The following is a 144179-nucleotide window of genomic DNA, read 5'->3' as shown; positions in this document are numbered from 1 at the left end:
ATGTCCTGTCCTTGTTTGCTTGTGATCCCGAACAACCTCTGTTGTTCTTTTGCTTCTCTCTTTCCCAAATTTTCCTCTGTCGCAATTTTCACCACCACCCACCACATCGTCTCTCCTGTTATCCCTGTTATCCTGATTCCTATCTTTTTCCTTCTCTCCTCCGCGCCTTTTGCGGTTTGACTTTTCCCTTTTTTTCTCAGGTTTTTCTTTCTCCTCATTTTTAGCCTCCTCTGTTTGTTCCTCTTTCGGACAGTTTGCTTTACTCTCCTCCATCATGCTGAGCTTTTCTACTTTATTGGTGATTTTCTCAACTGAAGCATCAGCACGCAATGAATGTTTTCCAGCTGCGCGATTTCTATTTAACTCACTGGAATTTAACTGGCGTTCATTTGGTTTACATTTCAGTTCTTTCTCCTTTCCTTTGTTTGTGTGCACTGGCGTTTTCTTTTTTTCCTCACTTTCCCCTGCACTTGACTCCAGCAAACTTTTCTGCTCATGGTTCTTGGGAGGGGGCTTATCCTGCTCCCTTCCCGTACCACCATCCTTTCCTTGGAAATTCTTTCGATTTCCAGGCTGATAAAACTCACGGTCTGGTTTGCGGGCTTTCCTTGTGGGCTTAGAATCTCCAAGAGCGTCCTGGTTATCAGCAGAACTTTTCACCTGATTTGTTCCAGTTTTATCCTGTGTCAGGCTTTCCTTTCTACAATTTTGAGAGGTACCGCCTTCAACTCCCGCGTTGCCATTTTTTCTCTGCTTAGTGCCTATCGAGTCGTTTGTGCTCTGGTGTCTGTTGACAACTTTTTCAGGGGAATCCCTTTTCTCCTTCTGTAATGGCAGATCATTATATTCATGGGAGTCGCTCAGACCAGATTCTCCTTCATCCTGGTGATGGCGCCCCGGTGCTGACTGGTAACGCTTCATATCGGGCCTCTTCGCTTCACGCTTCTTTGGCTGCCTCTGTATGTGGTATTCCAGTGGCTCCTCTGCTGGCGGGAAGGAAAAGATAGTGACCAAAATGACATAATAAAAAGAACATACACAAACATTTTTTTTAATTTTATATCTCTCAATCCAGATACCAATTTTTTTTATAGCTAAGATGTAAAAATAAGACTGATATCAGCACTCAAAAAACACTTAACATACTGAACGTGCTGTCTGATCCTTTATTTTTCGAGGGCTTTCAGACAAAAACATGCAGGATTAACAACTCAAAACTAAACTTTAAGTTAAACGAAGTTAGTTATGGCACTCAATTTGTTATAAATGACCAAGACAATCAACTGTTGTCAACACAAAATACACGAAGGCTAAACAACACCGAAACATAATCACTTTTTGGCTCGAACGTTAGTAAGTCAACAGCTACGTTTATCGCAGATTACTTCGTTGCTTTCGCCTGACGTGAAATCGTTTAATTAAGGCTTTGATTACAAAATAATATGCAGGAATCTCACAAATCTATAGTTGATCATAATAAAATGTCTAGAAATTACTTTATAGAAACCACTGATAACATTTGGGAGCGCTTTTAAGACGGAACGCGCGGGACCAAAGAAGCGAAAGGTAGCGTTGGAATAGCTCGCTAGCTAACAACATTAGCAAAGCACAAACTTGACAACTCCGTTCGGCTTCTAACGGAGTGCCGCGGGAGACTCCACGAGACCTACTAACTTTTTTCACGTGCACATTCCGATAAATTATCGAGCTGACCAACCTTTACCTCTCTGGCTTTCTTTACTACTGACAGAATTTGACGCTTCAGCTCGGAGTTCGGCAGCTGAGATTCGTACTCTGTCCAGCTCGCTCCCCGTCGCCATCTTTGCTCTCAGTAAAACAAACACAACAAGTACGGTGGCCGAGCAGTACCAAATGTCATCAGTGGGCGACGTTCAGCGCATCTGACAACTGTGTCCTATCAGTATGGCTCTGCTTCTGAGAGTGGCGCCCCCTGATTCAACAAGACTTCATTATTGTAACATTCACTAAAACGGAACGTGTTGTTACTTTATCGCTTATTTATTTACATCAAATTTGGTGGCCAAGTTGTTTGAGAAATTGGCTTTAGAACAATAGGATACTTTAATCTTTGACGATCATTCCATAAATCTATCACATTTGTATTAAGTTAAAATCAGCAGGTCTGGGTAATAACACCTGCACCAAAATTGTGATATCAAGCAAAAACATTTTTCATGTGGTAAATGTTTTATTGACATTTATTAAAAAATTTCCAATCAGTGAAACGCCTTCAGAACTTGGCATAAGGCTGTAAATGTTTTCTTTTTTCTCTCCCATGCCAATATTGATCTCATTACATATTTCTACAACTCCACAGACTGTGTGTGCTTCACTCATAAATTACGAATATAGATTTCTGAAATACGGGCTGAATCCCCAGAAGAAACCTTGAAGGAGTTTTAAAGGTCTGCAGCTGTTGGACCTAAGAATTTATGTATTACAGTTCCTCCAAATATCCACTAGATGTCAGGGCTGATTATACATGTAAAGTTGAACACAAGTTAGCTCTTTCACTGGATTGGCCTAACATCAAACTTTCTTCTGTCAATTTTGTTATTACAATTTGCACATTATTCCAACATAGAACCTAATCCGGATTTTTTTTTTTGCACAAGCCTTGCACATGAACAGGTAAATTTGAGACTTTTTGTGTTTTACAATCATCACTGTGAGTGTAACCTTTAAGTATGATAACATCAGAATACTCAATACAATGTAGTAACTAATGGAATAATGTAAATATTAAAATTACAGTAAATACATTGAATTGTACAGCCAAAGGGAATGACAAACCAAATCATACAAACTATGGAAACCCTTTGTGCTTTTATGTGTATGTCCATATGACAGTGGTGAAGTGGTGATTTTATTCAGGCAGCATCGGTCTGGATGATGCTAGAGTAAACAGCTCCATTTCCCTAGCAACACTAAATTAAAGGGCCAGAGTCTCTTGTCCTAATTAAAACAAATCTCTGGCTACCCATTTAATGAAAACACTTTATCCGTGCATACCTTCACTCAAGATTTTTTTTCTCCACTGATAACAAACCCCTGAGGCATCAGAGAAGCATCAGACGCAGGCAAGATAAACTGGAATTACTCATTGCTTATTTATTTAATTTTTCCATCAGTCATCAATCTGCAAGCAAGGGACGCCGATTCCTTTGATGGCACAAACTGCCAGAGTGTGACTGTGTGTGAAGGCAGAATGCTGATTTGCTGCGGTGTTCACAGTGTCTCTGGACGACGAGCTTGCACACCAGCGGTTGTAGAATGTTTCGTGTCTGCAGTGGAGAGGTGTGAGAGTGTAGAAAAGGGAGGGGGAATGGAGGGGGGCTACCGGAAGTTGTGGGCGTGTGTCTCCCTGTGCGTGTGTGACGTACGTGCGTGCGTGTCTATTTGTGTGTGTGTGTTCGTGCAAGTCTGCGCGCGCATGTGTGTATGTGTGCAGAGTTCTGATTGCCTGTGCCGCACCACGGTGCAGGTGAAGCAATGCAGGATGATGAGAGACACAGAAGGACAGGAGGAGGGGAAGGAGGGGGGACGGGAGTGAGGTAAGGAAGGAGGGACAGGAGGGAGAGGAAGAGGGAGGCAAGGGGGGGGTGAGGAGGCATGATGCAGAAGGAGAGGAGACACTGTGAATACAGATGAGAGAAAAAGCGGGGGAGGCAGGGAGTTTTTACAGGTGAATTTTCTGACACCAGGGGGGAGGCAGCGAGGGAGGAGGGAGGGGGAGTTCCTCCAGCCCGATCACATCTTGATCTCTGCTGCCCCTGTCTCATTTCCCATCGCTGCCTCCCTCATTCTGTCCCTCCGTGTCCCCCCCCCCCCCTCACCAGGAGGCGAAGAATGACTTTTGGAGATGACTGGAGTGGAGGAGGAGGAGGAGGAAGAGGAGGGGGATGAGGAAGAGGAAGAGGAGGACGGATGGGGGTGTATACAGTCAGCAGAGAAAGGTGGAGACGAGAGTGGGACGCCATGCACGAGGATGGAGCAGAATGTCAATGTTGGGGCGCGAGGGGGAGGCAGAAAACCGGGGTAACAAGTAGCGGAGGAAGAAAATGACAGGTGGATGAAAATGAGACTGCTGAAAGCAGAATCAACAACTCAAGCAGTGTGAGAAAAACTAAAAATGAGGGGAGTGGATGGGAGGGGCAGACAGACAGACAACAGACAGAAAGGCATGCAGAAAAAGTGAGTCCAGTCTCTGAGCCAGAGCTGTGTGTGTGTGTGTGTGTGTGTGTGTGTGTGTGTGTGTGTGTGTGACGCATATTTACTGGCATGAGATGTTTGGAGTTCATCCATTTGCACCGCTTTTAATGTTTAATTCACTAAAAGAGACGGAGAGGACAACTGGGGAGTAATGTGTGTGGAAAGACAAAAGGAGGCATGGAAAGATGTGCCACTGCAGAGAGCCTAAGCAGAAAATCAGAGAATTTAAAGTCAGACGCAGAAATGAGTCACAAAGTTGCAGCTTGTTGACCACTTCTCACAGCATTACTTGATAAAAGTGCCGCTATGGGCTCTGATATCAGGGTGAAAAGTTTATTTAAGCGCCCAGTCTCCAAGATTGAGTAAATTTAGCAAACAAATACAAATTGTGATGTCATGTACAGCTCCATGTGCATGACATGTTATGTCATATTAGCTTTTGCTGTCAAAAGGTAAATCTGAGTCTAATTGCCGGGTGAAATGAGTCACCCTGCTGACCGTATCAGTTAGTTCCAATGGCAACTGGGATGTTTTCTGATCATCTCACTTTCTCTTTATTGACATAACATTGTTCCTCGCTACCAAATTAAAGCAAATGCATTTTTGGATGTTGTGTAACTCCCAAAATATACATATGTGTTTTGCACCCTAATATAAACCAGTAAATCATTGAAATTGAAATTGCTGCACAATTCCCAACCTCACTGTCGACTCTGCCTTGAGTGACAGTGTGGCTGTAAGCATTTTATTGGCCATTCCTATGTTCCGCCAGGATAATGTATTATCGGTGGCGGGCCATGCACTGCACGTCTAGGCCTTAAGTGACGTTGTATATTGATATGTCAAAACTGAAAAAGAAATTAAATACATTAGTCAACAAAGTTTCAATAAGTCCAGCACAGCTAAGTAACCTGTGTGGGCTTTAACAAGTTTGTTCAGTAAAATGTGCATTATTGCTGTTTTATATAAGACACCGATGAGACAATAACAAAACAAACTATTATGGGGTTGTGCCCCGTACAAGGCACCACTTCATCAACACAAGAAGACAAACAGGCTTTGACGCACACATTCACACCTTTGTTTATAGTTGAAACTATTTCCAAACCTACATGTTTGAACTGGAGAAGCAAAGAAGCCAGTGGGGAGAACATCTTCCTGTGTAATGCAACAGTGCTATCCACTGGGTGGTGGGCCACCCAGTTGCTCTGGTTTACTTTTCAGACATAAGCTCACATGGAAAGCTCCTATTTACTGGCACTGCAAAGTAATCATAATGAATATGTAAGAGTGTAGAAGATCTGAACTTCGCAGAGAATGACATTTTGGATATTTCCCATAATGAACTTAAGAAACGCACAGCCCTCTTCCTCCCCACTACACACATGCGCAGCTGGCATTGCACAGTAATTACTTTCAGCATATGTCATTGGCATAATGTTGGGAGAAGTTTGGTGTGAGTCACTGGTGGAGTTGCAGAGGGTAGGAGGAGGAACATGACTTTGCAAACGGACGGCCCACGGAGGCCTGCAACGCCACAGATGCGCCGTCAATGCGGCAGACGGCTTCAGGTGAGCCAGGTGAGCCGGACGGATCCGCGTCCCCGGCAGCGGTGGCCCAGGAGCTTACAGAGCGCGCTCCGTGTTCCCTGGTCCCATGTCACAGACTGAGCACGTATTCAAAGTTGGTGAGGACAGATGGGATTCGAACGTCTGCCTCTGCTTGGGGAATGTGCGTGTTTGTGTGTTTTTTTTGTCTTTTTTTTCGCCGGCGTGTGCCGGCGTGGGTGGATGTGATCCAGCCACTGCTGTGTGTGAGTGTAGCTCTGTGATCTCACGAAATCTTGCAGTGGAGGAGAGCGCAAGAAGGCGGCGGAGGGAACGACGTGGGGGCGAGAAGGGGTTTCACTAATATCCACCCACCCCTGCCGAGCCTCCGCCTCACTACTGACACACACCCCTCCCACCACACACACACACACACACACACACACACACACACACACACACACACACACACACACACACACACACACGCCCCTCTTTTGCTTGGCTTTGACAGAATCCTCATTACGAGCACGTTTTGGCAGCACAGAGTCTTCCTCATTCTTCCTCCCCACCCCTCCTCCTCCTCCTCCTCCTCCTCTTTCTCCTCATCCTCCTCCTCTTCCGCCTCCTCCTACACCACCTTCTCCTCTTCCTCCTTCTGCTCTCCATCTCTCGATACTCGATCTTTTTCATTCGCTCCGTCTCCCTCACCCAGCTCATTGCATTCGAGCCATCTTGGCAATCAAAGGGAGAGAAAAACACAAATGAGAGCGGAGGGGTGGGGGTGGGATGGGGGAACGAGGAGGCTCACTGGGATTTCAGTATGACTCAGAATGGGAGAAGGGGAGGTGGGAAGGCAAGGTAGGCGGTTGTGAGGAGAGAGATGAGAGTACAGGGAGGGACGAGATGCTTTTTTCTCCCCCTTTTCTTTACTCTTTGTATTTTATCTGACTGCCTTCTCTGTTTGGAATACAGATGAGGAGATAAAAAAGAGAGAGAGAGCCCACGACCGGGCGTGATAGGTAGATTTCAGATGATCCACATCCCTGTTCACGACCAGGCTTCTAGTTCTGGGTTGAAAACGAGTTGACAAACCTGCAGGCAGACTATCTGCACGGTCTTGAAACAAGATGAAGAAGGTTGACAGTGTAAAAGTGCTAAAAAGGGAGAAAATGTTTGTGTGGATAGTAGCATCTCTTTCTCTCTCTCTCTCTTTCTTTCTTTCTCTCTCTCTTTCTCTCTGTATTAACAGGTAGTCTGGGACAAGAAGGGTGTTGTGAAGAATGCTCAATTTACGCTACTTTAGTCGGTTATCCAGCCCACACACACACTTGCATATTCATGTGGGGAGTAGTATGATGAAATTGAATCGTGGATGCTTGCGTACACACACACACAGGCACACATGCGTCACACATACACACATACGGACTCATGCAGCACACTCACCCTGTGCTGCTGCATGTCAGTGCAACTGGATGTCTGTTTGGTTTCACTCAGAGGAGATTCTCTCGTTTTGAGGCACAGGGCTGAAACACTCACACTCGTCTTCTTTGTCGTTCCTCAGTCAAGTTTTACTCTGAAAAGAGAAAGAAACGCCATGTGTAAAATGTTACATCTTTTTGTACTTGTCTCTCCCAGTCTGACTAAATTATGTCTTAAGGAATACTCATTGTGTGAATCATTTCTGTAAAATCTGTTTCTAACCACTGTATTTCAGTTTCCTGTTAAAATTATACTTTGTTGAACGCAAAATATCAAAACGAGGGCAAAACAAGGGTGATCAATAATGTGAGAGTGGTATTATAGACCTTTCTCACATCACAAAGGACTGATTTCCAAATCTGGGTGCTTTAAAATGGACTGTATGAAGTAGGGCAAAGAGGTATAGGTTGGACTTTCTCTCATTTCTGATGACTTCATTAACAGAAAAAAGTATGAATTATAAATTAAAAAAAGGGTGATTTTACATAATATGAGAGCAACACATGATAAATCGAAGAGGTTGGTATGCAGTGGGTGTACGAAGCCGAAGTTGTATTAGGAATAACCAGCAGTCCACAACATTAATTCCTTATGCATCAAACACTGATTCAAGCCATGGCTCATAGATCAAGAGGTGACATAGATCATTTATGACGAACAAAAACGAAATCGATAAATAAATATTTACATGACCCTGAAAGACAGTAACGTACACAGTATGAAGTTGACCAAAGTAAACGTGATAGTGTGTCATGTGTTGAGAATTTACACATGGATTTAAGGTTATGTTATAGCAGGCCAAAAAAGTTTTAATCCAGTTCTTGAGAGTGCTTCAGTTTCCAGAATGACAACTTCCTCCAAGAGTGCACTCGGTACACTAATGTTTAATTAATGACTTTTTGGGGGGAAGCTGTGTGAGATATTGCTCATATTTTACTGCAGACTGGATTGTCACATTAAATTGGGAAATGTGCCCACTCTGTAGAAAAAAAAAAAGCCATGACAGACACTGATTAAAAACAGTGGGGTGCTCTTGAAACTTAGCCCTTCAGTGGGTGTCACAAAATCGAGGCCAGCTGACTACACCTATGAGGGCGGTTATAAACCCACGATGATCAAATCGGACATATAAATGATTTGTTATTCCAATCATGATCTGAAACCAATAAAATAACTAAAACTAAACGGCTATTCATATTGAATAATGCAGCACTGGTAGGTCAGGTAAAGGTTCTGTATAACAGTTTAGTTAGGAGTTATTGTTGGGGTCTATGATCTGTGTAAGAATTAGTAGCATTATGACAATAATGACAAGAAACCACATTATAAGTAATGGCAGGAAACCCAGCACGGACCCATATATTCTGGGTTACACAACGGCACAGCCATCTACAAAAAAGTGGACTACTCTTTATGTTAACACAACAGCTTCTATGAAAACACAAGCTATGTTTTGGCAATGATTAAATCCAATAAAAATACGTTATCTCAAATTTCGCCAATGGAGCCTTTTAAATGCCACACATTGGACTTTTACAACCAAGTTGTAAAAAAAGAAGAAGTTATAAGTTGACCTAAGTTTGCCTGTGATTAATAGGTAAACCACCCCCACTTTATTCAGTGGTCGTGTCTGGATAGGGGAGGCGTGTGGAGGTGGAGGTGGAGGTGGATGTGGAGGCGATCTGTGTGGGAGCTCTCCACACCTGGCCTCTCCACCCCCTGAACGGTGTGACTCGTGACCCTCCTCCCGCCTTAAAAAAAAAAAAAAAAGAAGAAGAAGAAAAAAAAGAGCAGCTACGCAGCATCGACGCATCTTCGTTTGGTTAAGTCCTGTGCCCAAAGTGCTACGAAGGTACAGCAGTCTTTCACTGCCCGCGCCTACGCACGTCTGACACACTCCGTTACGCACGAGGGTCTCCCCCAAATCTCGCTTGATGGATCAGTCTGGTCTGTCCGCTTTTACGCAGGACTGCGGTCAGAGCGGTGCCGTGCATTCTGTGTCGTGCACCAACTGCGTTACAGAGAGATACATTTCTTTCCACTCGGTCCCGTGAAACGACGCAAAGACAAGCAACGCCGGGAAGGGGGGGGGGGAACCCCGTCCCTGTCACATTTTCTTTATTTCCTTGATTCATGTGCCGACCTATACATCACGGCTTGATCGTGGCTTCATGACTTAAGCGTTTCCAACAAATGCGACCACTGCCGATACTTCCGAGTTTTCAGCCTTACTCTTTTCTAAGAAGGCTGGCTATTCACCCGTTGGGCTGCTGTACAGTTTGACTGACCTGGCATCCTCAAACCCCTCCTTGATGGAGGGTGATATCAAATGTCTCTACACCCACTGTGAACCGAGGCAGCTGATAATTATGTTATGAACACGTTTAGCAAGAGAACCGCGACACTTCAAATGCCTTTAAAAATATATGTATATATATATATATATATATATATATATATATATATATATATATATATATATATTATTAATTATTATTATTTAGGAACACTTCAGCCTCTAATATTTGACTCTCTTTCTCACGCACGCTCAACACAACAGGCATGCTATTTTCATCCTTCCCATTTTGAGACCCGCAACGGAGACTGAAGCTATACTTTTCCTCCACTTTATAAATAGCTGCGCTTCCTTCAATGACGTGGGATACGCACGTACGTGTGTAGGTGAATCTTTGAATGAGCTGTCCCTCTACCCCCGCTCCACCCCTCCTTCCCCACCACCACCTCCTACTCCGCCTCCTCCCTCGCCCGTCCCCTCCACTAGTTACTACTGGGTCTCTATAAAAAGCCTACGGTTGATGGGAGAGCCCGGTCTGTATGGGAAGCGACTTTGGAGAGGAGGGACCGGCGGCAGGCAGCGTGGCACAGATTACCCACCGAACCGCCCTGCAATGAGTTGAGAGACAGAGAACGACGTGTTTCGACTACGATGGCAGCCAGCCCGAGACACCCAGAGGACCTTCGCAGAGGTAAGTTATTTTTTTCTTCCTCTTTTGTTGATTTCTTGATTGAATACACTTTCCTAAATTTTCGGGAGATGTCTCTCCTGAATAAGATCGAGATTTTATTGAGCTGGTCATCTACCAAAAAAAGACCCAGTTGTCCGCACCGACTGACACTGTATTCTCCTTCCACGGCTGGAAGTTGCTGCAGTGTGACTCATTTTCCTTCCCATGTGGGCAGCAGTCAGTCTGCCATCTCGAAAAAATGCGGAGAAAAAAAAAAATCTGTGTTATGTCAGAAAATACGAACGGTGGTCGAAAGTTGCGTTGAAAAGTGCCCATTTTTGTCCCTAGTCAAAAAATGTGCTCATTTTGTTTAAAATGCGCAGTATGCTGTCGTGCAGGTGTGAATTACCGTGTATGTGCCCGTGTTAAACAGGTGACGTGTTAACGTGACATCTTAATGCAGGTAACTCTCTGTACAATTGTTTAATGTACAGTGGCACGTGCGTTAACGCCGCCGCAAGTCTCCTACCTTTGTCCAAATGTGCGTGCCCACAGGTTTCTCAATGAATGTGCGCCCAATGGGGTGGTGGGAGTGGGGGTGGGCGAGGGGATGGGGGGGGGGAGTCCGGGGAGTTCGGGGGTGGAGGAGTGTTCTCACAAAATCCTCATCACTCTCGGCAGCGCGTGGCACCGGGAGGTTTCCGGTGATTGTGATGTCATTACAGCAACCGCTTTCTTCCGGTGTGGCGGTACACTCCTCAGCCCCCTCCCCCCGACACTCCCCCCCATCTCATCTCCTTGCCCATAATGCACTTCCGGCGGACAGCCTTTCCTTTAACTTGTTTGTTTTTTCACCCTCCCCCTCCCCCTCCTCCACAATACTCTGTGACGTCGTCAGTCAATGAAGTCAGCCCTGCGTCACGCTTGCGCATTTTGCAGATGGTACACAGTCACCTACTCTCTCTCTCTCTCTCTCTCTCTCTCTCTCTCTTCTCTTTCTTCTCTCTCTCTCTCTCTCTCTCTCTCTCTCTCTCTCTCTCTCTCTCTCTCTCTCTCATTCTTTTTCCTCTCTCTCTCATCCTTTTATAGGCACTGTACGTGCACAGGCGGGAACACGCGCACACTGCAGCGTGAAACCTTTCGGCGAGCGAAGGGTGTTTTAATGTGCACAACATGAAATGCTTGTGCACGAACAACCATGAAATCATCACCTCGTTTTATACATATCTATCTATCTATCTATCTATCTATCTATCTATCTATCTATCTATCGGTTCCTCTCTGTCCTATGTCCGTGCGCGTATTCACTGGAGGGCTGCGCGTCAAGTCAACCTACACGGCCGACGTGTACCGTTTCCCTCCGGTGCCATAGAAACCGAGCCAGACCAAGGCACTGCCCACGCGCTCTGATAAGCTCGGCGGCAGAGGGAGGCGAGCGCCAATTGGCTCTCGCTGCCTGTGACGTCACAAGCCCGTAGCCTGAGGCATGTGACTTGTGGAGCGCTGACACGCGTCACGGTTCTCGTCACCTGACCGGCATCTGTAGGTTGATGAGATACTGCAGCGGAGTCGTCCACTGGGGAGCAGTTAGAGAATCTAGGTCGCTCAGAAATCAAAGTTGCACGTCACACCTTTGGCATGCATGTCTTGTTCTGTCCTGGGCTAAAATTAAAACTGGTGTTAACAGTTCGCACAGAACGGCGAGATTTGTCAACGCTCACGTGCGATTAATTAAGATTGTGCCCATTTGTCGTCCCTGCTGTCAGCGTTGCTCCTTTCAGCACCGCGGACAGCGCCGTCGTGTCGCTGTCCCAGCCGTGGTGCTGAAACAGGCGGCGGAACCTGTTGCAGACACGCCCTCCGAATCTATTTGAACGCGTTCCCCTCTAATTTGGTGCGTCGATTGTGAAAAAAAATCTAGATTATCTCTAATGATATAACGTAATTCAAATTACATACTTCAACTTGGTTGTCATTTAGCAGGAATCAGTCATCCCAACACAACAGCAAGCCCTATGAATGAAACAATGCTGTGCATATTGTAAACATAGTCTACTTGAGAAAAGGCTTTAATTATCTTAACACAGTCAGACATGACAGTCTAGTAGAGTTTTAATCCGCTTTGCTCCCCTCAGTGTCGCCCCTGTGACTCACCCACCGCTCTCATACATACATACATACATACAAACACTCAAGTAGGTCAAGGCAGAAAGCAAATTGAATTACATAAGTATTAACAAAAAACATATTTGTCTCTACTTTGTAGACAGTCAGTATTGGATTAAAAGATACTTGGTGTATTACATGGCAGTTGATTTTATTTGTAATTATCGTTTTGTAAAACTTTTTGATTCTGAACAGTTCAATTGTTCTGTTTCAAAAACAGCGCTAATTTCTTAAACTATATATTCTATTTAAATTAACAAGTAATTTCGACATTTAATTCTGTCACAATGCCAAGAGTTGTCAGACCCAAGAACAGTTTGACTTGCTGGAGCCGTACTGATTGATACACGTTGACTCCACTCTGCCAGGTCTGATCCCACTAATGCTTTCGTCCTTTCTCTCCTTTTCCAGGGTTCCACAGGGAAAAATGAACCACCCCCCTTCCCTTCTGCATCTTCAACTGTCTTGGCCAGAGCATCAGCACCTTGGCTTTAGACTGCTTACTGCTTATACAGTATCACAGTACAGTAACAGTCTACAGTCATGGCTACTGACGCCTGGTAATGCACCAGACAACGTGCCAAAGATGAGGTGGACGCTCGTGGTCCAGCAGCTGACTCTTGATCAGTGGTGGACTTGCAGCACGGCAGTGCGTCTGCCCTCTCCTGCCCAGGACGGAAACCTGCGTGGGCTTGCATTGGGGGACTCCTGGACCATCCAAGTGCGTAACATCCTCGCTCGAACCAATGAGACGTTGCAGTTTCTCAGTTGCCATGCCAACTCCAGCCCCTCCTCTCCCTCCATCCTGCTGTCTCCATGGCGACCGTGGCTTTAGATTGTTACTCTAGCAAATGTCTCCATGGTAACAGTCTACAGCCATGGTCGTTAGGGGCAGGTGTCATCAGGAAAACAAAGCAGAAGAAAGTTTGCAGCAAAGATGTCAAGGACTTTGTCCAAGAGAAAGTGAGTGATGGGTGGTCAGGGTTTAGAGAGCTGTCATAGTCATATAATGTGCATAACACAACCCAATGATATGCTGAGCAAACATTCAAACACACAATGACACAGATAGACTTTTCACTTCTCTGTTTATTTGTCAAATTTTTAATTTTGCCTTGATCGCTGAGCAGAGTAATGAATGCAAAGAGCACATGCTGTGCGGATGAGTCAGCCTGCTCCGGCACCTGTTTATCCTCCCCACTCGTCACAGAGCAGCCTCACTCCAAAGTGTGACAGCCAGCAATTCCCAGAAGCCACTGCTACAATCTGCAGGCAACCACGCAACAGCTTCTGCACACTTGCGCCCCGCTGTTCCATTAAGGCACCCTGAAGCGCACACATGTGTACCATACCCGTTCACATAACCAGCAAGGAATGGGAAAGGTCTTGGCCCAGTTCTCCTAAATCACTGCAGCGTGAAATCAAGAGCACTCCTGCCCCCTAAAGGTCAGAATGTGTCCGCACCACCAAACAGTTGCATGCAAGATTAAACATTCGCATCTACTTTAATGAAATGAAATAAAATGAAATAAAATGAAATTAAAAAGTTTTGCTGTGATTGTACCTTTATTTCTCAAAAAGTGTCAGTCGGTGATATTCTAGGCTTGTGACAAACCGAGTAATGTTTGCCTGATAAAATTCACTGCACTTAACGCGCATCATAAGTTCATTGCGCATCTTGTCAGCATCAACACAACTTCAAGCAAAACAACCATTTTTCAACATGAAAAATCTTTCTAAGAATAAGAATAATGTGTATACTTTTTATAATCCCAAACTGGGGAAAATTGCCTAATTTCTAAACTACATTATGCTGTGAGCTGCTGATATATTAACTGATTGCAATAAGCGTCATGCACATTTAAGACTCTTTGGCATTAGAAATATGAAAAGCATTATCTTTGTTTACCAATAAGCAACATATGCAAGAACTAACACCGAGCCCTACGCAAGAATCTGTCCTATGGGAGTCGGATGAGGAGTTGTTTTTCCTCCACCTCCCTGCACGGTAAAAGCTCATGTGCTGAACGAAAGAAACAGCACATAAACTCTTACTGTTCAGGGCTGAGAAGTCAAGTAATTACACACACACACACACACACACACACACACACACACACACACACACACACACACACACACACACACACGCACACACACACACACACACAAACAACCTCTGGCACCCCCCACGTCCAACTAAAGGAGCCTTCCAGCGATTTACAACTGGAAAGCTCTACTGTTTATCACTTCTTAATCATCTCATGTGGCGTCCAATTTACCATCATGGATCATCAATGAAAACTGGAGACTACACTTATCCATTTAGCACATGATCTTTGTTTACTGCTCTGAGGAGGGTATTGAGCTCTTCTAATTAGTATCTAAATTGTCGTTCTCACTTTATTGCCACCATTGAAAGCCTTTATAATAAATATTGATCAGCTGTACAAGCATACAGGCTGAATGTGAATACTGTTTTAGTCTGAAACAACAGTGTCCACTTTTTTTCAATACTGCCTTCTCTGCTCCCCTGACTGCCAGTCTTTATGACTAACATTCTCCCCCGCAGTGTCACTTTGACAGCCGTGAGGACAGCCAAACCACAACTCTTCCCATGCGAGCCGGTGCTGACCTCTAAAACAGCAGTTGGCTCGCAAGCCGACAAACAGATTTATACGACACAAGTCGTCAGAGTTGCCTTAGCCGCTGACTGCCTCAGCTTTTCAAGGCCTCCACCGCATCCTCGAGTCAACCCTGAACCCTATCAGTCACCAGCTATTAGATCAGCTCATACTTTGTGTCACACAAAGTTTTACACCACTTCATGGGACATATTGACTCGTAGTCTTTACAGAACGCTGGACAAGCAGCAAGGTCATCAAGTTGTCTGTGTTGTAAGGATTTACACACAACAACTTTGCAAAGAGAAAAGAAGCAAAGAAAGGTTCCCTTTTGTTCAAATTATACTTTGTTATTACAAACAAAACTGCACAGAGGAAGAAAAACGCAATTGTATGTAACTATGCAAACAAGGAATAACAAATGACAAAGGCATATAGAGGAGAAAAAAAGACTACAGGTGCATGTGCACACACATTAACACAAACTGGGCCTGCTGCATTGACATCATTGTCCTGGTGTCATGTCATTGGCTAACATACACTGACATTTCCAAGCCTTTTCAGTTTACGGAGCCTTGCTAGCCCACTCAGTTCCACTTTTCATGCTCATGAAATGCATGCTGAAGTCATGCAAAAAGTTAACGCAGGCAGCCAAAGAGTCTGGCAGACTTCCCTGTGAACAACAACTGTTGAGCAAAAACTGTTTAACTGTATTCCAAGGCACACACACATCATGCACACCCACGTAGTCACGTGCAGACCTGAATGAACTCAAGTGTTCCAAGAAGCATAAAAAACAAGGTTAAAATCCCAAACGTTAAAACTGTGAAAGTCTTCAGTGTTCAGCATCCTCCTGTTGTCGAGAACAATGCGCGTAACGTTGACAATGATCAAAAAGTGGGCGAAAACATTTAGAAAGTTACAAAATAATTGTAAATCCAAAAGCTTAAGGAGGTAAAAAAAAAGTTGTTGCTGTTTTTTTTTTTTTTGGAGCATTCCAGTCCAAGTCACCTCGAGGAAAAGCTGCGAGCAGCATCGTCCATCGTCTGTGATTGTCCGGATCAGTTTGGGCCATGGGATGACCAGGCTCTTTGGAGTTTGAGTGCCAGACTTATAAAGGCACATACACAACGTGGCCACTCCCCTCCTTCTGTCTCCCATGACAACTAATGCTCCATAATCAAAATAGAGCCCATCTGCGTCGTGACAACCCCACCCCCGACCCAATGCTCCACCGGGGGAAGAAAGGAAAAAGTGAGCCTTCAATCTTGGTAAAAAAGAACTTGAACACACCCTCTTTCTCTCATTTTTTTAAAAAACAAAAACCCCAAACCAAACAAAACAGCCAGAATGAGGCTGAGAAGGGAGTGAGGGAGGGATGTGGCTCCGCCCCCATCTGTCTCTGTCTCTCGTTCCGTTATTTCCCGCATGTTGTGCAAGAGGGGAACAGATTCCTGAGAAGAGAGTCACGGCTCTGTTGTAAAACTTACTGGCAAGAGTGACCCACTGTGTTTTGCTTTCACCGTATCCCTCACTCCCCACTCTCTTTGGTTTGTGTTATCAAAACCATGTGTGTGTGTCTGTGTGTGTGTGTGTGTGTGTGTGTGTGTGTGTGTGTGTGTGTGTGTGTGTGTGTACTGTGAGGTCTTGGAGGGACACAGGGGCCACGGGGGAACACAGGAGACACAGTGTACGAGGGGCTTGAAGGTGAGAAAACACCGACCAGCAGCAACAGGTGACACACATTGGTCAAACACATGAGGTTGTGATGTTTTTTTGATTCCCAAGCTTTATGATTTTTTTTCCAATTTCAAGCAAGTTTCAGTTTTTGTACCCCAACCGAGGCCTGCAAACAACCCTCCACATCCCAAGGTGGCGTGGAGTTGTTTGTACAAAAGGCATAAACACAACTATTTCCGTTCGTGTTACAGATGGGAGTGCGACAGGAGGGCGCTCCGCCTTGTGCCAGTAGAGAGCTGACGACACACAGGATGTGGATGAGAGTAAGGCCCAGATGAGAGCTGGGTGCAAAGGTGGAGGCCAGCGGGAGATAAAAGCACATGGGGAGAGGAAGAGACAGAAATGGAAGGGCTGGAGAGGAGAGCGCACACATCTGGAAACAATTGAATGAGCGCAGCCTGACATGCACATGCTCTCAGCTATGTAAGTACAGCCTGTCCTTGAACTTTTGGGCATTTGACCGAGCGGATTAGAACCCTGTCTGTGAAACCCACACAGGAAGAAGCACCTAAAGCCATCACGAGGATACCTCCCAACTCACAGGGGGGAAAATGCATCATTTTGTGTGTGTGTATGAAATATATGTATACACACACACACACACACACACACACACACACACACACACACACACACATATTAAATTACAGTTTCCTCTGTGGCTCTGATGTAAATTCTTGCCATCATCTTTTCCACGAGCCTCAAATATCTCCTCCCTCCCGTTGTAGTTGTTGACTTTTAACGATGGAGACCGCAGCAATGAAAAGGAAAAGACATTACAGGCCGTTCCTTAAAACTATTTTTCTTTCTTATTTGTATTGAGGCAGTGAGACTAAAATTCAGTCTAGACTTACCTGCGGCCAAAAGACACAATAGGCAAAAGGAGTTATTTGAGACAAACAAACAGTCAGTCAGCTACTTTGTTCAAGTGTATGATTGCTAATTAGCTTATTTCCAGCCATCCAGCCATTGTTGAGGGAACAAACACACAGCAATGGCTCAGTTTTTTTTAATGTGTCTGCAGACAGGAGGACAGTTGCCTGCAGCCTCTGATGCATCTAATCCTACGAGATGCATCAGGCACACTACCTGTCCATTCTACGTGTTTGCAGGACGTTTGTGAGCCTTTGTTTGGTGTTGATGTCTCATGAAGTTCTTGATTTAAGAAGCTTAAGCGAGAAATAACTGGATAAGAAGTCTGTATTCAATTTAAAATCTTTGCAGTAATATTGAAGGAAAAAAATGTTTGGTTTTCAACATCCCGTTGAGAGGGCAAGCAGGTGGAGCTGACGTAGTCAGGCTTAGAAGACACTACGTTTCTGCTGCAGTGATAAAAGAAAGTGCGCGATGCAGCACAACAGACTCAATAAAGGTAACATTAATTACAAAACACTGTAGAGCACAAGATTTCAGTGTCATTCATAAATCAAGTCTTGATCTCGAACTACCAAGTAGTAAAAAAAGATAACAGGAACAACAGCAGATGAATAATCATAAATTTATTGTCCATGAACAGAATATTTTTCTGCACATTAAATAACAATAATCAGCATTGCAGAGACATACTGAAGCCCTTTAAAGGAACAGCTTGTTTTCATATCCAGTTCCTTTTCGCCAGTGTATCAATGTATCAACATTTTCTAATCCACTTAACCCTTTGATGGGGGGGCTATTCCACTCAGTGCCAAAACAATGCAAGCCCATGGTGGCAATAAAAACAATAAAATAAAAAGGTACAAGAGAAAAACAATGTGTGCGTCATCAAACTGGAAGTCTAAAGACTCGGCGGTGCCATTTTATTGAAATGGAAATATGTCTTTCTTTCCACTCTGGAGAAACAACAGGTTGGCTCCTGTCAGTATGGCAAATTAGGTTTTATTTTTCAGAACCAGCAGCACGCTTGAGAACCAGCATGAATGTGGCTACCGAGGAAGAAACTATAGTAGATTATAGTCCACCTGGACTGCAACCATGGGCCATTCAACTACATTTCTGGCATTAAATGGCATTTCAACCCCTGTAAAACCCCAGAACGTGTATGTGGATTTGAGAATGTCACCAGAGCCTGAATCACCACGACAATGGGAGAAAAATGGGCAACATTTTAATTTTGGGTGAACTATTTCTTTAAGAACATAGTTATTGAGACTCTGCTCTATGACTGGAACCTCTTGAGAAAGTCCTGGTATGTCTGTCTGTGAGCAGCCTGAGCAGGTATAAAGTGGCCACCGGGATGCGTCAGGACAGCGGGCTCCAGAAACGAGGGGAGGAGCTCCCTGCTCATGTGGTCGGGGATGACTCTGTCCTCCAGCCCAAACACATGCAGCGAGGGGATCTGGAGAGGAGCATCGTAGAAGACCTCGTGCTCCTTACATGCACTGCGGAAGCCGGCGACAAGGACGGCGAAGCGGAAACTGAAGTCTGGCTCTAATTGTTTCTCCTGGAGGGAGCACAGCATGGCCACGAAGGCGGCTCCTTGGCTGAAGCCCAGGATGCCGTCAAAGGGGCCGGCGGCCTTCACGGCTTCCCTCACAACCGTCACGCTCTCGTCCAGCCCCAGGCTTTTCTCGCACCACTGCTGAGCGCTGAAGCTCCTCGCCTCGGTGTCTGAAAACCACCAACCCCTGGGGTCGTCCTCTCCCGCAGGCTCAGAGCCTGCAACGTTTCCTGAGCCTGGCGCTTCTGTCAGGAAGGAAGAACAGGGTTGTTACTGTCATTTTCATGAAGAAAAAAACAAAACAAAACAAAACAAAACAACTTTGAGCAGGCTACAGAAGTCAGAAGTCATTTTCATGATGTGGATTGATGATGGTGTTCTTTACATTGTTTTAAACCCAGTCTACTTCAACAACAACTAACTACAATATTTTTTTCTTTCTACAATAATAAACATGCAAAAAAGATGAGACAAACATTTTCCAAACTGTTGTTGGATTATCAAAGAAGCGCTCATTCATGTATTGCGAAATCTAAAATCCTAAAACTATATGAATTGTCCGGAGTCTGTTTATCTTATTCTTATCCAAACAAAGAGAAAGCAAAAGGGAAATCGTCACGGGCCACCTCTGGGCCCTCTGGTTAAGTTACGGAGAGAGGTAGCAAAAAGTTGACTTAGATATTGATTTAAGAGTTTACGAGGTGTGACTGAATGCACCACGAAGCCGCTCCCACGCTTTACCGTATGAGGTGGTTTAAGACGCACACACGACTGTGAAGCCGAGATAGCGCGACCGAGCTTTTCCGAAGCGCAGCTGGCGTGACCGCAGTGAAAGTTGTCCTACCTTCAGTATTGCTAGCTTGGCGCACACTGAGCGGTGCGCTCAGGTAAACAAGCTCCACATGTTTCTTCAGTAACTTCCGCAGAGCTCCGGTCTTCTCCCGGAACGAGTTACCGTTCTGTCGGTAGCCGTGGACACACAGGATCCGTAGAGGCGCCATGGGACCGGGCTGCCGGGCTTGCTTCACTGTGGGCTAACCACAAATGCTAGCTCTAGCTCTGTCTGTATGGATAAAGTTTAGCCACCTTCGATGACAGCTGCGGCCTCAAGACGCATACACGAGGCCGTCCGGAAGGAAAGAGGAGCGCTTCCGGCTTTCTTTCCAAAGTAAAAGCTCCTTAAGCCTTTAATTATTATTATTATTTTTTTTTTTAAATCGTAACAGTTACCTGTCGCTTGAATTTTGAGAGTTATGAAAAGTATAAACAAAACAAATATTACTAAAATAGACAAGTAAATAAATGTATCATGAAAAAAATAAGCGTTTCAAATGGCTCAAGTACAACAACATGGAAAGTCTTGTCATCATTTGATTCCTCACTCTACTTTTAACCCAGAAAGAAGAAACATGCTAATTGTAAGCCTTGGGAACGCACTCATCAGTCAAAATATCCTCGCTTTCAGCTGAAGTGGCAACACACACAACACACACACACACACACACACACACACACACACACACACACACACACACACACACACACACACACACACACACACACAGGTTTTCTTTTTGACACAGCACAGCCCCATGTAGCAGCTTGCACATCAGCTCAGCTGCTGTAGTCTGGCTAATATTGTACACTTCATCTGGCACCAGTTTTATTGGTAAAATTATTTTTTTTATTATTAAAGTAATGTTCAGAACGCAAACCTTAGTTCATTGTGTTTCTAGATTGTCTTATGTATTCAGTTGTACACGCTGACAAAACTTTGTAGCAAAAAGAACAACAAAAAAAACTTGAACATGAAAGATTAATAACCACAGATTCAATGTGATTTATTTCACTGTCTGGAGAATAGCTACGGGCAAAAACTGCTGTTACCTCAGATTACTAATTTTATGTGGCACAACAACCTTGTACTTCAGTAACTTTCCACTGGAGGGCAGTATGTCCCTATAGGTTTGTAGCATTACAAGAACACACCCTGCAGTCAGATTGACGCACTCAGTCTCTGCAGTTAAATAGACAGAGTTGAGTTTCAGCTCATTCTTCATATGTGCCAAAGTTTTATTTTAGTCTTAAATAATTGATATTTGCGGATGAAAAACTTTGAAAATAAAAGCTGTTTATGGAGAAGAAAACCCAGATCCTTATTTATTACATCTACACTGATCATCTTCACCGTGACTAAAACAATGCATGCCAGTCCTGAAAGAACACAATGAACGTTAAAGAACAAACGATCCTTCGTTTGTCTGAGTCACAAAGCACAGCTATTCAGACCCAAACCTAGACACCAAATTATCACTTGTGGCCTATATTTCAAATTTAAAAGAAATCAAATTCACCCCTTTCACTCTTGGAGAACGAAAATATAGAGATGGAATGAAATATTCTTTCCTCATGCATGACTATCCCCAACCAGAAATCCCTTTAAAGTAGATCAGGATGTAATTCTTTTCATAAAAGACTTCAAATAACTTTGTTGGAAGAATTACTGTCACAAAAAAATCAGTGCTTTGGGTGCAGAGCTGTCATGGAGCCGGAGAGAACTTTGAGTACAAAACCTCTGGCTTCATCACTGCCTTCAGAGAGACTTCATCAGTCTGTTGTCCAGCACGGTGCACAGAAGACGAGATTTCTCACAAAACTCGGTGTTCTAAAATATTCCCATTACCATACACCAAATGAGCAACAACCCACATCCCTTTATGTCTTCATCTCTCTGTTTTCCAGCTCTTCTATTATGCAATATGTGTTTTTGTGGAGTCAAATTACATTTATGCATTACCGTCCACTAAAAAAGAAGCTGCTGGCAAAAGCTGACAGTCTTGGCTAAAAAGTCCATTTTGCCCATCTGTTGAGCAACAACAGACTTCAGACAAGAAACGAAAATCAATTTGTTTGGGTAGGTTTTTTACAAATTTAATACCTCCATCATTCCTGTTATTTATTTTTCTCACTTAATCATTCATTTGAACTACTGGCTCTACAAGACAGATTAGACATTGATCAGTGATAATGATGATGATGATGATGATGATGATGATGATGATGATGATGATGATGATGATGATGATGATGATGTATCAGGTGCAGGAAAATTCATGTTTTGCTAAATTCAGTTTTAATTCAGACACTGCAGAATTTTCCTTTCCTCCTGTCAGTCATTATTAGAGATTTCATTCAGTGCTCATCTTCTCTCATTTACAAGCTGCCTGATGAAATTTCGTGAATGCCAGCCACTAATGTAACTACAATCATCAGCAATGGTAGTTTCCAGTATAGACCCTAAAGCTGGGAGGAGTTGCCTTGTGAAAAAAAGTGGACACACACACACACACACACACACACACACACACACACACAGTCGTTTTCAATATGGTCGAGTACCAATGAGGTAAGCGAGTTCTCACCTGAGTTAAAAAAAAAAAAAAAAAAAAAAAAAAAAAAATCAATCCATAATCTTCACTGCGGTTATTACCGTCAGCGATGATCGATCTCTGAGCATGATCGGACCAGCCTGGATTTTTAGCAATTAGGTTTCAGAAAGCTGCTTGACAATGAGACATTAAAAATGTTGACTAATCGTTTGAGGTCTATGTTTCCAAACATAAAAGTTCTTCTGTTTTCCAGAGCTCTCGGCGAAGGCAATTATTTCTTGTCTCAGTGTGGCTGGGAGCCTGCCAGTTTCAAACATCTCTGAGAATACCTGATACTGTCGTTCCCTCACGCTGTTTCCAAAATATCTGTGAAAGCCTTTGTGGATCCATTTAATGTAAGGGGTCCCGATAAGAGGGAGAACATTAATTACCATGTCGTGTTTTGCTGCTATTGGATTTTCACTTTTGCTTAAAATTATGACCGACTTTGATCATTTATACGCATTCTTTAGGAAAAAGTCAGTTTTATCCTCACCATGTACTTTGTTTTTCCATTTATTCCAAGAGATCCAAATTCAAACCTCTTGACAATGGATGAAAAAGGGTTAAAGGCATGAATTTTTAATACAGCCTCATAAATAAATCACTTAAAAGATGATTTGGCATTTTTCCCGTTTCATAATTAATCATTCAATATTATGCTAACAGAGGGTTGTTGGGGAAAAGATACTTATGCAGGTCAATGAGGTGTTCAAATGTGGGTGGCCATTTGTGAAGCTTCAAAGTTGTTAAAATAAATGTAAAAAAAAAAAATGAAAGATTGATTTTGGTTTTATGATTGGGATGGCGACACAAAACTCATCCTGGCTAAAACCTACACACACACACACACACACACACACACACACACACACACACACACACACACACACACACAAGCTGTGTTAGGCCTTGGGAACTCACTCATCAGCCTCGCTTATAACTGCAGTGGCACTGCAGCACAAAACAGCACGCAAAGGACTCAAAAACACACATGCGCCGCCTTCAAAGGTTTTCTTTTGACAAATGTACAAAGGCGGTGTGCCAGGCAACGCAGGAGCTGGCACTTGTTGCGAGAAGTTGGAGCAGTGAAAGCAACACACACACACACACACACACACACACACACACACACACACACACACACACACACACACATCATAAAATCTGAATGAAATATTTAACCCCAGGGTTGCTGCTTACTGTGTTGCATCTTTTATATAATATCCCAGGCCTTCTTCTTCTACTTTTTGGCATAGTCTGAGCTCAGGTGTTTATTTCTCTTTTCATCTATTTTTAAAGTCCTTTATTTAAACAAACAAAAGGAAGGCTTGTGGCTCCAGGGCTTAGCATATTGCTGAAATATCTTGTGAGTATTTGCTTGTCAGGAAAGTGCTCCAGGTCAAGGGTTGACCAGCGGGGATTCTTATAATTAACCAGAGAGAACACGAGTGTTTCAGAAGTAAGTCCTCAAGGCAAAACCTGAGCAAATCACACACACACACACACGCACACACACACACACACACACACACACACACACACACACACACACACACACACACACACACACACACACACACACACACACTCTCTCTCTCTCTCTCTCTCTCTCTCTCTCTCTCTTTCACTCCTTCACTTTCTCTCTCACACAGTTTTTCCTTGGTCAATAAGTAGGCGTTATTTATGTCATTCGAGTGTGGAACATTTAAAGGGCTCTGTTGGCATAAAGTGAACTAGAAAACATGCATGTTTAGTTAGTTAATCAGTTAGTAATTCTTATTAAGTAACTAAAATGCATATTTTCACAAAGAGCAGGTCCACTTGTTAGATGGCGGTCATATTGTACCATCGTGTATCTACAGCTGGTCCGAACACGGATCAGCTCATGGATTTGTAATGTGACAGATATGAGATCAAGTGCAACGCCGGCAAATATGAAAACTGTTCCCAATCAAATAGAGATGTACTTTCTTGCAGTATAAATCCATGCAGTGCCTTCAACATATTTACAGGGGATGACACTTTTTCAAGGTAAAGGCTCCTCATGTCTCTTCAAGGGCTTGTAGTGTGCATGTCCACGATGCTCCCTAATTAGGCGGCGTGATGAAACACAACGAGACGCCACAGGGAGGCGAGCTGCTGCTGACATGCTTCAGCTCGGGCGAGAGGGGCGGCATGAGAAAACTTGCTTATGCAATGTATTCCTCCCTGGCTGCTGTAAACTGTGGTTATCCAGACAGTCACTCAGATATACCATAAGTACAACAACACTACATTAAGTGTGGCGTTGCATTGTAACAACACATGTAACCAGCAGCCCAGCCCCCAGTAGCTCAGCCCCAGCATCTTCAAACCACCATAGCAAAAATTATCACATCTCGTATATGCAGTAACTAGTCAATAAATACAAGATGATGTTGTGTTGTGAGGATGCAGTGTGGTTGAAGCTCTCGGCTGACATCTTTGTAAAAGACTCTTGGGTTTAATAGAACTGCTTCTGCAGCCTCATTTTCAACATATTTTCTACTTGAATTATTTTGATTGAGTCTTTTTTATTTATTTATTTTAAGAAGCAGCTAAAATACTTTTGCACCATCTGTTTGGCTCTAAACTCATAACTTCTGAAAACTTTGAATACTGTAAACACATTTTTGAGAAAAAAAAGATCAGCTCCCATTTAAAGCGTGATTAAATTCAGTATTTCTAGAATAGTTGTGGGCAAGTAAAGCATTTTAAATCACTATCAGGAGCCTGAAAGAGGGGCCCACGTTGTTACAGTATGGCTGCACACCACAGGGGGGCAGTACGGCATTAAAGGTTTGATAACAGCGGAAAACCTTAAAAGCCCCTGCTGCTCCCTGCCAGCTGCACCAACCTGACTGTGTGGAGGCAATCAAAACACATAATCCATCACAATCTCGAAGCAATGTGTGAAATTGTCTTTAGGAAACAAAGGAAACCTTCACTATGTCACTAATAAATGACATAAAAGGAGCAGATAACCCACGAAACTGAGAATCGAATGCAGGCGGTTGCTTACAGCGCGTTTTTCCCCCTTTGCAACACCAGCTGGTTGATGCTGCTGCGGCTGCTGCAGGAGTGCGAGGACACGCAGGTGAGGCTTCACAGACCGAGCCAAGAACCAAAGTTAGGGGTGCTGGGGTGGGGGAGCGTTGAGGTTGGTTGAGGTTCGCAGAGGTCAGAGAGGCCTGCGGCTCTGTGTCCTCCAGTGGAAGGAGGCTCTGCCGCTGCTGCGCTTCCCTATTAGAGAGGCTGTCACTCTGTGGCGTCCGAGTACCTTGTAAAAGGAGGACGGGGGGAGCGGAAGAGAAGAGTATGACAAATGTCCTGTCTGCTGCCGATCCTCACTGGAGCCGGCAATGTAGGCCATACACCCAAGTGAGCAGCGCATCGGTGGAGAAAGAGCGGCGTCTCCGTTTTTCCCCTGCTCGGAATGTTCATCACCGGCGGGAAGCCACGAACGCCTGCTGAAATAAAAAATAGTGTTTTGTTGCCGCGCCGCTGACGGCCGACATATGTCACGCCGCTGTAACGTTGACAGGTGAGGCCGTCTCTCTGAAGTTAATGTGCTCCTCCATTAAGATGTGACTCGACTTTCATATAGGCACCTATCACATTGGCGTGCTGATGCCTGCACAGCCCCAAGGGGGCCGGGATCCAAAAATACACAAACGGCAACAGCGCCGCATCTACATAAATAAATATGTAAATATGGCGTATTTAAGCGTGAATCCGTCTGTTCTTTTATTCTCTGTTCCCACAACAAGAAAGTGCAGTTCACACAAGTCTGCGCACGCTAACCGCCTCTGTGAATTCTCATCCGTTTTTTTTTTTTTTTTCCCAAATGTGAAAATCTGTGTTTTTGAAGCTGGGGATGTTACATTAAACGGCAAAAAACAAACAAAAAAAAAACCCCATCTGTCTGACAATAATAACTAAACTAAATGACATGACTGTGGATGACAGTCTAAGTCCGAGCAATTCCAAAAAAGTATTGCAGTGGACAAACTCATAGAATCCGACTCCAAAGACTCACGGCTTGCTGGAAAGGAGAGCGCGAGGGAGCCTTGGAACACAAAGTCCCAGGAACTCAAGTGCGCCGTAAAAATCCACTATGTGAGTATTGTTGAAGATATGGCTATGGGAACACACAACCCTTCAGCATGGTCCTTCTAGGCCCTACAGGAACATACAGTGCCCTTTGTTGTGGTTCCTCCAGCTGATAATCTTGTTGGACTGCTAAACGCCTGGAACACAGGACCCTTGGTCCAGCACGTCCTGGGTGCTGGGAACAAAGTCGCGTCTCAATCTGTCACTTGTAGGCTGTTATGAAAGCAGCTCTCCACTCTCCCCTTCCTTCAGATGATGTGCTTGCTTTTTAAAATAAGGACAAACACACACACACACACACACGCACACACACACACACACACCCAGTGTTTTGATGCGCAGATGTGTTTCCCAGCTTTCCCACTGATTATTTCATTTTAGCAGCGCTGTTTCTGAGGTGTGTGGGGCCACATCCTTCTGGATTGTGACTCACACTGGAGGATCGTCCTCGAAGAAGCCTCACACCGACGACTGGCAGGACCGACAATCTGATATGGCTTCGCCGAGCTACATATAAGTACTTCCTTTCTAGAGTGTCAAAAAAAAAAAAAAAAAATACTGCGCACTCAACATTTGACTCATGCCATAACTTGAACGTTAGGGGGATGAGATTTCCACCTGTAAAGCAGGTTTGAGGACAGGCCCTGCATGACAAAAGCTTTTAATACTTCTATTATAAATATATATTATATGTATGTATAGATATGTATATATGTGTGTATATATACATATATATGACTGGACTGAACCTTACATAACAGCAAAATGTTGTCATTTTCTGAACTTACTAACTGTTGTAACTGTTATATTATCTGCATTTAACCACTGGGATACAAAATAGGCTTTACTGATGATTATCAATATGTTCAATGTGCTGTTCTTGAATGCACGACAAGAAACCAAACCATACGAGTGCTGAATGTAGCTCTTGACGGTAGACAGGAATTAGTGTATTCTGTGTGGGCACTGCCCTACTTTAGGTAAAAGCACCAAACGTGTATTTATGTCTCTGTGAAACAGAAAGGAACTGTTTGCAAATTGACTTTCTGTGTAAGAGGTCCAACTTACCTTGATGGCTGTGGCAAACTGCTACATGGTTCTACCTTTATTGTGTCATGGTTGAACATAGCCAAGTCTTCAACCTTCTGAGAGCACTAAAGCTCCTCTCTGCTTCAGAGGAAGGGCTTAGGGATCAGAGGTTGTGGATGGTTTGGATTATTAGGTGGGTTGCAACCCACCCATCCCCCCATAAATTACACCTATGACTCATACTAATAATTTGTTATCAAAAAAAGGTTTGGGTCCCTCTGACATGACAACTCAAACTGCCTGTAGACTCGAGTGGGTTTTATGGGATTTATATAAATTCTGTTTTATTATCTATCTATTTAAAAATAAACTGCACTGTAAAATATATATATGTATATATATATATATTACAGTGCAGTTAAAACCAGACATTCGTCTTTGCAGTTCTGGACACAGAATTATCAGCAAAGGACACGATTTGACCCTTTGCCACATTAAATTGATTTAAACTAATATATAAACGAAGTAACCTCAATAACGGCAAAATGCTGCAGGCTCTATCTGTGCGCTATTTTTCAGGTCGACCATTACAAATAAGAGAAAGATTGACATTACGACCTTCAGGATATCATGGATATTAAGGACCTTATGGATATCGTTGAACAAAAAGCATTTTTTAAAGTTTTAAACTCAAAGTCTGTTTCACCCTATAATTTCTAAATAATGATTTTCATTTGGACATCTCAGTGCTAAACTCAGCAGGACAACAGAGAGAGAACTGTGTCACTGAGATTTTTTTTATTTCTTTTTTACAAATATTGTTTTTTTTTTTTTTCAAAACCGCACAGAAAAACGAAAGCGAGCAGATTTTAAGAATCAAAATAATTCCATTTTAAGTGAGCCAGTGTGGGCCCTGCGATGAACTGGCGACTTGTCCAGGGTGTCCCCTGCCTTCGCCCTAAGACAGCTGGGATAGGCTCCAGCAGACCCCCGTGACCCTGAGCTCGGGACTAAGCGGGTATGGAAAATGAATGAATGAATGAGCCAGTGTGTGAGACAAAGTGTTTATCTTGAGCAGGAATGCAAAGCGCAGTGTGAATTGAGGAAGTCAGCATGTCCAACTCGATTCTCTGGTGAGTGTCTTGGCGAGCAAAACCTCAGTGGATTTGGACCTGATGCTTTAGGCCGCCGGCTTTTATTAAGAAAAAAGATCAAAGAGATCAAATTGATAAGAGGCGAGAGGACGGGGGATAAACCGTGTCGCCGGCACAAATTCAATTTTATGATTAGCTGCATGGGAATCAAATGGCGAAAATGTGAAACCCCACTCCTTCCCCACATGCCATCGCCTGCTTCGTGCTGCTCAATTATTTAATTTTATGTCGAAGATATTTTGAGATCAAGTAATTAAAGTCCGAACACTGCGTACGCCATAAAACATTCAGCCGGTGCCACTTCAGCTGGTGGCAGAATGCTGCTGAGGTTGAGAGAAGCTGTTGTCACCCGGCAGAAGTCTGCTGCTCACAGACACAAATCACCCCAGAACTTGTGCAGTGTTGTGTTTTATGTGTACAGAGTGTTCAATAGTTCGTAGGACAAGGCCAGAGCTATATAAAGTGGACCCTCTGATATACACCATAGAAAAATATCAGCGTCTGCACAAGTCAGCAGAGAGGAGAAGCAAATGTTAGCATTTGGAGTTTTCGGCAGGCTGAGGCAAACAGAAGTTTGCTGCGACTTGAACAAAGAAATGGAAGACGTGCTTTTAAAGACGTGCGAGTGGCACAACAGTCCACCTTTATAAAGGCCTCGCTGGAGGAGAGACAGAGAGAAAGCCGCCACTCTGGCATCAAATCCACTCACATCATCCTTGTGAAAGATAAAAGCCTCTCACAGAGAGAGAGGGTGGTGTTTATTGGAGGGCGCCCACTTCCTGTTTGGGAGATTTTTAAAATATAAATGTGAAATCATGGCAGCAGTCGAGGACAAGCAGTCGTCCGGAAACATGGCGAGTCACGGTCGACAGGATGTGCCGGGAAAACCTCCGAGTCCCACTTTTGAAGGACATCGGCTGTTGCCTTTTTTCTTTTAACACGTCGCGTCCGCAGGCATTCAAAATGTACACTTTTAATTGGCCCAGCAATTATCTCGTACCTGCCACATGTCACACGACTGGACTTAACATTTATCAGGTTCGACCACAGCTGCAATGGTAAAAGCACCCGTGGGCATGCAAGAGTAATTCTGAGCAACATGAACAAAAGAACAAAAACACAAGATATTTCGAGGAAAACATGATTAATTTTAGTAATTTCCTGACAGCAGCTGTGCACAGCAACAAGACGGAATACTGATCGCGAGCGCACCGACGTGCACGTGCACGTGCTCGCCTGCCCGTCTGACCGACCGACAGAACACATGCTCCGACAAACGCACGACCCCTCACAATAATTATGTGTGAGCAACAACGGCTTTCGACGGCTGCTGCGGTGACTCACGTCCATCGCAGAAAGGTCGGCTGAGGCAATTTTCGGAGGCAGCGGCTCCACCGACGGAGAAGACGAGGGTCGGCGGAGAAGGTCAACGGCACACGGGGCATCGCCGTGGGAGACGGCCGTTAGTTTCCCAGAGTCCTGCCTAGAATCAGCGATGTTGTCGCCGTCAACGTTGATGTTTTCCTCACCGTGACCTCACCATGGCCACTGCAGCGGCTTCCCCGCTTTGACAGCTAGTCATCTAGGTGCCCTCACACTGAAGACGTTTTCTCCAAGACCAAGCTGCAATCTGTGCATGTTCACATCCCTCTAAAATCCCTCTGGCCTGTGCTCACATACAGATCCATCAACCAATAGGAGGCCAGGTTTGGTGTGGACCACTGGAATCTTTCTGGTGCGTCAGCTTGACTTCTTGGGACGTCCCTGCAAGGGCTTTTTATCAAAGTTTTACATTCAAAATGACAGTTCATTTTGCAGTGGCCAATAAATTTGAAGCAAATTCAAATGATAAATTATAATGTGAAACGTTTCGATGGTGAAATATTGTAAACACATAATGTAATTATGTGAAATGTAAATTATCTCCTGAAATTGATCAGATTCAAATTTAATTATGATGACAACAATTTACTTCTGAGCCACAGCCGATGCAATGTGGTTGCACTGTGATACACAGCTGCATCAATACTTTATGTGTTTATCCACGAATAGCGGCTCACAATTATCCTGATTAGCCACACAATATTAAAAAAACGATGGTCCTCTTGTCTTGTTACTGAGGTGTATTGATGACACTCTTTGATAACAGGCGCCAAATGCAGAGAAGAAGAACAGTTAATTGACAGGTGTGAGAGAGAGAGTGAGAGACGTCGCTGGAGAGACAGCTGCCTCCTGCTGTAGCCTCATGAGGATGCAGGGTGCACAGCTGGAAGCTGCTGCCATTTAAAGACACACTCCTTCCACAGGTGCGATCGCCAGGTGTGATCCCGTCTCCAAAACAATCACGCCTCTGCGTTTGCTGCCTGCTATGTCTCCGTAAAAGAGACAAAGTCTCCGTAATTTGTCACTGTAAAAGATGCGACACCATTTTATTCAGGATCAGATGCGCAGCACGTGATTTGGCTTCACTAAAGGCCCTTTTAGTCGGCAGGGGCGCAGCGCACACAGTGGCCCGCTGTTGTGTTGCCATGCTCATGCCAATTAGTGGGGAAGTAAAAAAAATAAAAAAGTAAGTAAAAAAAAACAGGCCCGGGGGACAAGGCGACCGTTGACGATCTCCGGCGCTGGTGAGGAGCCAAGAGTGGATCCCTGAGGGAGCGAGAAAAGAGGAGCACAAACAAGGCGAGGAGTGATAAAAGGACGGGAGGAAGGAAGGAAGAGGGGAATCTCTGCACTCAGGTGTGAGGCGGCCCTCCGCTGTCACCGTGATTTATGAAGGGCCAGAAACATTATAATATTCCTGCTGCAAATCAGGGGAACGGGAGCGCGGCGGGAGAAAAGTAAGGTGGGTGTGTGCGTGTGTTTAAGACAAACAAGTCTGGCAAAATGGGCACAACCGGCGCAGACAGAAAGGAAAACACTTCAGTTAAAATCGTGGACGGCGGTTTCAATTTGTGGCTGCCGCCCGAGGCGGCTGCACCCCGGGATGTTGAAAAACGCACATCTTTGTCTACGCTTGCAGCTGAGGTGAGGGTCCTCTTGCACAGCCAATCGCACGGCAGCGACTATGAGCCATCAGGCGTTGGAGACACGTCGAATGACGACTTGCTGGGGTTCAAAACGAGCGTCAGAAAGGTGGAGGACGGGGGACTGAAGAGACTCCGGACGCAGCCAACGCGGTCGTTGTTGCCGGAGTGTTTCACCGACTGCTGCTGAGGCTCCGCAGAGAGTGAAGCCAGAAATAGAAAACATCTAGTGAGCGGCGCTTGTGTGGGGGGAAATGCTGGGGTCAGAGGTCAGAGTGGACGGACCAATCGGAGAGCACTGGTTACAGCCGGGGTCTGCAGGGCTCTGATTTTATTGCCTTTACTTTTGCAAAAAAAAAAAGAAAAAGACTGCAGTAGCCTTGTCTATTTACAAGCAGTAAATTCATCTTCATAATCTTCTTCTCTCATCCTTTGTAAATGCACCTGGAAGCAGTAGGGATGGCTGCTGATTGGCTGATGGACATTAAGACTGAGTAAAAACGATCCAGGTGGGAGCTTCCAAAAAATCCTGCGCTGCTACTGCAAGGCACAACATGACTCACGTGATTGGCTGTCAGGATGGTCCCAGACCCCTCCTCCTCCTCCTCACTCCCCAAAAAAACCCTTTGTAGGATTTACAGTTTGAACATCTTTGGGCTTTATGGCCATCGAAACAACGGCGCGCATCCGTGTATCCCTAGCTCATTACGTGGCTTTCATGAGCCTTATCGCGGAGCAACATGTGCCGGGGGGAAAAGAGGAAGGCGTGCGCGAGCAGAGTGATAACCTTGTGAGGAGGTGCCATCGTCGTGTCACCCACCGCGTTCACCCGCTTTGAAGTGCCGGCCCGGATCGGCCCCTCCCACACCCCTTATCACTTTCCCGCATGCATCGACGCATGTACTCGCCCAACGCACGCACGCACGCAATAATTGGTGGTTGCACTGATTGCTCCGGGGCTGATTGATGCATTTCTTCTATATCCACATGCAGTTTCTGCACAAGGTCAGATGATGTTTTCCAATGCGACGCTCTGGAATATTCAAGATTATTTTTTTTTTGGTAGGGGGTTAATTCATCCCATGATAATATGGATTATACTTCAGGATGAAATATTGGTGCAGGTGAGCGCAGATGGGACTCGACTCTCAGTCAGTGAATATAAAAAAACCCCTGAGATCGATTTTTCACTTGTTTTTTCCTGACTATTTTCAGTGTGCGTGAGTCATTTCGCAGCCGACGCTTCTGGGATCTCTGGTGGAAGAACGGCCGCCACCAAAGCTTTTTTCCCAAAACCTTCCTCTCAAAGAGCTCCACGGCACACAGCCACAGTTGAGTTTGTCACTGTGTGACAATATCAACTGGCTCTGAAGTCCTCCAGCCGACAGGTTCATGGCCACAAACGGCGCAAACAAAGATGACGCGTTTCTTCGCTGGGGAACCATGAACTTCAGGAATATCATCGCTAATCCTGCGCCGCGTCTGGAGACACGTGCCAGCGTGACTCTTACGAAGCAAGAGTCTAATAATTAGTGTACGGAGAGCGAGGAAGCGGCGAGATGATGTGCAAGAGGGACGCGGTGAGATGAGACGGAGGGGCGCGGGGGGGGGGGGGATTAGCTACAGCTATTAGCAGCTTCTAAAGTAATCACACTCATTAGCTGCTATCAGATGGGGTTAGATGGTTATAAAATGAAGGAGAACGAGAGAGAAGGAGGCATTTCTTCATTTCCATACTTTTCACTAAGAAATCAGACTCGGAGCGATGGGAAAATTAACTGGGTGAGGAGCTGAAACCAGGTTTCAGGGATTTTTTCTCTCTCGCAATTAAGTCATTGACACAGCGGCGCTCCTGCAGACCGGAATGATGAATGATGTTATCTGCAAACTTTTCTCCTAAACCGTAATAAGTTGAGTAGGTAGGCAAGGTGAGGAGCAATTTAACTGAATCCTGATTTATGTTTTTAAATAATTTATATTCCATCTTTCATTTCAACTGCCTGTCTGTCCGTCTGGATGACTGACTGACTGACTGACTGACTCCCTCGGATGTGGAAAATGAACCTTGAAGGTTTCCATATTGCCGCTGTGCAAGACCATTAAGTCATTCATTGGAAGACATTGATTGTCACTCACATTATTCAAGGCGCAGATTTCTCCTGTGATTAAAAAAAGAGAAAATTTCTTAAGTTGCTCGGCCTTGAAGATAAATGGGAAACTCTTCACTCTTAGTACGATTCACGCCATTCACGCGTCTTGTACGTGCATCCCACTGGTAAAAACAACCTCTTGGACCGACAGGAATAGAAAAAGAGGAAGTGTCTGTGAAACCCTCACACACTGGCTTGGCGTTCCAGACACACAGGTGAATCGGTTGACCTTGTTGTGTTGTTGAGCTTCAAAGTGGATGCTGATGAGCTGCTGGAAGCCGTGAAAGGTGCGCCAGCTGACAATCGTGCCTCATGATTAGCATTTGAAAGCGCTACAACGTTTTTTTTCTTCTCTAGCAGAAGGTGAAGGAAGCGTTGCAACGCATGTCCTCTCGCTCCAGCTGAGTTTCTGTTAAATACAAAGCAATTTTTTAAAATTAACTTGTGTGTGTTTTTTTTTTAGAGCAGCTCGGAACAGATGCTTGATCTACCTCTCGCCTCTTCAGATGGACGAGAATCTTGTCTTTTACACGCAATATGAAAGAGGAATGTTTGACATCTCGCTTCGTATTTTCCGAGCGAGATGGAGTTCCAGTCACACGTGTGCTGAACGTCACAGGCGGGTGAGAGCTTGTACTCACAGCTCGTCCTGCAGGCCTTCACTGCTGGAGGTCTGTGTTCTCTTCCGTCACCGGAGTCCACGCATCCTCTGGCTGCCCCTCGTGCACGCGGCCCACTGCTGAGAGAGGACACAGGTTTTTTTTTTTGTCAGTTCACACTGTTGATTTGGACACATGTGCAGTTGCAACATCACAGTTTCCGAAATGCGAACAATAACAGGCTTTTTCTGTCCATACCATCAATGTTCTGCCAAGAGAAATGTGCAAAATGAACTGACCACTGAGGTATTCCGATCATCTTGTCACTTTATTAACTCTGTTATGTGAATGTAATGTGTGCGCTGGACATTTATCTCACACATACAGTATATGATAGTGTCGGCTCAGAGAAAAATGACCTGCTACGTTTTAGAATTTACAGTTTAATTTGCGTTGCTTTCGTTTTGAGTTCAGGGAATAAAAGTCAGACAAGAGTTTAGGCACTCCGGCATGAAAGAAAGGGAAGTTTTAGCATTAATTAGCAAAAACTCAAAGCTCCATATCAAACCCGCAGACATGACAGCAGACCAGGGCCTCCCTACCCTTCTCTGAAAGAGCTAATAATTATATTTTCAAACGTGTCAAGCTATTTCCCTGAAGTCTAAAGAGAACAAAAGTGTTTTTTACGACGCATAAATATTCAACCAAAAACAAACCTCAGCCCCCCAAAATAAAACATCAAAGTCAAAACAAAACGCTGCTTAATACACAAGCAGGAGCAGGGAGATAATTCATCTGCTTTAGACTAAAAGCCCAGTCCAAACTCCACCAAGTGATGTCTTAATTTAATTTGCATGTTCAGGACAACAGAATATAATTGTTCAATTATTGGCAAGTAGATTTTAGCCTAATTGTTCTCTTTCAGGCAATCAGAGCCATTTCTGTGCACCGGTGTCTGTCAAAAGATGCTGTTTATGAGTTCATCTTGTTCCTGGGCTAAAACCTTTATTCTTATTTTTTTGTTAGCCAATTAAAAGCAATAAAATAACAAAAGAACGCGCACCGGAAACAGGGGTTATCGGGAAGGTTATAATGTGTTTTGCTTTGCTTTTATTGCGTCGTAATTTCCCCGTGGTATTCAATAAAACACGCGCTGAATTATTCATGAAGCTAATTATTGCTAATGCTTGACTGAAGTCTATCACATCCTAATCAGGGGGAAGTTTGAAAACGACATTTAAAAAGTGTTAAATGTTGAGGATGAGGTACACTTAAGGAAAAAATACATTTATGACCAATGAAAAAAAAAATAAAAAAAAGAAGCACACAGCACCAACAAGAAATGGCAGGACAGCATCCCACCAATATTAAATGCTTGCAGAGAAGGAGACGGTGAGGGAGTCTAATTACTTGAGGGAGAGGGGGAGTTATGCCAATTGTGGTCTCGGCTCTGTGATATTTTACTGTTTACGAGCGGAATAAATGTGCGTAGAGGCGAAAGGCCCGATGGTCGGCCGGCAGAGCAGACGCCGCAATCTGCAGTCGGCAGCCAAACATTTTCCGGCAGTTTTAATATCAGTGGGGTAATTGCTGCGACGGTCCAGTGTTTTTTTCTTCTTTTTTTTCTAAACTGGAGTTCTGTGCTGGTGGCACTGGTTGATTTTCTCTCTCTCTCTCTCTCTCTCTCTCTCTCTCTCTCTCTCTCTCCACTCGCTAAACTGATAAGCATAAATTGTAATTTGAAGGAAAAGGAAACCAGAGTAACATCTGTGTTCATTTGTTTGAATCAGACGCAATGAAATCTGACACACTGGGCCATTAAGTAGTTTAGTGGTTTCGTTTATCAAGTTTATCTGGATCAGAGCTTTCTTCTTCTTTCTTTCTTTTCTAAAAAAAAAGAGAAACATAAAAAAAAGTTTCCTTTCTCCATTTGTTGAGGATATCTGATTCACAATTCACTTTTTTCTTGGCAATATTGCTGCCTTGTGTAGATAAGATATTTTAATAAGGTCTTGGTGGACGCCATCGCCTGTCTGCCGTATCCGAATATTAAACCATAAAATATCAGAGCTGCTTGAGCCGAAAAATCTCCATCAAGACGCTGAGAAAGCTCCGTTCAAGACACGAAACTCTGAAGCGGCATTACGTTATCACGTCACTCTGTTATGACAAGCAACACTTAACGACGGCACACCGCCTGTCCCCAATCCTCCACACTCTGGATCAGCGTCTTTGTCGGCCTGTTTGGCTGCAGTCTCATCTCCGTCCTTGCATCCCGACTGATCAAAGCCTTTTTCGCTTCCCGGTTCTCCTTTTATGCCGGTGAGTCATCCCTGGGGTCACGTTCTGGCTTTCCACGTGCCACCTTCCGCGTTGGCAGAAAAAGGAGTCAGCGACTCACACCTTGTAAAGATGGGTTGTATGGGGTCTAAATCCGTGATGAGTAAGGGGGAACCGGGAACCAAATTTTAGTCCTATTATCTCTGAGCGAGCTGGTGCGTCAGGACCGGGCTGAATGGTGAAAGAGCTGATATTATTCAAACACTCAGGTTTGAATGATTGGATTGTGGAGGTGGCAGCCCTGTGCGAGCGGACAAGTGTTTGTGGACATGCGAGCACCTCAAGGTGAAGGCCATCAGCCAGACTCTCCCTCAGGAACCCAGCGGCTCTTATTGCTGTGAGGCCCTGCTGCCTTTTCTCCCCCTCCTTTTCTCCCCTCCCCTCACAGCCGGTATCTCATTTCCCCAAACCCTGTAAAACACGCTGGACGGTGATAAAACACAACGCAGCGAGAGAGATAAACGATAGGACGGCTGAGAGATATGGATGGGGGAGATAAAACAACTCCCTTCGTTTGGATCCAGTCTCAGTGGACTAGACGCACTGTGTGTGTGTGTGTGTGGGCAGCCGCTGCTCATGGTTTACAATCCTGCCCATAGTCTCCTCTTACCTATCTATTGAACGTTTCCATCCGCAGCTGTGGCATTGTCCCCGCCCCTCCTTCCCCACCCCGCCGCCTGGAAATAAGTCCGTCTCTGCAAAGTCGACTGACCACGGAGGATGTGGCTGCATTGTGAGCAGCGTTTGGGGACTTCTGTTATCTAACTGTTCTTTCTTTCTTTTTTTTTTTATCAGCCTAAACACTCTGAGTCCATTTCAGCCTTTCTGCTTTGCTGCAGGCATTTTGCACCCCGCACCCCTATATCCCAATGGTGGAATGTGAAGCAATAAAAGATGGGAAGGTGAAGCAGGTGCCGTAGTTTGGGACAAAGATGAAAATATGTTTGGAGTTGACAGTGGGTGCCTGGAAAACAACGAACGCAGCGATTACTGCCAACATTCTGTGTCATGTACTGCATCCAGGAGCCTGAAGAGAGATGACAGAAGGCCATTGGGTGAATCTGGTCTATCATATCTAAGTGGACCAAACGGGTCTGTTTATTCTTCTGTACTCGAGTTGCTATATGGTTCACAGCTTCTTTTTGGAAACTCAGTGTTCCAGGTCAGAAGTGGGAGGCACACATAGCGGGTCGTCAAATTACATTACAACTGACATGAGGCTCACTCTATTAGCAGGTTAGCACATTTTGATAATTAACACCTATTGTTGTATAATCAACACCTTGCTAATAGTAGGTACCGTCAGCCTTAACTCCACCCACACCTCCTGGGGGTTAAATACCTGGGACTCTCCAACTGATTTTTAGAACTGAAGAAGCCTTTTGAATGAGAGGCGAAACGTCTCCAAGATCACAAGTCTAGTTGCTCTAACTCAGCCCTTCTACCTTATTGGAAATGGGCTGATTCCTGTTAGCTGTCTTGATACTATAACAAAAACACATAACATAAACATAAACCAACTTCTTCAGCAGCCGCTAGTTATACCACCATTATGTCATTTTGTTCTCCGTATTTTGGAGCATTAAGGAGAACTGGCAGCAGTTGCCACCTGCAAGACAATGTCTGAAAATGCTTTAAATTGGAGCTTGGCCACATGGATGTGCAAGATGCCGCTGCTGCAATCCGAGCGCTCTGGCTGCAAAGCTGGAGGTCAGAGTGAAATTAAGGAGAACGCAACTTGGATTTTGCTGCAGCCGACAATACGGTGATCAATAAACCTCGTCATGTTACCCTTAAGAAGCAAAAACGCGAGATTGGAGAAGAGATGCTGGAGGTTGAGTGTGGGATTTTAGTGTGTGTGTGTGTGTGTGTGTGTGTGTGTGTGTGTGTGTATTTTTGGGTCGGCCAATGCGGCAAATGAGGACTCCACAAAACGAGTGTGAGTGCAGGATGAGGAAGCTGGGAGCGGACCTTTCATCTGAAAAGGTCGTCGAAATAGCTGCAGTTTCCCAGCTAATCAGAGCAGGATGGGTTGGACACTAATCGGCTCGTTCCAAAAGGTTGCCAAAGGTCACTTAAATGTTGCCGGGGTCACGGCAGCCTGGTGCGGATCACCTGTCCATCATGCCCTGCGAGTGACCTATCAGTGCGGAGAGGTGAGTGAGCCGTTGATTTGGGAATAGGCGTTATTAAAATCACATCTGGCTCAGATGGGACAAACGCAGCGATAAAGTAAAGTCCAGAGAGGAACGAGACCATATCAAGAAAAAACAACTTTTTGAATGATGCATTCTAAATTATACTAATACCAAGGACAAGGTGACAGCTCAGATTTTATCAGATCGTGAGCTTTTCAGTCTGCCTGATAGTTTGGAATTTTTCATCCATTTTATGGATTTTGGATTTTCGTGGTTGCAAAACCAGGAAGCGGCTCCTGCTAGCTGCCCTTACAAACCACAAAGGCCGACTGTGAAGGCAACAGGAAGTGAGCGATAGCTTCTGCAACAGGGCTTAGCTAAACTGAGCTAAACTAGACTAAACCGGCAGTTGAATGTGATCAGCAGTCATTTCATCACCTTCCAACTTCTTCTAGCCTTTTCAGATGCTCTCCATGGGCTCTACACCAGATGGTTTAGTGAGATGAATTTCAAATGATTGAGGGAATGTTCCATCTGGCCTGCCAGGTTAAATAAAAGACTGACAATGACACAAAATTGTGCAGTTTCATTTCCTCATTAAAGCTGAGCAGAGACAAAAAAACAACAACAACACAAAATAAATAGTAAAAATTGAAGTGAGAGATGAGCTAACTTGAGCTGACAGGAATCTGAGGCAGTGTCTCTGATGATCTCCTCACACAGAGAATATACAGGCACGGTGTCGTGAGAATTTGCGGCAGCTTCGCCCAAGATTTGTTTTTGATGCGGCAGACAGATTTAATCATGGAAGAAAAACAAACTCCCCATCACCCCTAAACAATGGCTGGTCACCTGCCAGAGTTTGCACTAAGCTGATAAGACTAAAGATTTGGCAGGAATGTGACTTGGTGGACAGATGGTGGCCGACCGGTGTCGACACCAGGGGGAGAGAAAGAGAGAGAGAGAGACAGAGAGAGACAGAGAGAGCGACTCGGCGAGGCAGACTTCACTTCATACGCAGTTCTGATTCAAAGATAATTTATTCACTTCTCCCTGTTGCATAACGCAGGATTTTTTGACAGAAAATAGCTGTCGGAGGTGTGGATGTTATGAATAAATGCTGGGGATGATCTGTTATGTGAGATTCCTCTTTTTTTTTTTTTTTTTTTTTTTTTAGTTCTCTTCCCCAACAGTGACACACCAGACGGGGGATGTTCAAAGATCCCCTGCAGTTGTGTTTCAAGCCATAAAAAAAAACAAAAAAACAAAAAAAACACAGCTGAGGCAAAGTTGCGGTTGTTTTTGGCACTGGAGCTAAAGCAGGGACCTCAGGTTCTTCAATGAATGAGGTTTGAGATAATTCACTTTTAGATTTTGGCAAAGAAATGCCGTGATTTCGGAAAAATCCAGCGTCCTTTCATATTTCCTATCAGCCACTGGAGACACGATGTCTTCTCCTCCATGAAAACTGCACATACTCATCTAGTTTGCCGCTAATTTAGTCAGTGTAAATGGAAACACAACCACAATGGCTCCCCCTTAAGGCTGCGTTAGCAACTGCCACTCCAGCTGATGCTAAAAGGTTTACGGCCTTGACTGCATTTTTACACTGACCCAAACTAAAAACTGTATTTTCTTGTTAAAGTGTCATCTACAAAAACGTGTTTCAGTGAAATGATATTTGTGGGCTTTTATCTCTGGAATTGTGATGTTCAGCTCCAAAAACTACCAGTTACACGTCTGTGGAAGATAAATCTGAATGTCTCCGCGGAACCGTAAAAAGTTTCAAGCATTTCAAGCACACAATTGCGCTCGTCTTTCACCTCGCATTCAATTTAGATGAAGTTATGGCTGCAAAGCAAACTCATCCCCCGCGCCCCCCAAAAAAACAAAAAACAAAACTTGCAAGACGTAGCTTTTCACTAAAACGGCTGTGTAGCTATTCAAACTTTTCAGATGACATACGAGAGCCATTAGCCGCAGAGTATCAACACCGGGCTGCTGGTATAATGAGCTGATACTTAAGATATATAAAGTTGCCTGGAAAAAAGGGAAAAAAAAAATCTTTAAATCTGCTGCCGTTCCGTTAAAAACATGCAATTTTTTTTCTCTGCCCACTATTACGCCTCAAATGCAAATTAATTTCAAGTATAAAATTGATGTATTAAGCCAAGCATCAGGCCCTCAAACAAAGCTCTTTGCATTCTGAGCTGCTGAGTTACTGAGCCGCCGAGCGCGGAGCTGCTGAGCTGGTCCGTTTTAATGTGATCCTACTTGTTAATAGCCTCATAAATCCGGACGTGGTTTCTCAAATTTATTATATTTACAGATGAATACATAACGCTGCAGATTAAGCCACTTACAGCAGTGATTTGAGCATTTTTCTCACTCCAGCATCATCAAAGTAATAGCGCGAGTTCATCTCAGTTTTCCATCTTGGGAGCGAAGGTGAAGCTCTTGTATGCTCCGACCCTTTGTTTACAACAGCTTAATGTCTGCAGAGACGTCCAGAACTTTCAAGTGAGGACGGCACTGAGTTTAATGAGGCTCGGCAGTGAAGTGGAGCTCTGGAGAATCAGGTGCAACAGGTGACAACAATGATCTACAGCCTGTTTTCTCTGCATTAATAAAAAAGAAAAAAAAAGAAAAAAAGAAAAATCCAAGTTCAATTGTCTACAAAGAATATTGAAAGATATTGAGCATAATCAATCACGTCTCCTGTGTCAAGTACAATTTGAAATTATGCAGCTGAGACTCAACATTCTGGTTGGTAATATTGTTATTTTTCTGAGACAATAATTATTTTTCTTTTTTGATCGAGGGTCTGTTTGTCCATTAAAGGATCCTGCCTGCGGAGCAGCTGTTGGAAGCTGTGAGGATTAAATTAACTGCGATGGAATAAACTGATACCAGCTCATCCAAAGTGCTTTTTTTCAACGCTGTAGGGGGAAACGAGGAGTGTGACCACGACGCTTGCAATTCCGCAATGTCTGCCATTTCCGTGTTTTACACTTGAGCGAAAGTCTCCATAAAGAGCTGATTGTGATTCCATGTAGCTCAGCCGTGGCTTGCAGAGACCAGCAAGGAGTGGAAACAAACCAGCCCAGAAAAGAGGAAGTGTCGAGGTGCAATATTTCAGATGATCTGTGAAAACAGCATGGGACTTTTTTTTATTTTTTTGAAATTCAGCTCTGAAAAGCAGACAACTGTGAGGCTGTGAAGCACCTTCACCGTGAGGGACCGAAGCCAAAAGCCAGTACACAACAGTGTGTTGCAAAACTTGTCAGCCAGGATTTCAGTCATATTCTTTACATGTTTTTCTGTTTTTTCACTGCCAAACCCGACGCGAGCTGAGCCAAAGCCAGCCGGCGAGGCCGATCGTCCTACACGGTTTCAATTCTTTCTGCTACTGAAAGCGTTTGATGGTGCCAGAAGCTGCGAGATCTCATGTCTGCCGTATCGTCACCGAGGACTCAAACGGCAGGTGTGTGTGTGTGTGTGTGTGTGTGTCCTGTGTTTCTAAAACTGCATAATTAAGGCTGGATACCAGCAGCTAGTCAGCTGAAACCAGTCGTGTAGGCACAAATTGTATTTTGTTGGGACAAGCACAAAACTGGATGGACCGTCTTTTCCCAGGAAAAAAGTCCTGAAGCAGGATGAAGTTTAGTTTTATCCTGGAAGGAGAAACAAAGACAAAACCGACACATTTCCAACAACAGCAACAACACTGTACCCCTGCACAACATATGGTGGTGGAAAAGTTCTGGGACACCTTGTGCACTTTGTGTTGTGCTAAGTATCAGTCGCCATCATTGACCCACTGCTGGACTCTTAAGTCCAGCTCAGAACTGGATGTTTCAGTAAGATGATGACTCTTTGAACACCACGAGTACAAGAGTGCAAGAACTACAAAAATGCAGTTTTCGTATTTGGTCTCAATAACAGTAAACTACAAAATTTCCATTTGTCTGTGTGCTTCTGGTGCAGCTCGACCTTTTGAAACACACCAAAACAATCTCTGCCAAATATTTAATGGCAGTAATTGGGATTTAATTAAATTCAATGGTGTCTGAAAATTTTCCACTACTGTATGTATTTGCATTGGCAGAACAGCAGTGCATTTCCTCTACAGTGGCCACAACTGGCACAACTCGGATTAACACAATTAGGACTTTTATTTAGCCCTAATAGTGGTTGCTGAGAAAGAAAGAGCCACACACATCACTGCTGCACCGCTGCAGGCCCCAAACAGTCTTTTCTGTATCGGCAAAGGATCAAATTGTGGTGATACGGTGTGTCAGTGTTAACTCCATGCAGAGCCAGTGGTGACAGTTCAACACCAAGTCTTGCTGGAGGTAAAAGCAGGGAAAGAAGGGGAAGAAATAATAAAAAGAAAGAAATCCTAAAATCTAGAACCTTGATGGCCACAATAAAACCCCTCTAACAGCGGCAACATATACAAATGAAAGCAATAAAAGCTGTTAGCCACAGGATGAGCGGACAAACAAAGATTTACTGCTTTAGTTTCGCAAATGAGAAACTCAAAGGAAACACATTTTTTTTCACTTGAGGAAGCAAAATTGAAATAGTCTTCACAGCGAATGTCAAGTCGAAAGAAGCAACAGATCACAGGGGGGGAAAAAATGTCTGCATGTAGACATACATGTTTTAGGCTCCGTGTGGTATTTAAGAGTCAGTGGTTTACGTGATGGAGACTGAACCAAGCAAATAAGAGAGCACCGGTTTCATGTAATCTGAACCAACCGCTGGCTGGTGATAAAAGAATCAGCCTGTGGACGTCAACTGCAAAAACCCAGCTTCAGTGCAATTCAACGCTGCTCAAACAACAGCGACTGGCGGAGCGCCCAGCCGGCGGCCTCCAGCCCGAGAGGCGCGGCGAGGCAATTCAGACGCAGCCACCGCAACCCCCGTCACAGAGATGGACGCAGACAAATTTGAGAACGACGACACTGCATCGGCGAGGAAACGGGGAAATCGGAGACAAGAGGTCCGGCTTTTGCTGCGGCGTGTAAAAAGATATAATTACAACCTCTGAAACAATATGTCACGGTCGGTGGCGGAGACGTCGGGAAGCCTGAGGTTTTCTGAGGCAGGTGGAGTCGGTCCAGAATCCTACTCACGCATGTATGTGCAGTTCGCATCACATTCCAGAAGCAGCCAGCCGCAAAGTTCTTTGCAAGCAGCGAAGAAGGAAATGGACTCAGTAAAAGCCGTAAATTTGAAGAAACACGCCAAGGTCAAGAAACAGAGGATCATCAATTGAAGAGGTTGTGGAAGTAAACGATAACACCGAGCAACGGAAACTGTCCAAAGAAAAAGAATAAAAGATACACAGCATAATAACAGGAAATAAGGAATAACACGACAAGTAAATGAACACAAATTAAAACTCTGATGCATGAAATAAATGACATCAGAAAAGTGTGACAATGAACACAAATAAACATGATAATAAAGCAAGAATATATAACAGCCCAATATGAAATTATGGAAAACTTATTACGTTTTTAGAAAGTTGCTGAAATTCCTTAAACTGACAAATACGGTGACGATATTACAACTTTTGTGCTGTCATGCGGTGGTGCAACATTAATCTCATTTTAATAAAAATGATAAAAAAACTGCTAAACGGTCAGACTCCTTTCATCCATTATCCCACCTTCATTTTCACATTACAAAGTATTTTTTCTCCAGAGATTGCACTCGCTTCAATTTGCTCATTCCTTTTTTTTTTTTTTTTTTTTTTTAAATCTGACACACTTCTACATGTCAGGCTGTGATTTATCTAATTATCTCAATCTGAATTTTTTTCTTTCACTTTGCCATAACGGCATGATTCGACATCACAGCACTCAATTTCATTATGGTCATGCTGATAAAGAAAATGAGAATGCATATTACAAAAGACAGCGGCGAGCTGCGGTGAGGAAGGCCGAGCTGACCCGGCTGGAGAAAATGAGGGAAGTGTAATTGGAACCTTTATGGCATTAATCGTGCTCAAGTCATGCTCACGGAGAGAGAGCTGATGGCTGAGGGAGAGCAGAGCCCAGGCAGACAAAGGACAGAGAGACGGGGAACTGGGGTGGATCCATAGCAAAGGAATTTTTAAGGCAGTGGCACATTAAAAGGTTCTATTAGTATGAAGTGGATTAGAGAGAAACATAAAACTGTGTGTTTGATAGTCACTGAATAAAAAGCATCTGTCATAGTTTCATTTGCTAATTAAAGACATTTATATTCACATTGAGAGCTGTGCCATATTGCCCCTCTGTGCACCCAGAAAAAAACCCTTGTTTGCAATATTCTTTATTACCACTAGGTCTTTCACCCTGAGCAGTTAAAAAGGCTTCAAGGCCTAAAATAGATAAGAAAAAAAAAATACACAAGTGGAAATGAGGAGGCAATTGATTGGCCCTTCTGTTAATTCACTTGGCATTTGGTTAATTATTATTAAAGTTTGCCATTTTCATAAAGAAAATGGATTCCCGAAACTCAACAAATTTGCGATGTGGAACAAAACACTAAAAATGGGAACCCCCCAGCATTAACATCATTTGCAATATGCTTTCTCGCCATTAGATGCTACTAAATCTAACACACTGGGCCTTTAATCTGAGCCAATGAGCCTAAAAACGGTGCGCGAGAGGGAGACTGCGTGTGAGGAAGAGAGAGAGAGAGAGAGAGAGAGCGAGAGAGAGAGAGAGAGAGCGAGAGAGAGCGCGCGCGCGCGCGCAGAGTTGTGGGTCTCTCCGATCTGGCACTGGGAGGGAGTGAAGCTGCCGCTGCTGCTGCTGCCGCTGCTGCTGCTGCCTCGGAGCTCCGCTGCCGGAGAGAAGAAGACGCGGCTCGGACTCCTCAGCTCAGCTCAGCCCGCCGGGGGCCAGCGGAGGAGCCTCCCGACGGTAGTGATGATGATGGTGTTGATGACGATGATGAAGAAGAAGAGGACCGGGAACTTTCTCCCTGCTCCGGGTCTCGTTTTCTCTCCGCTGCGTCTCTGATTCAACTCCAGTCGGACTGCTTGTGATTCATTCAGAGGTGGCAGGTGGCGGAGACATCAACACCGCCATCGAGGACGACCACACCGAACTTGCTCGATTTTTGTTTTAAGACGACCTTCTGCTCCCCGATTTTTCTCTCTCACACCATCACCACCACCACCACCACCACCACCTCCTCCTCCTCCTCCTCCTCATCTCAACATCCTCACTTGGGAAAACAAGCGCCGAGGAGACGAGGCTACACTCTGCCTACCTGCACTCCAAGGGCTGATAAAAGAAGAAGAAAACATTTTGTCTGACGACTGGACCTTGGCAAGGATGCTACTCCCGCACAGGCATTAGACGGATCCCAACAGCCGCCGCAAACATGTTCAGGCGAGGTAAGAGACGAGACTTTCCTTCCCTCCGCTCCTGTTTGTTGCCGATGAGATGAGGGCGCGCGCGTGCGTGTGCGTGTGGCGAGGCTGTTTATCGGGGCTAGTTTGGATGTTTGGAGTTTGACCGAAGAGTCTCGAAGCGTCTTTTTGACTGAACTGGGTCGGAGTACATAAAAAACAAAAAACTAAATCAAACAAAAAACAACAAATCAAAAGAAGGAGAAGAAGAAGAAGGAGGAGGGGAAAGGGAGGCGGGGAGGAGGGGGAGGAGTGAGAGGGAGCTGCTCGGTCGGTTCCGCCTCGGACAACTAGTCCGTGATCCGTCCTGACAGCCCGAAATGGAAAGCCAATTAAATATTCATCCGCATCCACTCTGTGTTCAAATTTATTCTTAAAATAGCAAAGCGGTGCCGCACTGCAGTTTGGTCCGACTTGACTTCACCTGCACGACGCTGCCACGCGCCGGCGTGCGCGACTGAAGGCTTTAGAAAAGCGCGCACGAGAATTTGGCCAGCGACGGGGGGGGAGGGGTTTGGCCATCCGCGCTTAGATGTTCCTGAAGTTTTGTCCCGCGATCATCATCATCATCATCATCATCATCATCATCATCATCATCATTATTATTATTAATACTATTATTGAAATTCGGTGGGACCGGGAGGTGCGGGTGCACCCTGCACCAGGCTGAGACCATGTGGAGCTTCTTGTACCTCCACCCAGTCCTCCATCGCCTTGTGTGTTATCAGCTCATCCACTCTCAGCATCCTTCACTGAGAGCGCTTGAAAACATAGGGCGGCAAATTTCACCCGTTTTCCGCCCAGCACTGTGTGGATGCAGTGTCTTGTTCAGTGCCATCATGTGCTGATAGAACAGCAGCCCGAGGCGGTCATGAAGTGAGCCTTCATGACGGTGATGACGATGATGATAAACAACAGAGGGAGAAAAAAACAAAAAAAACAAAACAAAACAGCGCAACACGTCTCCGTGCTGCTTCTACAGTGACATGCAGATGTCGGAAGGACTCAGTCACTCAAATAAGTCTGGAAAGGTTGATGGTTCGAGTCAAAATATCCACATCGAGTGTGGCTACTTTGTTGACATGAGCAGAGTTTGTATGTTCTCCCTGTGTCTGCATGGGTGCTGGTTATTGGCTCTTTTGTCGGTCTGCCATAATGACACCTCGAGAGATTATTACCCATCCGTGAAACTCCCCAATGATTGTGTGGATGGAAGAACGTCGCTGGGGCCTCCAGCGAATGTGCGCCGTCTTCATTTTTGGGGGCGAACTATCCCTTTAAATAGTCAATACTGAAACTTAAAAGCAATTATAAAAGTAAGCAGACACTCGTGGCGAGTGTGTGTGTGTGTGTGTGTGTGTGTGTGTGTGTGTGTGTGTGTGTGGGAGGGAGGGCGGGGTTGTAATTGTGGAGCAGTGACTCATCCCTCATCCCCCGAAAATGAGCAGAGAAAAGAAACAAACGTACAAAAAAAAAACAAACAAACTTGCTACTGGAAACAAGAAGCAGATTGTCAGGGTGCAATTTTTGGTGATGACGGGCGCTCACGGCTGACTAATCCCCCAGAGCGTGATGGAAAGAAAAAGTATTCTTTGATAGAGACGTGCCGAGCCGGGCGCGTGTCAAAGTCGCGCAAAGCCCAGACGCTGCGACGCCATCGTCATCAGTTAGAACAGGGTCACGCTTGTGTGTGTGTGTGTGTGTGTGTGTGTGTGTGTGTGTGTGCCGTAGGTGTTCTGCACCCATACACCTATACATGCACGCATGACGTACACGAACGTACATGATGGCCGACGCGTCGCCATTGTATTACCGCCCACAAAAGCAATGCATGGCTGTCAGCGGCACTAAAACACGCACACACACACACCACACACACACACACACACACACACACACACACACACACACACAAAGCGAGCGCTCCAGTCAGATACAGTTATCTGCCTCTGTCACCTTCGCCTGCCGTATCTCTCGGCGGTGGGATAAAGACGGGTGGTGGAGGTGGAGGTGGTGGTGGGGGTGATGAAGTGTGGGATTTTTTTTTTTACAATAAGAACTCCTTCTCCCTTTCTCCCTCTTTGTCGCTCACTCTTTCACCGTTTGCCAGATGCGGACGCCAGCGAGGCGAGAGTTCTGGCAGGCCGAGCGCTTGGCCGCGGCGGCCCGTCGTTGGGCCGCTGCCCACGCTTTGTTTCACAGCTTGTCCGAAGCTGGATTTGTTTCCCTTACTTGACTTCCGCCGCCGGCTCCTCGCTCCTCGGCTACGTCCCGCATTTTTTTTCTTTTTTTTGGGACGCGGTGTAACGAAGACAAAACCTCAGCAATTTGTCATTAAAAGGGGAGAGGGGTGTTTTTGGTGACGGATGGCGCCACAGAGAGGTCTAATTATGTGTCGCCACCACCGCTGCCGCGTGTGAAAGCACTCAGAGCTGCGTTGCGACGGCTGTTTCTTCTTTGGTGACAGCTTTCGGGCAAAACGATTTTAATTGTAACGTATCGCCGGTTGTGATGCCATTAAGTGTCAAAAATGTTGGGGCTCGAAAAACGAAAAAGATTGCAAGGTCAGACTCTCCGAATTTATGTTCAGCTTTTGTTCCCGAGGCTCTGCAGTGGGTGTTTTGCTGGTCTGATCTCATATCAGTGTTTATTTTAAAACACAGACGCTGCCACATCTAATTCACGCTTGTGCTAGCTTGTGTTCGCTTGTGCTTGTTTGCTGCGAGGAAGATCAGGAGAGAATCCAAAGAGTAATTGTTGACTGGAAAACTGCGTTCATCTGTGATTTTTAAGGATGTTTCGGAACATCAAAGCTTGGTAATGCTGCACGCAAACATTCACAAAGTGGGTTATGGAAATGCACTGTTCTTTTTGCATAATGCTAATGCAGGGATTAGAGAAACATTAAAATGCAAGTTGGGTTCCAGTGACATTATAATCAATGTCTCAGCCCTCATAACATATGCATAAGTTAGAGAACAAATCTTGTATTAAAAAGAGATGTCAGTCAAAATCAATAGGAAGCTCACTTTCCAAACTGATCTGGGTTTGTTTGCATTTTGTGCCAACGTCACAAACTATTGCCTGTTCTGAGCTGTGATGGCAAAACATAGCTGCAGGGACCAGATTACCGGAGAACACTCGAGATGTTTCCTTTTGAGATTTTGGCCTGTGGCGGGGAGCTACGGTCTCCCTCTGCTGGCAGTCAGAGTAATTACACAAACACCGCCTACCTGGTCATGAACGCAGCGTCCTGAACCCTCGTTCTCGATGAAAGAAAAATCAGACCTGCAGCTTTTACCAGATCTTTTGCTCCCTGGTAAAACTTACAAGAACTGAAACTCAAACCCAAACTCTTGAAACAGCAAAATGATCCGCGGTCCGACTCTGAACCAGGAATTAACTTCTGCTCGGCGCTGAAACTCCCCGATCAATATCAATATATGACGGTTAAATTGCAAGTCGCCGCTCCATCCGGAGCCCGAGGCCGGTGGCTTTCCACAGTGGCCGAGTGCGATGAACGAACCCTGATGGTCTGATTAGGAAACTTTCCGGCAAATTACGGCGCCGCGGCTCGAGTCGCGCTTGAAAACCAATCAGAAGTGTTCCGCCCTCGATACCGTCCCTAAATTGTGCAAACTCATGATGAAAAGCTGACCCGTAAGTCAGTCGCGGCAATCAGGTCTGATAAATGTGTCGGCGTCAAACTTCTTTTTTCTGTCCATTTGCTTTTAAATGGAAGCAGGACGACTGGCGTTTGACGGGCACGGCGACCGCACTGCACCAGAATCCGTTTGATCTGACGGGAGATTAATGGTGTCGAGGCACACGTCTGTTCTGCCTTCAGGCCACTGTCAACCCTGTGGTCAAACAATTAAGACGCAGTTGCTGCTTTGTGTGTGTTGGTATGTGTGTGTGTGTGTGTGTGTGTGTGTGTGCTACTCAGCCTATGCTAGCCCCAGTTGACGGTAATAACATATGGATTTGTGACAAAATGTTTATTCGGGTCGTGAAGCACCAAATGGCAGGATAATTGAGAGCTGAGATCGATCCAGATTTTTTCTTTCTTTTTTTTTTTCTTGTCATGGTATGCAGTACCGGGATCCTGAGCCAGGGGGGCTTACTGCTGCAGATTAGGCAGCGGGGAGAGACGTGAGACAATGGCAGAGCTCCGTGGGGGATTCTGCTGGATATTATTATATTAGGCGCAACATCATCCCGGGATTTGATGACAGGGGTGGAATTTCCTGAGATAATCAATTACATCTCCCTCTGTGATTCACAGTGGGAGGGCGGGATAGGACGCTACACGTGGCAGTGGCGGCCGTGCATATCAACGACCTTCGCCGCCGTCACTCCTGCCTGGTCTCAAGGTCGTCCACAGGCTCTGTGTGGTCTCTGTACGGTCCACCTACAGTTTTTTCCGAGTGCGCCGCCGGGGTTTCCCGACAACGGAGTAAAGTCGCATCGCTAAACCCTGGAAGGCGGCTGGATTGCAAAAACTGTTTGACCCCCGACTGCGGCGCTGTCCGTCTCGCTAAGCTCCAAACTGAAGCGTTTCGCAGTCGTTCACGGTGTTCTGAGCTGCAGCTGCCGTTGTTGTTTTTTCCAAAGACGACGAGTGAAAGACCAGAAGCAACTGCGAGCCCAGCGGAGGCCAAGAACACTGTGATGCAATGGTGCCACCCGTCTGGATGGCATCTTCACACTTCAGAGAAGAAGACAAGAGCAGCGCTGAAGGGTTTCACTCGGCGTGCTTAGCTCTCAGTTAGCTTTGGCGGTCGGCTCAACCTCACAGCGGTGCAGCAATGAACCTCTGATGTCACCCGTCGCACCAATGGCAGAAAAAAAAAAATCTGAAGGCTCAACTTCAAATAGAAACAACTGTTTTTCTCGTGTCGTTCTGTTTCCAAAAGTCTTCTTTGGGCTCTTTCACAGATGGATACGCCAAACAAATCCAGCAGATTTTGGAAACGTGCCATCTGCTAATTTACAAGGACTGACGCTCAAAAAGCTTCACGCTTGTGAACTGACAACAAGTCAAATCTTAAAAAAACACAGGAGAGAAGGGAGAGAGAGAGAGAGAGAGAGAGAGAGAGAGAGAGAGAGCGAGAGAGAGAGAGAGAGGGAGAGAGGGAGAGAAAGAGAGAGAGGGAGAGAAAGAGAGAGAGGGGGAGAGAGAGAGAGAGAGAGAGAGAGAGAGAGAGAGAGAGAGACGCTAAATGAGCAGGAGGAGTTTTTGACAGGACGAGAATCACGGCCGCTCGGACCGGAAAATGATCCTCTTTCTCCTCGCAGCTTCCAGCGGAGCGTTGACTCGTGTTCAGCTTCACGCAACCTCACACTGATTTGACATCTATTTTTGTTTTTTTTAATTCCTCACAGGCTCGCAGCCTCTTTGTCCCTCTCCCTCCTTCACTCTCTCTCGGCTGATCGCCTTGGAAAGTCAGCGGCGGTCACAGCAGGAGGGCGCTGTGTAAATAGGGCAGCCAATCAAATGAGACATTGCTCCCTAACTGGTTCCCTGTGGAGGCCCCTGATTGCCCACACTCTTGGCTGCAGTCAGGGCCGGTTGTGCACGCACTTCACGTTTTGTGCGAGTCACTGACAGTGTCTGGCTCCAGTGCATTCGCACGTGCACGTTTTTTGTTGTGGTCTTCAGTGTAGCGGCTGCACCCATTTTATTTTGTTTTTAGCTAGAAGATTTGGTTTAGGGTGTTGGACGTATGCATGTGTGTGTGTGTGTGTGTGTGCATGTGTGTGTGTGTGGGCTTGCCTGTGAATGGTTCAGTACATGCCGGGGCATGAGGGGTGTTGGAGTTAGACGGTGGAGCAGCTGCTGATGCAGAGTTGTGAAAAGAGAGGGAGGAAAAGGTGAAAGGGGGAGGGGAAAATGAGCGATTATTTGGAAACAGGCATCAACCTGGAGGATAGAAGAGAGAGAGAGAGAGAGAGAGAGAGAGAGAGCGAGAGAGAGAGAGAGAGAGGGAGAGTGAGGGAGAGAGAGTCAGTGGTGAGTGAAAACTGAGTCGACAGTTCGGCTCTGTGTGTGTGTGTGTGTGTGTGTGTGTGTGTGTGTGTGTGTGTGGAGGGCTGATTTTTCTCTCCTAGCCAGGAACTTTGGCCACTCTCTCACTCTTTTGGGGTAAACAGTCGCACAAGCCGACGGCTCTTAGCAGCTCCGTCGTCCCATCGACTCGAGCGAGATGCTTTTTTTTTTTTTTTTTTAGGTTAAAGCCGGTGTGTTGTTATCAGCCACAGTTGACCATTATTGTTATTCTTAAAGGTGCAGGAACAGATGTTTGCTGAGAAGCTGCGATACAGGGCGGATGTCAATCAATGGAGCGGCTCGCAAACCCGCACGTAGAAATCAGTAATCAATATGATATTCAAGCAGCTGAACCGAATAGTAGAGGAGCGAGGAGAAGATTTTTTTTTTTCCAGGATTACAGCCTCGGAGAGAGAGAGAGAGAGAGAGAGAGAGAGAGGGAGAGAGGAAGAGAGGCAGACGTGCACTGTCAGAAACATGCGGCACGTTGTGAGTTTCTGCACACTTTGACAAAGGAAAAAAATAAAAAACAAAACCTGAAACCAAAACCCCAAACTAAACCTGCTCCTTCTTGTCTGACGGCCCTGCAGGATATGTATCTCCTCTCTCCTCCTCCTCGCCCGCCTTCCCTCCCTCAAAGCGGCTCTCCTCCCATGTCTTCTCCCGCCGAGCCGCTCCGCTCGCCACCTGTTGAATAATTGATGGATGTTTTGGTTTCCGCTAAGGCGTTCCGGGGTCTCCAGCTACTGAGCCGCCGCTTTTCCACACAGCGCATCACATCAAGGCCGCCGTCCATCCTTTACTCCCACTCAGCAGTCGGTCCTTGCTTGTCCCCCACCCTCCTTTTTTATTGTGCTGCATTCATTATGTTGCATTTCCTGCCCTTGCTGCATATTCTCATATGCAACACTTTCCTCGCTTGCAAATGTTTGGCAGGTTTTATTCTGTAGAAAACTTTAGACATCCTTCTTCCTCTTCTGATTACAAACAACCTTGAAAACTAAATAAAAAGCAAATGTTTTTTGTCGCCGCCCCTCCCTGGATATCACCATGGAAACGGAACTTGTTGAGACAGCAAAATGTGCAAACAAGGATAAGGTTGTTTTTTTTTTCTTTTCTTTTAATGTGCCCTCCCTCCACCAGACGGACTCTTATCACGTTTGGTGGAGCTCTGAGTCACAATCGAAACGCCGCCTTTGCCCCAAAAGTGTAAACACAGTCAACAGAAACGATTTTCTCACTTCAGAGCAGCTGAATCATCAGAAAAATGTCAATTTTGCGTGTCATCTCCCAGGTATTAGAATAAAGCTGTCCGGACGGAGAAGGCTGGCAGACAGGAAGCGAAGAAAAACCCTCTGAGTTGCTGCATTTGTTTTCTGCTCTTTTTTTTTTTTTTTAATAAAACATTATTTGGCAGCCAGAGCCCTTTTGTCCTGAACCTGCATTAATTTATCCACAGACATCTCTCTCGCAGCGAGCTTACGCTCCACTTTAGCATTCCGCTGCACACGACGACTCACCCAGAGTGGTGCTGGTGGAGCGTTTCAGCATCACAAAATGCACCAATTCATGCACAGAGAAAGAGAGGGAAAAACAGTCTCACAATCTTTTCTCTGTACACCCCCGATCGGCTCCTCAGGCTTTCTCCTTTTGCTCACGTCTTGCGCTGCCCCGGTGCGGCAAAGTGTTTTAAAGCCTTTACTGGCAGCCGGCCAGCCGGCGTGTGTGGGGGATGGAAGGAGAAGGGTTAAAGCGGGAGAGGAGTTCATCAAACCCACGACAACAAGTCAATTCTTCCCTGATTTATCGGCCCCACTCCTGCAACATCTGCTCATCAGCTGTTCAATTTAACACCTTAATGTGTGTGTGTGTGTGTGTGTGTGTGTGTTTGTGTGTGTGTGTGTGTGTGTGTGTGTGGTGTGTGTGTCTACGCATGCATCCGGGGACGCAGACTCCTGGAGACACGCTGATGAGCTCCCTTTCTGAATTTATCCCCCTCTCCCACTCACCCACTCACTCGCCCGCCCTTGCTTCTCCCCTCGCTGCGGCGCAGACGGACAGGAGAGTTAGTGGTTAGCAGGTCTTACGTAACGCCGTCGCCGCATTAACGAGCCCATCTGCCTCTGACTGGTGCTTACACTTGGAGTTAGAGCTCCATTAGAATGATACACGCTGACGACAAGTGCACCGAGCGTGAGAGCACCTGAGCTGCCGTCAGCAGCAGCAGCAGCAGCAGCTTATCGCTCCTCGTAAAACAAACACTGGCTCCTGTGGCCCCTACAACGCTTATCAGTTCAATTTTCTGTTGGGAAAATAACAAACTGGGGAAAAAAAATTGAATTTTCAACACGTCTTTGTTTTTGTATTCTTTTTGAATTGTGTTGGGTGCTTGCTGAAAGTTTTTGTCTCTGTCTGGGCCGTCCTTGAGTTCTTGGCTTTGCTTGCATCTGATTGGCCAGAAGTGTATATCCTTGTTGATGGTACCCCTAAAATTGACAGTTTATCATCCTAATATTTGAAAATTTAAAAAGGGAAAGAGAACGATATATACAACAACTAATCTAAGATACAATGCAGTGCGGATGAAGTTCTCGCCAAAGTTTTATCGTTGTAAAAATTATAAAGATTTGAAAATGTACAAGTTACGAATAGGGACGAAAAGCAAAAAATGTTGGCAATTTCAGAAACAAATATAAAGATGTACTGTATATCATTTTAATTAGTATTAGGTTTTTTTTTGTAGTTTAATATTTAGTTTTGGTAAAATGCTTGAGGGCGTGTTTGATCTTCAGGGAGGCTTAATTATGTCTACAGTCTATTTTTTTTTAAATTATACTGTATTTATTTTTACATAAATCAATTTATCAATAAATTATAATTATTGTTGAATAATAAGTGAGATGAGTGACGGAAAACATTTCAGCAACAACAGGGCAGAAAACTGGAAGTGAAAAATCAAACTGAGGAAAACTGCCAAATATTTCCCTCCCCTAATCGTTTAGCTGAGAGACGGGAGTGGATCAGCCCAGGTCCACTGGGGGGTCTCGAGCCCGTTTACAGCGGCTCACTGCCGGTCCGGGAGAAAGTTCTAAAACTAAAGCAAAAACGGGCATTGATTTCACAGCCAAAAAAACAGAAAAACAAACCCTCCCCCCAAAAACCCACCATTGCACGGCGCACAAAGACACTGATGCACAAAATGTCTGAAAGCAGCAGAGGCATCTATTATGTGGGAGCCGGAGTTTGATGTGCGACAGGAAGTGATAACGGAGTGTCGTGAGAGAACGGGAGATGAAATATGTACGATATTGTGTGTTGTTTGGCTGCTGCTGCTTGTTTGCATCTTGAGGCTCATTAGAAGGTGGAGACGCTTGTGTATTTGTTACCAGGTGTGTGTGTGTGTGTGTGTGTGTACGAGCGTGTCACACATGGGTCTTACATAACAATGGGTTAGCTGAGGGACACTGTACAGATGAATCCCCTGGCGCCCTTTTACTGGAACACAACGACAAACACGTCATCGGGGACACATTGTGAGAGAGGCGGTCGAGTCACTGCGGCTGGTCTGCACCCGCATTCAACACCAAGACTGCTTTTGTCTCAAGTCTTAAACCTGAGTCATTATGAGGCAAAATACATAAACACATCGGGTTCTAGCCTGAGTTTTGAGTTTCTGAGCTACGGGAGAACAATTTTTTTCAATAGCCGCTTCTTCCTGAAGAAGGGGCCACATGCAGACAAACAACCATTTATACTCACACACCTACAGATAATTTAGAGTTTCCAATTCATCTCACGTGCATGTTTTTGGACTGTGGGAGGCGAACCTGGAGAGAACCCATGCAGACACACGGAGAACATGCAAACTCCACACAGGAAGGTCCCAGGCCCGGAATCGAAACCCCGACCAACTTCCTGTGAGGCGGCAACGCTAACCACTGCACCACCGCATCGCCCATTATTAGAATTATTTATATATAATAAGAAGACTAGAAACTTATCAAGACTGTTAAGCCTTCAAATAATTTCCTTGAAGCTTTTCATAATGAAAACAACTACAAACCGTTTTCCATGATCCAAACCAGGCCAACAGGATGAACTTCCAGCAAGCCATGTCCTGGAAAATTAGAAATGATTTGTGCACTATATGGCTCAAGGTATAGCAGCTGTAATAATCAATACTGAATTTCCTTTTTTTTTCAGCGGTGAGCTTTGATTTTATGTCACCAATCATTCAAGTTGCTAGAAGCAAGCCCTGTTTAAGCCGAGCGCTCACTGCAGGCTGCACGTTTGCACAGCACCGCTGCCTCTGACTTATGACCATGACTGCAGTTTGACATCAGAGGAAAAAAAAAAGACCCCGCCGTGTTCCACCATACACGCTGAGTGAGGACTGCGTTAAATATAGCTCGGCCAGACTAACAGCATACAGACGGTACTCGGGCTCTGCTGATAGAGCAGCTTTATGTGAGCGCCGCTAGTGTTTATGGAGCCACACAGGAGGAGGTTAATGTACAGGGCCGGGTCTATCAGGAGGAGGGTGGGCGGAGGCCACCGGGCGCTTGTCCGGCAGCGGCGAGGAGAGGGAAGGGCGAAGACCTCCAGTGTGGAGGGGTGAGGACCTCCACCCACCCAACTTCCTCTCCCCCATTAGTCGACGCTGCACTGATCCTCCTAAAGCTGTCGGCATGACCCCAAACTGATGATGCAAGAGTTAGAGGCAGAAAGAGAAGAAGAAGAAAAAGAAGGAGAAGAAGAAGAAGAAAACCCTCCTGCCACCCTTTGAGACGGCTTGCGACTAATAGTGAGTTCAGTGCAGCTCACCAGGCTCATAACTGAGTTGCTGCAGCGTCACCTTGGCACAATTCAATTACTGCTACAGGGGGAAAAGGTGCTTAGCTCAGACGTTTGCGCTCACTCATAAGTCAGTCCGACACCCCACCTGGCATGTGCATGTGTGTGTGTGCGCGTGCACTTGAGTGTGTGTGACCTCGCTCTAAACCGAAGGTGTGCCCAGGAATGTCAACTTCAGAGACTGTGTATTATTTATTTATTTATTTAGTCTCCCTTCTCCTCCCACCAGATGTGCAGTCTTTTTTTTTTCTTAACAGATGGCGCCGCTGGCTCGTGAGTTAACATCAGCTGACCGACGCAGCACGAGCCGCTTCTCGTAGCCGTGCAGGTGTGAGTTAATGAAGGGCGTGCCTGCGTGCGTGCCTGCGTGCGTGCATGCGAGCGTGCGTGCGGGCGAGCGTGCAGTAGCGGCGCCTGCCGTTTCAGAGCGAGTGTGAAAAATGCAAAGGAAGGCGGAAGCGTTTTTTTCTCCCTTACACCTCTGCGTGCGCGGCGTATTTGCCGGTATCACCTCAGAGATCATCGCAGGACAACAGATGCCTGCACCTAATAATTCCGAAAAGCCTCCATGACCCGTGCTTTCTTTTTTTTCTATGATTACAACAATGCCGCTGCCCCAGTAAGGATCTGGCTCCGGCGCAGCACAGCTGTCAGGAAGATGGGCCGGCTGCCCGGCTGCACCAGCTGTGCCAGCCCAACCATCACTTAATCACCCTGGGAGGTGGGGGGCAGAGGGGCGGTAAAGGGAAGGTAGGTGGCGGAGGTTAAAAAAGGAGACGGAACGCGCGACTTGCTTCCAGGAGAGCCGTGGGAGAAGGAGGACGGGGTGAGGAAAAGGTGAAGGATTTGAGGAGTCTACGGTGGTGGTGGGGGACAAAGAGGCTGGAACGCAATTGTGAGAGTGAGGCAGAAGGGATGAGGAGGGGGTGAGAGACGAGAGAGCCTGCAGCAACCCGTCTTAACGGACTCACGCTGCGCAGTAGGGGCGGGAAACTTTGGATAAGAGGAGTGTGGGAGAGCGATTTGTAAAAGAAGGTGCGGGAGTGAGGTGAAGGAGGACGGCACCAGGCTGTGACAGTGAAAAGAAAGAAAAGAACAACAAAAACAGGGCCGAGGTCCAGCGGTGTGGGTGAGACAGTCGTGCGATGAAGCATGATGTCAAACGCTCTGGAGGTTTGGAGGCCGAAGCCGATCGGATCAATGCTTTAAGAGCGAGTGGTGAGACTGGTGAAAACACTCTCGACAAAGCAGCCTCAGGGGGCAAAAAACACAGAGAAACACACCCAGCGGACGAGTGTCACCGCTGCCTCCCTCCGTCCTCGGCTCTCCTCCTCCCAACGCTCCGACCGTCATGCATCATATCAGGAAACAGGAAGTGGTCCCTCCTCGGGCCAGATTCCAGCCTCATTGCTCAAGATTAAGGGCAACCAAGACAAGTACATTCACAACAGAGCAAATGACGGGATGTTCTTGTGCTTCACACCGGCTGGTGATTAATCTGCGCTCAGAGGACGATCGCAGATTCCCGAACAGATCTTGGCCAATAAAGATAGAAGTGAAAAAAGGGCTGAAGCTGTTTTGTTGCCAAGATAAACACGTCAGGAAAGTTTAAAGGTCCCGTGGCAGGGCTTCGTTTTTCGACTTCAACTCCAGCTGGCCATTGTCGCGTGATTAATCACCAAGAGGACAGCGTGTTTAGCCCTTTGTTTGCAGCCTCCCACACAAGAAAAATTGGGTTTAGCTAAAACAAGGAGGGAGGAACCAGGACCTGGCTGAGATAGTTGTAACTGTGCCCTTTGTGACATCACCAAAGGCAGAATAAACTTTCTGTAAATTCGGATCACACTTCTGCATTTTATCTGCAACTCAGGTTTTTCTGCTGCAGTGGAATATGTCTGGGGACATACGTCACCTCCTACACAGCACAGCGCAGCCATCGAGCATCAGGACTTTGAGCAGGAAACCATCTCAAGTCGGCTTCGTGTCACTGACCCTGACTTGCCAGAGCTGCTCACATCTGTACGCTGACGCTAATGCTAATAGCAACAGTTGTGCGCCACCAAGTCCAGTTTGATTTAATTACATGGAAATTTAGCAGGGGAGACCGAGGGAACGAGGTGTTGGAAACAGAATGAACATATTCAAGATTGTGCCACAAAATTATTCTTTTAGTGTGTTTCTGAGCTCTGAGGCATGTGCAGGTCTATGTGTTCCCACTTTGGTCTGCAGGTTTCCGAGGCTCACCCTGCACGGCCCTGTGCCTCTCCTCAGAGACTTGACGCACTCTGCTCGGTGATAAAACCAGGGACAGCTGCATCTCCTCCAAATGTCTCTTCACACGCAGTTCCCCAGACAAATTTACGAAAAGGTTTTTCATGTAGCCTGCATGCACACGCACACTGCCGGATGTGAGATGCACTGAGATGAGCTCTGCCACCCCGACTTGTGTAACTTCTTTCTGTTAAACTGATCATTTTATTGTGTTTTTTTCTGGCTGAGAAAAGAATCTGAGAAATTAATTGCGACATTACCAAGGTGGGAAAAAAGTTTCCAAACACACTTCAAATTTTGACCTTGACGGAACAGAGCACGTGCAGAAGAGAACGTGTGGGTTGTGGGTTGACTGGACTAACAGAAATTGCACTTGGAGACCTGAGGGGTCATTCAAAATGCAACATATCACAAAATGCATAAAAAGGCACGTCCACTAACTTGAGAGTCACAGATGGATGGATTAATGCCCCCGTCATCACCTTGAGGTGACCTGATGCGACTGTAGACAGTAAGAAAGGCATAATCTTTTGCAGCCTCTTGTTCCTGCTGCCGGTGGTGATTCCAGATGCCCGTTTGTTATTTTAATAATGGTGGAAAAGCTTCACCGTACGTCCATAAACTGGATTAGAAGTGTAGCGGGGAACAGCGCTGCTACCGCAGCAAGCCTCCGCTACATCCCAGATTCCTCCTTTCTTACTCCAATCGCTCCGTGTTAACCCTCGGGGCCCCAGTGGTCCAGAGGCGACGGAGCACGGGCTTACCTTAAAGAGTTAGCGCAGTAATACCTTCCGGAATCGGAGTCAGTCAGCCGGGCCGGAGCAGAGTTAAGCCGCTGGCCTCCGCTCACATCAAAGGGGACGAGGCCGTCCGCTGCAATCCCCTGGCACAGGAGAGCGAGCGGCGGAGGGGGGCAGAGAGAGAGCGAGAGAGGATGGAGGGAGCGGGGCGAGCAGAGCTGCTGGGCTGTCATATATTCCCTTTATCACCTGGAGTTTTATGGTTCCAACTCATGATTCTGAGGGGAATTTTTACGGCCTGGGCCAGAGATGGGCAGCTCCAGTTCACAAGTAGAGCTGTCTCATCACTTCCCAAGGTGTGTGTGTGTTCTCAGAATTTGCCAAACAAAGGTCTGGTTCAGGAGAAGATCAAGTCCCTGTGCAGTTTTCTGTGAAGGTTCTCAGTCGTCAAGGTAATTTTAGTGTAGAAAGGTTAAGTCGAGGCAACTGGACTGGTTTTGCGATCTTGAAGACGTTTCACCTCTCATCTGAAAATTCTAAAAAATAGTTTAGAGTGGGTCCAATGTATTTAACCACCGGCAGGAGATTGGAGGCGGGACTAATGGCTGTGGGACAAATAGGAGGAACTAACAGCCTTTCCAACCTCCTCCCAGTGGTTAAATACGTGGGACTCTCTAACTTTATTTTAGAACTGAAGGAGCCATTTGGATGAAAGACAAAATGTCTTTAAGATAGCAAAACCAGTCTGGTTGCCTCAACTCAACCCTTTTACACTACGCGATCCAAAACAATTCAACAAAAACATAGGAAAGTGTGCCAGATACGAGGGGAAAACAAGTATGCGTGCGTGATTGTATACAGTGAGTTTCGGCTTTAAATTTTCCAAACCCTAAAGACGAGTTTCACCCTCCTGACAGCTTACTGTTTATCAGCACCGCTTCCTGATTCACGAGCTGATTCACGCAGCCGCTGTTCCGCTGCCTTTCAGTCAGTCCAGCGCTTTTAATTGAACGCTTTTCCACTGAGGCGAAGGAATCGATTCATGTTGTGGCCGGGGAATATTTTTCATTGCGGGTTCTGTTTACTGCCAGTAGAAACAATTTCATTTTTTTTAATGCCATTGTCCTTTGGCACAGTGGAACAGTCGTCCTTCTGCGGCGATGACAACTGCTTTTTTTGTTTGTTTGTTTTTTTTGCTGCCGATATAATAACAGTAAAATGACGTAAGCAAAGTTGCGCTGGGCAGGAATAGAAGCATGCTTTCCAGGGCTTAATCATATTCACTTTAATTATGAGATGGCCTCGCTGCAATAAGCCTCTTATCTTACACTGAACATCGGTTTAATTCTTAACGAGCATCTAATATATAAAGCGCGCATACACACACACACACACACACACACACACACACACACACACACACACACACACACACACAGACGGAGCATGCAGCGCAGCCATCTCTGAAGGCTGTGATCATTCTCAAACGAAGCCACAGAACCACATGGAATGACAACAGCGAGCACATTGGAATGCTGCTGAGTCTTTGTGTCTCTTATTCAGACGCCTGTATGTATTTCCCTGTTCAGAATGAGTGACGACTGCTCGACAAAAACAATGAAAAGATGCCAATATGCAGCTGAAAAATGGCTGTAAAATGACCATGCATTCACAGATTCATGCGCTATAGTTTTCAATAAAGCTCCCAAAATTCAAAAGCCCAACAGCTAATGTTACAGAATTACCTCCCGACTTCCCAAGTGGAAGAGCTTTTGAAGTGGCACAGATGAGAGTTTCTACTTGAGTGGCATCAGTGGGTCGAAGCTGGTGGTCAGACATCCGCACAGAGAAGCACATTTTTAAATGATGCCATTTTAAATTGTTCTGACAGGTGGCGATGGAGTGAATTCGAGGGTGAATAATTAGCAATTCACTCATCACACCCCCAGCACGCCCCCCCCCCCCATCTCCATTTCCAGCTAAATTTTGTGTTATCTTGCACACGCAGGGTCATTCATCACGGACCTCAGCATGCTTGACCTTAAAGTCGAGGTTATTTGATTAGTGTGAACACACAAGGCCTGTGCTCGGCCATGTGCCAGGACCTGCTAGTACAGGTGGTCTTAGGCACAGCAGACCCTTCCCCACCCCAGCCCATCACCGCCCGACTCGCTCTGTTGGAGGGGTGGAGCTGCCACACGTTAGTGGTGCTCAAAACAGGCGGGTGGATGTTTGTGTTACCATATCCTCCATCCTGTTACACAAGCATGTGTGAAGTTTGGGAACCTGACGAGACGTCGCCCTCGTTGCTGTGTTTGAGTCATAAAGCTGCAAAGCGTATGTTTCCTACAGCAGAGCTGCACAGAAGGGAGAGAAATATTGCCTGGCGGGTGCCAGTGAGGTTTTCTTTGTCTTGTTTGTGCATATTTTTGGAGGGTTTTCCTAAACAACTTCTTGCACATCGCCTCCTGCTGGCCAGGAGTGTTCAGTCAGACAAGGTTTTCTGACTTTTGGTGTATAAACACTAATTACTGAATGACTCTTGGCCTTGACTGAAGAGTAGTCTTGAGGCAAGGCCAACTAACTAAACACATTTCCAATTTCCCATTGACTGCTCTCGACTTTTTCCTCATCAAAATTAAAATCAAACGTGCAAATAGAGACTAAATAAATTAAAAAAGGTAAATTATAAAACTGATATTCTGAGTAAAAATGCCCTTTCATGTACCTAGTCAGGTCATGTGATCTCTAAGGAGAATACAGATGAGCAGTTCAGACTGGATAGGCCAAGCAGAGGTTACAGGCCATTGATCTGACACTGACACTGACATTTCTTCAGTCCCACGAGTGCTTATTACGGAAAAAAAGAAGGAAAAAAAGAAAGAAAAAAATAAAAGCCCCGCACCGAAACTGCTTTATCTCCTGCGTCGTGCAAAGTGAGCAATGCTTAAACTGAAGCCAGCTGAGTGCTCAGCGCAGGAACATGATCGTGATAAATATTCAATGTGCTGACGTGTTGTCTGAGAGCAGCAGTTCGCCGGGTTGCTCTCTATTATAGAAAAGGCCGCGCCCTCGAAATGTACAGTGCTATCTTTAGCCTTTGTTGTTGTTTGTTGTTTTAACCAAACAAACAAAAATCTGCAGGCAGTCTGTTTGTCCCTCTGCCACACCTGAGTATCGTTGCCGTGACTTTCGCAAAGCCGCCGAGATTAATTCCCGAACGCCTTCTGCTCCTCGGCTGCTGAGAAAGTTGGCCGCAGGGAAACATGACAGAGACTTGCAGGCATTTGAGGGTAGCAGAAGGTTTTGGATCCTCTACGTGATGTCAGAACTGGTCATCCTATCTGTGTCACTTCCTCCTGCGATCTGTGCCACCGTCCCTCTTCTCCAGAGGTGGAAATGACGAGTGACAGAGACGCCAGAGAGTCAGATGTGAGGACTGGACGGTGGGTAGTTTGTGTGTGCGAGAGATCGTGTGTCTTTGTGTGTGGAAACTTAAAAAAAGAAAAGAAAAGGATAGAGGGGGAAGGAGGTTTGGCCTCATTAAGGGCTTGTTTGGGGAGGGCAGCGCAGCGCTAGCGTGAGAAGCAGGATCAAGAGGCAGCAGAGAGGATAGCGAGGATTGAAGGTTAGTCTCTGCAAAGGCGGCGAGAGGAGGGACATCAAAGAAACGGCGCAGGCACAAAGTTAATGGGCTCGCTCACATGTGCCGGCGCCGTCCTCGTAGCCCGGCCTCAACAAAACCTTTCAAGGAAATGAAATAGGGATTCTGAGAAAAATTTTCATTTCCCAGGTTTTTTTCTTCTTCTTCTTTTGGGGCCAAAACGACTTTTCATTTTCCTCCCAATCATTGTAAGCGCCGCTTTGAACGGCGCAGTCAAGAAACAACCGAGGTGGAGGGAAAGACCGACTTCACAGGCCTCTCCAGAGTATTCGTGGCTGTCGAGGAGCGGGCCAGGGGTCACAGAGCGCCTGTCCTCACAGAACCAGGAAGGTTGCTCAGCAGCGCTTCCTTTTTATCTGCCACTTCCATTCATGATCTTTCTCTAGGTATCCCAGCAGTAGCAGACGAGGTCGCTGCAAATGTGTGAAATCAGCCCAAGTATCAACAGCTGAGATACTGTGGAGATGAACTAAATGAATAAATAATAACAATTCAGGATATGAATCCTGATATTAAGTCTCGTAGCAGGCAGCTGGACGTACTTCTCTCCACTACCGAGGTCCGAGGTATCCAGTCGTTTTCCCCTCTGCCTGCTTGAAGAAAGTTTCAATATTTGGCAAATACATTTTCTCACATATTATTGTGAGAAAACATAAACCACTATTTTCTACCACTGAGTCACTCCTTTACCTCTTTAGCCTGCTGCTATTTTCAAAAGGCGTTCACTATCACTGAAGCTGAAACCGATGGGTTTCGGTGGAAACAGGAGGCTAAATGAGTGCGGTGAGCAGGGAGATCCATTGCTGATCTCTTAGTACAGAAGTTAAGCAGATGGTGAATTAAAACAAAAACCCAGACACACACACACACAGTGATATGAAAAAAAGAGGAATTCGGAGCGGAATTGATGAGGTGTTAAAGAGGAAACGCGGCCGCGGCGGCTTTGATGTTTGCGCGCTGCAGCCCTGACAGCCGCAGCCACAAAGGGAGCGGCGGCTGGTGAAGTGAACAGGAAGTGAGGAGGCAGCCTGAACACGGAGCTCCAGAGGTTTGTCCACTCGGTGTTGCTGTTGTTGTTGTTGCTGTTGTTGTTGTTGTTGTGGGTCCAGGTGGAGGCCTGCGCCGTCGCACCTTAAAGAGTTAACATTTGTTTACATCCTCTGAACAGGCTGCTTGCATATAAAGCAGCCCCCCCCCCCACACACACACTTCCACTTCCAACCCCCCCAGTGCATTTTATTTATAAAGCTAGCGCTTTACTTTTCGTTACCTCTCCACCCCTGCCGCGCTGAGCAACCTGCCTCGTTTGCATACTCCTGAAAAAAAAGAAGGAAGAAAGAAGAGAGTGCGCTAAAAAACTATTTTGGGTGAGATGGAGTGGTGGAGTGAAACGGCAGCAGTCACGACGCGTCAGCCACCCATTAAAAAACCCCGACGTCAAAGGACACGAGCTACAGTCTCAGACCTGGCAGAGTTTTTTTTTTTTTTATCCTCTCCGCTGAAGGGCACCGCAGTTTAGCAGCGCTTGAATTGCATTTTTAGTCTAATCTAATGATTGTGTTTAGATTGGCTACACAGGAAGGAAGAGGCTCAATTTGAATAACGGTTGAGGAGAGCCGGGCGGCGAGGCCATTAAACCAATCTGAGAGGAGCGGCTATTAAAAGTGAGGCGGAGATTACTACTGCCACACACACATGCATGCACGCACACACACACACAGCCAGGGAGGACAAAAGGACGTGGTGTCCAGTGCAGGATGGAGTTTCAACTTTGCCCCACAGTGAGTGTTTTCAAAATTTGACTGCGAGTGGGTTTGGCTCTTGCTGAGTGAGGAGGCCTCAGCGGAGAGACACAACAGATAGAAAACCATCCAGCTCGTCTTATTTCTTGGCAGCACAGCAGTTACACAGTGGACTGCAGTGTCACTGAGGTGACGGCCGAAAAGTCAGTGTGCACGACTGGCTTGAATAGTGCACCCGGCCCCCATCACACCTCTGCCTCTGGATGAAGGGCCGAGGTTTCCAGTTGCTTTCACTCTTTTACAAAAGTTCTGTGCACAAATGTTTACTTCCCCTCTGCCCGCTCGCAGAGAGTTTCCATATTTGGCAAATGTATTTCTAAGCCAATATTTTCTCACAACAATATGTTTCTCTAGCTCCTCAATCAATAAACTCCCTGAGTCGCTCCTTCACCTCTTTTGCCTGCTCCTACAAAATAGTGATGACTTTAGCATGGAGCTGAACCTGATAAGTCGGAAACAGAAGGCTAAATAACTGCGGTGAGGATCTTGTACTGTCTGCGCGGGGAGATCAAAGTGAGAATAATGTGAGTGTGTGATGAGAAATGCGTGAGACAGCTTTTCCAAACACCTCTCAATTTTTTTTGCCTTTTTTTGCTTTTGTTTTTCCTCTCCGGTGGATTTATTTTTTTTGCCAATGGTAATTTACAAGTTGAGGAAAAGAAATTCTTCATTTGTAGCTGGAAAGAATTGTAATTTACTAGCTTCAATTTCTGGAAGTGCACAACTCCAAAAAAAAACAAAACAAAAAAAAACAAAAAAACAGAACACAGGCGAATGAAGGCGGAAAATTATTTCCCTTGGATGGATGTGCTTGTCTCAGAACAATTCCAAAATGTGTGTGTGTGTGTGTGTGTGTGTGTGTGTGTGTGTGTGTGTGTATGTGTGTGTGTGTGTGTTTCTGGCACGCCTAACTCCGCTCAACTTCCTTACATAACTCTGTTTCATATTTCATACACTTCTTATTTCAGTCCCCTCCACTTGACATCGGAGGCTCGGTGGATAGAAGATGCAGGAGCATCTGAGGTGTGACAGACATGCAGTAGAAAGCAGGTGGGAAGAGAGAGACAGAGAGACAGAGAGAGAGAGAGAGAGAGATGGAGAGGGAGGGAAGGAGGCTGAAAGGAGGCGAGACAGGCGGCGAGGAAGCAGTGGGCTGAAAGGAAACCGAGGGCCAAACAGTGTTTACACAAAAGTTTTCATGTGGTTTGCCAGGAGTTTCCACGGTGCCAAATTTAGAGGTTGCACCACTTGGGGGAGAGAAGTACGGAGGCCATTTTTGGCAGATTTCTTTTTCTTTTTTTCTTTTTTTTTTTTACAGTGACTGGCTCTGGAACTGGATTAAACAGGGAAATTCTTAGAACCCGAAACCTCTGTTGGCTTTTACCCCGGCCATTTACATCTAAAAGAAAAAGAAGACTTGTGGCAGGTTATCAGAACGTTTTGAGTCAGAAAGTTAGAAAGACGTCTCAAGCAGTGGCCACTTTATTAGGTGCCTACTACTAGCAACATGTGCCTAATAATGTGACCTCTGAATTCCTATAGTGAAAGGAAATAATGAACTATTTTATTTCAGGGAAAAGCACACTAATGTTGGCAGTTGTGTGTGAGATGTGCTCCATAAAATATATATTTTTTAATCTCTCCATCGCCGTGCAGGTAAGCACACGACGCAATAACGCAAGGCAATAATTTGACGAGTGTGCTCGCACATACATTGGCAAAGACACGCGTGCACATGGGCATGCAAGTGCATAATAACCCCCCCATTCCCCCCTCGCATTCCGACGCCGTCCCAGATGAACGCTGAAACAATTATGGCGGCAAACTTGCTGTGAATGAAATTTCCTCGCTTGTCAAAAAATAATTAGGTTTCTCCCCACCCTCTTTTTTCTTTTTTGTTTTCACACTGACACACACACATGCACCTCGAGATCGGGACACATCGGAGGCGCGGCAACATGTCGCCACTCATGAGATGTGAGAAGCTGTGACGATGAAAGTCTGATCCAACTGGAAATGATGCCGCATTTTTCGCCTGAAGCATTTCTCGGATTTGAATGCATCACAAAGGAGCCGTTCAACACTCAAATTGACGTCATCAACGTCCCCGAAACCCTCGGCCACCCTAGCGCGCTCCCCTGCAGCCTGTGATTGACGGCTAATAATGCAGCTGTGGGAGACGCAGTGGCTTTCCGCTTGGATTCGCCTCATGAGAGTGGCGGCCGTGCGTCACTCCCTGCACAACCGTGTGACACGTGAAACACACCACGACCCCGTCGGCTGCGGGGGCTCGGGTCCATTTCTGCCCGCGGCTGGATCACAGTGCGGAAATCCTCTCCTGTTGCTGCTGCCGAATGGAACTGCACGGTGTCAAGATTCTCCCCACGCGGCCCCTGCAGGGAAACACTCCCCTGCATCTTTAGCGGCACTGGGAAATCTTGATCGCTGACCAGGCTGCTCGCAGAGAAGGTCAGTGACTACAACCATCTGAGTCGGGAACAAAGCTGAAGCTAAAGAAACAAAATGAAACATTCAGGATTGTTGTCAAATGGCTCCACTGACACAATGCTTCGCTATCGAGCCTCAAGTGGCAGCGTTCAGAAACCGATTTTAACACACTGATTTCAAAAAGCAATTAACACACACACACACACACACACACACACACACACACGTCAGTTGGCTAGCTCGCTAGGCCCATCCGAGTACCAGACCTCCCCCTCAATATTTGGCTAATGCTATCTAGTAGCTAAAACAGATTATCTGCGGCCATTTGCTAATGTTATTCATGAGGTAAATATTGACATGGATTTATTTCTGTCAAATGCTGTTTCGTCTGAGTTGGTGGGAAAGAAACACTTGGACAGGCCCGCCCAGTTTTGTCTCTCTGCGCGCGGCCACACTGTGCTTTCTGCCCACAGCAGTGCTGCAAATATCTGTATTCTCCTATCATGGCCTCTCGACGCTCTAACAGCTTTGATTCAACTTCCAGATTGCAAACTTGACGGTAATGAACATAAAATATATGCTCACTGCACAGTGTCGGCAAATGTCAGCTGTCTGTTGTGGTGCCATTGTTGAGGCTGTCAGCCCATAACCATAAAGAGCGGAAGCATATTGTCTCTCGCTGAGAGTGACACAAATTGAAACAGCCATAAAAGCCAGTGGGAATAATAGTGGGAGAAAAAAATAAAATTCAGCATCCCAAATTCTGAAGGCAACGTTTCTGAAAGTGAAACATATATAACAACAATATTACGCGTTTTTTAAAAAACGAAATTTGAATGTCGATAAATTAGGTTTCTGGACGAAAAAAAGAACAAAACAATCTGCTGCTGCAAAAATAAGATCTTTGATGCTGATGAGGACAGAACTAGAGATCTTCGCAAGAGGCCAAAGCCATCTCAGGATCTCAGTCAATTTCAAACCAACCTTTACATCAAACAAGGGGAGCGTCATCTGCTGCTGCTGTTGCGAAAAAAAAGAGGAAGAAGCTGAAATCCAGCCGGGCCTGAAGAGTAACGACAGCACCGCCGAGGAGTCAACAGAGGAGGGGCTCAACACTTCATTTGATCGGCGGAGACGTAAAGAAGGAGGAATTAGGGGAGAAATGAGACGATCAAAATACATTTTCAGCATAAAATAGGAGCAGCGTCGGCTCCAGACTCCCCATCTCTGTCCCGCAGCTTAAATTCAAGGGTCACATCTTCAGCCAATCAGAGCATGAAGCGGAAGCTCTCTGGGTCGTCTGCGTGTCACACGGAACATCTTATTTAAATCGTGCCGCGACTTATCCAACAATCACATGAGCCGCGGTTCACAGCCACTGGACTTGAAAAGCTGTATTTATGTTGCAACAAACACAGCTTTCCTTTCATGTCCCCGCTCTGTCATCTCACTTCAGAGTGCAGCCACTCGGCTCTGCAGGCTTGTCAAAGAGCCACGTCACATCTTCTGAGGATGGTTTAAACAAAGTGACACTGTCTGATAAGATAGTTTCATGGTGCTGCGGTGTCAAGGAAGCGAAGGGAGAGGTGCTGAGCTGCACATGGATTTAGATCAAGGACAATGTGACAAATAAAAGGTGAAGAGCACTCACTGGGGGCGGAGACTTTGGGAGACTCCAGGATAGTGAGGGTCAAAACTGTAATAGCAAACAGGGGCCAAATTATTAATGACTCTGTTGGAAACGCCTTGATCTCCCAGTTCAATTCAACTCGATTCGATTCAGTTCAATTCAATTACTCAGCTTGATTCAATTCAATTCAATTCAATTCAATTCAATTCAATTGAAGTCAACACTTCATAGTTATTCATATGATAATGCAGTTACGATAACAAACAAAATTCTGTTTTGAAATCTTGGCATTAACAAATCACCAGAAGTGCAAAATGACACCAAGTGCTGAGAAAAATAATAAATCCGCATAAATAAAAAATAAATCATCAATATCAACAATATAGCAGAACAGTGTCAGTGCCAGCAGCACAAAGAGGGAGTGAGCTGTGATGAGTGGAATGCTGGGAACCAGCGGCAAACTGCGGAATACAAGGTGAGACATGCACGCCTGAGTATCACAGAGTAAATAGGCGTCAGATGGAATTGTCAGAGGTTCAGCCAATTATTATCAGAGGTTCAGCCAATCACGAAGAGCATTTTAATAAACACCTTTAAATTTGATTTTGATTTTGAGTTTGTATGTAATTGGCAGCAATTCACATAAACATTTGCCGACTTGCATCCATAAAAATGTGATTTGATGAACACCTGGCTTCTCACCTGACGGAAACACCTCCACCCAATCAGGGAGGAGCTGCTAGTTTTGGGGTCTAAAATTCCTTTCAAGTTTCTTCAACTTCAATGGAAATGCTCCCGTGGTCGTGGGGGTCGTGGGGGGAAGAAACAAAGACAGGAAGACGTTTGCCATTCTTGGCAGCTGTTACGTTTTTGTGAAGATTTTTTCTCTTGATATATTTTTTTTTTTCGTATTGGAAGCTGGAACACAGAGTCCGATTGCTGCCTTTCATCTACAAGCATCTTGATCTCTCCAGCTAAAGCAGCGATCAACACTAAAGGAGCTGCGCTCAGTGGCATGATGCATCTTGACTTCAGTTGCTGTTTAAGCTCCAAGAATGTAAGTCGCTTTACTTAAAAATGAACATCATCTGCATTTCCCCTCATACTCAACCACCTGTTGTCTGCGATAATGACGGAGGGAACCTTTAATATTGTGACTCTTCTGCTGTGCTCAGCTCAAGACTTCAATGTGTCAGAAGAAGCTTTATCAGCAAATCAGTGCATTTATGTAACTGAATGATAAATTGTATTTATACACACACACACACACACACACACACACACACACACACACACACACACACACACATATATTTAATTTTCCTTCTCCTGGTTTTCCCACTCTAATTACTCGGAGCTGAAACTCCTCCGCCTTCGTCGAATTAGTGGCAGAACAACTGTTAATTAGAACAGACTTCGCTTTCCCGACTGTTTGTCAGTGCTTGGTGCAAAGCGTTTCTTGATGTTACACTCTAATGGGACGTGAAGGAGCAGCTGCATTGAGCTTTTTTAGCTGGAGTGCTGTAGGCGACAGTCGGAAAACCTTCTGACTTTGTAGCGTCAGACTTGTTTGCTGTGCAAGTAAACACACAAACCCACGCACACACACACACACACACACACACACACACACACACACACACACACAGACACAGCAGTTGTCCCTCTGGTGTTCTCGGATAAAGTTGCAGCTCAACAAGTGTTCCAGCTGTAAACTGCACTCGCTGCTCACCAAAAAGGTTTTTTATCAGAAGCATCCAGGGCCGATAGCCGAGGAAGTGACTGAACAGGTCAATTGAGCGGATGGCGGTACTCTTTACTCTTACTTATTAATTCATACTTATTTTGTAGCGGTGAGCAATACTGGGGATTTGGCAATGGATTATTGAATTTTGTGATTTTGCCTTTAGTTAGTGAAACATGGAAAAACACAGGACAAAGATTTCAAGGAAACAAATGTCCTTTTTTTTTTTTTTTTTTTTACATTAACTCACTACAATATAAAACAGTATAATAAATACATTAATATTTGTTATAATAAAGAAATAATTCCCATTTGAATACACACAATTGTTTAAGAAAGAAGTCAGCAGTGCAAAATAAAAACTGTATGTAACAATATATAACTTGTTGACTGTGTCAACAAGGCAACAACAAGGCAGTGTCAACAAAGAAACAAAAACTACCTTCCATTCCAGATATTTCAATCAGTCACTCAACTTTTATTTGTACAACGCCGAATCACAACCTTGAAAAAAAAAAAATGACAACCTGACTTTATTTGTGAAAAACAAAGTCATGTTGTAAGTCCTTCATGACTGGATACTATTGATATTCAGGTGGATGTGCCCGTCCTGCTGCTCAGTGCAGTTTCACTTGGACTCCGCACATTAACTCACTTTAGTGACTCTGTTCAAACAACCTCCCTGAATGCCACTTGGCAAACTTTCCTCTGCGCATATTTGCACATCGCTGTCTCTCCCCCGCCAAAAAACATGTTTTTTTTACTCTTTTTTTTGTTGCACAAGAGCTTCGCGTCAACTGATGAATGAAACATGCAGGCGGCAAGAACCAGAGGGTGGGAAGAAATTGACAGGCGGCGACGAAGAGAAAGGCAGCACAACCTCCTCAGTCAGACGAGCCATCGGCTCTCCAAGCTTCTCTGAAAAAGGGCCACTCGTGCTCATGCACACCAGTGCTGTGACAAGCGGGCTCTCCAGTGCAGATGCCTTTTATGAGGTAGTGCCACAATTTATTATTTATATTTTACGTTATTTTGTTGCAGCTGCAGCCAAAACAGTGAATTTCCACGCAGCCCAGATAGTTTGGAACGTGAAGTGTGAAACAGGACAGTAAACAAGGAACATTTTCTTTGCATTCCTTGTGTGGATGAGTACGAGAACAAAGAAAGAGTTTAGAAGCAACTCATGGAAGATGTTCAGATGGGTGTTTCGTCTGTATTTAAGCTGACCAATGAGATCCCCTCCTCTCACAACCTTGCAACTGGAGAGAGAAGACCAACAACGAGTCCGGAGGCTTTTTACACGTTTCATTTCATTTCGGGGACACTGCCAACAGAAGTACACAACACTGCCTCTGCACTCCGTTTTGAGAAGACAGGCTGCCCTTCAGAGGAGGCGACAATGTGATACAAGCAGCACAGCAACCAGCCCGGAGTGGAAAAACTAACCGGTGCAGCCGCACGCAGGGCAGCTGGGGCACCAGTTCTGCCACAACTGTGTAGTCAACTGTTGAAACAGCAGCCTGGCTTCTTCCCACCAGTGTGTCATCACCTAAGACCCTCCCCACAGGAGACACACATCCATGACTGGCTGGCTAGGGTTTGTTGGGGGTTTTCTGTGAACGTATCCAACACTAGTCTTGTTTGCAAAGCACCTGCAGTATCTAAGATAATCTCCTTAACAGCAGCAAGGTTCTCTGTCACTTCCTGCTTATCTCACTTGTCTTCTTCAGGGTTTTTTTTTTTATTTTTTTCGTCAGCTTACTATTGTTACTTCCTAGTTTCATGACAGCAAAAAACCCAACTAGCATGGATCTGGTTGGTCAATGAATTCTGCCCAAACATACTTTAAACTGGAGGTCGGCAAGAGGGACAGAGCGCTGAAAATTCAGCGATCCAGCTGCTGTGCGAGCTATGAAATGTTTGAGGTCCTCCTTTAAAATGAAAGACAGACACTGTGCAGTCGGGATATGAGAGGCACATCGCATAGGAAGTCCACCTTGGATGTGACTTGCGTCATCGTCAAGGAAAAAAAAGGCAAAGAGCTTTACGCAAGCGAGGGAAGAAACACATTTCCTCCTCCCAGCGCTGCCATCAGTGAAAAGTTGAGTGAGAGTGCAGCTCTGATGTGTTCGCCGCAGTCAGACACATGAGCTCCCTTGATCCCGCCTTCATGCCGCGGCATGCTAAGGCAGCTGCTGGAACGTCGTATGGATTCGACTTAAGTGTGGATTCCGCCTGGCAAGTTGGGCTGGAAGCCTCGGCTGAATACAGATGACTTTCTGTCGGAGATGATTGTGAAGTACAAAGCGCCGTTACATTTCGTTCTCCCGCTGAGTTTGATGATCGAAACGCTGAAAAACTCTTACAGATGCCCCACAGGTTCATTTTTTCACTCCCTCCCATTTAAAATCACCCGTGCAGCGTGCCATGTTCGAAGCCGAGGCTCTCAGCTGGTTTACCGATTCCATTTTTGTTCACACTTTTGTTTTTCTTCACCCATCATCTAGTTTTTCCATGTCCCCGAATGTTTCTCCTCCCATGTATTTCCATAAATTATGGGCCCTTATGGCTTGATGGGTGACTCATCGATAATCACATCATTCTGAATGAGTCCTTGAAGTGCACGTGGGGCGACCGGGGGCGGGGTGGATTTTCTGGTGGCTAATGCTATACAATGTCTAACACGGTCTACGTGTATGGAAAATAAGTCTTTCGACAGAAAAGCTTTTTTGTTGTTGCTGTTGTTGTTTTTTTAAATTATCTTTTTGCATGAAGCTGCGTGCTTTCACCTAAATTATGCAGGATGTGGTTGTTGTTTGTTTTGCCATTTTCTCTAGCAGAACAAAACAAAGTGTTCTACTTGTTGTTTTCGTTGAGCCATTCTAACAATAACAGGCAGCACATATTTTAAAATCATTTTACTGTGACAATGTGTTTGGTGGTCAGCTTGAGGAAATCAGGTGAACAAACTCTGAAAGTGGTGCTTGATGCTCCAGAAGATTCCTGATGGTGGCCCCGCATGAGGTGAAGGACCATGAGTCCAGTGTTTGATGAGGTGGACGCTGAAGCAGCTTCCTTGACCTGATTACTTGCCCTTCCTACAGGACACTTACATGTACCTGCTCATACTTGGCCGGCGTGTGTGTAAGTGTAAAATGCATCTACAACATACACCAAATGTTCTGTTTAGGAAATTCCGTAAATCAGACAGCAATGCGGTATGGGCTTTTTGACATAAATATGCTTGGATTATGTAACAATCCAAGCATTTTGTCCCCCGAACGAAAACGTCAAAATGAAGTAACTGGCTGGGATCCAACGGTTGAGATCAGAAACATGGAACATTTGATTTATGGCTTCGTCACTGTAAAGAACACCTGCTTTTTGTTAAAATCCTATTGCCATCCTCTTCTGGGTTTGGGGTTTTGGCAATGACAGGGACATTTAGCGCGGCAAAGTGCCACATTGTTACTGCTCCTCTTTGTTAAAATTGTCTCACACACACACACACACACACACACACACACACACACACACACACACACACACACGTAGTCCCCAGGGTCCCCTGGTGGCTCACTTGGCTCAGCGTGTATCAGTGACTCGCTGGTTTTGTGTCTGCTCTCTGACATTTATTTTATGTCAACACACTATTCTTTTGGGGCCAACCCCAGCAGGCTGTTTTTTTTTTATTTATTTATTTTTTAAAAGGGACAATGACAAGTGGCATAAATAACACTGCGTGCTTAAAACCGTGTCCTGTTTTCATCCAAACATCAATGTGTTCTGGCCCTGCAGTGAACACGCAAGGGCAGATCGAGTCAGTACAAATGTTTTCATAAACACAAGGCTTTAGTCTCCTGGTCCGACTGGTTGGTAGCTGAAATATGAATATACAATCACTTTAACTAATGTGTAGCCTGTGTCTTCTATGGTGACAGAGGCTGCTGGTCCACAAACAAGTCGAAGCTGGAAGCTGAAATAATGGAAAGATCTGATTGGCTGGTTTTGAATGTGAAGTTTGCCTTTTTATATATATATATATATGTATATATACATATATATGTATATATATATATATATATCTATATATATATATATATATATATATATATACATATATATATATATATATATATATATACATATATATATATATATATATATATATATATATGTATATATATATATATATACATATATATATATACATATATATATATGTATATATATATATATATATATATATATATATATATATATGTATATGTATATAGAATATGTTTCTCCTATCTAAATGTTGTTTCCAGGCTCTTTCCCAGATGAATGCCACAAGCAAATGTCATACACATTAAAATTTCTATGTAACATACTGTGCTAACACTGCCTTCACTAAGGCTACTGCGATGACCTCTGCTTGGCCGTCTGTCTCCAAGCCCCAGCGTACTCAGTTATCTCAACACTGCTGCTATCTCTGACCTTTAAAAGTTTGTTTTCATCTCTTCAGTCTGTATCCCCAGTGGTCAGTGTGCACGCTGCACTCTTCCTTAACAAAGTGGACAAATGGCAAAGTGACAAATTGGTTCCGCAGTCATGAAAACGCTGGCTAATCTGAAGCAGCGGAAAAATTCTCTTCTCGAGGGGCCGTCTGTTTTTCTTGGTTGTTTGTTTGTTTGTTTCCTGTCTTGGCAGAGGTTGAAATATATAATGGATGCACACTTGTGTCATTGGCACCTGTTTAAAGCGAATGCAAACAAACCCTTCAATTCATCCCCGTTTAACACCAACCCCTGCAGATTCTTTTTTACAAAGAAAATTGTAAAATTTCAGACAGAGATTCTTTGCAGCGATCCAAACACCGTTGTGGCCCCTCCCGCACCCAACACTCCCCATGCTGAACTCAACTGACCTTGGCGATCCCCTGATTTTCCCCATTTAGCTCAACGAGCAGCTTTTAGCTCATTTTAATGCGTTCGGCTGCATATGGCGCTGTGCTAATTAGCAAATGGCATTATGCTAATATACTAATCTGGAATGGTAAACACTGCAAAACTTCAGCCCCTGAATATGCATTGGGCTTAAGCATGTTAGCGTGCTCCTTGTGACGCCGCTGATATTAGCGGCGCAGGGTTGCGGAGCGGTTTCGTGCGTCCCGACAGGCTGCTTTTTTTCGCGGATGACATTCAGATCATGTTTTCTTTTTTTCTGCAAAAATGAAACCTAAGAGGTCCTGAACTGAAACTGTCTCTGGCAATCCTGCAGCGTCATCCACCAGCCCCTTGTTGTTTTATGTCTTCTTTTCCCTCTGTACTCCATACTTTGATATCCTCTTGTTCCTCCCGTTGTTTCCATTTCGCCGCTTCCCCCCCGTCAGCCGCCAACGCTCAGGTAGACTCATTATACCGCAGCAACCCAGCTGGTAATTAGTTGTATTTTAACAAGCTGGTGAACAGCTCCCAGTCCCTGCCGGCCCTCCTTCGCTCCCCTGCGCCTCTCTCACCACCTCACACCTCGACGTTCCCGCCGTCCCGGCCTCAGTGAGCAAACGTCCCAGATAATATTAGATATCAAACAGACGCCGCAGATGGAGCAGCTCTCATGGCGGGAAAAAAAACAACACTTCTGCCTGCTTTTCTTCCACGTATCACCACCAACCCCATCCAACCCCCCCAAACTCCCCAACACACACACAAACACACTCCACCCGCCTGTTTGTAATGCTGCTGCGGGTGCATCGGCGACTGCACAAACAGATGAGAAAATTTTCATCACATCTGCAGTGTCATATGATGTGATGGGGGTGGCAGGGAGAGGTCGGGTGTGTGTAAGGGGGTATCACATGCGAGCCACTTGACACCGCCTATTACGGCCACCCATTCCCCACTCCGTCTGATCCAATCGAACGGTGCCGCACTGTTCTAGTGTTTGGCTTCATCACGTCTCCCCTGACTAATCCCCTCAAACCTCCCGGTGGCTCCTCCATCATTCTGCTTGCTATGCCGCTCACACAGACCTGTCTAATTACAGAGCTGAGAGAAGGGAAAGAGAGAGAGAGAGAGAGAGAGAGGGAGAGGGAGCGAGGGAGAGAGGTGGGGAGGGCTGAACAAGAAAGAAGGAGACATGTTCCTTTATGCGCCGCCTCAAAGACTCCTTGTTTCTCTCTTCCCTCCCAACGCTCGCTGTGATTTTATACTATCATACAAGCCCTCTTCCCCTGGTCGCACTAGGAAGCACACGCACGCACACACACACACAAGGCCAGAATGCAAAACTTTGGCCGGACTGCTGTGCGTATTGTACAGATGTTCACGGAAGCCGAAGACATGAGCTGTTATAATAAGCAGATTTGAGAAAACGGCTTTAGGAGAGAGAGAGGGAGGGAGAGAGAGAGAGAGAGAGAGAGAGAGAGAGAGAGAGAAATAGAGAGAGAGAGAGAGAGAGAGAGAGAGAGAGAAATAGAGAGAGGGAGAGAGAGCGCGAGAGAGAGAGGGGGGGGTGGGGGGGTTGCACAGCTACTTTGCTTGCGCAGATGTGGCTGCAGGAACACGTGCAAATACCTCCCTGAGCTTTTCCCTCCAGATACCTCTGACTTTCTGAAAGGCTGAACCTCACAGTGAAGTTAAACTTGAATCGCTACTTAGTAGCATTAGCGTGTCGTTTGTTACGGCTTAATGCCAAATCAAATGTCTCTGGACTGTGGGAGAATGCTGAAGTACCGGGAGTAAAAAAAAATAAAAAAATAAACCCACTCAGAGACAGTGAGAACACGCAAACTCCACATAGAGAGGCCCCCCGATCCAGGAGTCGAACCCGCAACCTTCTTGCTGAGCTGCTGCACCAGTGACTCAGACGGCGGATTGACACGTGATGAAGACGAGGTCTTTGTCATCGGGCACGATTTAATCGAGCTAATTTTGGAATATTGTATGTAGAGGTGCTGACTGTGCCCCCCACCCCCCTCCAACCCCCCCACCACCACCTCCACAATAGCAGCAGCTGGAGGACGTGGAGTGACTCACTGTCTCCACGTCAGTCATCTTCTGAGCTCTCAGCAGATTGAAAAGAGCCCAGAGACTGTGAGGAGTGACACAGAAAAAAATCCCGCTCGATTTCAGGAGAAGAAACAGACGTTTCGGCTGATTCCTGGTCGATGATGCAGCCAAATGTGTGTCAAAGCTGCTGTTTCAGCCTAACTGGTTTCATTCTGGTCCACTGAGCGGCCGGCAGCAAATCGCTGGTCAAATCCCAAAGAGGCTCTCCGAACCTGTTTTCCCCTCGATGTTGCCGACGCGCTTCATTTAGCCCCGACGGGTGGCTGCTGTTACGTTCCTCTGCCTCTACCGGCTTTGAACAGACAACACACATTGTTCCAACAGTGCCGCTCGTTTCTTTTCACCTACATGAATGGCGGGAAGAAAAGGCAGCCTCCTTCGAGGAGGTGCAGGGGTGGGAGGGCGGTGGGGGAAAGGCGGAGGCGAGATGGAGGCCGACAGTCGCACAAAAACCTTGGAGGATTCAATTTTTTTGGAACGACTCAAAATAAGCACAAACAGGAAGTGGAGATGGAGGGGCGGGGAGTCAGGGGTGGAGCGGTCGTGCCGACGAAAAGCGAACACAAACGGGAGCCGAGCGCCACTTACACTGTGGAGGAAAAGAGCAAAGGGCATTTTTTTTTCTTTTTTGACAGCGCTGAAATAAAGATTGGCTGCCGTCATGTGACTGTTGACCTCACGAGCCAAACCAGCGACTCGTCTTCAAACAGGACAACCTCAAGAAGAAGATGCAGAAACAGCGACATCTTAGACTTGATTTTCACATTTATTTGACAAAGTTCTTGACCTCTTAAGTCTAAAGCTGATTAATTTACAACAACAACAACAACAACAACAACAACAATAATATTAATTGTTATTTTTATCATTTATTTATTAATTTATAAATAAATAGTCCAAACTGTTTATTGGCTGTCCAGAGTCTGAATTTGAGCGGCTGAGTGCTGAGCCAACACAAAACGACAAAAGAAGCCTTCTACAGATTCATGTAAATCACAGCATACAGCAGTGTGTGTGTGTGTGTGTGTGTGTGTGTGTGTGTGTGTGTGTGTGTGTGTGTTCACGTGCGTGTGCTTGTTTTTGGATTATGTTCAGCAGCAGAAACGCTGAGGATGAAGGTTAAGGTCGAGTAATGGTCGTTAAAGGCCCAGTGTTTATCTCGTCACCGGGATATATAAGCCTCTCTCTCTGTCTCTCTCTGTCTCTCTCCCTCTCTCTCCCCCCTCTGTGTTATTGCTGTGGGTCTCGGTCGTCCGCTCACCTCTGGGAGCCTGATTCCGGTGTAGCCACCGCGGCAGATCGTTGGGAAATTTAATTAGCCGTCTGAAAGCTCTTTCAATCAGACAGAATACCCACTCGTTGTGATCTCGTGTTTACGCCGACGTGCAACCACAACCACACCGTAGGTGTGTGTGTGTGCGTGTGTGATGGCTTCCAGGCAAACGTGGTCAGCGTGCAATGCCTGCGTTTGCACCGGCTGCACGCTGAGCTCGACCTCTGAGAGCCGCGCAGGCAGCGAGCTCGGAGGAACTCGGCGCTCTGGATTCATCACGAGAGCGAAACAAGTTTCTCTCTATGTTAACACAAAGAAAGAAGAAGAAAAAAAACAAACAAAAGCGGCACGTCGTCGTGCCTCGGGCAAACTCAGCATCCTGAACAGTGTGTAAATAAACCAGACCACCCCGTCAGACTGACACCGTCAGTTTATCTCTTGGAGTCCAAGCTTGTTGTGATGGAGACACAGACACAGGGTTCAGCACATCCATTTTGCCAAGCTCACATCTTAAAAATGATTTTGGTCAGTTTCTGTTGCAGTTGCAAGCCGCTTTTTAACAGGCCTCCTATTTTCAACGATTTCCTGTGGTTACTTTTTTTTCAGATGCATTAGATTAGAGATAAATGACCAAGTGGATTTGGGGGGAGTCTAACGAGAGAGAAGGTGCGGCCGCGGACGGTTTACAGGTGCGTGACGGCGATGCATTATTGATGGAGACTCTATAAACAGCCGCAGCTGCGTGCGCGTCAACAGCTGCTCCAGCTTCGTCCACGCAGCAGAAACTTTCCGTTGCTGCTCGCCGCTCGCCGCTCGCTTGGACACGCCAACCAAAGACGGCAACTCATAAAACCGTCGCCGTGTCGTTGGGAAAGAACGAAAGAAAACGTGGCCGTGCGATGCAAAACGTAAATCATTGATTTACATCCAAATAAAGAGCTCGCTGGTGTTTACATTCAAGCCATGTCTTCAAGATTGGACGCTTCGCTCATGTGCTGACGTGCTGCAGTGAATTGACACAGTGAGTTACAGTTACAGCTTTTCTAACACCGAAATCCAAAATGTGGCCTCGTCCTCTGAGATTCTGCCACTGGCATTTCTAATCTGTTCCTAAGTGTTGTCGTCATGGCTTTCGAGCTACATTTTGACGGGGAGCCAGCGCGTGTGAGCGTGCACGTCGGCCTTCAATCACGACTCTTGTCTTGGAATTCCTCGCGCTAAACTCCCACAAACTCAGCCGCACATTTGGACTGCGGCGCGAGAAAACACGCGACTCCCTCACTTTGCCCTAGAAAGACTCCGAGGCGGCCGGTGGACTCGGGAGTGGGTGAAATTCAGGAGAATCAAATCCGGCTGCTGCGTTCTGGCTGATCCACCGGCTGCCTTCCTGCCGCTTGGCGCCCTCCTGTTGCCGTGGGCGCACGTAGAAAACAGCGCAGATCAAAGGGCGAGCTAATGCGAAATGTCGCAACAAGATCTTAAATGAGATTGTTCACGATTTCTCATTTGGACACCTTGTAAAAAGAACAGAAGTGGGAGGGGAGGGGGGCGGCTGCCGTCTTCCTCTCACGATGGAGGGACAGAAATAGACTCGTTTGGAAGAGACACGTGAGTGCAGCGCAGCTGAAAGAGGGCTTCGATTGAAGGACGTTCACATAATTCTGGGTTACGTGGATTTAAGACCGTCGAGGGGAGAAAAGACAAAATTGGACTAATTTTTTTTTTTTTGACTGTGAAACTTGTAACCCATTCTGGGGGCTCTAATGCGGAGCGCTCATATTCATGGGAGGGAACGATAAGCGGAAGTTAACGAGGTTCATCGTTAATAATTTTATGCCGAATTTAGCCTCTCCTCTGGCGGCCGAGTGCCGAGCTGCAGACCTCCTGGAGGTGCACTTACCCCAGTTTGGGGAATATTGCTATCGCAGACAATGTGTTCTTCAGTGTGGCGGGGAAAATAAAACTTAAAAGGGGATAATTTTAGATACTTACACACCATCTTGCAAACTGAACAAATAAAAAAAAACCAGCAATGATTCACATGGAGTTATTTTTTCAATTTATTTATCTTTTTTTTTCTCCAAATGTTCCTTTCAAGCTGTGAACCGAAGCTGCACTCATGCATAATCCAGGGATTAGTCACTGTAAATGTCAAACTCTGTTCCTGTAGCTGTAGATGATGCAGCATTTTTTTTTACCTTACACTCCCTGCTGCTATAATACAGCAGAAGAAACTTTCTGCAGGTTGGATAGACTTGTTTTAATTTTACCTTTTCGCTCTCCGAGCCAAAGCGTTCTCAGCCAGTGGATTGAAATTTAAAGGGCATGTCACTGTGCAGACATTTAGGGGAAAAAAGGGCAGGGGTTTGAGAATGGGGGTTTGGGACGTTTGATGACATCGGCGCCCCTGCGCTGAAAATCAAAATACTTAAGAGAGAAGGAGGCAGTGATGTGACAGCAAAGTGACAGGCGGCTGACGGCGCTTTTGAAAGTCGACGTGGAGGCAAAGCGAGGGGAATGTTAAGAGAGGGGGATATGGCGGAATTATCATTGTTCATAACATGTGGCTCTGCATAATGCAAGAGCCAAAGGCTTTGATACCTCCGAGTGCCTGTGAGCCTCAACTTCTACGCTGCCCCAGCTTAAAAACTGCATGCAAATGCACTTGTGGGAATCAAGTGCTTTCCCCGCATCAAACCGACCGAGATCCTTCTGCGTCAAATCTGCTTTCATTTCTCACTCATACTTGGGATTTCAACGCCCACACAACCACCCCTGCCCACACCCCCAAACCCAAGCCTTGTCTTGAGCCTGACCACAGCGGCGGCTCACACAACGACCCATTTGCATTATTTCCTTTCCGGTTGTTTCCATATTTATATTCGCACTCTGTAATTATTGCTTGACTCACGCTAATGTTCCCGCCACTGTCGCCCGCCTGCAGCGGGGTTGGGGGGGGCGGTGGGGGTTGGGAGGAACCATCGACCCGCGCACCATTATGCGCTGCACATGTGCTAATGCCCATGTGCACGCTTTGCTAGCGCTGGTCCATACGCATCTCATCGCGTTTGACCCCCGGCAGCCAGCCTGCGTCTATGTGTTTATATCTGCTCCTGTTGTGCGGCGCTGCGCCGACAGCGGCGGTTATACGGTCTGATGGCCGCTATGGACGAGTCACATGGCGCCCACGTCCGGAACTGTCCGGAACTGGAACACAGTGGTGATGGGCTTGATAGTCAAGTTGAACAGTGTTGAACAGTGTTGAAGCTGTTAGGTCACATTTGACAGTGAAATACAGCGCCTATACAAACAGAGCACAGCACATTATAAATGATGATGAAAATGAGCCGGTTCGACCGTGTTTCCAATCATTGACTTCCTGTCTGAACGATTCTATCTGCTTCGATTGATGCAGTTGCCAATTCGACAGCGCGAAAAATAGAACAGCTGCATATTTTTACAAAGCGGCTCGATTTCACGCTTCTGAAACGCATCACGGCAGGCCTGGTGGAAACACGCGCACTGACTTCAATAGTCGGGGTCTGCAGCGGTGCCACGAAGGCGCCGCAGACGCTTTTGGTGGGCGGGAGCCTTGAGGCTGGAAGTGGCAGGCAGGAGGTCTGAAGGAGGAAGTTGTTGGAAGACGAAGCAAAGACAGCCGGCGTGCGAAAGGAGGATGCGGCGGGTCTCAGGCTTGGATGGAGGCAGATGACCGGCCAGCTGTGAAGGGTACCGCCCCAGGAGAAAAGAAGAAGAAGAAGAAGTGACCTAGTATGTGGTTATTATTGTGCTAAGTTCACGTAACGAGTTCATCAAGTACAAAGCGAGTGTCTGTCTGCCGGAGAGATGAGCAAAGACATTATGAAACACGCAGGGACACACACACACACACACACACACACACACACACACATAGACGAGCGCGCATGTGCTCTTTTATCCCCCACAGTGACGTACAATTATCATATCCTCTTTCCATGTGACTGGATGTGGGATGACCCGCTAGATTATTCTGCTGCTGTTTGCTCGCCGGGCAGCTCAGTCAGGTGCAGCCGTTCTGATTCCGACACCAGGCACGTCTGCTGCGGGCCGCGCCACAGCCAAATACTGTACATGTACATTAGCTCTCTCTCTCACTCTCTCTCTCTCTCTCTCTTCCTCTCTCTCTCTCTCTCTCTCTCTCTCACACACACACACACACACACACACACACACACACACACACACACACATGCACTGGTTTTCTAGAAAATATCCTCTGATCTTCATTTCGAAACATCACTGAGTCGTTTTTTAACTCCTCCCTCTTTTCTTTCCCTTCCCACTCCCACTTCTTTTATGTTAACCTTCGTCTGCACCTTCTCATTCCCGCCGCCTGACCCACGCGCCAGCCAATACCACGCCCCATTAAGTGATCTGGCAAGCGTTTGGAGAAACATCTCCGGTCCTGCGAGGAGCCATTAGTCTCAACCTCCATCAGCGCTGGCATTCATCACAATTAAGTCAGTGGTTTTGTGGAGGTGATGGTCCTAATGCAAGTCTGATGATCTTTCGCAATACTTTTTGGTGTTTTGCTTGTTGTTGTTGTTGTTGTTGTATAGGAGACTTGATGCAAACACACTCAGTCTGCTTTAATTCGCTCTGCTCTGATTTGTGAAACTGGAGGCTTTCAAGGGACAAATGTGCGAGCCTTTTTTTCTCTCTTTTCTCTCTCTGTTCATCAGGAATCTGTGCACACACAACAAGCAGCACAGTTTACGGGACACGATGTGCCTCGGCTGCACTGTTTGGCTTCGCCATAAGGGCGTCTTTCCACGCTGGCAGTCAGACAGGCTTATTTATTATGCATTATTTAATATTTTATTATAGCCGTTAATCTCACCGCTTTAATACCCGCATGCTCATCCATTATATCCCTGTGTACTTAAGGTTTATGGCTTTATCGGGGAACAAAAAGGGAGGGGAAGAGGGAGGCGGGTGGAGAAAAAATATTTTCATTTCATCGCTCAGCAAAACAAAAATTACCTTCCAGCCGACGCAAGGCAGCGTGTCTGGCCGGCAGCTGGCGCAGCGTCACTTCCTCAGTCCCGCTGCAAGCTTCCGAAACCATTGTGAGGGAAGATCCTTCCCCACGGCCAAGCGGCGGCGACGGATTAGAGTGAGCAGATGTTTACAGACGGTTGCGGGAGAGACGTCGGTTGAATGCTCGTCCGCCGGTGGCAAATGATTTCTTTGGGTTCGTCCGCTCGCCATTCTCGTTCCTGATCTCACTCGCTTAAGGTGCAAAGCGTCCCGCTCGTCTCCGAACGCAGCCTGACCTCTGACCTTGGCTGAGCCGCAGAGAGCCTTCGGAGAAATAAAAACACAAAGCCGAGTTTTCTTCTTCTTCTTCTTCTGCTTCTTTTTGGCCATGCTAACTGTCATAACCGCCTGGGGAGACGCTCGCAACAGCCGCTCGTGTGAACACACAGACCCCACCGACAGCGGTCGGGACAGTTATAAAGCAAAGATGATCAGGATGGACCCTCTAATGCCTCACCACCCCCCTACTCTCATCCCCCAAAGCAACACATCTGCCCTCTGACACGTCGATCGCACACATCGATGCTGGTCTTTAGCCGACGACTTCGATGTGGAGCAGCTCAGTGAAGAAGACTTAGTGGTGGTAGTGGGAGGGTGGTGGTGGGGAGGTTAGGGGGGGTTGTTCACCCCGCGGGGAGCAGTTATTCTGGGAGGGAATGGATGGTGTGTCACATTCTGCTGCGGCAGGCAGAGAGACGCCACCAAGCAGCCGACCTTCCCGCTGGAAAACCTCTCACCCCTCCAGGCACCCTGGGAGCATCCAGCAACACCCCATACCAGACCAGACCAGACCAGACCAGACCAGACTATTATATACCATACCAAACCAAACCAAACCATACCATACTATACCATTTTATTTATATAGCACATTTAAAAGACAACAGAGTTGAACCAAAGTGCTGAACACTTCACAACAAACAACAAACATAAAAACATATATGGGGTCACATGAGAAAAAAAGAGAGAGCAGCTACTCATGCTGTGTTTGAAAAGCCAAAGAATGAAAGTGTGTCTTTAGGCATGATTTGAACACTTGAACACTTGCAGAGTGGAGGCTTGCCTAACATGCAGAGGCAGCAGGTTCCACAGCTTTGGGGCTGCTACTGTGAAAGCCCCATCTCCCCTGAGCTTCATCCTGGATTTAGGAACTGCCAGGAGAAGTTGATCGGAGGACCTATGACCTTGAAGGAACATAGGGTTCCAGCAGGTCGGGGAGGTAGGTGCGTCTAGGTACTTAAAAGCAGTCAATAAAACTTTAAAATCAATCCTAAAATGTACAGGAAGTCAATAGAGGGAGGCCAGTACACGGATGATGTGCTCTTGCTTCCGTGTAGAGGTTTGCAGACGAGCAGCAGGGTTCTGGACTAACTGTAAGCGAGAGCTGGAGGCCTGACTAACACCGGCATACGAGGCGTTGAATAAGATAGTGAAATTCCATTGGCAGATGCCAATTGTGAACTTTTCCCAACAGCAGGATTGCTCGGATTTCAATGTGGAAAAGTTGCTCGTCCAACTCCGATAGGAATTACCTCCAGTCCCAAAATGTCATCCGGTTTCATAATTACTTGTCCTCCTTAATGTCTGGTGAGGTTTTCAGTCACTGTCAGTACTGTTGTCAAATTTACTCTGTGTGCATTTAGTAAAAAAAAAAAAAAAAAAAAAATCTTATTTGTATGCACATTCCAAGATGGATTTTGCTGCAATTTTCCAAGCTGACTGCCCTGATTCGGAAACCAATTATTATGATGCATTTTAAATTATTCAAACATCATATTCTGACAATCACGGATCCACAAATTTAGTGTCTGATTAACGGTGAACCGAGTGGAAACAGGATGCAAATGCCGCATGATTTTCCTCGATTCCAACTGCGACAGGCACGCACGCACGCACGCACACACACACACACACACACACACACACACACACACGCACGCACGCACGCACACACGCACACAAGTTGCCATCTTCATAAGAACTTACATTGACCTTCATTCATTTTCCAGCCTTTTAGACGGCCGAGTCCAAACATGAACCTAATTTCAGTTTATAATTTTCATTTAAACTGAAGCCTCCGTCTCTCAATTTTAAGATCAAGCTGTACTGACGAATAGCTAAAATGTACAATACACCACATGGGCACACCAACGCACTGCACCACTTGAACTGCCTTGAAGTGGCACCTCTGTGTGGCGACCACAGCTCAGCCCACGGTTCTTTCACTCGCTCGCGCCACCAGATTCAGCTGAAAGTCAATTTGATCATCACCGTTTTATGAATTACCTTGATTCCTGCCAATAGCCAGCAAACTGTATTATTAATCATTTGTGTGTGTGTGTGTGTGTGTGTGTGTGTGTGTGAAGGAGAGAGAGAGAGCGAGAGAGAGAGAGAGACGACTGTTACCTTCAGCCTTCTCTCAAGGTAACGACGCTGAAAGCAACAAAGAAAAAGTTGAATAGGATTTGATTTTACTGCGGTGTGAGGAAATTTCTCCACTTATTTTCTCCTCTTCGCCTCACAAGGTCCCAGTAGAAGTGAATCCCGTACCGGTGTCTCCACGCACAGTTTTGCTCGGCCTCATCTCGTGGACTTAGATGAGCGAGGATTCATCACGCTGGAGACAATCAGTCGTGTCCACCCACTCTGTCACCCGGTTCGGCTCCATTAGCACTTTAATGAGGCGTCGAGACGATCCGGCCGTGTTTGACCACCTCCTCTGTTTGCTTTTGCCGGTAATAAAGGATATTCAATAGAATCCATCCAGTGCCACAGTTCACAGTCGGGTTGATGTTTAGAGCCTTCAACAGACAGTCGGCATTAGAAAAACGCACTGCCTCACTGCTGCAGAATACAAAACTCAGGAACTCTGGTGATTGTTTTTGTTTGTTGTACAACCAATTAAAATGTCTGATTGTTTTTTTTTTGTCCGCTGCGCAATGAGCAGCGGTGATTCCGGGGCAGCCGACGCGTCGCCACGCGGCCCGTCAGTGGCCGAGGCTGCTTTTAATATCCACCGGCCCGACGTGTTCTAGTTCAGTCACATCAAAGATTTCGTTTTGGTGTGGTCACCCTGTTATGTTTTCTTTTTTATTTAATCATTCTTTAGCCGGCAATGAAGGATTTTTAATAGAACCGATCCCGGGTCACAGTTCACAGTCAGGAATGTTGGCCCTCAGAGTCTTTCACAGACAGTCACCTTGTGCTCTGTGAAACCCCACAACAGTTACGTGGGTTCAGAAAATCCCCTCAGATGCGTCGACGCTGAGGCTCCATTGGAGGGCAAACAGCCCCTTTAACCGCGCCGCTCCCTCCCCCACCTGGGTCTCCACCCATTCATCAGCCTGTCCTGCCTCCTTCCTGTGTCCTTGTACCCCACTCTCTCTCTCCGCTGCCCTCCTGGCCACGGCAGCGTGTCAGATAGACAATCGATGGACTCCTGCGGCCGCCCGCTACATAACGGTTAGCGTCGCCGTGGCGCCCAACACACCTCATTAACCACCGCTCGCATCGGTTTCGCCTCTTTTCCCAGCAGCCTGTTCAGGGGTGTGAGTGATGCACCTGACAGACCCGGCAGCGGCGGGCGGGGCCTGAAATATGCGACACGGGTGAGGGTGGCGTGGACACACACACACACACACACACACGCGCGCAGAGGGACAGAGACGGATAACCCACCGTCGCCGCTTGTTTTTTTTGTCCCTCGCACGTCAAACAAGCATGTTCTGCACGCGCACATGGGCCCGGGCTATCGCTCACGCCGCATCTGGACGCGCCGACAAACAGCCGAGTTGAAGGATTAATACCGGCGGCAGAGTCGCATCGCGAGCAGGCGGGACGGTGAGAAAGAGAGGAACGGACAGAGAGGCGACGGCTGAAGGATGAAGGAGCTCAGAAAAAATCCAGAGACTGTCAGCAGTTGTGTTCCCGGTGCGTGAACGTCTGTGTGTGCGGACATATGTGTTGGAGAGGAAGAAGGAAGAAGGAACGACCCGCATGTTGCTGTGTTGGGCCTCCACCGCGAACCGTCAGCAAGCTTTGCACACGCTTGCACACGTCGTCTGCAGCCGGAATGGGAACAATGAAGTTGAGCAGGCAGTGATTTGCTCCAAGCGCACAGTGGACAAACTTGTATGAAAACAAAGAATCAAAGCAACGGATGATGGCTTTGTGGGGTTTGTATTGTGAAAATATAAAACCTCTCTAATTAAAAACTCTTTATGATTTTTTCAACACTGGGCACGCAATTACGTAATTGTGTGCCGGATCTCCTTTCATGGCCAAGCTCCGGCACCCTCTCGGACTGGTTCTGCCCTCCCCCGCTCTGCCCCGGAAGTGATTCCGCAATGCGCTGCTCCAAGAAAATGTTTTTTCGGTGTCAGGGAAATTAAAAAATATAAAATAAAAAAATACAGAGCGACGAAGCACCAAGGACCACAACCGTCGGAGTGGAACGAACAGAGAAAATGTTGGAGGTTTGTTCAGCCTAATGCGGATGCGATGGAACACCGGTCTGCAGCCAGACCCCTCTCGTCTTGTCTAATAATAAACCACTCTATGACTGAAGTGATCGTTTCAGCGTACATATTTTCTCTGCTCGGACAGTGTTTTGATACAAGTCAACAGTATGAAACCAAATCATTCTAAGCCCTATTAAAATGTCTCGCAAAAATACAAAACAAAAACACGGTCAGTACACAAAGTAAAATATATTTCCGGGGACACAGAAGGCACAAAAAACGTCCAGGGACCTTCGGTCCGCCTTGCGGCCGTAACTCAGCCCACACTGGGTCCGTACAAAGCTGGATTAGCCGCTAAACAGCTGCTAAAGGGTGAAGCCTTCGCGACGGTAAGTCTTTAAATTGTGCCTGTTTCGTAAAGTTTGCCGTTTCCTTTTCACTCCCGCACCGGCAAACTGAGGAAGTGAGGCTCAGCAGCTACGAAGAGCGTGACCCCGGGCGGGGGCGTGTACCGGCAAGGCTGGGGGTGGAGTGAAGTGAAACAGAGCGTTTTCGTGGGACACAGTAAATACGAGGAAACGAGCCGCGAGATACGCAAATCTAAAAAGCTTTCAGCACGGAAAATCGTGCATTGCTGCTCTGGAGGGGCCAGATATCAAATACAAAAGCCCGAAAATTAGTATAATAGGTGACCTTTAAACTTCTGCAAAAAAGGTTCATATTTTATTTCTTTTGCTTGCTTGCAGATTTTGTGTGTGTGTGTGTGTGTGTGTGTGTGTGTGTGTGTGTGTGTGTGTGTGTGTGTGTAGGCTGATAAAATCAGTGATTGGGCACGAGTTAATAACAACACCCCCAGACAGGTGCTGGCTCCTCCCCCAAATACTTTTTCAGCCCCCTGTTTTGTTTTTTGAACAATCCCAACACGTGGAAGCTCCAGAAGAACAGCAGGAAGAAGGTAAATAGTTAAATAATAATTGCGAGGCTGCTTCACTGGAGTCAAGGATGGGAAAACAGACCTACGACACGGGCCCTTTAAACTCCTTTCTTTCTCTCTCGGCTCGACCTCAGGGTGCGCACGTGACTTCACACCGGGCGACGCAAATTTGTACACGCAACAAAAACCTTCTGGTTCATTTGTCTCGCCGTGACGGCAAAACACTGGCAACACGGCGGCGAATGGCAGAAAGTGAAATGGAGACGTATCGTTGCTTTCTTTTTTTCATTACTCTCTCTCTCTCTCACTCTCACTCTCTCACTCTTGCGTCTCCAAAGTAATTACGGGACGCAGAGACGGAGGCCTCGTGCTTCGGGTCCATCGCGCCTCCCTGTTAGCCATCTTGATCGTTCCATTTCATTTCCAGTAGGCAGCAATATCTTACATTTGATGTAACGCCTCGGCAGTGCAAAGACACACACAGACATACTCACACACACACACACACACACACACACACACTCACACACACACACACACACACACACACACACACACACACACACACCATTATCTATTCACTATGATCATTTCACAATAATGGCACGATTCTTTTTCTGCAACTGCTGTTGAGCGCGCGAGAGGGAGGGAGAGAGAGTGAGAGAGAAAGGGAGAGAGAGAAAGATAGAGACTGAGAGAGAGAGAGAGAAAAAGGGAGAGAGAGAGAGAGAGAGAGAGAGAGGGAGAGAGAGAGAGAGAGAGAGAGAGAGAGAAAATCAAACTAGAACAAGAGCACCTGGAGGCAAGAAGTGTCTTTTTAAAGAAATGATGTGATCTTTTTTTTTTTCCTCCATCCCAAAAAAATCCCAGCCGGTGCAGCTCAGTCAATCTTCAGCTCCACTCTTGGTATTACTGTTCATTATTAAACGCGGTCTGCAGTGTTGAGAGACGTTCACTGTCACATCCTGGCGGTGCGACACCTCAGGAGAAACCGTTTCTGCTTTTTTGGTTGTTTTTCTTTTCTTCTTTCTTTTCTTTGTTTCCTCTTTTAAAAAGAGTTACACGCGAGACAAAGGGACGTCTGCAGTATTATTACAACGAGGTTCTTGATTTCTGTCCTAGTTTTATTTTTCTGTTTTGAACTCCAGGGAGCCACTGCAGACCTGTTGCACAGGGTGTGATGTGTGACTGTGGAGCTACTGTGTTGATTCAGCCGAGTCAGCTGTGAGCCCTCTGGTTGTTGTTCATGCTAAAGCTGATGGCAGTTGGTGATATAGTAAAACGTACTCACGCACTTGCACACACAAAAAAGGTGAAAATCGTTGCTGTTGCTAGAGGTTGTGTTCCTGTCTCTCGCAAATCAACCCTAAAAACTTCCATCCTTCTCCCAACTTTGTTTTTATGTCCCTCCGAGGCAGAAACTACTGACTGAGCAAAGATATTTATTATGAAAACTATTTCTATTTTATTGGTGTGTGCTGCTTTTATCCCCCGACAACAAGGGGGAGAAGCACCAGCCCACCAAACCAATCACACCCCCGCACCCTCCAATCATCTGAAGTACAGAATGAGTTCAGATAGATTATAAATGAATGAATTTACCACGTATATGAGTGTATTCACATATTTAAAAATATATATATATATATATTTCCACAGAGTGCGTTGGTTCAGCGCTGCTGCCTCACAGCAAGAAGGTCCTGGGTTCATATCCCAGGCGGTGTGTGTGTGTGTGTGTGTGTGTGTGGAGGAAGGTGTCGGGGTCTGTATGTTCTCCCTGTGCCTGCGTGGGTTTGTTTTGGTTCCCCTGCATTTGAAAACAATGCATCACAGGTCATTATTTAGTTCTGACCCGGCGCACTGATGAGGATGTGTGATCAGGTGCACGGCAGCTGCTCGCAGCTCCTTCAAAGAGGGCGGCCCCAATGCAGAGAACAGCCTCACACTGCCATGTGCATGAGCGAACAACAGCAGCCTCCTCTCCTTTGTCCCTGCGACAGATATCGACATCATCCGGAGCAAAACATCTCATCCGAGACATCATTACAAATTTTGATTGTAAATGTAAAATCTCATTATGATTGTGATTACGGCATTTACATTTCACGCATAAGGAATAGACAAAAAAAAGCAAAATGCAAGAAGCAAAGTGACCCACTGTTGTTCCTTCTGAGTTTTTTTTCTTTTTTTTTTTTCCTCTGCATCGTCTCAGACGGCCGAGGTTGAATAACAGAGCTGCCTTTAGCTGTGGACTCTTATATAATCCTCCTGCTCTGTGAGCCCTTACATTAACAGTTCCATTACGCCAGTACGACTAAACCCACGGATTAGAGTGTGTTTTTTTCTTTGCATTGTCATATCTCAGAGATGGAAGGAGGACAACAAACACGGCGATACAAAGAGAGGAAGCTGATGGCCTCTGGTGAGGAAGACGAAGAGGAAGGTGGCTGATTTGAAACTAAGTGAGAAATGATACAGAGAGTAACGGGGGGGGGGGTTACAGTGAGCGGTGCTGAGGAGAGAGAGCACCCGGGTGACGTAAACATCTGATCCGGTTTAACCAGCCTGCGAGCCGGAGGTCGACCCGGTTCACACGGATTTATCACACAAATTCATTTCACATTTAATAACAATATTCACCGCCGTGTTTGTTTGGCATTTGCATCACAATCCGGCGCTCGGTCAGTGAAAGACAACGTGATATTATGACCACAGTGGGCCAACGTCATTCAGTGTTGTTTTGCAGAAACGTGAACTGCCCATTAGTCCGACAAATAACGCATTGGTCTGAGTTGAGGTGAGGGGAGGTCGGACCAATGGTTTAGGGTTAGCAATTTGTCGGACTAATGGGAGGTCATACAAATGACATGCTACCACACAAACAGCGCCGAACAACAGAAAAGGACAAAGTGAACGGGTTCTATTTGCAGTCTAAAGGCTTGTGCGAGTCCGTCTTGCCGAGCTCTGACCTGAGTGAGTTTTTTGCGTTGCGTTGCCAAACGGTTGTGGCGAAACCAGATAGTCGCAAACTGCACTTAACAAGAAGGAAAGCATGTTCCAAGACAAAACACCGAAACCACGAGGCTAGCTTGCTGCTTAAGAGATTAGTGTGCGTGTGTGCGCGCGTGTGTGCGCGCGTGTGTGCGCGCGTGTGTGTGCGTGTGCGCGCGCGCGCTGCACTAGTAACACTTTTATCGGAACTGGACGGCATTTCTTGGATTAAAGAGGAGCAGCGACGGCTCCTCGGAGAAGAGGATGTTTCTGCTTCACTCGCTGCAGGCTTTGGTGAGACTTTGAGCTCAACGCTGCAACGTGCTGGAGAAGCTTGCATCGAACCTAGTCTCAATAAAAAAAAATATATAATAATCTGACTCAACCAGCAGCAAAACATCTGATTGGTCTGCGTTGAATGACCAAAAGCTCCTTCCAATCAGCTTTTAGGTTGTTTTCTTCTGACAAACCCTCCCCCTTCCCAACGCTTCTGTTTCCATTTGACCAGTCAGATTTAGCTTCTCCTGCTTCATCTTCCTATTGTTGTCCTTACTGGGAGTCTCAGCCAGCGGAGCTACAAGGGAGCAGCGACTCAAACACAACACGTGTCACGTGTTCATCGGAGAGACTTCCCTCCTCTACCGTTCTCTCCTTCCCCTCGGCCTCATCATCTTCGCCTCCGTCCTCTCTATTAAAAAAACGCCAGGACTCCTCTCACCCCTTCCGCTCCCGTCTTGCAAATTTATTTCTGTCCAGCGCCTCTTAGCGTCAGGACCTGCCCATCGCTCGACCTTCCCTCCTCCTCATAATTGTCGCCCTCCTCCCTCTTTTCATCGCGTCTTCCCTCCGCGGTTGTTTGGGGTCGGACCGAGATGACTTGTTCTCCTCCCTTCCTTTTTTTTGTTTTTTGCTCCTCTCCACCTTCTTTATTTCTCCTCCCCCCATCACCCTTCTCCCCCCCGGGGATCATTTGGTAGGTATATTTTGAGCGGAGGAAGCGCTGGCCAATAGCTTCCTCTCCGGGGTCCATCAGTGCCAGGGTGCGAGGACTCAGCCCGAGAGGTTACTGCCACTGTGGAACTATAATTACCTCGCCTGTCCGTCAAACACTGGTGCACACTCACACACACACACGCACACACGCACATGCGCAGAAGTCCAACGAAGTGCAATTGTGAGTCTGATCCTTTAACTCGGCCGCCGGCGCCCGGAGCTCTTCCTTCCCTCCTCCCTTCTCCAGTCTCCTCAGCCGCCATCAAAGACACTATTTTCAGTCGCTAACATAGAATCATCTTCTGTGTAAAGTGCAAATGTGTGTTAATCTGTTGTGTTCCCGTTTCCGGCTGGGATCTGAGCGTGTCTTTGGGGCAGTTTCGCCTCCGCTGACTCGTGCAGGGAGACTGTTTCCAGTCACCACTGGTCGTCTCTTAAGACGCGTGTGCTCGGCGCTCCGATGCGTCGCTGGAGGAAAACAGATATCCGGGGAAAGTGGTGAGCTAATTAGAAAGGCAGGCTGATTTTTATATTTATTTTTTTTATATTAAGGAGGAATATTCCTCAAAGGTCGTGCGGGGATAGCAGTGGGCGTACAGCAGTGTGAAACCAAAATATATCTGGCGGCCAGGGATTTGGTATTAACTTGGCGGATTTTCACACAGAGAGGCATCTTTGGGGTATGGCATGAGTGAAAGGAGCCACGCACAATGAAAACAAAATCCCCATTTCTAAAAAGATTGCGAGAAATATCCTGTCAGTAAACCGGCAGCGCTCATCACGCAAAAAGTGCTAAAACGGCATTATTGTTTGCTGCCACCAAAACACAATTTGGCCTGTCACTGCAAACACAGGGGGAACGGAAAGGAAGAAAAAACAATCCGATAACTGATCGTTTTCTCTTCCGCAGCTGCCACGCAAGCCTAACATTTATTGTTTATGTTTTCACTCAAGGATGTGCAAGCTCCCCTGCGGAATGCTCACAGCACAGCACAGCACTCACAGCGTGCCTTGTGCGTTAGCACGCGTTAGCACGCGTTAGCTGCGGCAACTGGCAAAAATCAAATAATTTTTGCAGATTCGTTTGGAGTCAGGTTGCAGAGAGCCGTGACAAACCTCGCAGACGCAGACGTAGACGTTCTTGTGCAACTGTTTCCACAGTGGTGCAGAGCGTTGCTAGCGCAGGCTGCTAACGTGGCCTGGATGCTGCCACTTGTCTCTTCACGCCATGGACGGCTGAGAGATGGGCCAGGGCAGATGGGAAGGAGCCAAAATAACGGCAAACAGCCGGGCAATTACACTTCACAGTCCTTGTTGTTCTGTTATTGTGTGTGTGTGTGTGTGTGTGTGTGTGTGTGTGTGTGTGTGTGTGTGTGTGTGTGTGTGTGTGGTTTTTTCATGTTTCTCCTCCCCCACTGCGAAGCAACTGCCGCTTTGGGTATGACTGAAAGTGCAATTGCTTTGGCCAGAGATGGAGCAGCGGGAAAATTGAGCGGCTCCCAGAGAGCTGTGCGATCTCGACTCTCTGACTCCTCCACGACTGTCACTGCAACACGGAAAAAAGAAAATCACCTCCTCTGATGACTCTTTAAAGACTCCTCCAGCACGTCTTTGTCCGAATAGTTTATCTTTCCACCTGCACCTCCTCCTCTGCCCCCTTTACTCACTCACCTAACCCTGCACTACTTCCAGTGTTGCATATTATGCTCGAGGTTTTGTCCAATCATATTTCAGCGAGCTTGTCTTGTCAGGTTCTAAAACTAGCTAGATGGCCTCACGCTGAACTTCACATGTAAGCATCCTGTGATTGAATAAGCACTGAGAGCACTGAGAGTCTGCCTGACCTCAACCTGGAGATCAACTAGCTACCCTGGTGAACCCACCATCCCTAAGGAGAAGGTGCAGGTTTAGTTGCTGAATCATCTGCGGTTTATAATCTAAATAATGTGGCGCTTTATTGCAGCAGCTGCGCCAACTTGTTCAACAAAAGCTGATAATCTATCAACTTTGATTTTCAATGAGCAGCAGTTTGTCTTGTTATCGTCTCATTGATGTCTTGGTGCGCAGTTTACTGGACTAACTTGTTAAAGTTCACGTAGCTTAACCAAGTACTTTTGGTGGACTTCCTAAAACTCTGTTGACTAATCCCTGAAAATAGCTGTTTATTTTTCAGCTTTGATAGTTTGACAGTACAATGAGGTGTATCAATTTAAGTAGGACACAGTTAGACGTCACTGAAGGCCTAGTTGTGAAATGCCAAACCCACCACTGAAACGCACCATCATTTCCCGCTCTTGACTTTGCTTTGACAACAATGGTACGCATGGTTTCAAATACCTGCAAAAAAAAAACACAGCATGAGGCTGCTGATGTTCGGCCCGGCTATGATTTCCGATTCCCTGCACGACATAGTGTGTTGTTGCGTTGTGATTTGTACAATAAGGCCGGCGTAGGAGAACGACAGGGGGTCCGTCCAGCGCTGGGAGAGGCGCGGCGGGGAAGGCAGCTTATGGACAAGCAGCAGCTGTTTGGGAGCAAACAACCGGGAGCAGCGAGGTTGTCGTTGTTTTCCTTTCCCAGAACACGACAGGACGTAGAAAAGAAACAGAAGAAAGCGGCGAGGAACAAGGCGAAACTTCCCTCAAACGGCCCCTTCAGCGCTGCTTTGCCAGATTGCAGAGGAGGAGAAATACATTTCATGCCTCCACACTCGCATTGTTCTCTCTCTGTGTCCCTCCGTCACGCTGACGGTCTTGTTTCCAACCAAAGTTTGTGGCGGGCGAATCTTGATTGTGAAATGTTTTTGGCAAACACGATGCGCTTTTTTTCAAAGTTTGCCACCCAGGCGAAGGAATCTCTCTCTCTCCCTCTCTGAGTTTCTGGCCCCATCCATCCATCCATCCATCCATCCATCTTCTGCCGCTTTACCTGGAGTCGGGTTGCGGGGGCAACAGTCTCAGCAAAGACACCCAGACTTCCCTCGCCCCAGTCACCTCCTCCAGCTCATCCAGCGGGACCCCAAAGGCGTTTCCAGGCCAGCCAAGAGACATCATTTTTATTTTTATTTTTTTAAATGAGTTTCACCTGCTTAGTGAGGGTTGCGTCATTACTCCTGCATCCGTTTGGTGACACACATGCAGAGGTTTCTCCGTGGATCATAATCAAAAGTTGAAAGCTCAACCTCGGCGTTTCCTTGCTTTAGATCAGCTCCAGAGTTTTCAGGACGACAGGAGGTTGTTTGTTTTCAGCTGTTGATGCCAATGCCAGGGAGGTTGCAGCCAGTCGACACAACCACAACACAACACAACGCAACACAAAACAACAGACAGGAAGTGCCGAGAAAAGTGATGTTTTGATGGTTTGAAGCGATGCCCTCCTGTGGTCCAGATGCACTCCTGTGCGGCTTGCAAGCCTTTCATCAGCAGTAATTGACGCAAAACAACACTTTGACTCAAGGGGGCTTCAATCTCTGTGCGAGTTTTATTGCGCCGCTGCTGCTTTCTCCGAGACGTGCGCCGTGACGCAGATGGACACCTCGGTTAGAAAATGGCCTTTTTTTTCCTTTTTTTTTTTCTCTCGATCGTTGGGTTTTACGACTGCGTCGGCGCTCATTAAACAACTCGGCGAGTGTTTCTAAGCCGTCACTTTATCCATTTTTGGGGCGGGTGACAACGCGGCTCTGCAAGAAAATGCACGAGCGCCTAAACAAGGTGCCAAATGTTGCGCGGCAGAGTGTCTTCGCCCATTTGCGCACTTTAGCGTTTTATGTGGCTGTAAAAAGCCGCCAAGTGTTTGCTTTGTTTTTACAGTCAGCCCCCCCGCTCACTCCTCTCCATGCTCCCTGTTTTACATCCCTCGTCCTCTAAATCGGACTTCTGTGAGAAAGCAGGGGGGGAGATTTGAGGAGAGCCGTAAAGCAGAGCGGCTCTCGTCCAAAGAGCTGCTCTGAGGCAGGGTGGTGGGTGATGGGGGGGGGGTTCTCACAGAACATGAGCCTCAGAGTGGGGACACGGTGTCAGGGGGGGACTGAAGCATTGAGGAAGGGGAGGGCGGGGCGGATAAAGCGAGACAAAGGCAGAGAGCCTGGTCAACTGATCATCCATTGTGGATCCTTTCACTCGTTCAGTTCTGAGGCTCCCGTCGCTCTGGCTCAGCCTCCCCAGTGTGCCTGTCGCTAGGTAGAAAAGCCGCCGCGCAGTATTTTGGGATGCGGCGCCGCAGCTCAGCGGCCATTCGCAGCAAAGTGCAGCGCTGCACATTCTGCACCGCCGACGAAGACACGGCGAGACCCTGAAGGACGACCGGCAGCCGAGGGGACACAAGACTCACAGCACACTAGGCGGCCAATCAGAGGCCTCGTCAACACACACACACACACACACACACAAACACACACACACGCGCGCACGCGCACACACACACACACAGACACACAGATGCGCGCACAGTCATTTCTTTTTAAAATAGCCACGGTCACATCCGCCCACATGCACAGGCTGACACGGGAGGTTAATGCTGGCGAGGCAAGAGGGGGCGCTACAACCTCTCAGCCCCCCAGTTTTCACATACTAAGATCACAGGAGAACCGCAAGGTCACACAGCAAGTGCTGCACATGTTTGCAACAACAGACATTCATAATGTCGTTATATCAAATAGTATAACTACGAGTATATATGAGGCTGCTTCACTGAATCATTGTCTTTCTTTGCTTGTTCTCCATTAGGTTCACATTCAGTCTGTTTAGTCTCCAATTGTCTGTCTTTCAACAAAATATCGAAGTAAACATTTAAGTTATGAGTTCAGTTGTTTGCAACGTTAACGCCTGTGTGCAACTCACTGTACTTTGAATTGGTTGAATGAGTTTCTTTTCCAGCGTGGGCTGAATCTATGATCTATGCCGACGACCGTGAAGGCCAATGGGAAGCCATGCGTTTTTCAACAGTGAGATATTCTTCAAAATATAGATTCAAATGTTTTGTAAAAACTCAATTAATGTCGCGGCACGGTTTTCAGAAAGATCTGTTTTTCGTGAGTCAAAAGTCTTGAGTGACTTTGGCCAAAAATTGAAAAAAAAGCTTCTCGTAACTAAATCAGTTTGTGGTCGGGTTGAGGTTGCATCAGTAAACTCTTGATCAGGCCGTGACTTTATGTTCAGTAAATGTTGTGTGAGTTCACTTTCGGTCGTCCTCCCTCTAGTTTAACTGTTTCCTGGAGACGTTATGATGCACCCTGCCCACCAATTGTGATCCTCAGACGACATTCGCACATTACAAAACATTCAGGTGCACAAATGCATCCTTGGATGCATACTGCATTTTTCATGAAGCCACGCTGGTTTATTGAACCCCACCAGGTCGTCTTTGTCTGATGATTAGAACTTAAATCTTTTGAGCGTGAGCCACTGAGCCACGGCCGCGAACGGCCTGTTAGCGCTGATCAAACTTTAGGGCCGGGTGTCCAACCTCCCACCGGAGAGCCAGACGCCAGCCGTGTGCAGTGTGGGTTTCTTTTTTTTTTATAGAAGACATATGCTCAAGTGTAAAATAACACTCGGCTGGACGATAATGCAGAGTGCGTCTGCACGCCCCCGCTCCTCTATACGGCCTCTGTTTGTTGCTGGAGCTCTTATATTAATGCATCGGATAACGGCGGCAACAGTAACGGTGCGTCTCTCACAATAGAGCCGGACAAAAGTGCAGACTTCTGCAAACTGTGTGACGACAAGACATTTGCGGAAACAAAAAGTTGTGCTTTTGGAGAGATTCCGGCAGGCTATCACAGACCTCTGTTACAGACCTCTGTTACAGACCTCTGTTACAGACTTCTGTTACAGACCTCTGTTACAGACTTCTGTTACAGACCTCTGTTACAGACTTCTGTTACAGACCTCTGTTACAGACCTCTGTTACAGACTTCTGTTACAGACCTCTGTTACAGACTTCTGTTACAGACCTCTGTTACAGACTTCTGTTACAGACTTCTCTGAGCTTTTCCAGCTCTTGAGTTGCTACCTGACATGTTTCACACTGGTTTCCCGACCACAGACCTGGATTGCGTCACATAGCTTTGTTAGCTGTGTGCCGATTCCCGGCACGACTGCCGCGGCGCATGCTAATGAATTTGCAGAGAAAAATAAATCAGCTGCTCCAATTAAAGGAAGTGGCTGCGACTCGCTGCTCCTGAAGTGGAACTTCCGTACGTTCATCTTCGCGGCGCCGAGGCTGTCTAATTAAAAAAAAAATGTTTTTACACTTGAGCAGAGAGGTAACAGGAGTTCTTTACGCAGCCGTCAAATAGCGAAGGGGAACCAGCAAACGCGAGCGCAAGACGACACACACACACACACACACACACACACACACACATACACACACTTCTCCTGCCACAGCGTCACTGCTACATCAGCCTGAGAGAGGGGAGGCCATTAAAACCTGGCAAAGAAATAGTTTAACCTCGGGAGGCTCAAGGAGAAACATGAGAAAACACTTTCCTGGCGGCTCCTGATGTGCTGTCAGCCTCTCAGTCTTATCTCTGCAACGGCTGCGGGGAAATACATTCAACAGTCCGAATTTAGACACGCAGGTCTTGTCAGGGGTTCTGGAGAGGAGAAGCAAAAGGTTTGTGGCTCTGTGCACATCCTGACATTCTCTACTTTTTTTTTTTTTTTTTTTTTTAAATCAGAAATTTAAAAGTAAACCAAAAGAGGTTTACTGGGACAGATTTACATCGGCCACAGCCTGGCGGTGACACACGTCGTAAACAAGCAGCACAAACAAGATTTTTCTAAATTATTTTTTTTAGCCCTAAAAGAGACAGAATATTGATTGCAATAACTCAATTCCCACTTTTGTAGGAGGTTGGAATCCGACACTGTAAAAGTTGATGGAAACAGGAGCCATGATGGATGTTGACACCAGACAGTTCGGATGAAATTTTAATGCTGTTTGTCATTTTGTTCCTCAGCCTTGGTTAGAGCGGATCACTGTGTAGTTGCGGAAAGTTTATATTGCAACAAACTTCCGGCAAACTTTTAGGGGAAGTGCAAATAAACAACTTTTTTCATAACAATTCACCACGATGTTCTGTAAAAGTAACGTGTCACTTTTGCACTAAAGGTTGTGTAATAAAAAATGTTATGGGTTCTTAAATTCTTGCTTAGGGACACACACTGCTGTTTTCACTGTGAGCGCTAAAGTCGGGGCCAGCGAACTTGTAGCACCCAGATAAAGCATTTTTTCTAATCAGACAGCAGATCCAGGACATGTTGAATGAAAGGATTATAGCAAGTGTGTGTTTTAGCGCTAGCATAGGACTCAATAAGATGCAACTGAAGATATATTTTTTATTCAAATAAGAGCTGCCTCTGCTACACCCTCCGTGGCCTTGACCTGTGTTTTATTTTCGGGCGGATGTTTTCTTCCCACCACGTTTTATTACTCTGCTTTTCAGCGCATTGAGGGGAATCCCAAGGTCTTACGAGACGGGATTGTAAAAACAGAAGCAAGAATGGAGCGCAGCGGGGAGGCGAATGCCTGCGCCCGAGTATTATTCATTCATTTTTTTTATTTTTTTGCAACATCATCGGTGTGTAATTGCTGAAAATCTTTGGTGAAGGCCGACCTGAAGGATTAAAGTGCTGCAGCACAGGTGAGAAATCCCTTTGCGGTGAATGCGTTGGGCGAGGACAGTGAAAGCAGCGGACAAATGGTTTCCAAATCCAATTTCCCCAACCTGCTCTACATTCGCCAGGGAAGCCTTCCTGCCGAACAAGGTTACAGTTATTATAATTTTTTCTTTAAATTCCAGAGGACATTCAGCCACTCCAGATGGGTGTTTTATTCCCATTTCTATCTCGAAGCACACGCATGTTAAACTGCACAGAGCTCACATGGACGATGTTGCAGAATCAAATGTTCCCAGGCGTGAATGTTTGAGTTCAGCCGAACGCTGATAAATGTATTCATGTCTCCTCTAAGAATTTGTGTGTTTGTGTGCAAGGGTGTTCATTGCACTATAATGTTTTTTTTATTTTTTGCTGCTCTTCTCTGCTCTGCAAATGCTCATTTATTGCTACTTTTTTTTTTTGCATCTACTTCACTTCAAAGGGGCACATGGAGAGAGCTGGGGGGCTCCGAGCATATGGGCTTTAATTGAAGCAGAGACAGACAAACTGGGGGATAAAGAGATGGAGAAAAATTTTGTGTGTGCATGTGTGTGTGTATGTGCGTGCATGAGAGAGAGAGAGAGATGGAGAGAGAGACGGGTTGAGAACGCGCTGAGTTTACCTCAGTGCAGGGAGACCCTGTACAAGCATGCAAAGACCCTGCAGCTGAGAGCAGTTCTCACAACCTTCTATCTTTGTAAGCGCGTGCATGTGTGTCTGTCTGTCTTGAGGGCTGCCATAAGCTGGCAGCAGACAGCAGCATTAGACACTCAGAGACTAATGTTCCTGGCGTTGCCCACCAGGCTTTGTTGGTTTTCGCTCCGTGCCAGGAAAGTACCAGCTGATAACCTACAATATGATGCCTTTCTGTTAAAGAGGGAGCAGGAATGAAAACATACTCTAGGATTGATAATATAATAATATCAGTGCAAATGTGGCGGAATGGTGGGCAAAGAGGGGGAAAGCTGCTCGACAACGCCACCTGGGGAATTGCACCCCAGGAAATACAGCCCTTGGTCCGGTACCTTGGCCAACAACAAGTCACACAGATTCGTTTCACCAATTTTTAGTCTGACCACCTCGCTAAAATTGGGGGCACTACTTTCAATATTGCTAACTTTGCAGAACTATTTTGTACTTGGCAGAAGTGACACTTTATAAACCAGGACTCCTTCTACTGTGGACATGTTTGACGGGTGAAATGCAAAGAGCTCAGGCATGAGCGACAGCCATGATAATGTCTGATCAGAATGTGCACCTTTGAATCACTTCCCATTTATAAAAACACACTGCATCACAAAGAGGCAGAACAAAAAGAAGCGCTGCGTTGTGAGTTCAGCTGTGTTGAAACAGCACAGGCGATCACGTCAGCGCAGGAAGGGACCAGAACAGAGGTTTAACCTGCGACGTGCAGCTTTGTTTGCCGTCTGAAAATCCTGCTGCAGACCAGCGAGAGGTTTACCAGCTATCCTCGTGTTCATGGAACAAAAAAAAAACAAACTTTAAATGATGGACAGCACGGCAGTGTGCAGATAAGACGCAACAGTGCAACGGGAATCACGGCGCAGACTGGCGCTATCTCATTCTCGCACGCGGCTTCGCTCAGTTCGGGAGAAACGTTAGATGCAGAACTCTGGAAAGAAATCTTGAATACTGGCTCGGACCTTCTTCAAGGTGTAATGGGGGAGTTTGGAGACTGATGGAGGAAGACGTTGGTGGGTGGGGGGCAGAGAAGTGAGGGGAAGAAGGCGGTCCGGATGAGGTTGCCGACGCTAAACAGGTGAAAAATTAAAAGGAATTATGGGTCGGAGAGAAGAAGATGGATCCAGGTGACAGACAGTGAGTTGATGGAGATCCATAACTCCAATCAGCTTTGTGTGTTTGTGTGTGTGTGTGTGTGTGTGTGTGTGTGTGTGTGTGTGTGTGTGTGTGTGTGTGTGTGTGTGCGCGCGAGGTGCTATTTGGCATGTGTGTGTGTAGGATACCACGTGACAGCCACATTTTGGAAATTGGCAAGATTGTGTGTCATCAGCATGCACATGAATGTGGGCAGGCTGAACGTGTTATATTTCAGCAGAGTGAGGTGCTCACGTCACGTGACTGTTAGTGTTTCTTTATTTATTCTCTTTTAAAACTGTTGCCTACATGTGTGTCCTGCAGTCATGTGTGCTCCGTGCGTGCGTCTCCTCCAGGAAGCAATTCCAAACATTTAACAAGCGGTGATGAATGTTTCTGCTTTCGTGTTGAGAGAGTCGCGCACTTGCACGCGCACGCACGCAGGCACGCACGCACGCACACACACAAATTTCATTTATTTCCTAAGGTGAGGGTACAGACATGATATCCTTGGAAAAAAATTGAGGGCAAATTTCAAATTCCTGATGTGTGGAAGAATTTGGTCCCTGTGTGTGTGTGTGTGTGCTTGAGTGTTAGAGTGTGTCTAAAGGAGTGAAATTACTTCCTGAATGGAAGGAACCCCCAAAAAAAGAAGAAAAAATACATAAGGGGAAATTTGGACTCAATATTTTTTGCCCCAGTGCCAAGTGGATAAATTGAAGCTGGTGGACTGAAGACCCTGCCAGCTCCTACATACCTGGATTACCAGGAATAATTTGGCATAAAACTTGCTAACTTGTCCCCAACTGTGGGTCATTTACAAATATTCATCCTGAGGCCTCCTGCTGCTACTGTCCATGCATTTTTTTTTTTTTTAATTTCTTTTCAAATGGTCTCATTGTTGTTGCGGAACATGAGATGGTTTCAAAGGAAAGACTTCCAGAGTGGAGGGGAGTGGGCCCTTCAGTCAGAGTACCCATGATCCTTTGCACTCCTTGCACAGGCCTGCACAGATGCAGTAGTGAAGTGAAAGTGGTAAAGGACAAAGTTTGTGTTTGTGTTCCAGCAAAGGCGACGTCCTTTGTTTTAACAACTGAACTTCAACGGCAGAATTTTGAAATTTCTTTAGAGATCAGTGTTAAAACGGAAAACATGAGGAGGGGAGACTTTCAAATGATGAAAAAAACGTGTTTTGTGTTTCATGTCCTCTTCAAATACGACTCCAGACATTTTCTGTTCCGATTAAAAAACTAATAGTTGACAAACACATGGAAAGACTGCGGCGCGACAACTTACACACAATTACTGCACTTTTTTTTGGCAACTTCAAGAGACAACCGGCCTCTTGAAATGTGGGAAGAGTCAATATGAACTAATAATTGTCACCAAGCACTAAATTTAGAACTGCTCTGTTCACACCGTGCTGCAAGTTATTTTTAGCACTAACAGATTCTCACACATTTTGATGCCAGCGTTGTCTGGTGTGTGTTCTATTTTTAGCCTCAGCTTAAGGGAGACAGATTTCACGTGTCGAGCGGGAGCAAAACATTTCCTGTTTCTTCCAAGTAAAAATGACTCATTACAGGTTGCAGTCTTATTCGTCGGGGTCGTTCACAGGCACCTAGCGGTTAGCATACTGCACTCACACAACAGTCAGTTTGGTCTGAGGTCAGCAGCACGCTCTGCTGACACGTGTCAGGAAGCGAGCAGCACCGCTAAGTTGCCTTTTTGTGTCTTTTTCTTTCTTTTTTTTTTGTGGTCGGGACGAGACGTGACAGCCTCACAAATGGAGGGAACAGTGAACACTCGGCCCGAGTCTCTGAGGGCAAACTGTGGCGTAACACTCCTTTTTACACACAAAGGGCCGCAGGAAGAGCAGTTTGAGGGGAGGCCAGGACCGGATCATGGCGAGCACAAAGGCAACGGCTGCACTCTGTGTCGCCTGTCCAGTCTGACTCAGGATAGGGACAGAAAAATGTGCTCAGCTTTCTAATGTTTTAAATCAGGCAAATGTACCTGGAAGAAATGTAACTAAAAATTGAAGGCTTGAAGTTGAACATTTCATTTACTGTTCTATTGGGATCAAATGGAATTTAAACAAATGCAAAAATGTGTTTAGTTTGATCAAAAATACTTTGTGAGTTTTTTATTGGCCAGTGATAAACTTTGATTTGACCTTAATGTCACAGCTGATGTCTGACTGTCAGATGAATTTGGACATGAATAAAAACAATTGATTGCAATTTGATTCACTGCCACTAGATGCCACTAAATCTAACACACACTGGGCCTTTAAACCATGAGGGTTTGGCTTTAAACTGCTGGTTTGTAGCGTTGTTGTTGTTGTTGTTGTTGTTGTTGTTGTTGTTGTTGTTGTTGTTGTCTGGTTTGGAAAGTCGCTGGACGGGACAAGGAATCTTTTCGGGTACCAATTTCAATGCGTCGTCAACTATACGAGGAGCCCTGAAACTGGCGGAGCTGACGGCCGCCAGATAAACGGGGCCCAGCTCGGCGGCGCCATCGGCTCGCTGGGCAGAAGGAGTCGTCTGCCGGATGATTCTAACCTTCATCGGAAGCCCGAACGCCGCTGACGGATGGTGGAGCTTTTTACCGACAACCTTCAGCTCGGCCGGACGCCGTGACAGATTGCGAGAGGAGTGGCCGGCGTGCTCCTCTCACTTCATCCATCTCCCTTTGGCTGATGGAGAGAAGCTGTGACACCATCCTTCCTCCATCTCCCAGCCTTCCGGCCTCCTCATATTCCCTGACTGATGTCTCTCCGCCGCCACCGCCTTCTCCCGTCGTCTCACCTGAACGTGTCTTTGCACGGTCGGCCCCCCCAGACGGGGGAAATAAGTCGTCCGAGCAAGTGCGCTAGCTTGGCGCTAAGCTAATAACATGCTAACAGAAGACAGCTGAGTTGCCTGTCACTTGAAGGCTGTTAGCAGCGGTTTGGCGTGACGCTCCCGATTTAGAGGAAAGCGGGACGGCGCTGCGATCCGACGATCCATTAATCATCCTGCTGCCGCTGCTCCCAAACCCCCCCATACCGCCCACACCCCACCCCCCTGCTAGTCAGGCACCGGATAACTCAAGTCTGGAAGTCAACACATCAGGCCCTGACAGTTTTCCACGCTGCTCGGAACTCCTTCTCCGCGGGGAGCCTGTTTAATGAGCGATCTGATGCCCCTCCTCCTCGGGGGCCAATCAGTCTGGAAAATTGGCCGGCAGCCGGCCGCGATTGGCCGAGTGACAAGGATGTTGCACCCCACCCGTTTCCCCCACGTCAAAGCAGCAAAGTCGTCAGACGCTCACTCAGCCAACTGGCCAACTCCCCAGTAAGAAAAATAGAAAAGTATGTTGGCTAGAAGTCTACAAATAACGTCCTCACATCATTTGCATAGTTGACCGTGCGTGCCAATGTTGTTGTAATGGACACCGTAAGGCTGTATGAGAGAGGAATAACTCGTATAGTCTTTGTGCTCCGGAAGTCAAAATGGTGCCGGGCAGGAGGAGAAGTCGGCGGGAGCAAAGAATCACGCTGGCGAGGATTTATGCAAGAACGTGTCCTTATGCACCTTTAACGGCCCCTGTAATAGAGACAGATGGTGAACCAAGTGGACAACAGGCAGGAAGGTGGAGGGGGCGGAGGAGGAAGGTGAGGAAGAGGGGGAGGGGGAGGAGGAGGAGGAGGAGGGTGACACTGGGTGATTCATGGGTGCCGTGTCGAGAGCAGCCAGTGATTTAGCAGACGGAGAAGTGGAGGAAGAGCGAGATGGCGGCATGCGAGCGCATTGAGAGCGCAGGACGCAGAGTTAATAAGTTAGAGGACCAGGCTCTCTTCTGATTGGCCGGCTGGACAGTCTCATTTCTCAGCGCTCTCCGCTGAGGACACCTGCCAGGGAGCCTCAGAGAACCAGGCATGGCGAGACTCATCTCAGCCGTGGCTGCGCACGTGTGTGTGTGTGTGTGTGTGTGTGTTCACGTGCACATACTTGCGCGCACTGTTGCAGAAAAATGCGCTCAAACCATCTCGAGCAGACACAGATGCCTCCTGCCAGATCAGAGTCACTCAGCTGTGAAATTCCTGTGATTGGTGTGTGCATGTGTGTGTGTGTGTGTCTGTGTGTGTGTGTGTGTCTGTGTGTGTGTATTGCAGTTATTGGGATGTGGCATCTGAGGGATGTGGCCATGTCAGAGTCTCTGGTGTAGAATAATAACTGAGAAGTCTGTGTTGAGATTTACATGTTATTCTGAAAAAAAACAAATAAAGAAAAACGTTGCAACTTGGGCAAAAGAAAAATACATCTATCCTCTATTCTCTCTATTTCTCGACACGTGGAAACTCAAAAACTGCAGTCCAGTGCCCTCTGTCTCTCGCTTCACTCTCATCACCGTCCTACTTTAACTGTACAATCATGACGCCGGCTCCCGCCTCCCCTCACTCAGCCGCACAGCGGGCGAGGCAGAAAACCACCGGGCCCTGAAGGCACCGCGGTGGGAAACCACAGGATCTTCTCCAGACTCACCATCCTCAACCCACCTCGGCTTTTCCTTGGTGTGACGTGGCTGAATGAAATTGACCGTGCGATGCCGGAAGACGGAGGCTGCTCACCTCTGTTCACTCCCCCCCCTGCATCCCCTAATGACAGGTGGCACCATCAGGGTCACTAGCTTTAGCGCATGGGGGAGTGTGTGTGTGTGTGTGTGTGTGTGTGTGTGTGGCGGGGGGGGGGGGGTGTTGGAGAGCACTGGCGCCCACTGATGGCCAGGAGTTAAAGAGGGAAAGCTGTGGCCTGCATTATCTGATTATGCATGCACAGTGTGTGTGTGTGTGTGTGTGTTGTGTGTGTGCATCAGGGAGGAAGGGCTGGGCAAAGTTTTTTTCTGGGTATAATTAGAAGTTGATTAGTGTTGAGATAAGCTCAGCCTTTCAAATGACCCAATTACAGCATCCAAAGAGGGGAGAGGTTATTTTTGCATCCCCCACCGCCTCCATCTCCCTCCCTCAATGTCATACACACACACACACACACACACACACACACACACACTGCACTGTCTGCCAGTGTGTTGCATGCCTGTGGTGCCACATTGGACTCACACTGAAAAACAATCAAGAAAAAGAGACGGCTTCCTCTACACTTACAGCGCTTCATGATAATCAACACTGATTTTTCTTTCCACTGTGAAAACCTGCCGCTCTCCTGCCGGACGCGAGGTGAACAAGTCTGACAATTTCCTTTTCCAAGAGAAGCCGAGGACTCGAGTGTCAGAGTTGCTGAAGGCTGATCCGATATTTTTTTTTCTTTTTTTTTTTTTTTCACAGCAAATATTGAATCCATTTATCCTGCGCGATCAAAAGCAGCCACTTGGCAGAACGACATGTGTGGAGCAAGTTTGTTCAGCCGGAGCAGCCAAACGTCAATATTTGCACCGTTGTTCCACAAGCCTGAGTACCGCTGCCGCCGCCGCCACCGCCACCGCCACCTTTTATTCCTTCACAGCCGACTCTTGACTCTGGGCTCCACAGCGAGGACGCACCCGTGGAAACTTTCACGTTAAAACGCTTCATTTGACAAAAAAAAAAAAAAAAGGGGGGGGGGGGTTGGGAATCCTCTAAAGTCTCAGAATTCAAAGAAGAGACGCGTGACTTTTACCACGGCAGGTTCCCTGGAACTTTGACTTTTCACACGAGGCTGATGCGTCTCTCAGCGCTGCAGCAGAGCTCTCAGAGCAGCGAGGGAAGGGAGCTCAGTGTTAAAATGCACTGCAGCTGCAGAGAGGAGAAGCATTTTAAGAGCCGGAACATAAAGTCCAGCCTTTCATTTTTTTCATGAGCTGTCTGCTTCACGTAGAGTTAGAACTCCTGCTTCTCTCTGGCAGTGGGGGACGACTTCATCGCATGAATTTACGTTTAAAAAAAGATAATGGATAATGTGTAAAAAGATAGGATGAGATAAATAAATTAAAGGGGCATTTTGAAGAAAAAGATTCAGACTGGTGTTATGGATCTGCAACATTTATCTTACAGGCAGCACCTCCCTGTGGCTGCCTGAAGAAATCAGCAGTTAGCCTGGTGTTGAAACTGGAGGGGTGAAACTGTGGAGAGAGCCCCTCCACCCTCCAAAAAGACGCGGCCGTCCCCAGAGGTCAGTGGAGGATTAGCGGCGTTGCGCTGCAGAATCTTGACCCGGCTGGTCGGCGACATGGTGACGGATGTGGCGACTGCGCGCTCCTCCATGAGAGGATGAGGAGGAGGAGGAGGGGGAGGAGGAGGGGGAGGAGGAGGGGGAGGAAGAGGAGGAGGATTACCGAGAGGCCGCCAGACTTCAGCTGTGTCTTTGAGGCAACATTGCCGTTTAAATCCCTCATTAACTCCGCTGCAGATTTATCACCATTTGAATGAGCATCGCTAAATGATCTCTGGGATCACGCTCAACCACGTCAAGCATCAACAAGGGAGGAGCATCGGCGTCCCTCCTGGTCCTCCTCCTCCGCCTCCTCCTCCTTCACCTCCCTCCTCCTCTTCCTTCCTCCCCCAGATGTTCCTCCTGCTTGCCCTCCCCCCCGTTTTGCTGTCTCATAAAAAAATTCCCCCTCAGATTTTACTTCTCTCTAGTTAAAACCCCGGCGCTGTGCTTAATTAAGGTTTATTATCTGTGCGGCGTCTGCACGCCACTGCAAACGGCTGAGGCCCGGCGATGCAAACCTGCAGGTGCATTCGTGCGTCGGGACCGTGCACGCCCACGTGCAACCAACTCGCAAGCGTTGATCCTGCTCACCTTGCAGAACATCACAGTTCAGCAGGGTTTTTTTTGCATACCGGATATTTGCACGCGACTTTCAGAGTGGCCCGTCTCACTCGCTGGGCTCTTTATGTGCCTCCCCAAAGTGCCTCGCTGGGCCTCTGCTGCCTCGTGCTTCCGTCGATCGACAGCGCCTTATTGCCTCCGAGTGTGATATCGCCCGCTGCTCACCCGTCCCCGCTTTCTGCAGCGTTTGCCAGATTGAGTGGCAGGTGTCGACTCCAGATGCGAAGCTGCACGAGAGGCAGTTATGATAATGGCCTCACAGCAGCACTGAGTGTGTGTGTCTGTGTGTCTTTCATTTTAGTTTCCTTTCATTATTATAGTATGTTTCCCCATCTGCTTGGTTGCGCCGCCGTGGAGGTGCAACACAGCGACAGCCTCTCGTAAATCAACCTCGGCTGTGCTCCTCACCAAATACCCAAAGAGGCTGAAATGAGAATTCAAGCAAACAACCGGTAGGGAAACTGAGGAAATGAGAGACAGAGAGGGGAGACGTATGGTGAGAGAGGAAGAAGGGCTCTGATTAAACAGGCGGCGGTGATATTTACTGGATAATTACTGGGACCAAGTGAGACAAATGAGTGCCATCTGATCGCTGGGACAAAAGGCGGCATCCTCGACCCCGTCGTCGCGCTCTGATATTTGGAATTTGAGCCGGGAAAACATCTCTGATTGCGTGGCGGTGTGCTCGCGCTTCAAAGACGGCCCCAGAGTTGGTGGACTTTTTGAAACTATCACCAAGGTGAGAAGTCCGCCTGCAGTTTTGTATGGGATGGATGTATAGGGGGCATTAGAACCCAACAGCGGCGCTTCAAAGGGGGCGGAGCTCCTGAGTTCTGAAAGAAAGATTCTCTGATGCAACGATCCGCAGATGTTTCCGCGCTGACCCCAGAGGTAACCCTTTTTTTTTTTTTATCTGCGGTTCAATCTGGGAAAAATCTTCCAGCACTGTTGGATGCCGCGTTGCAGTAATATATGTCTCTCCACTGCTTTATCTTGAGCGGAACCCTACCCCCGCCCCCTGCCATCACCACCATCTTCCGTGTTCAACACCTGGTTGAGGAGATTTCCTCTGCCAGCAGGTTCCCAGAGATTTACACCTGGCAGCAGTTACCTCACAGGGCGCTCACCTGCACTCGTTTTCCCCATTTAACAGCAGTGAGCTGGGCGGGAGTCGTCGGGAATTACCGGTGAAGCAGCTCTTTATGTGCCACACTGTTGTTAGGGGTTTGATTTCTGGCTCGATGACGCTGGCTAACTGCTCCCCCCCCAAACACTTGTGTTTTTATGGGAGAGATGCGGTTTCACTGCGCAGAACAAGGTTCTGGTACTGTTGGCGAAGGTCTGACAAGCGACAGACTGATTTTTAATCAGGAGGTAAATGCAGCTGCTAATCACTTCAGATGAACGTACACACATACATTCAGAGAAATGAAAATCCATCTTTTGAAAGTCTTGATGTTCTGTGATCTATATTTTTTTAAATTACGCTCCAGTGGAGAAACATTGCATGATTGATAAAAGTAAGTTAGTACTAAATGTATGGTGACAGCCTTGCTTTTAGCTTCCTACAAGAACCATATATTGGAAGTACAATCCCACATGAACGCTCACGTTTTGAGACGTAGAGAACTAAGAGGTAACAGATGGACTTTCATTTTTAGTGAGTTCACTCACAGGCCAGAGACACATTATATTATGAAGCTTTGGTACAGTCGAAATTGCATAATAAGAGGCAAATTATGTCAAACGCCACATGGCAGTTTACTGGGTTTAAATATAATCACCTTGACTTTACCTGCCCATGCATAAACTGGGATTCACATCTCGGCATCTTTTCCAGCTATGAGCTCAGCTTTCAGTGTGTGTGTGTGTGTGTGTGTGTGTGTGTGTGTGTGCGTGTGAAAAAAGTAAAAGAGGCGGCGCCAAAGACGGTGGAAAATAAAAACATAAAGTTAAGAAATGCAAAGGAGATGAAACGGTGGGCGGGGGAGGGGGAGGGGGAGATGAAAGACTGCAGGGGTAAACAGAAAACAACTGGAAATGCAAAATATCACTCAGAGCACAATCTGCGGTTTATGTCAGGCACACTTCTATCGCATGGAGTGGGAAAAAAAACAATTAATAGGACCGGTGGGAACGTCTGATTGGTGAGTTTAGCATTACAAACTAACGGAGGAAGCCCCGGTTGCATCATTTGTGATGCTGTCGAGCATTTGAAAAAAAGAAAAGAGGGAAACGAGTTTGTCTCCATGAAGCAGCTCCATGTCAAACGAAGGAACAGTTGTCACAACAAAATGCTTAATTTACGTGTTTATTTTTTTAAATGAGGCCTCAAAGAATCTGCTGTTCCAGGAGGAAGAAGAAAGAAATGTGGCATTAACAGGCCGCCATATGCACTTTAAGACATACATACATCCAATTTTCCGCCCAGTCACAGCACAATATGGCAAATAGCAGCTTTCAGAGCTAATTAACGGGCACAGCAGGCAGGACGGAGCAGCAGCGCACCGAGATAAAGCCGCTGGAGGAAGACAAAGAGCAAATGTTGTGTAGGAAGGACGCACAGAAGCAGAACGCAAAGGGCAACGCAGATGAGCAGATCAAAGAGCGGGAGAGAGCACCGAGATAGAATCACTCTGATACCCGGAGGGACTCAGTAAACACCGCACATCCCAGCTTAGGACAATAGCATCTGACCAATTAGACCTCGAGGGTGAACAGAAGTGAAATCAGTGTGAAGCAGAGCACAGCTGAGGATGGAGGGAGGAGAGAGAGAAAAAAACAGCAGCAGCATTAATAATAAATGGGAATTGATTGCGCTCTTTTTTTCATATTTTTTTATTTTTAGTTCTCGTTCCAACAAAAAGCTGGCAGCAACTGGCGCGGTGGAACGAGTGTCGTCAAGCTAGCTGCCGTCATCAACTTGCGGGAGAGAGCTACCTTTTGTGATGTCACAAAGGGAAGTGAGAACTAAATAGGAAAAAAAAAAGTCTTCTTCCTGGAGAGTTTTCACGCAGGTTTTGTGACAAAGTGGACAGGATGTTAAATTAATAGGCTGTAAATCAGGCTTTAGAGCTGAGCAGACTGCAGCAGCATAACATCATAATGAAGGTCATGCTGAAATGATATTGTCGTATTATATTCTATTGTTTCTTTTTTCTTACTGTGTGGCATTTTGTTTGAGTTAGTTAAAAGGACCACACGTACACCTAAACTGAAAGGTCATCCCCAACCAGATGTTCACTCTCACACTTCATATTGCGTGATATCACATTCTCATCGTATCTCATCTCAGCCCTCTTAACTCCGCTTGACCTCAAAAAACCAAATTGATATCACATAGAAAAGGGATGATCGGGTTCCAAATTTTGTTGGAGGAGTCGAACCCTGGTTCTCTGGTGTTTCACTTTTCCGACTGGACTGTCGTTCTGTTGCGATGTCATTAACACCGTGCACATTTCCTTGTGTAGCGCAGCAAGTTTGCTAATGTCGTCCCAAACTGTGCACCGCCTCCTCGTCTTAATATCAATCAATCCCAGACACTGAGGCACCAGGAGGGCCGAGCTCTTCCCCTTCGACCGCGGCTCCGATCGATGGATCGTCAAAAGAGGGGTTTTAAATCATCTTTACACTAATTAATGGGGCTTGTTTGCATTTGTTTCATCCAGCACGTACGATGATTGCAGGGTATTGATTGTGTTTGCTGGCAGACAGCAGCGTCGTCGTTGTTTTAGTTGTTGTTTGTTTTCCGTACGGGATGAAAAGGGTAGTTTTCCCAGGAGACGCGTCGCTCGTACAATATGTCTCGGGTAGAGCGAGAGAGGGGGAGAGAGAGAGAGAGAGAGAGAGAAAAGAGAGGAGCCTTCCGACACAACACACAAGCACAAATACAGGATGCTACCTGCGCGACGACAACACGCTTCACACACATGTGGGCCACTCAGGATGACGCTGATCTGGCATTTTCAGAACACAACGTTCTTTACAGAGCAGCCGTGTCCTGGTTCACATGACATCTGCTCATCACATCTGTCCACGTCACTCTCTCTCTCTCTTTCACTCACACACACACACACACACACACACACACACACACAGTGGGACACATGTCAGTACATGACATTTATACAGTCTCGTCTCCCTCTGTTGGGGAATTAGTCCAAAGATCAGCACGTCTCCGTCTCTCCATCTTTTTTATATATTATAAGTACGCAATTTCAGTTGTTGTTTTTTTTTTACAACTTTCAGATCACCCAATACATTAAAAACTTCCAAGAAGATCCAAGGCAATATAATAATTACATATTTCTACACATGTATATATATCTCAAATGAATAAGGGAGCCAAGGGAGATGTCAAGAGAGACGTCCAGCTCGAGAGGGGCTGCTGATGCTCCGCTTCTCGTCATCACATTCCCTCCTTCTCTCTGCCCTTTCTCTTTCAGCCGCTGCCCCCCTCCCCTCCTCAGTTGCCTTCCATGTGGGAGTGTATTACAGGTGTGGCACATCCTCACTTGTAAAAAAAAAAACAAAAAAACAAAAAAAAAGATTGCGGGAAGCATCGATTTCTTCGTAGCTAACCCCAGAGGGTCGCCCAGGGATGCGGCGCATGTCTCCGTGTGAGCGTTCCGCTTCATCGGGTTCGGTGCGGCGAGCGTGAGAACAGAAATATGCGCACCTTCTGTGGCAATCCTGCCGCAGCCGAGCAGCGGGGGGAAAAGGAGAACACAAGACCGCACACATGCTTTACTCTGAAGTAAAACCGGAGGATTATATTTCTTATATTTTGTGTCGTGGTTTAAATCATCAAAGCTTTTTGCAGCACTTGAAAATCTAGTGAAACTGTGCTTCCCCATCCACATCCAAAAAATAATAATAAAAAATGCATCCCTTCCACCCTCGCACCTGGAACCTGGGCCCTGGTTCACAGCTGCTTCCTGTGCTTGATGCCGACGCACAAAAGATGCTTTTGTGCATCAGGAGGCGTGGGATGAACTATGTGTGTGTGTGTGTGTGTGTGTGTGTGTGTGTGTTGTAATACATCTGCATGGAAGCGTGTCTATTGTTGTCCTTGTAAAACCACCAGAGCAAACAGTCATTCATTTGAGAAGCATCTGATAACAGAAGCTTTGCCGCCTGAATTCAATTTGTTTCTCTCCCATCGCGCTCGCTCGCTTCCTGCGACTCGTTCTCATCCCGTCTCCCCCCCCCCCCCCCCCCCACGTCTCCGCAGGTTATGGTGGGGTGGAGCTACTCCTGGTGCTGTGCGGCCTCGACCTCTCGCTGCCCTGTCCTCGCCACTGCATCTGCTACACGTCGCCCAGCACCGTCTCCTGCCAGGCGCACAACTTCCACGCCGTGCCCGAGGGTATCCCCGCCCAGAGCGAGCGCGTCTTCCTGCAGAACAACAAGATCCAGCGGCTGCTCCGCGGCCACTTCTCCCCCACCACCACCATGCTGTGGCTCTACTCTAACAACATCTCCTACATACAGCCGTCCACTTTCCACGGCTTCGACCGGCTGGAGGAGCTGGACCTGGGCGACAACAAGCACCTGAAGGCCGTGGCCTCGGACACCTTCGTGGGGCTGGGCCGCCTGCACGCCCTGCACCTCTACCACTGCGGCCTGATCAGCCTGCCTGCGGGGATTTTCTCGGGCCTCCATAATCTTCAGTATCTCTACTTACAGGTACATGGATGACGAGGCCTCCCTTTATCTCAGCTGTATATTGCATCCGCAGCCACAATCGCATTATGGAATAATCTGCCCATCATCAGCGTGGCTCAGCACTTACTACGTATGAATTGGATGCTGATCAGATGTTGCACTGTTATCCAGAGTATGGTGGGGGTGGAGGGTGAGGGGTATAAAGCAGCCCTCGCACTGCAGTAATCCACTGTGCAGCCTGTGTAATCAACAGCTACTGTATATGAAAAACTGCTGCAGGTTTCGCGTCAGAGCAGAGCTTCCCGTACAACTTCATTAATTACACAGAGGATTTAAGGGTGAAATATTTCTGCAATACATAATGAAGCTTTACTCATATTATCGACTGGGAAAAAGAATCAATAAATTGTGACCCCGAGTAGGTGTGCTAAAGCTTACAGTCTGACGGTTTGACAGCCTTTTCTTTCTTACAGCGAGTTTCGCAACCGTTCCGGGACATGCGAATCGTTCATTAAAAATGCGTCACTCCAGGCCAAGGAGGGGCTGATCACATGGAATTGGCTGATATTTTCCTGGGCTACTGCCCTCAAAAGCAGTAATAGCCTTGCATAGTAACAATTCATTGGACAGCAATGAAGGCGAACGATCCATAAAAGCGATAAAAGTGACGTAGCGAGGCAATATCCCGCAATTTATCAGCCACTTTTTTATTTCTCTCCTTCCCTTGCCCTCCTCCTCCTTGCTGTAGGACAACCAGTTGGAGTTCCTGGAGGACGATCTGTTCATCGACCTCCTCAACCTCAGCCACCTCTTCTTGCATGGCAATCGGCTCTGGAGCCTCCGCCAGAACACCTTCCGTGGTCTGGGCGTGCTGGACCGTCTGCTTCTCCACCAGAACCGCATCCAGTGGGTCGATCGGCAGGCTTTCCACGACCTGCGGCGCCTCACCACCCTCTTCCTGTTTAATAACTCCCTGACGGAGCTTTCTGGCGGAACCCTGACCCTGCTGCCGGCCCTGGAGTACCTGCGCCTTAACGACAACCCCTGGGAGTGTGACTGCAAGGCGCTGTCACTCTGGGACTGGCTACGGAGGTTCCGGGGCTCCACCTCCTCGCTGGTCTGCGTTTCACCGCCGGAGCTGCAGGGGAAGGACCTGAAAATGTTGAAGAAGGAGGAGCTGCCCACTTGCATGTCCAGCGAGGGCCATGCACGTGGCGGAGAACTGGAGCACGGCGAGTCCTTGAACCACCTGAACCGTCACCGGAACCACCACAACCACCACCAGCGGCCGTACCTGCCGCACGGGGACCAGCACAACTTGCCCTCGGCCTCGCCCCTGCCGCGGCCGCCCAAGGCGGGCCGCAGGAACTGCACCCGCCGGGGCCGCAAGGCCAAGGGCGGCCTCAACGAGGTGCAGGTGCTGCAAGAAGAGAACGACAAAGACTATTCTCCCAATGGGGGTAAATACGACCTGTCGGCCACTTCCAGGAGGAGGAACAAGTGCATCCCCAGGACTTCTGTCGGCCCACCAAGTGGGGTCCAGAGAGCCAATAGCGCAGCAGGGTCACACCTTGCTGGCTGCATTTTCCGTTTACCCTCAGCGCTTCTGTTGTCATTCGTCCACGTGATCCTGCGCTGAGGACTGGGAAGGACAATCTCGTGGTGGTGATGCAACTGTATAACTCATTCCTCCTCCTTGAACCCCGCCCCTAGCCCTTTACATGAGGCTCGCGTGCATCATCGGGTGTGTACATGAACGTGTACAGACAACATCTTGAAATATCTACAGCCAACAGGGTCCCCTGCACTATACGGCAGGGCTCTCTTCAGATCATAATCCACACACGGAAGTCAGGGAAAACAGGTTCATCCCATAACTTTAATGATGTCACCATTGGGGAGCAACAGGAAAATAAAACAGTTTGTCTCTGCAGTATCAATCGCTCAACTGGTCCAGATCGTGAAGCCGCACCAAGTAGAGGAGCAGCCATTGATAGTAGTTGGAGAAGCGTGCAATAAGGACAAAGGAATTTACAGTTCTTTGTGTAGCTCAGCGGTGCTCTCCGCGGGTGCACACCAGCTGGCAGTTCACGGCCGAGACAAAAGGCGTCGTGACGGAGCAAGGAAGTAAAGCCGACGCAAATAGCTGTAAAAACGGGTTATTGTTTGAGCAATGGGGGGTTTGAGGGGGTGTGGAAGGGTACATATTAATTGCGGAAGGTGTCTTGCTGCAAAATGAAGCCACTCTCTTGGCTCTTAGTGCGGAAGCCTTGTGAAACTGCAAGACCTACAATTCTTCAAGCTGGGCCCTCCCAGAGGGGTCTGTTGTCCTCGCCATGGCAATAGGTCCCCTTACAAGCCATTCAGAAGCAACTAATCAGGAGACGCGTCGCTAATGGTCAGTGTGTATAAGCAGATGAATGCATTTTCTTTGTTGTTGTGTGTCCACTTGAAGATACAAAACTAAGACAAAAACAAATGCTAAAAAAGCTAATAAAGCCATGCAGGTAAAAAAAAAAAAAAAAAAAGATTCCCCAGGAAGGGTTGGTCTAACCGGCCATCGGGCCAAGAGGAGGATAGACCTCGGAGATCTGCAAAGGTTTCATTTACTCTTCGGCTACGCAGACTTTATAACAGAGGCCTCAACAAGCCTTAAAGGCTAAACTATGCGTGCCAAGGAGGAAGTGCATCCTCAGCGCCGCTCACAAACCTTCAAACTCCCCTAAAACTGCCGTGCACATTCCTCTGAACTGCTGAGGGACAATGGACAGAAAATATATGCACGTGTCATCGGCATAGAGAATCATTCAATGGCTGTTTCTAGCTGGTTTGTGAGCTTTCTTTTCCTTTCCACAATATAATCAACTACTGATGCTTGGAGAGAAAAAAAACGAGTGAGAGACGTCACAGAGGCCGATGAACTCGAACAGACAGACTTTATGATCTGCGAGCCCTGATTGGACGGTTGGACATTTTTTTCATGCTGCTACGTCTGAGGGGTGCAGGGGTTGTTTAATTTTTTTTTCCCTCTTCAGACAAAAAGTAACAAGGACTAAAGAGCACTTGAGCGGGGGACACGCCGCCCCAGCGTGAACTGGAGAGGGTCGAGCTCGCACACTCCCGCTGGAGCCCGACCCTCTCGCTGCCTTCCTTCCTGCCTCGCCGAGAACCACTAACTACTGTCGGTTCGGGGATTTCAAATGTCAGAGCGGAGCAGCTCGGATGCTGAATAGCTTCTGACCATGGAACCGTTCCAGGGTCACTCACCAAGTCTCAAATGGTCTCATTACAAACCTGTACAGACACACGCGAGCTCTCTGGGTATCCTAACTAGCCAGCGATGCCAAAAAAGTCTCTTTAATTCTTATGGCGTTTGCAAACCTTCTGTGACTTCTGTTTTGAAGACAGAGAGAAAATACAAAAAAAAACCACAACAAAAAAAACAAAAACGAGTTTGCCCTTGTATGCAAAAGTGACCTATAATGTGACAAAAAGCACAAAACCACGGTGTGGCTGCCGAGCCGGCGGCGCCTGGTGTGGGATCTAGGAGCTCCTACTGGGCTCCGCCCCCTTTGTGTCTATCTTATATAAGTATTGGAGACGACGTCCCCGTCCATCTCCTGACATGTAGGATTAGAGACCCCTACTGGTGAACTTGTTTGTGCTGCCGTGAACTCAGAGGTGATGTAAATCGTGTCTGTCTATTTCCTTTTGCCAATGACTTTCTTTTGTACGAGAGGGGGAAGGAGAAGAAGAAGAAGGAAGGACGAGCCACCCATCGTGTCTCTGTGGTTCCCGGCAGCGCGCTACCGGTTCCACCTACTTTGGTTTTTTTCTTTAATTTATTCTGATTGATATTTTTTATGACTTGGATCTTTTTTATTTGTTTTTTCGCTGATTTGTACACTGAAGATGAACAGTACACAGCACCCCACCCCCCTTCCTCCTCCATCCTGCTCCTCCTCCTAATCACCCTCTCACCTCCCTCCCAGTCCCACTAACTACTTCCCGCCTCCTTTCTGTCCCGGTCTGTGGCCCCTCCCCCCTCTCCTCCTCCTCTATCGCCTTATTATTTCTCCTTCTCTCCTCATTTGTGCAATACAAATGTTTTTGTATGTGGTTATCAAACAATGCCAGACTCAAAAGCTGTTTATAAATAACATTAAACAGAAAGTGTCCTCAAATGGCTGAGGTGGTCCCCGCTTGTTTTTCTCTTTTTGCTCGCCTGCCTCCCATCACTCGTGTCGGAAGCGTGTACGTGCGCGAACGTGGCTAATAGACAGCCCTCCGTAACGAGCCCTGAGTCTGAATGATAAGGCGGTGATGGGGGTGAGAGTGGGTCGGGGGGCAGATGGGTAAAAGAGCAAAAATGAAGAAGAAAAAAAAGGTAATGGAGTCGGAACACAAATTCATCCTGAGCTGAGAGAGAAACACACCCATGTTTAACGAGGCTGCATTTTGGCCTCCTTTATGTCCTACTTTCACTCACACACTCTGCAGCCTCACATAAAATATGCATCACAGTGAAGGCTCATGTACACGCGCGCAGACGCACACATGCAGGCACAGAAACACACACCTGTCGTGCCGTATTAGCCGCGAGGGCCGCGAGGGAGGCGTCCCATGTCAGGTCAAGGTCAGGTCACATCCAGTGCGCTACGTCCACTTTGATGCTTCGCACACGGTTCACTTTTATGTGTGTGTGTGTGTGTGTGTGTATGTGTGTTTTGCACAGCTCGCTGCCTGCTTGTGTGTGTGTCCAAGTATGGCGGCTGTCACGGCAGATCCACCCTGACAGCCGGCCGGGGCAGAGGGGAAAGGTGTGCCTCTGAGAGACAGTATCGCCGCAGCGTCTGTAAAACAAAACTGACAATTCAAAAGAGAAAAAAGGAATAGGAGGGGAGGGGGGGGGGGGGGGGGGAAGAGGCGGAGGAGGAGGTAGAAGAAGGAAGAGGAAGAATGCCAGCCAGGATTTAGAAGCGGAGGGACGGGCATATCTGCAAAAGGAATCCGTGAAGTAGTTATCAGTGGAAAACAGACCAGCTGCCAGGGGAGTGTGGGAGTGTGGGGGTGTGGTGGTGGTGGTGGTGGTGGTGGGGGGCGGGGGGGTAGTGGGCATCATATGGGTGGCTGCAGCATTAGCGCCGAGTTGTGTTGTGTCAATCATGAGCTGAGACCCGGCATGGTGCAGTTCACATGTTCACTGGCAGAGAGATACTGCATCTGGCGGGAAGGAGGGAAAAAAGAGAAGAGCAAGTCTCTCCCTCGACGAGGCAGGAAATATGAAGCAGCTTCTAGAGCAGCAGCAGCACAGGAGAGCAGGACCAGTCAAAGGAATGTATACTGAGCATGTGCAGGCGGTAAAATAAGAGGATGGAAAGAGGGAGTGGTTTTGAAATGACTGATATCTGATCAGACAATCACGAGGCAGAAAATGGTTGACGCCTGTGGACAACTCGCTGAGGGACTGAAGCCACCGTTTCACAAACTGCTGCTGATCTACTGGGATCTTCACCACGTCACAAAAACCTCGAGGCTTCACAAAGAATCTCCCCTGCCCCAACACACACACACACACACACACACACACACACACACACACAAATTAATTGTTCAGGTAAAATTTCCCCCATAGTTAGCATCCATGCTAACTCTGAGCTACAACCAACTTGCAGCAGCTTTTTCTGTTGTTTTTTTTTGCTTTCTTTTGTATTTAAGAAAAGCACGAAGCAATCTCTTCCAACAAACATAACTTGTCTGTCTGTCTGTCTGTCTGTCTGTCTGTCTGTCTGTGTATGCAAAAAAACAAAAAACAAAGAAAACAGAACTAATCAATTACAAAAACGTTTTGAAAAAAATTGAGGTAGAACGAAAAAGTTCTCAGTCAGAGGTTGACATAATGGATGAGCAAGAGTTCAGACATGAGGTGCTGGCAGGGCATGGAGGCCGACTGCATAACAACAATGGGTGACACGGAGACGACGACAGAAGGAAGTTGGCGCGGCGGCGCAAACTAAGACAGCAGACACGAGAAGAAACTGAGGAATCGTGCCAGGATGAAAGTGAACGCTTGACAGAGGAGGAAAGATAATAACCAAGAGTGGGAGGGAAAACAAATGGCAAACAAAAGAGGGAGAGCAAGTGCGACGGGAACACAAAGAGGAGGAGCAGCCAGTGACACATGACAGCGAGGGAGGCGAGGGAGCAAAGTGGTAACGGCAGAGTGACGAGATGCAGGAGACATCAGGAGAGGTCGTGGAGGAGACCATCAGAGGAGCCGAGGAGGAGGTGCGCAGGGGGTGCAGAGGGGGAGGGAATTAGAGGAGAAAACAAAAGGTCTCAAGGAAATAGCAGCGGTGAAGGAGAGAGGCCGTCCGCCGAGACGCATGTACACAGGCTTCATGATCAAACAGGGGAACAGCTCATCCACTAGTTTTCGGTCCCTAAGCCGAGGATCTGAAATAGCCGCATGTGAATATTTATACATGCCTACGTTTTTTCTTCCAAAGGCAAAGAGGCCAAGCAAAATTGATTTCTTCGTGGCGAATCCCTCAAGAGTTGAGACTCGGCAAAAGAAAAAAAGCAGAGAGAGCGAGGCAGAGCGGTGGTGGAGGAAAGAAAAACGAAATAAAGCTCCGCTCAATACGAGAATAGAGGTTTTTGACAAAGAGGGAGAAACTTCAATTAAAGGCTCTTCTCACCAGCCGAGAGTGAAGCTGGAAGAGTCACATTTAGAGAGTGATAATAATCTGATTCTCTTTCCTTATGTTGACAAGCCTTATTGCGCAAATGAAGCAACAGTTAAATGACTCCAGCGATAAATGACTGACCCCCATCGCTCTGGATAGCGACACACACAGGCAACACCGGCTGAACCAACAGGACGATTACAAACGCTCAATGCCCAGGGGAAGAAGGGTGTCGGGGGGGTCACTGATTTCATTTCCACTTTGTACCCTCAAGTTCTTTCCGCCTTTTATTATCGTCACATTATAGTACGCATGGCGCCGGACGAGGCAGGAGACACCGAGACCTTTGGCCAGCGCCCAGCTTCAGAGGTTGGAGTAGTAAAAAAAACAAAAAACGGAAGAGATAAATGAGGGATCAGAGTGAACCCATGAGGGTCTCTGTGGTGAGAAATCTTTCAAGCCGACTGACCCGAGTGAAACGCTGCAGCGGCAGCAGGGAGTGCAGATCACAGCACAGTTGTGCAAAAACTGGAAATTAAACCAAAGCAGAAATTTATTCCATCGGCCCGTCATACACACTTAGTTGTTACCGTTAGCTGCATCGCATCACTGCACATGGTAAAAACACAAGAAAAAAATGTGCACGACCCAAGCTTCGTGTACAGGTTCCAAATGAAGATTGATCTGTTAGTCTGTCTGATTGACTTTTAGTCAATTTTCTGTGTGGCTTATTCATCAGCTCTAACAAACCCAGTTGAAATGTCTTGATTTCCTTTTGAAACCATCATTTCACGCCACGGTTGAAACGCCATGCAAACGTCCCCCACTCAAAACACATGATTGCTATTTGAAATTTCCCTTTCACTCCCAGGCCGCTCCCACGACGTCGCCGACCGCGGATAGCGCCCCCTGTCCAGCTGTGCGACCTCTGTCGTGCAGCGGCTCACGTGCCTTAGCGGCGCTTCCTTCCCTGCATGGGCCATTTAACACCATGGCCATCTCCTCGGGCAGCGCCGCGCTCGTTGCAGGGAGATATCGGATTCTAATTAGCATTAGGGAGGAAGTGCAGCCGAGCAAACCGACGGCTCTCGATGCAAAAAATCCAAAAGTGCCATCGGATGCAACGGTGGTAAAAAACAAAGAGCGAGGCCACGGTGGGAGACGCTTGCAGCCTCGCGGCCGACTCGTCTCGTTGCGAGGGAGACCGGAGGCAGTGCGCATGAATATGCAGCTGTCCTCGTAATCTGCTCTGCATGCACGGCGAATCAAAAGTGTCAGTATGTTTTCATCAGTTTTGGAGTCTTGCTGCAGCTTTATTAAATCTTTCATCATCCTGGATGGGGGTTTTAAATAAGTCAAGTCACTGAGTGTGCAAGATATTTATGTTTCCAGCTGCATTTTTAATGCGCCGCTTCCCTCTCAAACCAAACAAAAGCAGATGTCTAAACTAATTCAAGTCTTTGGGGTTGTTGGTTTTTTTTTCTGTCATCACTGTGGTTAAACGTCACGGACAGATCGTTGATGAACACGGCTGAAACTTAATCAGTCATTTGGAGGAAATGATTGGTACTTATTGCAGCGTATTTGTTTGTAGACATAGAAAAATCCTCCCGGTTCACAATTTCTTCTCATTTGACACAAATCATACCTGTGGGAGGGCGTGCTGGAGAAAGAAAAGGTCTTCCTCATTCAGTGGGTACACCAGGTCCTCTCAGGATGTGCAGATATGGAAGTGGACCAGCTCCAAAAACACTCAGGAACCTGCAGACATGTGACCCATGAGTCCAGTTGTAAAAAGCAGAATGTAGAACTGTATGTGACAGCAGTGTGAGTCACATGGCATATATGATATTTTTCAAGCTTATTTCATGCCGCCGCCGCCGTCCGGTGTCTCTCGGGTCAGACGAGTTCAGGATGCCAGAAAGAAAAACTTGGTCACTGAATCATTTTATCTGAAAAATATTCTGCATTTCTCCATCTGCCTTTTCCTGCTTCTCCCACCCCTAAAAACGAAGGTCGGGGAGGGGGGTTAAAAATACCACCCAGAGCTTCTCCGCTAATGGGGTCCTATCTATTATTTCTGAGTGCCCTGCTGTTTGGGAGGGCTGGAAGGAGACAGTGTCTCCCTTTTAGCTCTCCACTTGCCTCCACGACTACCTGTCCCACTCTGATTCCTACAACATAAGCATTTCTTGATTATCAATTATTTGCAGAGTTTTTTGGAACTGGTGTCATTTCCAGGAACCATTTCTTTAACCTCTTGTCACTGTTTTTATGGCGCATGCACCCACTGACTGAGGGATATTTCATCGCTAGACTTTGGGCCCTTTGGCAGCAACAATATTTGGTTTAACACATCATGTTTTTCACATCATCATTTTCTATCTTCTCAGTTCATTTCTGACATCATCATTACAACACAGCATTTAAAACATTGAGTTCAGCTATGACACAGTGGGGAAAGACCATTGCAGAGGCCTACAGTATGTGTCAATTGGAACAACCTTCTACCAGATAATACATATGTCCCGCTGCATTTGGTATTATATTCTAGACAACATGGAACGTTTTTCAACGCACAAGTTTCTGGCAAAAAGGATTGTAGCAACACACAAAGTGACGTCAGACTAGCGGTAGACAGAGCAGTAGTTGGGCTAACACGTTACCTATGCCAACAACAAACGTGATGGACGACAACGATAACGGCGCCTTGCTAAGCTCGATGGATGAGAAATTTACATTTATAAAACAGTGGGACGGAAGCCTGGATGAGAGCGCTGCTCTGTGCAAACGATGCCACAACTAGTTTGCATACCACCAGTTATCCAGGCTTCTGGTACCACCTAAATGCGCAACACGTAGCAGAACACATAGCCAGTACAAGCACTGGAGTTAGCAATAACGTCAGAACAAGATGTGACCAAATCATTTGCGCTACTTACTTAAGTGTCCGTACTTAAGTAAGTACAGTGCAAGAAAGTAAGTAAGAAAAAGAAATACTGAAGTATATAATATATCTATATATATGTATATGTATATGTACATTTCTGAGAACAACTCCAAGTGCAGGGAAACTTATTGAATGAAGTGATTCTAAAACCAGAGGTCCGACCGATTTGCAGTTGCTGAGGCACAGCAGGCGTATTTTCTCAGCTCAGCCAACAACGCTGGAAAAACCAGAGCCAATGGGCTGATAAGAAAAAGAAAAGCAGCAGCAGATGGTAATCAGCAGCTAAACGACGACAAGAAGACTGACGGCAAGCGACGGCAAGAAACTTGTTCCGTGAGGTCAGAACATTTCTTTTTAAACTGAATTATTGTATCCAACAATAAAAACCAACGTCAAAAACAATTTGCAGCGGCTTCTTATAAACGGGTAGCGAGGGAGAAAAAAAAATGTTCATGAACCTCAGTCTGAACCGGCAGCGAGCAACTTTCTCTTTTTTTCCTTTGTTTTCTTTTTTTGTTAAATAATTATGAAGCAAACATCAAAATAGAACGCAGCACAGTGGCCGAAAAGGAAAAAAAAAAGGACTGTTCTGAGTGTTTCCTCTCGCTATTCATGCAGCCACGGGGCACAGAGCTTTTTCCAGGCAAGGTGTTTGGCATTTAATTAGTCTGAAGAGCGGAACACATAAAAACAAGGCGATTTCACACGATGTGAGTGCACACCACATTAATTGTGGAGCAGAAAATAACATCCCTGTGCGTGTGTGCCTGCTGTGCATACACAAGGCTGTGGCGGTGCTTGTGCTTGACCCACCCGCCAACTCAGCAGCCGCCTGGGCTGTTTGTGTTTATGTAAATACGCGGCAAATAGCTTGAAAGTCACTTATGGAGGTTTTTCCGACCGAAAAGAAAAAAAAGAGGGAGGGTGGGGGGTGGGGGGTTGGGGAATATTCCTGCCAGTGTAGCTCAGGGTAGCCTAGTTGTTATGCAGCGTGTCAGTGCTTCATAAACAGGCCGGTCCGGCCGAGTGCAGGCGGTGAGTCAGGATGTTCCGACGCTCCGCGGCATTGCGTGTCGCTTGCCCGACGTCTCCCGTGGCGACGCTGCCGGCGCTGCGGCTGCAGGTCCTCGGCTCAGGAGCGTCTGACAGCGCCGCTCTCTGCTACAAGCAGTACCCACCTCCCCCACACACTCCCTCCAACCCCCACGCATGATTTCACAAACACTTCTTCAGTCCAAGGCCGCCTGGTTGGCAGCGTGACGAGGCCGCAGGTTGCAGCAGCTGCAGCGGCAGCGCAGCCTCTCAAGCTTTGCGTCTCCAACATTCACGACACTGAATGTTTCAACGGTTGATTCACTGGGTGGCTCGCTTGCAAATGAGGTGATACTGCGCCCTCCCACAGCCGAGGCTGATCTCAACGTTTCACATCAGCGGCGAGGCTCTGATGCCCTGCGTGAACGGAGACGCTCGTGTCAGGAAGGTCATCCGACGTTAAGGCCCACCGCTAATTAAACACGCCGATAAATTCTATATGACTCGCTGCTGCGGCCCCTGAAGGGAACGGCTGAAAGAAAAGCGGGAAGAGGTGAGGTTCTAAAGCCAAAGGTCAAAGGTTGATGATTCGTGATCGGCCTCTCTTTTTGCTTTCCTGCAGCCCTTTCAAAACAGGTTATGTAAGTGCTGAGAAAACAGTTGGCACTCAGTGAAAACACCCTGAGGGTTAAAAAAGAAACGGCCCACCGATGGGAAATGAAAAAGGCAGGCGGTTCTTTAGCATTCTGAATGTGATTCTTCAGCCGCCAAACAGCTTTGAAAAAGGGGAAGCTGTTACTCTGACATAACCAATAATAAATAAACCAATAAAAGAAAAAAACAACAATAACAAGAGATTACAAACAACATGAGGCCTAAATAAGCACAGCCAAACTGTGTCCTATGTCAGCATTTTATGACATGAAGAAGTGGCAGGTTTTTCAAAGATGAGAGCATATGGCTCAACAAAGAAGTATATTTCTCTCAGAACAATCAGGACCAGTCGGTGGACAGCAGCAGACCAACCAGTCCCACTTTGAATTTGGCATAAAATAAAGTATTTTCTGTCGTATCAAACAAAACAAGACTGCGACAGCAGAGCAGCAGGGCATGCGTTTGCGAGCCGCGGCCCAGTGCAGCGGCCGGAGCATCAGACTATCTCTTGGTGCAGTAGGCTGAACCCACAATAGGGCCAATGAGGCCTTAGCGCACACAATACCGAGTCTGTCCTTCTTAAAGTCAAGTATGACTTTCATCTGGCAATGGACACTGGGTGATGCTCAGCTGTAATCCTCTTAGCCCAGAGAGCAGGTTTCCACTCGGCGCCGCTCCGGTTTTGATCGGCTGCCTCAGAAAGTGGCTGTGAGGTCGCACACAGAAGGTGCACAGCAGGGAGAAATCAAACGACAGGAAGAAAAAAAAAAAACATGTTTTCTTGGGTTCCATCAGCAATCTGCTTCTGAAGGGCAGATTTCATCATGCAGTACATCACTCTCTCTCTCTCACACACACACACACACACACACCACACTGCGATCTGGAGTGGCTTTAATGTGTGATCCAGTTTTTTTTCTTTATTCAGTTCAATCCAAGCTTCATTTTCATTTTCACATTTTAAAAAAACAAAAAAAGAGGACGGTACTTTATCGGTTTTAACGATACACATTTTTAAGTTTACTTCTGACTATTTGAGAGTTTCAATAGAACGCTGCATTGAGGACGTGGCCGGCAACCACAGCCACATCAACCCTCAAGCTGTTGCCAAGCAGCTCGAGTGACTCTGCAAAATCTAAAGGGTCCTATTTTAACGCAACCACCTTTTTTTCCCTCCACTTTCCACCGTTCCCAGTCAGACGAGGCTTCCACTTTTAAACAAAGTCATTCAACGATAAACCAGAATCGTTGAATCAGCATCCCGCCAAATCACTACCTTGGTAAATTATTTTACTCTTGAAGGATGCTGGTGTCCGTTCAGTAATGCAGCGTTATCTATTAGAGCGCTGATGGGAAATGTGTGCTGCGTGAGCTTCGGTCGGCCTGGGCGCTCGAGCGGGGAGGTGAGGGGGGGGGGAGCACTCCTCAGGAGTGGCTGATATTCTCAGGAATGCTTCCAATTAAGGGATTCTGAGCCTCTTATTAATGGAAGCAAAGGCTACGCATTTGTAAAATGAAAGGCCGGGCAGAGAGCAGGAGAATGAGGACCAGCGCCTGGAGCTTCTTCACTGCGCGAACGTCGAGCTTTTGCCAGCCATCACGGCAACGCTGGCAAAAATAAAATAAAATGGTGGATATTGGAGAGGAACAAGAAAGTTTCTTGTCATTCTCGTCCTTATCTTGTAATCTATACAGTTCCTCTGCGCTGGCCGCATGCTTTCATTCACCTCCGGTTTAATCTGCCTTCCTCTCGAAACAAAAGAGTGGGGTCGCATGGTGCCGGGCACCCAGCACATTGTTTATTTGGTAGCGATTGATTTAAAGACGGCTTGGCCTTTGTGTTCCTCCTCAAGGTCGGAACACTGACAATGTGTTGCCATGGTTTTCAAAGAAAGATTCTTCACTGGGGTGCCAGAGTTTATTGAGAACGTTGTAGAGCGAAGGGCCTCCGTTGACCGCAGGCAAGTAACGAACGTACGCCAACGTCACTGAAACGCCTCCTGGAGGTCAATCCATCGCGGGAAAAAAATTCTGACTGGATCTGAATGTCGTCTCCTCCTAAGACGAGCCGACCCACCATTCCTACAATTCTTCCAGCCTTGGAGTCAGGAGAGCACAAAGGCCCCCCGCACCGCTGTTGCGTAGCTGCATAGCACCTCGTGCAATTCAGCTCAGCTGCTATTTCTCCAAGGACCAAACAACAGCCGGAGGCACAAAAGCATGAGACGGATGGAATTTCCGTCTCCCAGGAGGAGTCGTCTCAAGGAAAACATCTCCCGTCCCTTGTTTTCACTGAGCTCCAGTGAAGGTGGAGGGTATCTCACCTTCTCAGCGGCAGCGCAAGTCTAAAAATACCTGTGCAGGGGGAGGCGTTCAAGGTTTCAAATGTACCAGATTTGACAGGCCAAAAACTGTGGGGAACATCTGCAAGGAACAGCGAGCGAACGTGGAGCGACTCCAGCAGAAAGAGCCGGCAGACACGCAGAAAGCTTTTGAGCTTCAGTCGAGAGTTGGAATCGCCTGACACGCCGGAGGGAACGTGTCCCAAGTCGGTGACATTTAACACATAGCCATGTGCGAACGCACCTCAGCGCCTGCAGAAGCCAAGTGGCGACAGCATGAGGCCTCGGATTGGTGCGAACGGTGGCGCGGGGACACGTGTAGCGCTGCCCGCGCTGTGTTCACCTCGACTCCTGCCAGAGCCGTTCAGAAGAAGAGGAGAGCCGGTGGATGCTCTTCTACTATTGACCAGATAATGTTGTGCATTGAGCGGGCTAAAAGTGATTCAAACTAGAACTTTTTAAGAAGGACGGGCACAATTTCTTGAAATCACAGCGAACCAGCTGCATTGCAAATTTAGAGTTGGAAAAGGCTCTTGCACAGAATTCATAGAGCCCCAATAGCATGATGGCTTTATTTTTCCTTGGTTTGCGCACATTATGCATGGATGAATATGCACAATGCAAAAAAAACACAAAAAGTCAGAAACAAATACTCAACAAATCATTGCCCTAATTGCAAAACGTCCCCAAACTAAAGGGAAATGTCCCTGTCCCTTTGACAAAGTGTTTCATTGGAGGAGACGTGCTGTGTCTCTTATCTCCAGGAAGAGGAAGCTCTGTGGCCGGCCGCCTGCAGCAGATGAGCAATGAGCCCTCTGGCTCTTCACGTTCGAAGCTTAATGGAGAAAATTCTTTGGCACAAAGCCAAACACATTACACCAAAGGGGTTTGTTAAGTGTTGTGAGTCATTTGGATGCTCAGAATGGAAGCTCCTCTTTGAGTTTTATTTACTTGTTTTGTTTTGTTTTTGTTTTTTTTACCCCACTTTTGTCTCAAGACGAGTTTGCACGGCACAAAGTCGTCCCTGCAGTCCTGCGTCTCACTCCGGGTGAAGTTGCTGTGGTTGTTTTACAAGATGCCGCTGAAGGAGACACGGCGTCAGGAAACGCTCTTGTGGGTCAGAAGAGTGTGGTAACGCAGTGATGACATCTGCACGCAACACATCTGAGTCGCAAGTGGCAGTGTGACTTTGAATGTTTTGCCTTGTTTCACTTTCTGCCTCTTTAATTTTTCACCATCTCAGAAGCTTTTATTTCTCTTTGTGTTACTCTGATGTATTGTTGCCGCTCTGCTTTAATTCTGTCTTTTTCACTATTGCGATATCATTATACCATTTTGTAATAAATAAATACATATACCCACAAATACATACATATATATTTGTGTTTGTATGTGTATGTAATATACGTCTGTGAGCGTGTTATTATTGAATATAACCCATGATCTAAAACAAATGCAGTTTCCCCCTGTAAACTATGAACTCATTTGTTTTGGGCTTTTTCTTGAAAGAAAAAGAGAAATATATTAGAGAAGCTGGACCACTTCCTGCTGCACAAAATATCGAGTCATCGAACTGCAAACAGACGGCGGCTTATTAGTTGGCTGGAGGGAAAAATGACGGAGAGAAAGAAAAAAAAAAACAACTGCACGCTCGTTCTGTCAAGTCATCCGAGCTCCTCTAATGACGCTGAACCTGGATTCAACCTGAGGTTCATACGGCGCCGTTATCAGAGGCTCAGCCAGCAGGGAGGCGAGTGCCTTGTAGTTCAGACAAGCCAGAGCGTGTTTGCCGCCACTAAACCGCAGCCAACGCTGCTTTTACTCCTGCTTGTCTGGAGAACACAGCCCGTCATAACAAGCTTCAACTTCATTCAAAGACCACGGAGGAGGAGGAGGGGGAGGGGGAGGATGGGGAGGAGGGGGCGGAGGGAGAGGAGGAGGAGGAGGAGGGAGAGGATGGGGAGGAGGGAGAGGAGGAGGAGGAGGAGGAGGGGGCAGAGGACAAGGAGGAGGAAGAGGAGGAAGAGTGGGAGAGGGAGGAAAAGGAGGAAGAAGAGGAGAAGAGGGAGGACAAGGAGGAGGTGGAGGAAGCGGAGGAGGAGGGAGAGGAGGAGGAGGTGAATGAGGAGGAGGCAGAGAAAGAGGCGGAGGACGAGGGGGTGGAGGAGGAGGAGGAGGAGAACCGGTGCGTGGCTGTGCTGACGTTTGGAGAAGGAGGGGGAGGGGCACAATGAGGCTGCGTACTGCCAAAGAGGAAAATAAATAAATAAATAAATAAATAAAACTCCCACTAGAAAGCTATTACTCATGCTAAACATTGACTGTCACTTCCTGTTTCTCCTCGCCTCGCCTGCGTGCCCATTAACGTCTGAGGGGGTAAAGTGACAGAATAGAATTTTTCTCTCTTTTTTCTCCTTCCCTCTTTCTTATCGTCGCGATTAATTCATTATTTATTTTCCGCCGGAGAAGAGAAGCTGTCAGCAGATTATGTGGGAGGACGGCAACTTGACAAGATTTGTCGCATCTCGCTTCCGCCCCTCCTGCTCCGTCTCTTTCCGCTGCCGTGTCACACGTGTGCGCACGCGCACATACTCACACACACACTTCACAGGCCCACTCTATCAGGAGCCCGTGAAGATGGACGCACAGATAAACAAGCCGGTTCAGCTGCGTTCTGCTCTTTCTCTCATCATCATCATCATCTTCATCTTCTTTTTCTTCATCATCATCATCTTCGTCATCACCATCATCATCTTCACCACTGCCAGAGCCTCTCTCTCTCTCTCCTCTCTCTCTCTCTCTCTCTCTCCAGCTTTTATTCCTCCCATCAAACCCTCTCGACTTCCTGCATCAGCCTCTGCTGGCTTCTGTCTGTTGCTGCTCCTCGACTCTGTCGCTTCTCGCCGTGTCTTCAGTCTCGGCTCCTCGCCGCCACCGCTCCTCCTCCTCGCCAAGCTCCTGGGATTTCTACATTTGAAGTGCTTGCACCTCCTGCTGTTCCAGCTCATCCTCACCCTCTCTCCCCCCACCTCCTCTATTTCTGTCTCCCCTCTCCTCCTCCTCCTCTCTTCTTCTTAACCTCAATCTCTACTTCTTCACCCATCCCCCACCCCCTCCTGATGTTGCTGGTCTCACCACTTGCACCAGCAGCATCAGGAGGACTATAAGGAGGAGGAGGCGGAGGAGGAGGAGAAGAAGGAGGAGAAGATGGAGAAGGGAGGAAGAGGAGAAGGAGGAGGAAGAGCAGGAGGGGGAGAAGGAGGAGAAGAGGTGGAGGAGGAGGAGGAAAAAATAGAGGAGGAGGAGGAAGAGGAGAGACACCTACCCATATCGGCCTGTGTCACTCCTTTTGGCCCTTTTTCATCAGTTTTCTTTCTGTGCCAGAGATCTGTCACTTCCTCCCTCCTTGTCGGCTAAATCACCTCCCTGCCTGCAGTGTCTCTCTGCGTGAGACTCCTCCTGTGTTCCGCTGTCACAAAGTTCCTCTAAGGATTTTCTGGCGGCAGCGGCCCCAGAAAAAAAGACTTTCAAGTTGCTTTCATGTACGCTTCAGTGAAAGAAAAAAACAATTAAAATACAAAAGAAGTTCCCATTTTCCAATCAGAATTTACATATTTTTGCATAACTTCAGCTGGAGTTTAGACATGAGTCAGCCCACCCTGCGATACTTGTTGTTCTTTATTGATCTCACATTAGCGTGAATGTGAAAGCAAATGCAAAAAGAAGGAAGAAGGGCAACACAATGGTACAGTCAGTGTGATATAATTCCAACCATGAATGCAAATCTTTGCAAAAACAAAGGTATACACAACCCAGAGCTCATTCCAGGCTACTAACGAGCTTCCGGCAACTGTTTTAATAAGACAAAGAAGGAAGAGAAAGAAGTTTATTTAATTCTGCCTGATGTCGAAACTAGTGATGGGTCGTTCGTGAATGAATATGAATGGGGTTGAGGTTAGAGTTGGGGTTAGGGTTGAGGTTAGGGTTAGGGTTAGGGTTGGATCAGGATTAGGGTAGGGCTTGAGGTTGGGGTTGGAGTTAGGGTTATGGGGTTCCTCATGAGCCAGAAGCCCCAAATTTGACGTAGCTGTGTCTACGGGAATCCTCATGAGCCTGCAAGTGGTCCCATGTCTCTAGGACAAAGTTGACCTTTGACCACAAAGACTTGCATGGCATTAGGGTTTGGCATTGAGGCTGGAATTAGGGTTAGGGTTAAGGTTGGAATTAGGGTTAGGGTTTCAGGGTTCCTCATGCGCTAGAAGGCCCAAATTTGAAGTAGGTGTGTCCTGTGGGATCCTGATGAAAAAGCAAGTGGTCCCATGTCTCGAGGACAAAGTTGACCTTTGACCCTCATAGACTTGCATGGCATTAGAGCTAGGGTTAAGGCTGGAATTAGGGTTAGGGTTTTGGGGTTCCTCATGTGCTAGAAGCCTCAAATTTGACGTAGGTGTGTCTCGGGGTCGCCTGATGAAAAAGCAAGTAGCCCCATGTCTCTAGGACAAAGTTGACGTTTGACCCCATAGACTTGCATGGCGTTATGGTTAGGGACAAGGCTGGAATTAGGGTTAGGGTTTCAGGTTCCTCTTGTGCTGGAAGGCCCAAATTTGAAGTGGGTGTGCCTCGGGGGCTCCTGATGAAAAAGCAAGTGGTCCCATGTCTCGAGGACAAAGTTGACGTTTGACCCCATAGACTTGCATGGCGTTATGGTTAGGGACAAGGCTGGAATTAGGGTTAGGGTCACGTTTAAGGCTGGAATTAGGGTTAGGGTTTTGGGGTTCCTCATGTGCTAGAATCCCCAAATTTGAAGTGGGGGTGCCTCGGGGGCTCCTGATGAAAAAGCATGTGGTCCCATGTCTCTAGGGCAAAGTTGACTTTTGACCCTCATAGACTTGTATGACGTTATTCTGTCTCATGCTAAGCTATGACAGGATGGTCATTTCGGCAAGTTTCGGGCTGATTACATTTTCTTTTTATGTCCTAGCAAATAAGTGTCTACTATGACTCAATTTTCATCCATGTTGATATGTTCCATTTTTTCACTGTTTTTCATGACAAAATATCATAACAGTCATACCAGTGAGTTTCAGGGACGTTACATTTTTTGGCCCCTGAAAAAAAAAAAGAGTCCACTATGACTTTGTTTCCATTTTCAAACTCTGTAGATTTTGCACTTTTTCCGATGTGTGTCTCAGTTTGCAAATAGCTTAGGGGTACAACCATTCGCACTCACATGCATGTTTTTGGACTGTGGGAGGAAGCTGGAGAACCCAGAGAGAACCCACGCAGACACAGGGAGAATATGCAAACTCCACACAGAAAGGCCACAGGCCCTGAATCGAACACAACCTTTTTGCTGTGAGGCGACAGCGCTAACCACTGGGCCACTTTGCAGGAAGTCATTTTGAAAAAAGTCTCACTAAAATTTCCGACACGCACTAACGCGGAAGCGCACAACGCAACTCAGCAAGGCCTGGACTCCTAAACTCTCCTGCATGCTCCTCCCCAAGTTGAAATCAAATGCATGTTTCCTTCTCGGATTAAAAATAAATAAATAAATAAAACTTTGTGTTTTTTTTTTGTTTGTTTTTAAAGGCTCGTTAACCTGATGTAATGCTTGGCCTAGGCTGCCGGCGACATTTAAGCAGCAGCATCCAAGCACGTGGAGCTCCTCCACAGTGGCTTCAAGCTCTGTGACGGCTGCGTGGCGTCTGTTCAGAGCTGCCAGGGAGCTCCGACAAACACGGCGCGATTGTTTTCCATTCGGTCCCACTCACACTAGGTTTCCGGCTTAAGTCGCACACACACACACACACACACACACACACACACACACACACACACACACACACACACACGTGCACACTTGGGTGACTCAGACAATGTGCTGTGGTGATACCAGATTGGGGGGGTTACAGCAGACAAATACAGCTGGCCATGCTTGTACACTCCACTGAGCCATTTGTTCTGCAAACACACGTCAGCTGCACCAGATCCAAACATGCATGCACGCGCACACACGCACGCACGTAGCAGTGTGTGAATGCCCACGTTTGCGTGAACGCTCTCACTTAGCACAACTTTTTCTTTTGTATGGCTTATTAACGCTTATGCAACGTTTCTCACTTGGCAATGAATAATTGTTTCTAAGCTCCCGTTGTTGCAGAACTTTTAATACGGAGCCGGAATTTCACTACGCTGTTGATTTATTCACTAACCACTCTATTTTTCATTTTTTTATCTTATTTGATTTTTTTTTTTTTTTTTACCCACCAAGATTAGAATAATGCTGAACCAACGGGGATTCATGCCCAGAAGCTTCCAGAAGGATCCTGCATGCAGCCCTTCGCTTTGCACCTTATCAGCATTTTTCCAACATTCGCAAATTTCTGCGGCTGACGGGAAAACTGGCACTGGGTTTTTGTTGTTGTTTTCTTTTGTTTTCCCCCTTGCACATAACAGAGCGCCAGGATTAGAAAAGTCCAGCAGATTCGTGGAGTGTGAAGTGAAGTGAAGCTCCATCTGGCTTCGTCCTCGGCCCTCGTTATTTCTGCCTGCCCAGTGGCCCGGCACCACACAGACGGCTATTTACTGACGGCAGCTGAATTTTTTTTGTGTGTGTGTGTCACAGGCCTAAAGAACTTTTAGTTTCCTCCGAGGACTTTTGGGTGGAAAGAGGTGTGGGGGGGAGGGAGGGCACACACGCACAAACTTGCATTACATCACTCTTTTTCTCTGGCGAATTGTCCCAGACAGACAGTCCTGTTCCCTCATAATCACTAAACTACATCGGGCATGCGTCCTAGTTCTGCCCGGTGGTCTGTGCAACGTCTCTGCCTTACAAATGCACACACACACACACACACACACTGAATCCTTTGGCTTCAACCAAATCATTTTTTGGGCTGAAGCACAAACACATAAGATCGTCATAAGAAGGTGTTTTATCTTGTAAAGACACAAATTTAGCTCGGTTGGACTTCACATTAAGACCAAATGCGTCATTCTTTCATCTCCCAGGCTGTTTTTTGAAAAAAAAAAAAAAAAAAAAAACAGATGATGGTGCACGGCTTTTATGTGCGCTTGGCTTGGCTTCTGCCACGGTGTCTCGGCAGGTAACTTTGAAAAAAAAAAAGTCTATCGGGCAGCTTGTGTCGAGTTTTCAGATCTTGTAAACTGGCTTCCTGCATGCTTTTTACATTCAAAGGTGGCTCCCAGAATACATTTCAGGGCCACTGCACAGACACGTCCAGATTGTTTGGGTCAGGGCCGCTTGTTCTACCGCCAGGCGTCCAAACTGAAATCTGTCAGGGACCACATTAGAGGATTTTTTTCCTCCTCCATTCTGCCCTTTTACCAGCGCTTCCATTTGGGATAGTTAATTTATGTTTATAAATGTTCGGCAAAAACGTTCTCTGCCTGGGCTGAGTATCTGTCAGACGTCCAACACCAGGGACCTTCAAGGCTGCGCTTGAACAGCCCTGAGGCAAATAATAACCAGTGCAGCACCTTCAACTTCACTCAAGCAGCAGCAGCAACAGCAGCAGATGGAATACAAACTGCAGCAGGAAGGCAGTCAATCAAAATGACTGCACGTAAACATTGCAGAGAGCAGCATCTCAGCTGCCAGGTGGTATTTAAATATACATATATACATATATATGTATATATATGTATATATGTATATATATTAGGGCTGATTCTTCGAGTAACTCGAGTACATCGATTACAAAAAATAATCGAGGATTTTTTTATCTGCCCCGAAGCGTCGGTTAATTAAATTTCTCTTTAGTGTGTCACAGGCCATGCGCCCCTGGAAAGCGGGAGAAGACCAAAGCGCTGCGCGGTCTTTCGTCAACTGGTGAGAGAGGTATTTTGGTGCCTGCGAGCCGAGCCGACAGAACGGCAGAGGCCGAGAGCGACAATAATGAAAATGAACAAACGCAGCAGCGTTCCAAGAGACAAAAACATTCAAAGGTTTGGAAGCACTTCAAACTAAAAATTCAGAACAAAAAAATGAGGAAACATCCGATTTACGGACGACCCGAGACAAGGTAAATTCATTATAAAATACGTGATGTAAACGTTAACGTTGCTAACGTTGCGTTAGTCCACAAAACATTGTTGTTAGGAATTATGACTAACGCCAAGAAGTGGTGGAAAGTTACTACTGTATGCTCCGTAAAATAAGTTGCATTTGTCAAAATAAATGGGTCATGAAGAGGGAAAAAAATATATTACATACGTTGTGAGTGTGTATATTTGCCATTAACAGATTACCATATCGTTACCATATTGCCATATCACATGCCTATTCATTTTAGTTTGCAGTGTATTGGGTCAGTAAGGCTTATTGTATGGTTAAGACCTTTAACCTAAAAAAATAACTTACTTTTATTTATTGATATTATCACCTCTTTTTCAGTAAACCATCACAGCCCATAATGGACAGGTTCATTTTGTGTGTCTCAGGAAATTCTAAATTAGAAGTAATTTTATTGATTTCATTTTATTTATTTTGACTGAAACCGTTCACTGAACTGAAATAAAATATAATTTTTTTCTTAAAAAGGAAACAAATTGCTTCTTTTTATTAAGTGATCAGTCTTATTTTCTATTGTATACTTATAATTGGGCTTTAATTAAGCAAACATATATTTTATCCGATTAATCGATGAAATATTCAATAGAATAATTGATTACCAAAACATTTGTTAGCTGCAGCCATAATATATATGTATATACATATATATATATATATATACATATACACGTGTGCATATGTGTGTGTCTGTGTTTTCACTCTCCACAAAATGTATTTAGCCCGCTGTTTGCAGCATCTCATAGCTAAGACCTGAGAGATCTAAATTGGATTTTTTTTTTTTGTTGTGGTTTCAAAAGTAAAGCCCTTTTATAACTGCAGACAAGTGAAATACAGAGGCAGCACAGAGGCCCCATTTTTTTTTTTTTTTTGGCAAAGTGACGAGTGAAACCATTTGAAGACACAATTGACACAGACCGTAAAGTCTGCCCTGCTGAATTCACTGCTTGTTAGTTGGCAGCCGTTCACCTCACTATTATCATTTAGAGTTACTCACGACTGGATCCTCAGATCTCTCTCTGAGCGCCACCTCGACTCCTCTCGGCAGGTTAAGTGCATCAATGTGGGAGCGCAAAGAGTTCAATGCAGCCGTAAAGCTGAAAGAACTTTTACCGCTGCATGTCGGGGCCGTGAATGGCGGCATGTATTTCTCATCCTTTCCCTTTCCTGCCGCGGCAGGAGGAGGTGTGTCACAGAAAGAAGCGGCCCACTCACAACATGTTGCCTCGTGACTCAGAGCCGTTGGAAAAGCTCTCAGAGACACAAATAAGCTCACCATTGGCGGCGCTGCCTAATTAGTACCCAGTATCAAGCTCAGTATGCAGCACATGTAAACATGCATGTTGCTCTGTGTGGGCTGAAAAAGTATAGAAAGGAAGAAGAATGTCTCTGGATGGAACCGAAAGTCCCCCTGTGAACAACTTCCTGCAATTTTATTTTCCAGCTATAGACAATACGCCGCTGTTCCTCTGATCACCCTCACATCAAGACGTCCATGAAGATATATCTTGTTATTCCTCTGTGGAAAAACCTATTTTAGCTCGCTAGCTTCCATGCGGGGTGATAACCCTCCCTCCAATTAAGTCCACGCTACTGGAAAACGCGCACGCCGGCGGTTCTTTGTGTTGAAGCAATCCTGTGAGACTCCTGAGCGGTGCACGAGAACAGTCGCCTTTTCAGGCACACAGAACGAGAAATCTTATGAAAGAGAATTGGCAAAAAGGAAAAAGTGTCTGGTGACTGAAGGCAACATTTCACAGGGTTTTTAAGTGAAATGGAATGCCTGATTAAGCCCAACTCATTAGCCGCAGACAGTCCCGGACAGGAGGAGGAGGAGAAGAGAGCAGAGAGAATCTAATTAGAGTGAAGACAAAACCACTAGAGATGATCTCAGTTATGTCCTAATAAAGAAGACTATGCTTTAAAAAAAACAAAAAAAAAAAAACGCAAAATGAGGCGACTTGCATGCTTTAAAAAAAAAAGCCAGTTTGCTAATCTGAATCTAATTATACTTTTAAAATCCAACTTGATGGCATTTATTTCGCCACATTCCGATGCACTGGTAAGATTTTTCAAATACGGACATCAGCTGCCAATGTTTGAGCCCCATCAAAAAATGTTCCTGAGATGAGATTAATATTTCAGTCATGACACCTGCACCACGGACCCCCGCCGTTTATCCCGGCAATGATTTGCATTTTGTCACACCAAGGCTCTGGCGCCCACAACGCAAATAGGCCTGACACAGATTCTGACAGCGCCCCCCTGGGACAGAGACGCGACAGTGCACCCGTGCTTACAGGGGTGTGCTAAGTGGGGGGGTGGAGGGGGGGGGAGACAGTCGGAATTTCAAATTGATGTAAAGCTGATGTAAAAGAAAACTGGGCGAGCGTCGAGGGGAGTGACATTTCACAGGAAAAAATAACAGCATTGATGCAGACCAAAGAGCACTAAATATTTATATGTCCTGCTTGAGGAGAAGAGATGTGGACGTGCATGATTGTGCTGGGAGAAAGTGCTGCTTTTCTATCTAGACTGTGAAAACGAGCCATGAGTCACAACCCTTTCTCACATCTTTGACGTCTGATTTCTTGAGACAGATCAGTGTGCGTCCATTATCACAGGGTTCCCGCAGGTCCAACACAGGGCTGACTGATGACAGGTGCTACTTGGTGCCCCGTGTCAAGCGGCAGCGGCACTAATCTATACAACTAATCTGCACAAAGTGCCTTTCTTCTAAATCACATCTTTGTCCTCTTAAACATGAGAATCTTTTCTAATGCATTTTTTTTAATGCAATGGCAAGGCCAGCACTGACGTGCTTCCTCTTGACACAATAAAAAATGGAGATGAGAAGTGGGGATCGGCGGAGGACAAAGTGCGGCCGAGCGGTCGCAGCTTAATGGAGGTAAAACTGCCGGTCGCGTTCAAAGTTACTGAGGAAAGAAAAGAAACCATGAAACTTTAGTGAGTGAGTCTGCTTTCAGCCCTGCCCTGCTGGCCCTCGCCTGATTATCACTTCTCAGCTAACCGGATCACTTCAGCTGCGGCCGTGACGGCCAAACGGAGACCTGCACGTGCACGGCCAAGACGTGGCCGCTGACTTCGTCCTCGCCTTGTCTACTCGATTTGTGCCTGTAATGGTGCCGTGCGACGGAATTACCCTCCAGAACTGTTCGCAAAAACACCCCTAAACCTTCCACAATAGAGACTTTAATTTAATGTTAATTTAAGCTCCTACATTATAATAATATTTCACGCTGAAGTTACATGCCAAGATGCGAAAACAGACTGAGAAGTCACATTTGTTTGGCAGAAATGTCATATAGGGAATTATAGGTTTAAAAAAATACACAATAGTAATATTATTATTATTATTGTTATTATTATTATTATTATTATCATTATTGTTATTATTATTATTATGATTATTATTATTATTACTAGAACAAGTACTTGCATTTAAGTACATGATATTACACATTATAGAATTACCTTGATTTTTTTTCCACAGATGCTCTGTTATTTCCAAAAACATCCCTCAGAATGTCTTTCTGGAACATTGGTGACTGTCACAAGTTTCAATGCAGTACAAACACAAAAATAACAAAAATGTCATATGCATACATATACAGCTGTTATCGGTTTCATGGTATAGGCACATGATTTACAAGTACAAGCAGAGTACTCAACCCGGGTATTGGCACAGATACCCAATACTGATATCGGTGCGGGTGCATTCCTAATAATAATAAAAGTGGGCCATTTGGCTAGGAGGAGCAAAAACACAACGTGCAGCAGCAGCAGCACCCTGCCCTCGACGCCTTGACACTCAGTCATACATGGCTGCCACTTGGTGAAATTACCTTCTAAAAGAAACGCTCATGTGTGTCCTCTGACAAAGCCGTGGCTTTCATTTCCCAACAATGGCGGGGCAGCCTGCATGGCGCCGAGTCAAAAATCAATTTGTGAGGCCACAAAGAAAAGAAACAGGTAGTGGCGCAGAGAGCGGCGAGTCAGGACGCACCCTGTCAGTCTTCCAGTCCTCCTTTTTCTCTCCGCCCGACACAACAGAAGTTTGCATCCCCGGAAAGCGTCTTCCTCCGGAGCTGGTCGCTCACGCCTGTCAGGCCGGAGACGCAGTGACGTGGCAGCAGCCAGGCAAACTGTCTGATGGCCATAATTAAAAGTCGCTCTTCTCGTCGATGGGACTCAGTCCAGCAGTTGCATGCCTCGGCTCATTTTCAATTTCCAGGCATGCTGGTGTGAAATGCGCGAACCCTTCAGCAGAGACAATGGAGACTTTGAGCGGAATGATGAAAAAAGCCCCCCCGCCCTCCCATTTCCCCTGCCCCCCCATTTCCCCTGCCCCCAAAATAGAGACCTGAAATAATCAAGTGTAATTTATTACCGGATAGCTCCTGTGTGTGTGTGTGTGTGTGTGTGTGTGTGTGTGTGTGTGTGTGTGCGCGAGTCTGTATGCACGTGTGTGCATGTCTACTCATGATATAACGGCGGCAGGAAGATCATTTTTACGCATTGCCTTCGTTCTGACAGCTTCTACTCTCCAATCCCCCATTTAATATAAGACTTCTCCTTTAGAAAATATATTAAAAAAAAAAAAAAAAAAAATCTAATTTCATACAAGGTTTCAAAATTTTCAGCAGCTCCCACCTCCAGAGGTTCAGGAGCGCTTTCCTTGCCGTACTGCTCCTCGCTGGCTGCCTGCTGCACCAGATATCTGGCTAAATACTGGAGCCACAGGCTTCTGTGATTAGCCGCGACCCTGTGGGAGGGAGATTTATGAGCTCCGAGCTCTGATGCTGCTGTTGTTGTTGTTTTTTTCCCCTCTTTTTTTATTTTTTTATCCAGTCTAAGTCCAGGTATTGGAAAGCTTCATAACCAGACATGCATATTCCATTGTGCCCGACGCCTGTTTTTGTTCTAATCCTGCTTGAGTGTTCATATTAAAAGGGTCGTTGGATGCTTAATTAAATATTAACCCCCTTAAGCTGCAGAGACCTTCCCAATCACATCCCACAGATGCACCTGTGATTAGTACGTGTGCGCGCGCACACACACACGCACACACGCACACACGCACACGCACACACACACACACACACACACACACACACACAAATAACATGTACCAAACACTCAACATGTGACTTCCCATCGGGCAGTAATTACACAGGCGATGTAAACTGGGTAATTAGTCTTGTTTCCACTTCTCTCTCTCAGCTGGAAATGTGCTGTACAAGCAGCTGACAGCAGCATCAAAACATCCACTCGCTGCATCTCAATAGTAGGCTGATACAAATCCTTAACAAATAACAGAAAATGAATAAATAAATAAATACATAAATAAATTAATGAAGCAGTGTTGACTTGATGAATTTTCCCACTGGTCAGATATTATGCTAATTTATTTTTCTTATGTTTTCTAACCAAACCATTGTCAACTGCTGTGGAGCTTGTAAGAGGCTGCTGCCCTGTAGTCTGGCCTGACAAAAAAAGGTCTGAAAGTGGGAACAATAAGGGAACTTTAATAATAAATCTCATTAGATTTATGGTTTATTTGGTCTCCTCGTTTTATAAAAGCAATAATATTGGAGGCAACTGAGCTCTAGTGTTTTGTTTTTTTTCTTCTTTATTCAGACTTAGACAGTCATTTGTTCTGACAGACTGTTTATTTATCGTGCTGGTAGTGGGCGTGGACTGAGAATATAGGGAGAATATAGAGCCTCACGTTGACTGTCACTAAACGGCTTCTGAGATGACATCAGTTGAATGGTGTCGTACTCGAGATAAGGCGTATTGTTCGCAAGC

At 46.5% G+C, this 144179-nt stretch overlaps 3 protein-coding genes across 5 annotated transcripts in view; 1 reads left to right on the top strand and 2 right to left on the bottom strand.

The window, feature by feature from the left end:
• Nucleotides 1-1882, bottom strand: part of smg6 (SMG6 nonsense mediated mRNA decay factor) — a 12275-nt gene extending 10393 nt beyond the window's left edge. Inside the window, exons 1-2 of one of the 2 annotated variants that reach the window (XM_076031780.1) lie at nt 1724-1882; nt 1-986 (exon numbers count right to left, since the gene is read on the bottom strand). The exon at nt 1-986 is cut by the window's left edge and continues 1340 nt beyond it. In XM_076031780.1, coding sequence (XP_075887895.1) covers nt 1-986; nt 1724-1820 — 1083 coding nt within the window. In that variant the 5' untranslated portion in view covers nt 1821-1882. The remainder of the gene's footprint in view (nt 987-1723) is intronic. The other variant, XM_076031781.1, reaches the window with a different exon arrangement.
• Nucleotides 1883-18245: 16363 nt separating this feature from the next.
• On the bottom strand, nt 18246-20349 carry ovca2 (OVCA2 serine hydrolase domain containing). 2 transcript variants are annotated; one of them, XM_076031775.1, is made up of 2 exons: nt 20043-20349; nt 18246-19440 (listed from the first exon to the last, which is right to left on the bottom strand). In XM_076031775.1, exons 1-2 carry the CDS (start codon nt 20197-20199, stop codon nt 18917-18919), a joined length of 681 nt encoding a protein of 226 aa, XP_075887890.1. In that variant the 5' UTR covers nt 20200-20349; the 3' UTR covers nt 18246-18916. The 2 variants fall into 2 exon arrangements, with proteins under 2 accessions (XP_075887890.1, XP_075887889.1); XM_076031774.1 differs by having other exon boundaries at nt 18246-19443; nt 20043-20347.
• A 25574-nt stretch (nt 20350-45923) lies between these two features.
• rtn4rl1a (reticulon 4 receptor-like 1a) lies at nt 45924-118735 on the top strand. Its single transcript, XM_076031773.1, has 3 exons — nt 45924-46598; nt 116149-116603; nt 117331-118735. Exons 1-3 carry the CDS (start codon nt 46586-46588, stop codon nt 118219-118221), a joined length of 1359 nt encoding a protein of 452 aa, XP_075887888.1. The 5' UTR covers nt 45924-46585; the 3' UTR covers nt 118222-118735.
• The last annotated feature ends 25444 nt before the right edge of the window (nt 118736-144179 follow it).

The sequence above is a fragment of the Nelusetta ayraudi genome, unplaced genomic scaffold, assembly GCF_046127955.1.
Source record: "Nelusetta ayraudi isolate G7.1 ecotype Tasmania unplaced genomic scaffold, CSIRO-AGI_Nayr_v1 ptg000033l, whole genome shotgun sequence".
Lineage (NCBI taxonomy): Eukaryota > Metazoa > Chordata > Actinopteri > Tetraodontiformes > Monacanthidae > Nelusetta > Nelusetta ayraudi.
The sequence above is the reverse complement of the archived record's forward strand: the minus strand, read 5'-3'. Positions and strand labels throughout refer to the sequence as shown.

Bases quoted from the DNA above. Each gene is read 5' to 3' on its own strand.
- ovca2 (XM_076031774.1), bottom strand. From the start codon at position 20,199: ATGGCGCCTCTACGGATCCTGTGTGTCCACGGCTACCGACAGAACGGT. The intron at 19,444-20,042 runs GTAGGACAACTT...CCTTCCTGACAG, and splicing joins CCAAGCTAGCAATACTGAAG to AAGCGCCAGGCTCAGGAAAC.
- rtn4rl1a (XM_076031773.1), top strand. The intron at 116,604-117,330 runs GTACATGGATGA...TCCTTGCTGTAG, and splicing joins TTCAGTATCTCTACTTACAG to GACAACCAGTTGGAGTTCCT.